Below are 144,179 nucleotides of genomic sequence, written 5' to 3' on the forward strand. Positions count from 1 at the left end.
TATTTCTTTAAAATGTACAACAACAACAGAATTAAATAGCCACTCAATGTTTTTTATATACGTTTATAAATTCTCAGAATTACAGACACAATTTATAATGTACACGTATTTACTTTGAGAACACAACACACTTTAAGGCACTTAGATGATGCTTATTCGAAAATCGTCCTCTGCCACTATTTATAACACTGCATTACCATCTAGAAAGCTCTTTAACTGTATATTCGAATAAAATTTTTGAATAAAATTGTCAAATTTTGGGACAATTTGTCATATAATCCACATGAGATCCAAGATCCCGATAAAGTCACTGTTTGGTTGGGTTTTGGGCTGACGGGGTCAATATTTCTTGGAAATTCATTTTTTTCATGTTCGCCGATTTGGATAATTTTTTGGTATTTTTTTGTCTTATCATTTGACTTTGTTGTATATTTTCGTAAATGACAATTGCCATAGATGAGATTCGCATTAAAAAAAGTTGGAAAAAGTGCCATATAAAAAATTTCGTAGAACAAAATATAAACAACATAAAAATTTCAATGTTCATCAATTTCAGTGGACTGCATCTTTTTATCGCTGTGGAGAGCTGTTTAACGAAAGATGTCAAATTACAGCTTGAGGTCTCAGTTAAAAGTTAAAAAAAATTCAGCTGCTCCTACCTGCTCCTTTCCAAAAAAAAACAGTAAAAACTATAAAGTGATATAGTGATAAAGTAACAAAACATACATTTTCGTTCATGCATGTTGTTGTTGCCATAACTCTTTAGTTGTAGGAAGAAGAAATTTATCTCCTTTCCTGGGTGTTTTGTTATTTTATTATTTTTTATACTTAAATTATTAAGTAAACCCAAGCCAGTCGATCAACGTCAAAGCTGGGTAATACTTTTTATTTATTTATTTGTTTAAAGGGACAAATCGGACTATAAAAGTCTTAATCTGTCATCTTTAGTATTATTTTTTATTATTTAAAAAAACGCCTCTTTTTAATTCGGTCAACTTTACCAGTGGACAGTCCATAAGCGAATGAATTTTATTTCAAAAAATATTTATAGATAAGCTTCAAAATAAATCAATAAAATAATACAGGATTAACGGTATTTTAAGAAGTAAATGAGAGTTGAGTGATAACATGAGTTGAAACAAAAGATCATTGAGCATCAATTTTATTACAATTCAGGAGCCCATTCCACAATTAAAAAAAAGGGAGTTATGAAACTTTTTTAATACAAGTTGTATGGGAAGTGGGCGTAAAAGTGGGCGGATATTTTTCAAATTTCACACAAATTATTCTGAGTGTTCAAAATTTAATTTTCACTTTGTATGGAAGGTGGGCGTAAAAGTGGGCGGATCATTTTGATTTTTAAATTTTTTCTTGATTCAAACAAAAAATGCCTATGTGCCAAGTTTCATTGTCCTTGGACAACTTCTTCTATTTTTAGCCGCTCGTTGTATGAACTTTAACCAATATGCGACGTTGGCAAGGCCATCACAGTTAACTGCGAGCGCTATAGGTCGATGATTACAAACTTCTTTTGGCCTGAATTGGATGATATGGTATTTTTACCATTTTGCTCATAGACTCCACATTTCCTTCGTAACTGGGAAAATGCTTTAGGAATAAATGGGGAACACATCAAGGTTTTCACAGCTGCATTACGTTTTCTTATCCCAGCTTTGGAATTTGAGAACATGTTGCCCAAATTTGAAATTTTGATAAAAAAAATAGATGAAATTCCGAAGGACGTAGTGACGACTTATTCGAAAAGTAGGACAAGATATCTTACAGAAAAACTTAAAATTGTTATATATTCTTAAAGAAAAATGTGTTTAAATAATAAAAAAAATAAGGCAAAGCAAAAATTAACTATTTTTTAAAATTTTTAAATTGAAAAGCATTTGTTTTTGGATCCATAGTAGATATTGATTTGAAATCGTTAACACATAATTGTTAATTTAGTTGCCTAACTAAAAAGAAAATCTGAGTCCATTCGGTCCAAAATTACGGCCTATATTTTTAATAAAGCGGACCAAGGTATGGCAAAATTTAAAAATTTCAATTTTGAAATGCCTATAACTCGGAAATTATAAGAGATAAATAGCACATGCAAGCACACGCCTAGCCGGAAATATACGTAGAGAAAACAGATTCGTATACAATTTTTCGGTTTTAGCAACTGAAAATCAATTGATAAAGAAGAATTTCAGTTGAAGAAACCAAATTTTTGTTACAAGTTCTAAATTTTTGTATCCACAACTGTAAAATTCGCTCACCACGGCAGAATCATTCTATTGGCAACAAATTCGGTTGCCATTACGAATCTGTTTTCTCTACGTACATACAAATTTTTGAAATCAAATGGGAAACAGAAAAATGGAACGTGTTTAAAAATTTTACATTTCGAAGGTACACCCATAGCGCCGCCCCTGGAGTATTTGTAGAGTCGATTTTAATAACTTAAACCCGAATACTCCTTTTCTAAGCAAACCTTAAATTTTATCCTGATAGGACCAGCCGCCTAGAAATGCCAGATTTATTTCCAAAAAATGTTGATTCTTCCCCACTGTGAAGTGGTGATTTTGACACGGAAGACAAATATTGCCCAGGCCATCCAAGTAGACCAAGAATTTGAGGCATGAAGATTGTTGTAAAATTCAACAAGAGCTTGCAAAATCATTGGGAGCTACTCAAGCAGTAATTTCAAAACGTTAGCGAGGAGCAGTATTCATCTGCTAGATACCTTGAAAAACGATTTTGCATGTCCGAAATGATGCTTTAACGCTATAAAATAATTTTTTAACCGTATTTCGTGGGACCTAAAGGGTCAGGTGTTGGACGATGATTCGAAGTCTATTTTGGAGTAACTCGACTGCGTACAGGAGAGGGCAAAGGTGCTTATCGGTGACTGTAGGGTATCCAGCTCTATTGATTCACGTCGCAAAAAAATGGTTCTATCTATTATGAGCTGCTGAAATTAGGCCCGACTATCACAGGGATCCTGTAACGAACATAACTGATTCGTTTGAATCGAACGTTAATGTTGCAATACCTGTTAAAAACTATTTAGAATGAAGTGGCTATGAAGTTTTGCCCCACCCACTTTATAGTCCAGAGCTTGCCTCGTCCGACTACTATTTGCTTCGATTGAAGCAGAAATATCTCTCTGTGATACGCTTTACTTTGAAACAGAGTATCCAATATTGGCTTGATCCGTCCTTGTCTCGGAATCCATATGTAGCCAGAAAGATGGGAAAGGTCATAGCTAACAATGGCCAATACTTTGAATAAATTTATATTGTACAAATGTTTCAAAAAAATTTAAAAACTGCCGCATATTTAAGTCATGCAGTCAATAATAAAGCTTTATATTACTACTTAAACAGTAGGTCCGGTCAATTTGTTAGACGTCTGTCAAATGGTATTCTTAATTGAACAAAATATATTTCTTTGCCAGCAAGGATAATGTGTTACGAATTTTTTCATGAAATTCCAAAGAAAAAGTTTTAATGCGAATTTAAGATGATAAAAAATAAGTTTGTACCGTCTTATCATCATTTTAAAAATTCACTATGAACAGAGCCAACAATTAATATATTTAAAAGATAAGTCGATAAGACATTTATCGGGTATTTCACGTCAAGTGAACCAACTTTTGAGGCCGATGTGTTCCGATCGTTATGAAATTTGCACCAAGATTCTATTTTATAATAATTTAGATACAATTTCTCAACAAGATCGGGCCAGAGCACTTGCAAAAAGAGGCAACAAAGAGTTTGATCATGCAAAAATATCATGTATTTTGATAGATATCCCTTTACTTTAAGACCTTTTTGATCGCTTAGAGGGATACGATTGGGATATCTATCAAAATACATGTTTTCTAACTCAAGACTTTCTTGCAAAATCAAACTCTTTTTTTTACTGTTTTTTCAAGTGTTCTGGACCAATCATGTTTCACCATCTTTAAGCAAAATGTTTTTCCCAAATTTTTCTTTCACTAAATCTTTTTTCATCAAAATTTTTTGGTCACCAAAATATGTTTCTCATCACACAAGATTTTTAATATAAGTTTCGGCACAGTCGAATATTAAATTATTAAAAATTAATTAATAAATTCTTTAAAATATAAAAATAATCTGCTACATAATGAACGAGTTTTGGTTCTAAAATAAAACACGAAGATTATAATTATACCTTCTCCAGCTTACAAAAGTATTTTATTTAACCCAAACAACTTTTATTAAACCTTAAGAAGATTGTAGAAAATAAAACAAATTTTTAATGGAAAATCTCAATTATTTAATCACTTTTTGATGGCAAACAAAATCATTCAATAGGTCTTAAAATTTCTTTGATTTTTCTTTATATCTAGAATAAAAAAACAACCCATGAATTTTTAATAAAGCTCTTTAAATTAAACATGCTCAAATTAATTACTTTTTATTAAGAAAACAACAACAAAAAAGGTCAGCAATATAATCCTTTTTTAAAAAGAAATAACAAAAAACGAAACTTGAATTATGACCGAAAATAAGGATAAAATTGTCGACAAGGACAAGGATAAGAAAGCCGAGTGTGAGATGGTAAGAGAAAAGGATAAGGACATCGAAGCACAAGATAAGGATGTTCATCATTTGGAGAAAACAGCAAAAGAACAGCTAGCAAAAAACGAACAGCAGTCACATCCCCAGCATGACAGGTGAGTTTAAGAAGAAATGCAAAATAATATGTTTTTATATATAAAAGTGTGTAAATACATATAAATCAAATGTTATGTATATTTGATGTCTATTTATATCAACAAATATGTGTGCAAATTAAATGTAAATCTTCTTGAATAAAATGTATTAATGTAATTTATTTGGCTTAAAGATTTTTCTGGGTTGTATGATTGTTGTGCCAAAAAAGAGAAGAAATAACATGTATATATTTTGTGTAAATACGTAGAAAATAATCAAATTGTAATAAAAATAAAATAAATTAAATTTATTGTGTATGTATGTGGAAAATCTATACAGAAAACGATTGATGTAGGTAAATGAAATTAAAGCTTTAAGGGATTTGCATTTACAATAAATCTTTCATACTTTGCACATTAAGGTGTCCTTAAAAAGTGAAAAATTGGGACGGCAAAGAATAACTATGATTCCATGTCATTCAGAAGGAAGTCAGGTAGATAGTAAAGAGAACAAGATACGTTTTTATGTCTTTCCTCTACTGTGATGGCCAGCCCAGTAAGTGACCTTTATAATAGAGAGAAACATTCGAAGAATAAATCCATACAGAAAAACTGAACTACAGATTTGTTGAATGATCTTTGTTGTTAGGCCCAACTCTCCCGAACATGCATTGGATAAGGCAACAATCTTCAGGTTTTCGGGAAAAAATTAATTAAAAACTTCTTTAAGATTTTCACATTAATATTTCTTAATAAACTTATAACGCTATCATGTAAGTTATATTACTCTATTTATAGCCCAAACTCTTATCTTCTAATTACCACCATAGACTTAAAAATATCTTTATATATTCCAAAGATATTTAAGATTTTATAATATTACCTCTAATTAATATTAATCATACGTACAGTATAGCAAACATTTTTTAGAAACAAGATTAAATATAGTTCCATTGAAGTTTTATTTGAAATTATAAACGACTATGATGAATTTAAATAAAATTAATTAAATCTAATGTTGAAAAGAATTACAAAAATAAAAACCTCTGGTAAGTCCGGTTTTGAAGCTGGGGTAATGCTCAGCCTCTCCAGGTTGATTTACATTAAATTTAAATAGACTTTTCCTTGTTCTTTTTTTCACATTCACAGTTTTTATCGAATGATACCTGCCGATGCCATACCACTGTTGTCCACTAGTTGCCACTCTTATAATATTCTAGGATATAATCTTAGAAACTATTCATATCCCCAATTTTGCTCGAGTGTTTCTTCAAAGAAAAATATCTTCCACTCTTGCCCTGAGCCAGTGCCTTATTTGCTCCCTTAAAAGATGTAAATCTATGTTGGATAAGATAGGATGTTAACTGATTATAAACCAGCGCTCTGTTCTCTCTACACTAGAATCAGTTTTACCAAATCCAATTTAATTCTTTTTTTTAATCTTACTTGCTCAACACAAAAGAAAACGATTGCTGTGTTACATTAGCTTATATCCTATTGTTTTGCAGCTACTATATTACAAAATGTTCGAGCCTATAGCGGTTAAAATCTCAATTGTTTGGTCAACTGTAAACTCTATTTTTGTTGTTGATCTGTTTGTGTTGTACTGCTGACTGATATTGCGTTTATTTTATGTTCTTCGCTATTTACTTCTTTGTATTGTGTCCTCTTCACTACGGCTGAATATCTTTTCTCGTGATTCTCTGTGTTGACTACTCAATACTGATTCACTCTGCTGAGGCCCCTCTGCTGACACTCTATTGACTCTTATCTGCTGATCTCTATTCCAATTCTGATACTCTCTGTCTTGACTTTTCTTTGCTGACAACCTCTGCTGTTGACACTCTGTTATAGACACAATCTGGTGCTTACTTTCACAGCCAGTATTGAACACACAACCTGCTTCTGACTGTACGGCTCATTCGTACTCCTGTACAACATCGTCCTCAGGATATCTGAAATGAAATAATCCTCCTATCAGAAAATGCTATAAATTTTGCGATTGGCCCCTAATGTCAGTTCTTTTTTTTTTGACATTTGTGTAGTAAACACATGCGAAATACACGTTTGTAAACAATGTTATGCTACACTGCTCCAGAACACGGAATATTGCTGACTATTTATTTGACCAATAATCGGTCGGTGACTTTGACACAACGAGAATTTCGTCGCAGATGAGTGATGAGGCCCATTTCCATCTTAGCGGGTACGTAAATAAGCAAAATTTACGCTTGTGGGGCACTGAAAATCCGCGTGTAACCCACGAAGAGCCATTACACCCGCTCAAAGTCACTGTATGGTGTGCTGTTTTCGCTGAAGGAGTCATCGGACCTTTTTTCTTCGAAGACGTCGCGGGCCAAACTGTTACTGTGAATGGTGAGCGCTACAGAGCAAAGATTAACGAGTTCTTTTTGCCGCAACTTGATGAATTGGGATTGGAAAATATGTGGTTCCAACAGGACGGTGCAACGGCACACACTGCACGTGCCACAACCGATATGCTGAAGGATACATTTCCTGGGCGCCTAATCTCCCGTTTTGGCGATTTGCACTGGCCAGCAAGATCGCCTGATTTGACCGATCCAGACTTCTTTTTGTGGGGCTTTTTTAAGTCGCAGCTCTTAAAGACAATATCCGTCATGAATGTGAGGACCTATCGCCGGAAGTTTTGGCCAAAGTGATGGAAAATGCCATAAAAAGGGCTCAAATGACAATCAACTATGGCGGCGGCCATTTACATGACATCATATTCTCGACTTGATGTAAAAAAAATTAAAAGACCAAATAAAAATAATCCACAAGAAGAATCAAAGTTTTTAATTTTTTTTTTTTATTCGCAGCCAAAAAACATCGCAAGTTTACTTTTGCACCACCTTGTAACTTGTAGTTCCTTGTAAAGCTAACGATATCCATTTTATCGTATTCCCTTGCTCTGCTAGATAGATGTACTAAACAGACATGTAGAATGAAAGAAAATGTTCATATAACCGAGACAGGCAACTTGCACTACATATGCACTGAATGATCCTTTTAGCCAGCTCCAACTCTTTCTATGACAAATTTTACTGATAAATGTTTGAATGTAGCGTCTTATTCACCTATTCTCTGACATTCACTTTGATGCTCTACATACTATCCATACCGGGAATCAAGTGTCTTGAACCCCATTGCCAAGAGAACGACTTCCGTTTTGCCGCTTGGTTTGCTCTTATGGACAGGAGAGTCTAGTAAGGCCAGATTTTGATATAACCGAAACAGAAAATTTGCACCAAATATTCAGAGAATGGTCCATACCGGAAGTAAAGTAGCTCTTACCTCATTTCCAAGAGAATGACCTCAGTTTTGCTGCATGCCCTGCTTCTTTGGACAGGGGGTCTAGTTATGCTAGATGTTTTTATAACGAAACAGGCAACTTGATACGATAAATTTTGCTGGTACAGTGACTGACTGTAGCTTCTTATTCACATATTCTCTGACATTCAATTTGAAACTCAACTTACTATCCATACCGGAAGTCAAGTAGCTTGCAGTTCAAGAGATCGACTTCAGGTTTTCTGTATGTCCTGCTTCATTGGGATACCCAGTTAGGTTAAACAGGATTATAGTGTTCTTTAAGTGGAAATAGATGTTCCTTTGACCGCATTAATAATCCAACCATTATAAGCTACAATAATAAATATACATATATAAATTATGTGAACAATAGTGTACGTTTTTCGAATTAATATCAAAAACGATCCCTTTTGAATTTTCAGCTAAAAGCTGTCAAACAAAAATTTTCATCAAAAACATATTTTGTTTTTGTTAACTATTCTATCTTGTATCTATTCTATCTGTATCTGCATGACATCTTGTCATGCAGATACAGCTATAATCAAGGTTTTAGCATGTGAATATAGCACAGTATATTGTCTTCTAAATGTGGATATTACATTAAAAATATCTTAAAAAATACAAAAGATATGAATAATATTCCAATTTTACTTCTAATTAATACTAATCATACGTAGAGTAGGCCAAACATTTTTAAAATCTAACATAAACGTATTTTTATAGCAATTCTTTGCAATATTATAAACTTATACAATGGAAGAGAATAAAATTTTTTAAAATTAATACTGAAAATATAAAGTAAATATCTACAAAAGCAAACAAATTCAAAACAAAGTTTAAAAGTTGTGTGAAATTTAACTAAGAACATGGTTTTTAGAATCAATATCAAAAACAATCGGCTTTAGATTTTCAACTAAAAATATTCCTGAAATAAAATAATAATTCGTTTCAAAATTATTTCTTATACGCAGACAAAGCTAGAAAGAATCTCAGTTTTAAATTTTTTGCTAAAAATTTTTTTGGCATGCAGATACAGCTATAATTAAAGTTTTAGTATATGAATAAAGCACAATATCTTGTCTTCGAAATGTGGATATTACATTAAAAATATCTTAATAGATACCAAAATAAATAATTTTCCAATTTTACTTCTAATTAATATTAATCATACGTACAGTAGGACAACATTTTTTCAAATCTAAATTAAACGTATTTGTATTGAATTTCTTTGCAAAATTATGAACTTATATAATGGAGGTGAATAAAAATTATCTAATTTATTATTTAAAAGATAACAATTATCTACAAAATCTCTCTACTTCCAATAATTAGATAATTGAAATTATGGCCTAGTTCAATATAAATTAAAACTGCAGCTGATCTCACTATTGTCACTTGCGGTTTTTAGAATGAATGTGAAAATCAATCGCACTTAGATTTTCAGCTAAAAGCAGTCAACCAAAAATATTTTTGAAATAAAATAATATTTTTTTAAGAATTTCTTGCATGTGGACACATCTTTGCACAACTAGAATCAAAGTTTTATTATGCGAATATAGCACAATTTCGTGGCTTCTAAATGTGGATATAATATTAAAAATATCTTAATAGATGCCAAAGATATGAATAATTTTCCAATTTTACTTCTAATTAATATTAATCATACGTACAGTATGACAATATTTTTTTAAATCTAAATTAAACGTATTTGTATTGAATTTCTTTGCCAAATTATGAACTTATACAATGGAGGTGAATAGAAATTATTTAATTTAATATTTAAAAGATAAAAATTATCTACAAAATCTCTCTACTTCCAATAAATAGATAATTGTAATTATGGCCTAGTTCAATATAAATTGAAACTGCAAGTGATCTCACTATTCTCACTTGCGGTTTTTAGAATCAATGTGAAAATCAATCGCCCTTAGCTTTTTAGCTAAAAGCAGTCAACAAAAAATATTCCTGAAATAAAATAATAATTCGTTTCAACATTATTTCTTATACGTAGATACAGCTGTGGACAGCTAGAGTCTCAGTTTTAGCATGAGAACATACCGCAATGTCTTGTCTTCAAAATTTGAATGGTGCATTTAAAATATCTTAATAGATACCAAAGATATGAGCAATTTTCCAATTTTACTTCTAATTAATATTAATCATACGTACAGTAGGACAACATTTTTTAAAAATCTAAATTGAACTTATTTGTATAGAATTGTTTGGCAAAATTGTGAACTTATGCAATGGAAGAGAAGAAAAGTTTTTAAATTTAATACTGAAAAGAAAAAGCAAATATCTACAATAGCAAACAAATTCAAAACAAAGTTTAAAAGTTGTGTGAAATTTAACTAAGAACATGGTTTTTAGAATCAATATCAAAAACAATCGGCTTTAGATTTTCAACTAAAAATATTCCTGAAATAAAATAATAATTCGTTTCAAAATTATTTATTATATTTAGACAAAACTAGAATCTCAGTTTTAAATTTTTTGCTAAAAATTTGTTTGGCATGCAGAGAAAACTATAATCAAAGTTTTAGTATTTGAATATAGCACAATGTCTTGGCTTCTAAATGTGGATATAATATTAAAACTATCTTAAAAGATACCAAAGATATTAATAATTTTCCAATTTTACCTCCAATTAATATTAATCATACGTACAGTAGGACAAAATTTTTTCAAATCTAGATTAAAAGTATTTGTATTACATTTCTTTGCAAAATTATGAACTTATACAATGGAGGTGAATAAAAATTATTTAATTTATTATTTAAAAGATAAAAATTATCTACAAAATCTCTCTACTTCCAATAAAGAGATAATTGTAATTATGGACTAGTTCAATATAAATTGAAACTGCAAGTGATCTCACTATTGTCACTTGAGGTTTTTAGAATCAATGTAAAAATCAATCGCCCTTAGATTTTCAGCTAAAAGCAGTCAACAAAAAATATTCCTGAAATAAAACAATATTTTTTTAACAATTTCTTGCATGTGGACACATCTTTGCACAACTAGAATCAAAGTTTTATTATGCGAATATAGCACAATGTCGTGGCTTCTAAATGTGGATATAATATTAAAAATATCTTAATAAATGCCAAAGATATGAATAATTTTCCAATTTTACTTCTAATTAATATTAATCATACGTACAGTAGGACACAAGTTTTTCAAATCTAAATTAAACGTATTTTTATAGCAATTCTTTGCAAAATTATGAACTTATACAATGGAAGAGTATACAAATTATTAAATTTAATATTCAAAAGATAAAGCAAATATCTACAATAGCAAAAAATTCAAAACAAAGGTTAAAAGTCAAATTAAAGTAAAGAAAATCTTAAAATGTTTATAAAAGACGTTTTCTGTTTTATAAATCCTTAATAAAATCAAAATTTCTTTACGAATAAGACCTTTGGTCTTTTAAAAAAGAGACCTCATAACCTTTCCGTTTAGAAATAATAAATTTAGCTCAATTTTTCTGAAATTTCTTCAGGGATAAAACTTTTTTTGTGCTCAATAGAAACGGTGTTACCATAATGTACAGGTGTTACTGAAATATCTTGTCAAAGATTAAATGTATTTGCAATAAGATTATAAAGAGTAAAACATAGCAAAAGGGATTTAATTTAGTACATCACACTGGGCGTGCTTTTAGAAACAAGTATTTAATAAAAAATTAATTTAAAAAGTTCAAGCCAGCAAACATTCTACAAAATATTTATGATCTTTCTGAGAATGATCAATTATTACTAAATATTAAGTATAAAATGAACATTCTACTGAAAACCTGGCTGACCTAGTTATTTCCCTCAACAACTCTCTTACTTTAAATGAAAGCCACTTTGCAATATGATTGAATTTACCCCAACTTTTATATGTAAGATTCCTTATAATTCCTTATATTATTAAAAAGGTCTCATCATAAGGCCACTATACTTGCAATGGCAACAATGTTAGTAGTTTTTCGCATTTATTGAGGGGTTACTTTGATGTCTTCATAAAGCTAAGTTCACTAACGTGAAAAGCCCTTTAACAAAGTTGACAATTTAGTTTGCAGCAACGACTAGAAAATAAATATAAAATAGTTTTTTTTTTCTAAGGAATGGAAAAGGCACGTTCACACTGTGGTTATTTGCAGTAAATTTTATAAAATAGTAGAATAAATCTAGCTAGGATTTGTATACAATTATTCTCATAAATAAGCCCCTTAAAGTATGCAAGAGATTTGTTAAAAAGCCTTTAATACTAAAACGAAAAGGAAGCAAAATAAATAAAAGCTCGTTACTTTTTTATATCCGTAGTTTTATAAAGTATTTTTAGGCGCATAGTTTTGTGAACAAATTTAGGAAGATTTTAACTCTAAAAATAATAATTTTTAACTGAAAAATTTTGTATATAAAAAACCTATTTAAGTAAATAGTGTTCACATTTATTTCTAGCAAGTAATACAACAGTGTGAACGTACGTTAAGTTCTCGTATTTGTATAGTATATTTATTTGCCCTGGTAAATATGCTACAAGTACATGAACTAGTGTATTTACTTAACAATCAACTACCTCAAAAAAGACATACTACGCAGAGAGCAGGGAAATTTAGTTTAATGCCGTCAATTTCTCTAACTAGCTTGTAAATTTTGTCTTGGTTTCTACAAGACTTTATTTATTAGCTGAATGTTTAGGTGTATATATTATAAAAAATATATAAATAAGTAGGTAAATATTTAAGTATATATTATATGTATACTAATGCATACATTAATATTTACCCCAGTTGTTTATACATAAATATTTAATATCAAAGTATTTAGCATTAAAGTTTTTTTTTTCATTCACCCTTATACACATACAAAATGTGTCATTTATGAATAAGTTTGTGTTGTTTTATTTATTGAGTGTATGAAAGGGGAAGTGTGTTGACATCTTATAAGCAAATTTATCAATTTCTCGGAAAATCAATATTGGAAAATAGTCATTTGTTATGAAGGTTTTTGATAAATAATGCATGTAGAAATTGGTTAGAAGAGAAATTTTGTTTATGACTTGTTACAAGCTACTAAGGATATTTAAGTTTGTTTTAGATATTAAAGTGACTTTCCAATTTGATATAAATTAAACATACTTGTGAATGATAGTGTCAATTCAATGCTAAAAATAAGCCCCAAACAAACGCCATCAATCGAAAACATTTCTCATTCCAACGTATTTTCTTAGCATGCAGGTTTAGTTGGAATCGAAGTTTTACTATGGGAATATAGCACAAAGACTTGTTGTTAAAATGTGGTTAGTAAGTTTAAAATATCTTAACAGATACCAAAGATATGAACAAATTTCCAATTTTACCTCCAATTAATATTAATCATACGTACAGTAGGTTAACTTTTTTTCAAATTTAAATTAAACGTATTTGTATAGAATTTATTTGTAAAATTATGAACATATACAATGTAAGAGAATACAATTTATTGAATTTAATACTAAAAAGATAAAGAAAATATCGGCATAGCATAAATTTTAAAAATTCTAAAACAAAAATAAATTGAAAATCTACAATATATAATGTGATTCGAAAACTTTTGAAAATGGAAGGCAGTTAATTCATAATGTAATGATACTTTTATCAAAGGGTTATATTGGTTGCAAGACTTAAAAATGCGGGATTCGTTTTTCAAATTTTTAGCATTTATTTGGAAACATTTGTACAATACAAATTTATTCAAGGTATTAGCCATTGTTAGCTTTGACCTTTTCCCATATTTCTGGCAACATATGGATTCCGGGCCAAAAGAAGTTCTCAGCTTTTGAGGCCAAGAATAAAACAAGCCAATATCGGAAAGTCTGTTTGAAGGTGAAGCGTATCCCAGAGATAGCGTTCTGCTTCGATCGAAACAAATAGTAGTCGAATGGGGCAAAGTCTGGACTATAAAACGGGTGAGGCAAACCTTTCCAACCACTTCATTCTAAATAGTTTTTAATAGGCATTCCATAATATGTGCGAGCGTTACCATAATGGAATATTACGGTTTCATTTCTGGCCGCATATTCTTGTTATTTTTCGGCAAATGCTCGCTTCAAAGGAATGAGTTGTATTCGGTACAGGTTCCCGGTTATCGTCTGTCCAGATTTCAGCAGCTCATAATAGATTGGACCTTTTGATCCCACCAAATACAGATCATTACATTAGCGCCATGGATATTTGGCTTTGGTGTCGATTTGGATGGTTGGCCGGGCCTCACATACGATTTCTTGTGCTTCTGTTTATCCAGATTTCAACAGCTCATAATAGATTGGACCTTTTGATCCCACCTAATATAGAGCATTACCTTAGCGTCATGGATATTTGGCTTTGATGTCGATTTGGCTGGTTAGCCGGGCCTCACGTACGATTTCTTATTCTTCTGTTTATCGTAATGAATCCATTTTTCATTGCAAGAAATGATTCGGTGCAAAAATTATTTTTTTAGCGTTCAAGCAGCATTTCAAGATCTCTCGGCGTTAATGCGTATGGTACCCAATTTCCCTGTTTTTGGGTGATTCCTGCGGCTCGCAAACGTTTTGAAATTGCTGCTTAAATAGCTCGCAATTATTTTGAAAGCTCTTGTTGAGTTCTACAACAATCTTCATTTAGTAATGTCAACAATTGTTGGTCTTCAAACTTTGTTGGCTGGCCTGGGAGATCAAAATCTCCACTTCTGAACCACACAAACCATCTCTCGTACATTGCAGATGATGAAACACATTCACCATAAGCATTCGTGAGCAATCGATGTGCTTCAGCGGCACTTTTTTTTAAATTAAAGAAGTAAAACAAAACTTCCCGCATATGGCGCTTTGTTGGAACAAAATTCTACATTTTGGAAGCAAAAGAAAACTTTGTTGTTTACACTATAATGTTCAGTAACTAAGTGAGAATAATTGACAGATATATACCCTTCAAAATAATATATAAGTTATTAAAAACAAAAATTGCGTTAAAGAGATACGCTGTCTATTGTAAATCCCACATTTTTAAGTCATACATTCAATAATATTTATGATGTTTTAACAATATTATACCACAGAACCTCCAATAGAAATAAGTAAACATAAGTGTGTTAAATATTGATTGAAACTTGCAACATATTGTATTGATATTATCACGATTTTAAGATAAATAATTTTTAAAACTTCTTATTATCACGAATTAGCTCAATTTTTTATTATTTTAAATTCATGTTATTACAGGATAATATCTTGGCTTTTAACTGCTGCTATAAATTTAAAAATAACTTAAGATATACCAAAGTTATAAACAGTTTTCCAATTTTACCTCTAATTAATATTAATCATACGTACAGTATGACAAAAAAAATTTAATCAAATTTAAACTTATTCTTATTGAATTTATGTGAAAAATTATCAGCATATCTAATAAAAATGAAACGAAATTAATTAATGAAATGTTGAAAAGATGCAGAAAATGTAATTTAAGGCTAAAAATTAAATTATAGATGCATAGCAGAATTTTATTTATTGCTAAAATATGTACATAGAATTTTTGAAAATTCTTTGATAATAATTTGCCCTAATATCTAAATTATTCCATTTGTTTTATTGCCTTGCCTTGAACTCAAAATCAAGTCGTGTCTGCAACTAAAGAGATTTAAAATATAAAATTTTCAAAGAATTAAAAAAAAGCTATTTTGTATTCAAGTTACTTGTTAATAAAGCAATTTTTGCCTTTCATTAGCTTGTAATAACTATGTACATAAACTCTATATTCATATTTCTTTTTAGATTTTATCCCCCTTTTATAATTTATGTCCCTTTTTACGAATTCAGAACATCAAAACTACAAATTGCTGTTATTATATTTGCTTTTCTAAACTCCCTTTCTTTTGTAGAAAGCGAAACAAATCCCTTTCATGTTTTTTATTTAAAACGCAGTAAAACTTAAAATTCCAATTATTTGTAAGCATTACAAGACTTTGTGTTAAGTAGTTGGAAAATTTATATTCCAATATTTGTACAGCAATATGTATAAATAAGATTTTATATTCTTTATGTTTTCTTATGTATTTTGTGTTACCCTACAGGAGATTAATAAATTGGTCTTAATGTTTGTAATTTCTAAAATATTTATTTAAAAACTTAACACTTTTCCTTAGTATTCTGGTTTACTTTAGCTTTTTATTTAATAATGTCTTTCCGTCCGGCAGTTTGCTGGTTTTGATATGTTTTTCAAAGCCCTCTAGTATCTCAAGGATCCAAAGGTGGCTTTAATGTATTAGATGTAATGGTGAACAATTTGCTTTTGAATATCATAAAAATCATTTTGCAAATGGTTGAGTTAATAATTTCCATTTCACCAAGAATATTGTTCTAAGTTGAAGAGTGTTTCAAATTCGCCTTAACCGACTTTAGCACTCCAACTTTTTTTATATCCAACGCAATTGACCAAAAATCACATTTCGTTGTGTTTAACAAGTCAATAAGGGTGAGAATATGAGAATTATTTTGAAAACGTGTGTGGATTACTAACGAAAAGTAAAGGGCAAATATTTGTATGAAAGTTTACTAGATTTCACTAGAAAATTTGTTGAACATTGGCTTGATTAGAAGGAATTCAAGGGGATATTTAAGGAAAATCTTAAAAGAAATCAAAGCAACTACACTACATGGTTAGTGAAATTATAGGAAAGAGAAAAAGAAATTTAATTTCGTTAAGTACATTTATTTTTTGAACTAAATAATACCAAACAATAAATATCTGGGATATTAAATTTATTATTAATACATTATAACAAAATGCCCTAAAATATGCACCACATTTTTTAATAAATATTAATTTAAACTCCTGCTTGTTAAAAAATGTAAATCAATTTTGTTTTTAGTTGTGAAATTCTAATTTTTTCACTTTAAAAGCTATTTTTACTTTTTACATTTTTTTCTTATTCACTTTCCTTGTATTTGCTGTTGGCTATTTGAACATCTAACTAACAATGCCACGATTTTAACTAGATTATAAACAAGAAAATCTACAATTTTATGCATAGTGCTTGTTTTTCTTTGGGCAAACATTTAAAGTATACTTTGGGGAGTGTTAGTTAAACATAGTTGCATTGCATGCTTGCGAACATGAATTTCAAAGCATGCAATGTGGAGTTAAAAAGTAATCAAATGTTGAAAGGAATAAAATAGAAAAACTTATAATAGAGCAGATGGAAATGAAAAACAAAAAACAATAAAATATTAAGACAAGTCTAGTTCAATGTGTGATCATAATGAAAAACTCCTCAAAACCAAAGGAAAGTTATCATGTCAGTGACTTAAATTCCCTCACTTGGCCTTCGAGAGTACAGTATTCTAACATTTTCAAACATTTACTATTCATACCAGGCGCGGATCCAGGTCAACCATTAGGGGGGAAATTAAAATTTGTTCTATATTTTTCTTTTTTTCTCCTTTTCTATATGAAAATTGTTCGGTTTTGGGGGGAAGAATAAATATCTCAACCCCTCTGGATCCGCGCCTGCTTCATACAGACCCTCAGTGTATTATAAAAACAATAAATTTGTAAAAACCTTTAAAAACGGAAAGGTCACAACCACAAAATATGCTATACACAAAAAAGAAAAACAAATATATGAACCTAAAACCATACTAATACACTCGTAAATATGGAAACATAAAATATAACACACATACACTCATAAATATAAAAAAAGGATATAAAAAAAACTAACACCAGGTGTTAACAGTTGGAAAAAATTTACGATCAAACGTAATACCTAAAATTTTGAGTTAGTATTCATATTTCATGCATACACAAAAATGTATAAAAATACATAAAAACATATAAATACATATGTAACTAGATATATCTGTATGTATAAAATTGTAAAATTTTTACATTTATAAATCCATTTATCCACTGTTTCTCTTTGACCCCCTTAAGCAAGCAGCTGTAAATTCAAATATGTTTGCAAATGCATAGCATCCTGCTGCAGCAATAAATAAATATAAACAAAACTAGTAAAATTACGAGTACAAAAATTTCCTTATAAATACCAAATACATAACTAACATTAAAGGTTAGAAACAAGAGAAATGTAAAGTGAATAAAACAAGTTGCTTAGTTTGTAATTTATGACCGTAATGACACCGGCAATGACGTCACTAAGCATAATAAGATAAAAAGGTAACAATATATGTGTGCATATCATAAGTAGATTAGATGAAGAATGTTTATAATTTATGGCTTTATAAGGACTTGCTTTATAAGTGTTATTAATATGTTTGCTTTTATTTCTAGAAATAACAAAGTTACAGTTCTTAAAAATGTTTCTCAATTGATTTGGGATTTACAGAAAATCATAAAATTTTCTATGTATATTAGGGAGGCTATTTAATTTCAAAGAGTGCAGGTTAGTACTTACTAGAATACTGGCTGTAAAATTGCTGTGCTGAAAATTTTAGCCTATTGGGACAATGTTAATGGAGAGGCGCACTGAATTGGAATTTACATGAATATTTCTTACTTATCAACACGTTTATATTTATCCTACAGTTTAAATATTAGAACAAAGATTTTTTTGGTATAGGGGGAAGATGATGTGGTATAACAAACATATGCTTTTTTGGGAACTTCATGAAACTCGGTGATGAACTAATTATGTCCGTCAGTATGTCTGTCTGCAGCGTCCCCTTGACCTTATCTAAATTGAAAAACATTTTACTTACATCGACACCGGTTACAGAAATAGATTTTCATTCAATTGGTTGGCATTTTAATGGCTGAAATTAAAAAAAAAACAATACGAAAATAAGAAGGAAAATTTGTATGAATTTTTTACTTGTCAAAATGTTTTTGTTTTTAATTCAGACCACCTGAATTACTATAATAAAGATTTCTTTTGCGTATGGTAGAGATAATAGTGTAAAAGATATATTTCATGAAACTGTGTAATGATCCATCTATGTCATTTCTCATATCCGTATGCAAAATATACTTCTGACTCATTGACATTGTTCGAATTGACTAAAATTCTGAGTTCAAAAGCTTGAGATCTCCAGATTACAAAAACTTTTTTTATTTTCATAAAATAAACTGGCACTTTTATTTATAAAAATTGCATTTTTGCGCTGATAGACTGAGATATTCGCCGTCTAGTATAGCTATAAATCTGTAGGCATGCATTCTTTTTTAAGAGTTAGTTTCTTGATAAACTCATCCAATAGGAAGTGAAGTATTACCTTAATGTCTTTATAATATATTATTATTAACATATTATGTTCTTAGCTAATAAACAAGGCATAAGTAAAGATTAAGCCCCATAGTCTTACCTTCTGAATACAGTTATAAACTCAAAAAATATCTTAAGATATACCATACATATGGACAGTTTTACCCTAATACCTAGAATTAATATTAATCATACGCTCAGTATGGCAAAACTACTTCAAAATAATGTTAAACTTATTTTCATTGAATTTTATATAATAGTACAAATCATTGGGTGATTGACTTAACAATTCTGGATTTACAATATATGTATGGCGTATCTTTTGAATGCGGTCTTTGTTTTTAATAACCTATATGTCATTCCGAAGGGCACATATCTGTCATTAATTCTCACTTAGTTATTGAACATTATAGAGTAAACCACAGTCTTTTTTTGCTTCGAAAATGTCGAATTTTGTGCCAACGAATATGGCGGAAGTTTTGTTTTACTTCTTTAATTTGAAAAAAGCTCCGCTAAAGCACACCAATTGCTCACCAAAGCTTATGGCGAATGTGTTCCAATTTTCAATGCGACATATGGTTTGTGAGGTCCAGAAGTGGTCATTTTGTCATGGAAGACAAAGATAGCCCAGACCAGCCAAAAAAAGCTTGAAGACCAGGAATTGGAGGCATTACTCTATGAAGATTTTAATCAAACTCAACAAGAGCTGGTAAACACAAAAAACGCCCAGGACAGCCAAAAATGTTTGAAGACCAAGAATTAAAATCATTCAAAATCATGACTCAGCTATTTCAAACTGTTTGGCGTGCAGCAGGATTCATCTAAATGCAATGGATTTAGGTCCATACGAATTGAAGACGAGAGACCATGTAAAACGATTTTGCATATCCGAAATAATGCTCGAATGCTATAAAAAAAAACATTTTTGCACCGAATCATTACTTACTATGAAAAATGATTCCATTACGCTATCCCGAATCCTATGATTGTATATGAAACCCGGCCAACCAGCCGAATCGACACCAAAGCTAAATATCTATGGCGCTGAGCTAATGCTCTGTATTTTTTGGGAGAAAAGGGACCAGACATCAAACCATAATAATCCTCACATGACAACGCTCGGCCTCATGTTGCAGTACCTGTTAAACAGTATTTAGGATAAAATGGTTGCAAAACTTTGCCTCACCCGCTTTATAATCAAGATCATGTCCATCCGACTATCAGTTCTTTCGATCAATGCATAACGCTCTCTCTGGGATACGCTTCACTGTGGCTTGATTCATTCTTAGTCTCGAAATATGAGCAGTTTATTTGGCTCGGAATCCATATGTTGCCAGAAATATGGGAAAAGACAACAATGGACAATACTTTGAATAAATAGTAATAAAAATTTGCAAAAAATTCGAGTTTTGAAGTCATACTCCCAATATTAAAATGAAACCAAATGTAATTCCTTAAATTTAATTTGGAAACAATTAACGTAATCATTTCCAACGTGTTTTATGTTGTATTGTATTAAGAAATTGCCATAATGGCAAGAATATTATGAGTTTGTGCTGATATTTGTAACACTTAAAAGAAATCATTTTTTCCGCCGATTTAATAATGACATTTCGTATAGCTGGCTTTCCATGTAAACATTGTGTTTTTGAGACCAAGGATGAAGCCTATTGAAATGGGTGTATGATAATGATAAATACAAATTCTTATCTTCAAGTTTTTTTACAAAATCATAAATATTTTTACACATAACAAAGATATAGCTGATTTTGTAATAAAAATTCTAATTAATATTAATCATACGTACAGTATGTTAGAAAAACATTAAATTGAAGCTAAACATATTTGCATAAATTTTTTGTATAAAATTATTAACTTAAAAAATTAAATTTATTCAAATAAAATACAAGAACAAGCAAGAGCGCTACATTCGGCTTGGCTGGAACCTATATACATTTTATCAGTATCACAATAGGGTGGCCCTTAATAAACACAAGTTGGATTTTGGCCAGTCTCACCCCCCAGTTTGGTGAACATTGGTAAACAAAATCAACCTGAATAAATTTAAGGTAAATCGGTAGGGTGCCGCAAGCCCTCTAAAGTTTTGAGATGCATTTATATAAGGGAACAAATGCAATTTTGTAAAAAATTAGCCACTAAAAACTTACCTTTGCTATTTAATTTCAAAGAATAGAAATGTGTACGTAATTTTCGTTCTAATGAGATATAAAAAACAGAAATTGGTTAAAAAATTTCCCAGGCCATTACCGTGTTTGAGGCCACTAGAACAAGAAATGTAGGAACTTAACATATTTTGAGAAATATTAAAATAAAAGCTAATTTTTACTTAAAATGCATCCATATTTATATGCATATGAGTTTTTGGCTTCATAGAATGCCGCTAACCTATTCGCAGGTATGACCAAACAAATTTATTTTTTTAACGGCAGTTTCAAAACTCCATGTTCAAATTTTTAAAAATTTTGTTAAACAAATTTCCGAATTTTTTGATCATATCATTTGAGCTTTATTGAGAATATAATAGGAAATAAAAATATGAAGAATTATGAAAATATCTCCAATAGTTTTCCTGTACCTGCTTTTTAAATTTTGCCGTTTACGAGAAAAACTAATTATTTGACCATATTTTGGCAAATGAGCTCAATTTCCTTGCTATTATGAATTTAAAGTTGAACTTATTCAAAATGTTATATTCCAGATAATTCTAAATATACTCTGAAAGTTTTTACTAAAATTGGAAAACGTTAAGCATTAAATCCTGAAGGTGAAAAGTCAAAAATAAAATTTTTCAATATTTGGAGTTTATAATGGAAAGATAGCAAAATGTTATATATTTGTGGGCCGATTTTGATGAATTTTAAGAAAAGTATAATATGATAGCACAAATGTGGAAATCAACACTTAATGTCAAAGGGTTAAAATGACCCAAAACTTTTGAAATTATAAAAAACCTTGTCAATTTTAAATTAAATTGCAAACCTAGTACTAAATGTACTATGTAAAAAGGCAGTGAAATTTAAATTCAATTAACAATAAACGATCTTTCTGTTTTTTTTTTTAATAAATAAATGTAACAAAATATAATTATGCACGCATTTTCATGGATGATTAAGTCTAAGATTCTTTTTTTCTTTTGCGTATAAAAATTAGCAAAAATATGAATTTTCCTATTGGCACATACAAACAAACTAATCTAAACCCCCTTAACTGTTATCCATTTACAAATCCCTAAACTTTTATTTATTTAAAAATTTAATGACCAAAAAAACTAATTAGAATAATATGCATATGTGTTATTTTCTAAAAATACTGCATTTAAATATGGTTTTCTAATATCAAAAACAAACCAAAACTACAACTCTCTACATGTAATTAAAATATTCTGTTTTAAACATCAATGCAGTTTTTTTTTAATTACAGAATATTTCTAAATACTCGTATTGACCAGCATTTATTTGTGGTTTCAAATTGTAAAAACCAAAAACAAAATGTTTTAATAAAACCATAAAATTTTACAAAAGCGAGGAGTAGATATGTAAAGCGTGTGACAAAATTGAAATGTTTAGTTGTGATTGTGAAATATGACAATTAAATAAATGCGAAATCTAAGTTAAGCAAGTGAATAAAAGTAGTGGGATTCCGAAGAGCATTACTAGGCATATTCAATGGCAAGAAATATTCAAATGTATTCTGAAAATTACTGTTTTTTTATTGGGTGTATGACTTAAAAATGTACATTGATCGAAACAAATAGTAGTCGGACGGGGCACAGTCTGGACTATAAAGCGCGTGAGGCAAAACATTCTTACCATTTCATATTAAATAGTTTTTAACAGTTATTGCAACATGTGACCGAGTGTTGTCATGATGGAATATTACAGTTTCATGGCCGCATATTCTGGGCGTTTTTCGGCCAATGCTCACTTCAAACAAATCAGTTCAACTCGGTAAAGATTCCATGTGATGGTCTGGCCATATTCCAGCAGCTCATAATAGATAGGACCCTTTGCTCACACAAAATACAGAGAATTAACTTAGCGCCATTAATATTTGACTTTGGTATCGATTAGGCTGGTTTATGGGCTTCATATAGGATCTCTTACACTTCGGGTTATAGTAATGGATCCATTTTTCATCACAAGTAATAATTCGTAGCAAAACTGAATATCTTTTATAGCGTTCAAGCCTAATTTCCAACATGAAAACTCGTGTTTTAATGTATCACAACTTTCCAGCTTTTAGATGAATCCTGCTCTTCTAGACGTTTTAAAATTGCTGCTTGAGTAGCTCCGAACGATTTTGAAAGTTCTTGTTGAGTTTTACAACAATCTTCATGGCCTAAAATTCTTGGACTTCAAAACGTGTTGGCTGACCTGGGCGATATTTGTCTTCCGTGTCAAAATCACCACTTCTGAACGGTAAAAACCATTTCTCGTATGTTGAATCCGATGAACCACTTTCACCATGAGCTTTGGTGAGACCTGAGTATGGTTCAGCGGTACTTTATTTCAAATTAAAGAAGCATTAAAGCAAAACCTCCTGCATATGACGCTTTGTTGGTTTGAAATTAGACATTTTCGAAGCAAAAAAACGTTGGTTTATACATAATGTTCAATAACTACGTGAGAATAAATAACAGATATGACCTTTAAAAATTACATATATATTATATATACAAAAACCGTGTTCAAAAGATACGCAATCCCACATTTCCAAGCCTTATACCCAATATTTAATTTGGAATATTGCAGTAATTCAGAATATTGCAGTAAATCTTAAAATGTTTAAATAACACTGTCCAAAAAATTGAGACTTTTATTGGAACAGAATAGCGATCTTCTAATTCTGAAAGGGCATCTTGAGTAGATCACTTTTATAGAATAAACGTATAGTCCAGCTGGCCTGAAGTTCTAATTTTTTGATCAAAGGGAGCTGACAATTTGACCATTTTCCAATTGAGGATTAAAATATTCTACGAAAATTTTTGACGAAAAATTCGCCAAAAATCCAAGTATTATACGAATGATTTGAAATTTCTCTTTTGGGAGAGGAGCTAGAGGATTAAGATCATCCACAAAAATAATCCATATAACATTCCACAATATAACTCTCTCAGACATTAACTTACATACATTTTTTTAGTTAGTATAATGCTACCTTCGATCAAAAAATTAAAGCTTTGACCCACTGTAGATATAAAATTCAGGCCAGCTGGACCATATTGTTACGTTTTAACATTTTCAAAATGCTGGTTTATTTCCTTTAAATAAACCGGATACTTTTGATTGCAAATAAAAGCCGTTTAGTAGTTTGAAAATTGTAACATCTCTTTATTCATTTAAAATGTTCAACAATAGAATTAAATAGTCACTCAGTGTTTTTTTATACACGTTTATAAATTCGCAGAAATAAAGACATACTTTATAATGTACACGAATTCAATTGAAAAACACAGCACACTTTAAAGCACTCAGTTGATTCGATATTCGAATTCGAATATACAGCGTTGCCAACTTACGATCAATGGTCAACTGAAAGCTTTTATTTAATAATGCCCACAGATATGTTACAGTTTGCTATTACAGCACTGTTATTTGAAAGCGTTATGCTACATTTAAATCAGCCCTTAAAATCGTTATATTTGAATTCAAGTACAATTTCGTAACAATATGTTTATTCTTCTAAAAATTACGTACTCAACATGCCCTTTCAGAATTATAGGGTCGCTATTCTGTTCCAAAAATACTGTTGGACAGTTTAATTAGTTTAAGTCTTAGTCTTAGTCTTAGTCTTAGTCTTAGTCTTAGTCTTAGTCTTAGTCTTAGTCTTAGTCTTAGTCTTAGTCTTAGTCTTAGTCTTAGTCTTAGTCTTAGTCTTAGTCTTAGTCTTAGTCTTAGTCTTAGTCTTAGTCTTAGTCTTAGTCTTAGTCTTAGTCTTAGTCTTAGTCTTAGTCTTAGTCTTAGTCTTAGTCTTAGTCTTAGTCTTAGTCTTAGTCTTAGTCTTAGTCTTAGTCTTAGTCTTAGTCTTAGTCTTAGTCTTAGTCTTAGTCTTAGTCTTAGTCTTAGTCTTAGTCTTAGTCTTAGTCTTAGTCTTAGTCTTAGTCTTAGTCTTAGTCTTAGTCTTAGTCTTAGTCTTAGTCTTAGTCTTAGTCTTAGTCTTAGTCTTAGTCTTAGTCTTAGTCTTAGTCTTAGTCTTAGTCTTAGTCTTAGTCTTAGTCTTAGTCTTAGTCTTAGTCTTAGTCTTAGTCTTAGTCTTAGTCTTAGTCTTAGTCTTAGTCTTAGTCTTAGTCTTAGTCTTAGTCTTAGTCTTAGTCTTAGTCTTAGTCTTAGTCTTAGTCTTAGTCTTAGTCTTAGTCTTAGTCTTAGTCTTAGTCTTAGTCTTAGTCTTAGTCTTAGTCTTAGTCTTAGTCTTAGTCTTAGTCTTAGTCTTAGTCTTAGTCTTAGTCTTAGTCTTAGTCTTAGTCTTAGTCTTAGTCTTAGTCTTAGTCTTAGTCTTAGTCTTAGTCTTAGTCTTAGTTAGTTAGTTACTTAGTTAGTTAGTTAGTTAATTAGTTAGTACTTAGTAGTTAGTTAGTGGATGAACCTCCCTAACAAATAGTGTCCAACCACATTTAAATACAATGCAGTTTCATGTTAAACATTTTCCAAACTCATTTTTTCAGGTCATTAATTATGTTTGTAATAAACCTGTATTTGTGGCTTATACTGAGAATTAAGCATTCATATTTATTTGGTATTTTGTGGAACTTTTAAGGTATAATTATTCCAAATATTTTTGGATAATTATTACGAAAATGCTATATTTTGCGAATATAATATAAAATTAATATAAAATTTCAACATTATATGGCTTTAACATTTAAGACAGTTAAAGCCATAATCATAAGCATGCTTTTAAAATATAAAAAAAAACTTAAAATATAAATGGGTTAAATTTGAATAAAAACTTCAAAACCCCCTTTGTAGAATATTAAAAACAATATTTAACATAAATAATTACCAAACCATCACTACACTCCAACTAAAACCGAGAAGTGAGTAAGCATGGTCAACTAAAAATAAAGATACAGCAGCAAAAAGGAAATGTAATTAATATCAAATATCTCTAATTTCCAATTTCCATTCGATTATCAAAAAATGCTCACACAATCACCAAACAACAACAAGATGCAAACGTTTGTCACAATTTCTGGTAATGCTGAATATACCACGACATCATCATCACCATCCTCATTCTCAACAGCAGCCACATTCTGCAGGTCATAGTGGTGCCAGCAGTAGCAACCATTCCCAACAACATTCACCTCTGACACCTCATCCCACCACCAGCATTGCAAATACATCATGTCAATTGACAGTGCCAGGCAGTAGTCATAATAATAGCTGTAGCAGCAGCATTAATACCAGCCACAGTCATTCAAATCTCAGCCACCTGGCTGTCGCTGCCAGAAATTCGAGTGAGGAAGAGTATCAGCAGTTTATGTCGGGTGCTAACTTGCCACGTTCTTCATGTGTCAGTTTTCAAAGTGAAATGTTATTGCTGGATTTGATAAATGGAGAAATCAATGAGTTTGTGGAAAGGTATTCGATTTTGTAGTTGACATTAAGGGGTCATAGAGATGTGTATGTATGTAGATGTTATAAAGTTGGGCACTTGTAAGTGTTTGAGTGGATATACAGTGAAATGTTTAGAGAAAATAAAGGATGATAAAATAACTGAAAACTAAGGCTCCAAATTGTCAAATGATAAGAGAAAAAAATTCAAATTGCATTTCGAACACAACAAAAAATAGTAAAGTATCGATTCATAAACTAAAAGAAGCTTAAGGTTAACACTATGATAGTGATTTTTAAAAACCAATCATATATTCTTCAATCCCAGCTCCAGCAAAATATTTTGGAATGTTTGTTAGACATTCAAGTTATGAAACATAATGAGGAACGCTATATCAATTCGAAAACAAAAGTAACCTAAAAATGTATTTGAAAGTTCGGAAATCGAAAAAATCAATGAATGACTGTGATTTGAGAAAATTTTTTCATATGTTCTTTATTTGCAATAAATCCTTAACATTTTGAATTCAATAAAAGCCAAACATTTTCGGCAGTTTTTTTTAGAAATTCGAAATGAAGTTCGAATTTTCGAACATAACGAAAAATTCTAAAATATCGATTCAGACAGAAAAAAAAATTTAAAATAACAAATTTATCGATATAAAATTATCGAATAATATTTTTTTTAATTTTTAACAAAATTTTGAATGTTCGAAAATCGAAAAATCAAAGAAATATATGAAATTTCTAAAATTTGTTTATATATTCAACATTTGTAATTAATTTCGAACATTTTGATGAGTTTTTTAGAAATCCGAAATTAAGTTCGAATTTTCGAACATAAAACAAAATGCTTATATTTCGTTTTGGTAACATACATAAGCTATAAATAAACAAATTTGTTAATTTTAAGCATAAATTTGTATATTCGAAAATCATAAAATCAAGAAAGAGAGCGAATTTATGAAAATCTTTTATGTATTATTTATCCCAAGTACTTGAAAAAGAATTTTGCATGATTTTTTAGAAATTCAGAAATGTTTTTGAATTTTCAAACTTAAAAAAAATGGTTAATGGAATGAATCAGGAATTTTTAACAAGAACTTTAATGTTCGAAATACGAAAAATCAAAAAAGAGCATCTAATTTACACAATTTACTTGTATCAAATTTAAAAATTTTCGCGAGATATTAGAAATTCGACATCAAGTTAGAATTATCGAATATATCAAAAAAATGGATTCAGGAGCTAAATTAAGAAAAACCGTAATAAATATTGTGAAATTTTAACAATAATTCGAATGTTCGAATCTCGATAATTCAATGAAATAAAGCGACTTTATAAAATTTGTACATATATTCTTTATTTGCAATAAAATTTAAACATTTTTGCGTGTTTTTTAGAAATTTCGAAATTAATTTCGAATTTTCGAACATAACGAAAAATGCTAAAACATTGCTTGAGAAACAAAAATAAGCTAATAATGAACAAAATTGATAGTATTTAAGAAGAATTTGTATGTTCGAAAATGGAAAAATCACAGATAGAGACGGAATTAAAAAATTTTTTCATATATTTTTTTTTATTTACAATAAAACTTTAACATTTGGTATGTTTTTTTAGAAATTTTACCAATTGCTGAAAAAAAGTACTGATTCAGGAACAAAAATAAACTAACAACTTTAAATTTTGTGTTTGATTTTCGAAAATCAAAGAAAGAGAACCAATTTTTCTTTGATTCTTATAAGTAAAACCTTTTGGTTAGTTTTGTTAGAAATTTGAAATTTAGTTCGAATTTTCGAACATAAAGAAAAATGCTAAAGTATAGTTCAGGAACAAATTAAAACTAAAAATAGACAGAAATTCAATATGAATTTGAATGTTCGAAACTCTAAAATCTAGGAATGAGAGGGAATATAACGAAAAATGTTAAATCATTGCTCAGGAACAAAATAATGCTAAAAATTAACATATTTGTCCATTTTCAAAAATAATTTTAATGTTCGAAACTTGAAAATCTACGAATGAGAGGGAACTTATAAAATTTGTTATTATTATTAAAATTTATACATTTTGGCGAGTTTTTTAGAAATTCGAAATTAAGTTCGAATTTTCGAACTTAATGAAAAATATTAAAATATTTCAGGAACAAAATAAGATAAAAATTATCTTATTCCAAAATTTTGAACAAAAATTTGAATGTTCGAAAATCGAAAAATCACAGATCAAGACCGATTTTATAAATTTTTTTCATATATTCCTTATTCACAATAAAATTTTAACATTTTAGTGTATTTTTTTAGAAATTCAAACAAAATGCTTTTAAATTTTTAAACAGAGTTTGATGTTTGAAAATCGAAAAATTAAAGAAAGTGAGCGAAATATTTCTTTGACTCATATAATTAAAACCTTTTGGTTTGATATTTTAAAATTTTGAAATTTAGTTCGAATTTTCGAACATAACGAAAAATGCTAAATCATTGCTCAGGAGCAAAATAATGCTAAAAATTAACATATTTGTCCATTTTCAAAAATAATTTGAATGTTCGAAACTTGAAAATCTACGAATGAGAGGGAACTTATAAAATTGGTTATTATATTCTTAATTATTAATAAAATTTAAACATTTTGGCATGTTTTTTAGAAATTCGAAATTAAGTTCGAATTTTCGAACTTAATGAAAAATATTAAAATATCGTTTCAGGAACAAAAATAAGCTAAAAATTAACAAATTTGTAAATTTTTAACAAGTTTTTCAATGTTCGAAAATTAAAAAAATAAAGAAATAAAGCGAATTTAAAAAAAAAATAAAAAAATTTCAACTAAAATCGATTTCTCTAATGAAAATTTATAAAATATTGTTTAGGGAACAAAAATAAGCTAAAAGTTAATACATTTTCAAATTTTAAGAAGAATTTGAATGTTCGAAAGTGGAAAATTCAAATATTTTGACATGTTTTTTCTTAAATTTTTCGAATATTTTTGTAAAATAACGAATTTTAGGGCAATACCTAAAAAGAGGATATATAAATAAATCGGTTATTCTAATAAAGAATATTATGTACGAAACAATTGTTACTAATTGAAAGTGTTTAATAGATCTGAAAACATTAAAAAATGTTCACTTCTATTAAAAATTTTATTTGGATTACAATGATAGATATATTTTAATGATATTTAATAATTCAAATTAATAATAATCATACGCTTAGGTGTATCTAAAAAAACTTCGAACTAAAATGTCATTAATTAAAATAATTTCTTGAAAAATACCTTGAATTATTTTGTCCAAAAACTATTAAAAACATGTGGAAATCATTTAGGTGAAACTATATTTCAAGCCTTCAATAAAATGTGTCTTTTTCAATTTTCTTCCTTGCAGAGCCCTCCACAAAGATGACTATGGCACCCAGCGTGTCTACAAGAAAACCTCACCCAATTGTGTTTTAACTCTCTACTTGCCTTCACGTGAAATTACATTGTCTGGCAGCAGTCCCTCAATATTGCGTGGCATTGTATTTGTTGATCCAAAGGCCATACAGGGATATCGTGTCTATGCGCAATTGACACTAACATTTCGGTGAGTAATTATTGACAGTACCGGGAGAAAAACTTTTATTATTTTATGATTGAAATAATACTTAAATTATTTCAAGGTCACACACGAAATACAAATAAATATTTTATGGAAGACAATGAAAATGTCTATACAGTAATAAAAAGGAAAAATGGATAGTTAATACTTAAAAAAAGGAATAGTTTATTTAGAAGAATTGGTGTATTAAAAATACATGGAAAATTTCAAGGAATCTTAAGAAACTTTTCAATATAAGTTTGAATTTTCTAACAAAATTTAAAAACAAATATGGATATGTGATCAAACCAAACTTTATGGCTTGTAATACTTGATCAATTATGATCGACTGACGGTTCTGCTTTATATCTTAGCATTTGTGTTAGCATTGTATGTCCAAAATCATTGCTTTCATTTTCTTAAATCGTTTAACCCCCTTTTTTAACAAAAACATTTATTTACATTCCTTTGTACAACTTTTTCTTTAACCACAGTTAATTGTCTTCATTGATAACTCAACACAATTAATTAGTAAATTGATGTTTGGTGAAAGCCAAACGCAAATACCAATAAATAAATATTCTAGGTATTTTGCTTAGCATTCAAGCAATTTCAAATGCTTGCTAGCACAAACTCATAAATATGTATCTACATTCTCCCTTCTCTTAAACAATCAGCAACTAAGTAATCAAATTCCTAGTTGTTTTAGTTGTACTTACTTACCTTCACAAATATTTCCATAGTTAGAAAGATATACTAACACAGCACATACCTCAGTACTTGAACACTCAATTAAATAAAGTATATTATTGATTTTTTCCCATTCGTTCGTTTGGTGTCTTTCGCTGTGGCAAGTTTTCCTTAAACCTTGTGCTACACAACTGAAACAAAAGTACAAGCATGATTAAAAATGTTTGTGGTAGAAAGTTTCACTTTTAACCTTTATTGATGTTTCACTTTTATTCTTTTCTTTTCAATTTCCTTTTTTTCTGTTTATTTCAAACCATTTAGTTACGGCCGTGAGGATGAGGAAGTGATGGGCTTAAGGTTTTGTAATGAGGCCATAATGTCGTTGCATCAAATATGGCCGAGAAATGAAGAGCCCAGCAAGGAGTCATTAAGTCCCTTACAGGTAAGCTTTAACAAAGAAAAAGTGAAAAGTTATTATAGATAAAATACATTAATATTAAATTCTGTAGATATTTTTAGTTTGTACTTCCTTCTGTTTTTTTTTGAGGCCCACTGTATTTAAAAAAATACTATACAATTTCCTGCTAGCTTGACTTCTTCTTTATGTCTAGACAAATTTTTGTTGCAATTGAGTATTTAGTTTAGAAATTGTGTAGTATTTTCATCATCTGTTCAGTTGGTCTCACTGCACGTATGATTAATATTAATTTAGAGGTGTTTTTGTAAAATTACCTATAACTTTTGCTATTTTCAAGGGATTTCAATACTTGATATAGGGAATTAAAGCTAAAGTACCAACCTATAATCTAGTTCAACACTCATATACAGTGAACAAACAAAAATTTAAAAAAAAAATAATTTATATTGAACTTAAATAAAACAACAATATTTTTGTATTTAAAATAAAATATTATTACTGTTTTTTCTAGGTCCACTGTATATGAAAAATCAAACATGCACAACAAATTCATTAATATTAAATTTATTAAATATTTTTAGTTTGAAAAAAAATTTGAAGGCCCACTGTATTATATTAAAGCAATTGTACACAATTTTCTAAAAGCTTTTGTTCTCTGTTATATCTAAGCCAATTTTCGTAGCAATTGCTTTTTTAGTTTAGAAATTGTGTATTATTTTCCTTTACGTATTCAATTTGTCTCACGGCACGTATGATTAATATTAATTTACAGGTATTCACATTAAATTACCTGTAACTTTTGCTATTTCCAAGGGATTTTAATACCTGATATTGGGAATTAAAGCTAAAATATTAGTCTATAATCTGGCTGAACAATCATGTACAATGAGAATATAAAAAAAATCATTTATATTAAACTTAAAGAAAAAAATAATATTTTAAATTCAATATTATTATAATTTTTTTTTGGCCCACTGTGTTTAAAAAACTTGTACTCAATTTTCTAAAAGCTTTTGTTCTCAGTTATGCCTAAGCCAATTTTAGTAGCAATTGCTTATTTAGTTTAGAAATTGTGTATTATTTCACTTTAGATTTTCAAATTGTCTCACTTCACGTATGATTAATATTAATTTAGAGGTGTTCATATTAAATTACCTATAACTTTTGCTATTTTCAATGGATTTCAATACTTAATATGGGGAATTAAAGCTAAAGTACTAATCTATATCTGGTTGAACAGTCAGGTATAATGAAAACATAAAAAACTTAAAAAAATCATTACTTAAAAAAATATATATTTTTTGTACTATACAAATTCACTAATATTTAATTCATAAATTATTTTTATTTTGAAATTATTTCAGTTTTTTTTGGCCCACTGTATTTAAAAATCTTGTACACAATTTTCTGAAAGCTTTTGTTCTCAGTTATGTCTAAGCCAATTTTCGTAGCAATTGCTTATTTAGTTTAGAAATTGTGTATTACATTTTCAATTTGTCTCACTGCACGTATGATTAATATTAATTTACAGGTATTCATACTAAATTACTTGTAACTTTTGTTATTTTCAATGGATTTTAATACTTAATATAGAGAATTAAAGCTAAAAAATCATTAATAATCAATTAAAAGAAAACAGTAATATGTTTTTACTTTAAATCAAAACCATTACTTGTTTCTTTGTGGTCCTTTGTATTTCACTTGTTATTTAATGTAAAATTGTTTAAATATTTTTAGTATCAAATTGCTTCTGTTTGTATTTGAGGCCCACTGTATTTTAAGAAACAAAATATTTTTGTGAAAGCTGTACGTTTTCTTTATGTATGAGCCAACTTTTGTAGAAATCGAATGTTTAGTTTAATATTTATGTACTATTTTTCAATATCTTCTGAATTGGTACCACTATTCGTATGAGTAATATTTATTTGGAGGTATTCATGTAAAACTACCTATATATTTTGTAATTTCTAACGGATTTTTATAGTTGATATATGAAACGAAAGCTAAAATACTAAACTGTAATTTGTTATGTACAGCTATGAAAAAACAATGAAATGGGAAAATCATTAATACAAAATTTTTTAAATATTTTTAGTATGAATTTATTTCTAATTTTACTTTGTATTTTAATAAGAAAGAACATAATTTTCTGAAAGCTGTACTTTTTCTTTACGTATGAGCCAATTTTTGTAGCAATCGAGAGTTTGGTTTAGTATTTATGTACTATTTTTCTTATGAATTGGTATCACTGTGCGTATGATTAATATTTATTTAGAGGAAATCATGTAAAACTACCTATACCTTTGGTAATTGTTAACCAATTTTTATAGTTGATATAGGAAATTAAAGTCAAAATACTAACCTGTAATTTAGTGAAAGACAGATTATGTACAGACAATGAAAAAAAGAGGTGCAAAAAATAATTAAATATTTTTTTTGTATGAAATTAGTTCTAATTTTTCTTCGAGGCCCACTGTATTTTAAGAAAACCAAAATAGTTTTCTAATTTGGTAATTTTTCTTTATGTCTGAGCCAATTTTTGTAAAAATCGAGAGTTTGGTTTAGTATTTGTGTACCATTTTTCAATGTCTAATGAAATGGTATCACTGTGCGTATGATTAATATTTATTGAGAGGTATTTATGTAAAACTACCTATAACTTTGGTATTTTTTTACAGATTTGTATAGTTGATATAGCAAATTAAAGCTTAAATACTAACCTTTAATTTAGTTAATTATAGATTATGTACAGCTAGTGAAAAAAAGGAGTTGAAAAAATAATTAAATCTTTTTTAGTATGAAATTATTTCTAATTTTTCTTCGAGGCCCACTGTATTTTATTAAGAAATAAAATAATTTTCTGAAAGCTGTAATTTTTCCTTATGTCTGAGCCAATTTCTGTAGCAATCGAGAGTTTGGTTTAGTATTTATGTACTATTTTTCAATGTCTTATGATTTGGTATCACTGTGCGTATGATTAATATTTATTTAGAGGTATTCATGTAAAAATACCTATAACTTTGGTAATTTTTAACAAATTTTTATAGTTGATATAGGAAATTAAAGCCAAAATACCAAGCTGTAATTACGTTAAACCACAGATCATGTACAGCCAATGAAAAAACCATTCAGTGGCGAAATCAAAAATAAAAAAAATTTTAAATATTTTTAATATGAAATTATTTACAATTTTTCTTTGAGGTCCACAGTATTTTGACAATAAAATGAAATGTTCTAATAGCTTTACTGCTGTTTTATGTACGAAATAATTTTCGAAGCATTAGTTAAGCAGTTGTGTGTTAATTTTCATTATCTTGTGAATAAGTCTAACTGTACGTATGATTAATATAAATTTCGCTGGGTTCGTGCTAAACTACCTATAACTTTTGTAATTTTTAATGGATTTTTATACTTAATATAAGGAATTAAAGCTAAGATACCAGCTTTTAATTCTAAATACAGATCTTTTATAGCTAACACACAATGTAAGAAATATAATTAAAATAAAAAATTTATATTTAAATTTGTGTATGAATTTCAAACTTAAAAAAATAACATTTATTTGTATCTTTGAAATATACTAGGGATACCTTATTATTAGCTGGATTGTATTTTGTATTAATTAAAATTGCTAAAAATATTCAAACAATTAATTTTGCTTACTTTTCTCTTTAAACCAAAATTTAATTAATTTGTTTCTTTTTATTTTGTTTGTAAAATATTTAAAAGATTTAATTTCATTTACATTTCCTTTTATAATTCATATATAATTTCTAATCACTGCGTTGTTTCTTTACTCCAATTCACAGGAAGCTCTGTTAAAACGTTTAGGCGATGGTGCTCATCCCTTCACTCTGACATTGACAGCTCAGGCACCACCCAGCGTACAATTGGTGCCAGCCAAACGTTACTATGGTGCCCCCATTGGCACCAGCTACGATGTCAGATGTTTCATTGGTATGTATTTGTACAAGAGCGTGAATGTTGCCAGTTTTATGTTTCCGTTTTTTTGAAGTATTTTTCTTCATTTAAAGTTTTTTTTCTTACTTTTGTTAGATGTGTAGTTTAAAACTTATATATTTAATTAAAAAGCTAAAAAAAAACTAAGACTAATAAAGAGGGGAATATTTTTTTTATATAATAAGGATGGAGGGATTTAGTAAAAACTAAAAGCTCTTAAACTAATAAATAAACGAATGAACTTTAAGAATTGAATTTAAATACAAATTCAAGCAAGGAACTGCAGGCTTTCACAAACAGTCTCTTAAACCTCACCAAATTCATTATTTTTTTCTTCTGCCTCGATTTCCACTTGTGTAGTCATTTCAAAAAACTTGAAATGAAAAATACAACTAACATAAATAAAGGTTAGTTTCTAAACGCTATTCAATATCCGCAGGAAATTAAATTTTTAAATTTCTACTAAAGTATGTGAGTCTTACTAAATTGCTTCTTTGTGTACTGACTTGTGGTTCTCTGGTACGTGAACAACTGCCTATTGTCTATCTAACATGTATTTAAGGATTTGCCAGGAAACTGTTTAAAAGCTTAGCAAAGAATTTCTTGTTGAAATAAAACACAAGCCACAATATGTACGAAAATATTTAACAAAAAATTTTAATCGAAATGGGAAAATAAAATAATAGAATAGATTTGTATAGTTGATATAGCAAATTAAAGCTTAAATACTAACCTTTAATTTAGTTAATTACAGATTATGTACAGCTAGTGAAAAAAAGGATTAAATCTTTTTTAGTATGAAATTATTTCTAGTTTTTCTTCGAGGCCCACTGTATTTTATTAAGAAACAAAATAATTTTCAGAAAGCTGTAATTTTTTCTTATGTCTGAGCCAATTTTTTTTAGCAATCGAGAGTTTGGTTTAGTATTTGTGTACCATTTTTCAATGTCTAATGAATTGGTATCACTCTACGTATGATTAATATTTATTTAGAGGTATTCATGTAAAAATGCCCATAACTTTGGTAATTTTTAACAGATCATGTACAGCCAATGAAAAAACCATTCAGTGGCTAAATCAAAAATAAAAAAATTTTAAAATATTTTCTGTATTTAAGGATTTGCCAGGAAACTGTTTAAAAGCTTAAAAAAGAATTTCTTGTTGAAATAAAACACAAGCCACAACATGTACGAAAATATTTAACAAAAAATGTTAATTGAAAAGGGAAAATAAAATAATGGAATCCTGATTCAACAAATAACCACAAATTAAAGATTATTAAAAGGAAATCCATTTTGTTTAATTAAAAAAGTTTTGCTAACCAAATTGATGTATTAAAAATTGATTTATATTCCCATTTTAGCTGACAAATCCGATGAGAAATTCCACCGGCGAGCTTCTGTCAAAATGGGCGTTAGAGTTATTTATCGTACGGATGTTTTCAATCATGGCATTGGTGGTCCGGAAAATTTCGCCGCCTTAGTCAATAATCCGGTATCCTCACCACCTCCCCAAGCTACAACTATGACCTCAACAAATACTCATTCTACTATAGCTTCCTCTCTCAGTACTCATACCACCATCAGTGAAACTCAATCCGACCCAGCGGCTCACCATCAGCAGCAGCAACAACAACACCACCATCTACATGAAGCCGCCAGTGCTGAGACTTCTTTGCAGGCCACAAATGCACATGAAACACGTTCTTTCGCTAAAGTTCGCAAGTCGGATAGAGGTGATTCCTTTCCCAAATTACGTTTGTCTCCGAAGACATTTCGTTTCAGTAATCGTTTTGGACGCAGCAAAAGTGAGGTGGAGAAGTGTCCCAATGATCCGTTTCATAATTATAGTAAATCGTTTCAAGAGGTAAGTTGAAAGAAATGTTAAAAAAAAATTTAAATTTTTGCTTCCTTAAGGCCCACTGTAAATTAAATATATACATTTGAAGACATAATTCTGAAAGCCCCACTTGTGCTCTATATCCAAACCAAATTTGATAGCAAATGAGTGTTTAATTTAGCAGTTTTTTTAATTTCTTTCATTCCTTACCAATTAGTCTCACTGTGCGTATGATTAATATTAATTTACATATGTTCGTAGAAAATTAACCATAACTAGAGTAATTTTCAACGGATTTTTATATATTTTATGTGAATTTAAAGCTTAAATATCAGACTAAAGATTCCTTAAAAAATGTAATAAATAATAAATTACTAAACAATGAAAACTCATAAAACTTAATTTATAAAAAAATTTCAAAAACCAAAATTCAGTCTCATTTCTAAAAAAAATAGATTCATACCCTTAATCTATACCTTGTGTAACCATTATTATTTTTTATTACTTTTCTATTGCTCTTTTTTATCTTTAACCTTGTTTTTCAAAAGTTATTAATAATTAATTAAACTTGCTAAAAAGTTGTTATAAAATTTATTTTGTTTTACTTTTGCTCTTCCTTTTTCCAATGCCACAACATTTTCTCAACTACTACCAGTATGACAGTGTTTGCACCACTAATTTAAGTGGTGGGCCTCAGGGTGCTGTAGACAAACCTTTCCTGCTGCAAGACGGTCGTGTGGGTTTACGTGCAAGTTTGGATAAATCCTGGTATACGCATGGTGAAGATGTGTGTGTCACCATCAATATACGCAATGACAGCAGAAAGACTGTGCGGAAAGTTCGAGTAAGTATAAGTTTCTAACCTTGTAGTTTTTGCTTTTGAGTTCTAAGAAGATAAATAGTTAAATTATGGGAAAATTAATGGTGCAGTTTTTTTTTGGTAAGAGGAATGAGGTAAGAGCACAAATTTTTAGTTGAAAAAGTCACGTTTCGAATGTATTTCAGTTTAAGTTGCCTATAAGTGATTTTCATATAATGATTTAGGAAAGAGCATTCAAAAGAATTTTTACGATATGTAAATGAAAATATTAATTTAGAGGTATTCATGACAAACTTTCTATGAGTATTAAAGCTAAATGCAAAATATTGTTCGAATAATTTTAGTCTGTTTTACATATAATCGATTATTTAATTAGATTTTGTTTAGATTTTAATTTTATTAAAAACAAAAAAACTGATGTTTTAAGATTTATCAGGAATTCGGATATTTTTAATCGGTTAATCAAATATTATTCGGATAATTCAATTTAATAAATTTTTTTAATATGAAACTTCTTATAATATTGATTTGTATATCAAAAAGATACAAATATTTTTCAGATTAATCGAATATTATTCGCATTCACAATTTACATAATTTTTTGGAATTTACGTCTTCTAATAATACTGCTTTATCAAGTCAATTACAATCAATCAATTATTCGAATAATTTTAATTGGTGCTACGAATAATCGATTATTTAACGAGATATTTTTTAGATTTTTTTTTTTCAAATATGCATTTGGATATTTTTAATCGGTTAATTGAAAATTATTCGAATACTTAATTTGAAAACATTTCTGAAATGCGAAACATCTAATAATATTGATTTTTATATTATTAAAAAAAAATATTTTTCAGATTAATCGATTATTCGAATATGATTCAAAATTTCCATATTTTGAATCTGTATAATATGAAAAGATTTCTGAAATGCGAAACATCTAATAATATTGATTTTTATATAATTAAAAAAAAATATTTTTCAGATTAATCGATTATTCGAATATGTTTAATCGGTTAATCGAATATGTTTAATCGGTTAATCGAATATTATACAGATTCAAAATTTCCACATTTTTTTTGTTAATTTACCAATTCTTCTATTATTTATTGCTATATTAATTGAGACCAATAGATTGTTCAAATATTTTTAATCGTTTTAACGAATATTCGATAATACGACTATCTATACCCTACACCATAGTGGGGAGGGTATAATGCGTTTGTGCAGATGTTTGTAACGCCGAAAAATATTAGTCTAACACCCACCTTAAAGTATGCCGATCGACTTAGAATCACTTTCTGAGTCGATTAAACGATGTCCGTCCGTCTGGCTGGATTGTCGGCTGGCTGTCCATGTAAACCTTGTGCGCAGAGTACAGGTCGCAGTTTGGAAGATATTTCGATGAAATTTGGTACATATTATTTTTTCGGTTCAAGGACCAAGCCTGTTGAAACTGGCTGAAATCGGTCCATTATTTCACCTAGCCCCCATACAAATGTCCTCCCGAAATTGGGCTTTATCGGTCATAAATGTTTAATTTATAAATGTATCTCCACAGATTGCGCTCCAAATAAGTTTTATATATACAAAAGTCATGTCACCAAATTTTGTTACGATCGGTCCATAATTAGTCATAGCTCCTATATAGATCCGCTTCCGAAAATCACTTTAACGTGCATAAATCGCTTAGAAATGTTGGTATACACACAAAATTCAACATGGTTAACTTTAATATAGACATAAATCACACGACCTAATTTCATGGTGATCGGTCCATAATTGGTCATAGCTCCCATATAAGGCCCACTTCCGAAAATCACTCAAAAATATATATTATTGAAATTTTAAAAGAAAGATGTTTTTGCTATTTTACTTAGTGTAGTGTATTATATGTCGGGCTTGACCGACCATACTTTCGTTCTTGTTTTGTTTGATTTGTATATACTCAAAGAGATCTAAATAGATGTTCAATAACTAAGTGAGAATAAATGTATTGTAAATGTCACATTTTTAAGTGACACACCCAAGTAAATTCATTATCATTAAATTTTAAAATAATTTTAGGGCACAATCATTTTAATTTTTCTATAAAGCCCACTGTATATTAAAAATTATATAAAATTTTCTGAAAGCTTTATTTCTTATGCATATTCGAGCTAATTTGTGTAGCAACTGAATGGTTTATACCAAAGACTTATACAATTTTTCATTTCATTGACAAATTGGTTACACGGTGCGTATAATTAATCTTAATTTATAGATGTTCATATAAAATTATCTATAAATTGGGTAATTTTTAACAAATTTTTAAACCTGATATGATAAATTAAATCTAGAACATCAATCTATTAATAAGTTAAATACTAATCATATATAGTCAATTAAAACTACCGAAATTTGTTAATATTAAATTTATTAGATATTTTTATAATGAAATAATTTATATTATTCATTGAGGGCCACTGTATTTAAAAAATGTTATACAATTTTCTGGAAGCTTTACTTCTCCTGTATGTCTGCAACAATTTTTGTAGCATTTCAATATTTTATTCAGAACATTTTTCATTATTTTATGAAATGGTATCACTGTGCGTATGATTAATATTAATTTAGAGATGTTCATGAAAAATTACCTATAACTTTGTTAATTTTTAATATATTTTTATACTTGATGTAGGAAATGAAAGCTTAAAAACTAACCTATTATTTAATTATACACAAATCATGAAAATTCGATTTTTTAAATATTTTTAAAATGAAAAAATTTCTATATTTCGTTCACCGTATCTTAGTAATGGTAACATCTTCTGAAAACTTAACTTATCTTGTATATAAAAACCTATTTTTACAGCATTTCAATGTTTTGTTCTAATGTTTTTTGCTACTTTTTCCTGATTTTGATTTTTGGTCTCATTGTGCGTATGACTAATATTAATTTAGAGGTGTTAATGTAAAATCACCTATAACTAGTATAATTTTTAATAGATTTTTATACTTGATATAAGGAATTAAAGCTAAAAGAGTGGCCTATTATTAAATTATAATAAAAGTTTGAAAAATAAAATATAGAAGTGAAGCTACTTTAAATAAAAATGGGATTCTAAAATACATGATACAAATGCCTTCATGCTACATTTACCTTTGAGTTTGTAAAACAATATAATTTTATTGTTATTTTAAATATATCTCGTACAAAAGAAAGTTGATACCTTACTTTTCATTTCCGCAATTACAAATGTTTTCACATTCTAGTATCTGTATTTCAAAGAAAAATACTTCTGTTTTTATGTAGTGATATTACTTTTGCCTTTCAAATAGAAAGTCATTTGTTTTAATAGTAATGTTATATTTATTTGAAATTATTAAGAAAAACGTGTTCCTTTTTTATACAAACAACAGATTTTCAGTAATTTTCTATGCAGACGAAATCAAAAATTTGTTTCCTGTTTATATTTAAATAATTTTCATAGACATTTTAAGTTTTAAACAGAGTAATTTAAAAAATGTTTACAGGCGCGGATCCAAGGGGGGCGAAAAAAGGAAATTTCTTCCCCAAAACCAAAACGTTTTAATATAAAAAAAGAAAAACGAAAAATGTACGAAAAAAAAAATAATTTTACAAAGTTAAATTAAAAGATAAGGCTTTTAAGTAAATATTATTTGGTATTAATCATATTGAACTATAAGTTCATAGAAGTTTATTTTAAAGTGAGTGAGAGCCTAGTATTTAAAGGCGTTACAAATATCTGCATAACAAATAATACCCTCCCCAGTATAGTGTTAAAGGGTAAAATCATTCAACAAACTTTGTTTAAACTGAATAACCACACAAAATTATAAACATTTTATACAAACTACAATAACATACAGTCTCTCACATACACGCAGAGAAAAAATATAGTTGGGCATGGTTACTGTAACCATTTCAATATTGTTACAAGTTTTTTAACTATATTATAGTCACAGCAACCATTTATATGATTGTGGTAACCATAATATGGTTAATTTAAGATTCACATGATTGTATCAACCATATATATGGTTACAGTAAACATATATATGTTTGTGACAACCATTTATATGATGAAGGACTTATCATATTATGGTGCTCTCGGCTTAAGGCTTATCATAATCTGAGAACAACATATTATGATAAAATTATTCATCATAAATATGGTTGCCACAAACATATATATGTTTACTGTAACCATATATATGGTTGAGACAATCATGTGAATCGTAAGTTAACCATATTATGGTTACCACAATCATGTAAATGGTTACTGTGACTATAATATAGTTAAAAAACTTGTAACACTATATAAATGGTTACAGTAACCATGCCCAATTATATTTTTTCTCTGCGTGTATGTACTACTATATACCTCACTTCTTTTGACCTTTTTCATATCCATATATTTCATAGAAAAGCCATCGAAATCCCTGTTTGTCAATACAATTAGTTTGGATGATGGGATATTTGGAAAATTTATTTGTGTGGTAATATTAATATGGATTAAAGTACTTAAGGGCATTTGAAGTTTTTAATAACAGCATTTAAATACTTGAAGCTAAAAATAAACTTTTCAAATAAATATTTTGTATTTAATGATGGTTTCCATGCAGATTTATTTTATGTAAAACCCCTTGTAATATGTCATGTTTCGAACAGTTTTATTTATAAATCCCCTTGAAATACTTAACAAAAGTAAAAATACTTTATTAAAAGCACTAAATATAGAGGTTTTTGTATATTTGCTAAAAATATTAGTGTTTGATTTTTCTTATTTACCCCAGCAAAAATTTTAGTTCTATAAATAACCACGATTAAAGATAGAATTTTTTATTCTATAAAGAGCCACGATTAAACTTTAAATTTGTTCTATTAAGAGCCACAATTAAACTTCAAATTTGTTCTGTAAAGAGCCACGATTAAACTTAATATAAAGAGCCACGCTTAAACCTAAAATTTTCTCTATAAAGAGCCACGATTAAAGTTAGAATTTTTCTGTTAAGAGCCACGATTAAACTTCAAATTTGTTCTATAAAAAACAACGACTAAAGCTAAAATTAATTTTTTTCTATACAGAGCCTCGATTAAACTTAAAATTTTTTATATAAAGAGTCACGATTAAAAATAAACTTGTTTTATAAAGAAATACGATTAATGCTAGAATTTTGCTTAGTAAAGAGCTACGACTGAAACTAAAATTGTATTATATAAAGGGCCATGATTTTATTCCATAAAGTTTCACGATTAAAGCTAAAATTCTAATCTATAAAGAGTCGTGATTAAAGCTAGAATTTGTTCCATAAAGAGCCACGATTAAAGTAAAAAATTTTGAAGCTGAAATTTTATTCTATAAAGAGCCATGATTTTGTTCTTTAAAGAGCCACGACTGCAGGTAAAATTTTGATCTATAAAGAGCCATGCTTAAAGTAGAAATTTGTTCTATAAAGAGCATCGACAAAAGCTTGAATTTTGTTCTATAAAGAACCATGATTGAAGCTAGAATTTTGTTGTAAAAGGATCCACGATTGCAGCTAAAGTTTTGATCTATAAAGAGCAACGATTTAGATAGAATTTCGTTCTATAACGAGCCACGATTGCAGCTGGAATTTTGTTGTAAAAAGAGCCATGATTGCAGTTAAAATTTTGATCTATAAAGAGCCATGATTAAAGACATAATTTCGTTCTACAAAGAGCCAGGATTAAAGCTAGAATTTTGTACCATAAATTCCCATGATTAAAGCTAGAATTTTGTTCTATAAAGAGACGTGATTGAAGCTAAGTTTTTTTTCTATAAGGAGCCACGTTTAAAGGCAAAATTTTGTTCTATAAGAGCCACGGTTAAAATTAGAATTTTATTCTATAAAGAGCCGGGATTAAAGGCAGAATTTTGTTTTATAAAGAGCTACGATTAAAGCTAGAATATTGTTCTATAACAGCCACGATTAAAGCTAGAATTTTGTTCTTTAAAGAGCCACGATTGCAGCTAAAATTTTGATCTATAAAGAGCCACGATTAAAGACATAATTTCGTTCTACAAAGAGCCACGATTAAAGCTATAATTTCGTTCCTTAAAGAGCCACGATTGCAGCTAAAATTTTGATCTATAAAGAGTCGCGATTAAAGGCAGAATTTTGTTCTACAAAGAGTCACGATTAAAGCTAGAATTTTGTTCTATAAGAGCCACGGTTAAAGCCATGATTAAAGCTAGAATTTTGTTCTTTAAAGAGCCACGATTGCAGCTAAAATTTTGAAATATAAAGAGCCATGATTAAAGACACACTTTCGATCTACAAAGAGCCATGATTAAAGCTAGAATTTCGTTCTTTAAAGAGCCACGATTGCAGCTAAAATTTTGATCTATAAAGAGCCACGATTTCAGCTAAAATTTTGATCTATAAAGAGCCACGATTAAAGACAGAATTTCGTTCTACAAAGAGCCACGATTAAAGCTAGAATTTCGTTCCTTAAAGAGCCACGATTGCAGCTAAAATTTTGATCTATAAAGAGTCGCGATTAAAGACAGAATTGTGTTCTACAAAGAGTCACGATTAAAGCTAGAATATTGTTCTATAAGAGCCACGATTGAAGCTAAGATTTTGTTCTATAAGGAGCCACACTTAAAGGTAGAATTTTGTTCTATAAGAGCCACGGTTAAAATTAGAATTTTGTTCTATAAAGAGCCGGGATTAAAGGTAGAATTTCGTTTTATAAAGAGCTACGATTAAAGCTAGAAATTTGTTGTATAATAGCCATGATTAAAGCTAGAATTTCGTTCTTTAAAGAGCCAGATTGCAGCTAAAATTTTGATCTATAAAGAGCCACGATTAAAGCTAGAATTTTGTACCATAAAATCCCACGATTGAAGCTAGAATTTTCTTCTATAAAGATCTTCGATTGAAGCTAATATTAAGGAGCCACGATTAAAGGTAGAATTTTGTTCTATAAGAGCCACTGTTAAAACTAGAATTTTGGTTTATAAAGAGCCACGAGTAAAGCTAGAATTTTTTTCTATAAAGAGCCAAGATTACAGCCAGAATTTTGTCCTATAAAGAGCCACGATTAAACTTAAAATTTTTTCTCGATTAAAGCTAGAATTTTTCTCTATAGTGAGCCACAATTAAAGCTAGGATTTTCTTCTGTAAAGCGCCACGATTAAATCAAGAATATTGTTCTATAAGAGCCACGATTGAAGCTAAAATTTTGCTTTATAAAAAGCCATGATTAAAGCTAGAATTTTGTTCTATAAAGAGCCACAATTAAAACAAGAACATTTTTCTATAAAGAGCCACGACTAAGGCTATATACAGCCACGATTAACTTAGAATTTTTTCTATAAAGAACCACGATTAAAGCTAGAATTTTGTTTTAAAAAGAGCCACGTTTAATGCTAGAATGTTTTTCTATAAAGAGCCAAGATTAAAGCTAGAATTTTAGTCTATAAATAGCCACGATTAAAGCTAAAATTTTGTTCCACAAAGAGCCACGATTAAACTTAAAATTTGTTCTAAAAGGAGCCATGATTAAATCTAGAATTTGGTTTTATAAAGAGCCGAAATTAAAGGTAGAATTTTGTTCTATAAAAAGCCACGATTAAACTTAAATTTTTTTCTGTAAATATCATACTATTAAAGCTAGATTTTTGTTCTATAAAGAGCCACGATAAAAACTAAAATTTGATTCTATGAAGAGCCACAAATAAAACTAAAATTTTGTTCTATGAAGAGCCACAAATAAAGCTAGAATTTGGTTTTATAAAGAGCCACAATTAAAGCTAGAATTTGGTTTTATAAAAAGACACAATTAAAGGTAGAATTTTGTTCTATAAAGAGCCACGATAAAAGCTAGAATTTTGGTCTATAAGGAGCCACGATATAAGCCACAATTATGTTCTATAAAGAGCCAAGATTAAAGCCAGAATTTCATTCTATAAAGAGTCGCGACTAAAGCTAGAATTTTGTTCTTTAAAAAAACATGACTAAATCCAGAATTTTGTTCTATAAATAGCCACGATTAAAGCTAGAATTTTGTTCTATAAAGAGTCGTGATTAATTCTAAAATTTAGAGATGATTTAATTTAATATTTTGTTCTGTAAATACTAGGGTAATCGAATTATTCGATTTGTCTCTTGTTCGAATAAAACGAATAATTCGAATAAGAGATTTTAACTTGTTCGAATAATTCGATCACACGTTTAAAATTAATCGAATTAATCGAATAATTTAAATTTTTTTTAAAAAAGTAAAGAATGAAGTTTTGATGTCGGTTTTTTAATATTTTATTGTTAAAGAAAAACAAAAAATAACATTAAAGTTAATAATTCAAGTATTGATAATGTTAAAAAACATTCGAAAACAAATTTTCATCAAAAATATTCTGATCAGATTATCTCCCGAACAATCTACAAAACAATTGACTAGCAAACCCTTTAGTTTCCGTTTTGGAGCTATGTTTTAAAAATTTTTAGCTAATTGGACATGATCCTGAATTCAAATACAATATAAACTTATTAAGAACTTTTTTATGTCGTTCAAGTTTATTACCATTTTAGACAAAGATGTTCAATGATGTTCAAAATCATATATAAGAGGAACTCCATGGTTTTCTTGCAACAAAACGTTAGTTTGCAATAATTGTGTTTATCATTAATAATAGCACTTACATATATACATATATTTTAAGATCATGGCCTTCATCTATTTCAATGTAATCATTATAAATGTCATCCTCAATATCACTTTCGATGACCGTTTCAAAATCACATTCTGCATCATATTCAACTCTACTTTAATATAAGTTAATATTTTGATTATTATTTGTGATTCTTTTAATATTTCGATAGCAAAATAACAAATATTTTATTCCGTACCTTTTATTTTCATTGCTTCAAGTCCTAAGTTACAAATTTTGATAGATTTGCTTTTAGAATTGTAACTTCTTGCATTAATATTTATACATTTATAAAAGGAGCTATCGGAAGACTCATCTACAGTGATCGAAAGTCCCTTTGTCTTTAGTTATTAGTCGAATTTCAGAAACAATACTATTTTTGTGAGTCATTATTGCATATTTAAATTTGGAATTATGAAAAATTTTAAGCAATTTACATTTATTCGTTTTATACGATTATTCTACATAAAATTGTTCGAATTATTCGTTATTCGAAAATGTCCATTTTTAAATTGTTCGAATAATTATTCGCAAGAAATTATTCGATTAATCGAACGATAATTAGTCGAATGAATACCCTAGTAAATACCCACGATTGAAACTGAAATTTTGTTATGTGAAGACCATTGAAAAAAACTAAAATTTGAATACATAAAGACATACAATTAAAGCTAAAATTCAGTTCTAAGAAGACCTACAATTAATGCTACAATTATGCTGGCATATCTTTCATTTAAATCAATAAACATTTTCCTATCTATACTCTAAATTTTTCTTTCAACTGCCCTAAACCACATAATATTTATGTACTCTCATGATGATGTTGTTTAAATACTTTGGTTTTGGTTTTTCTTTTTATAAACATCACAAATAATTACCAATATCCCTTTTTATAATTTAATTTAAAAACTTTTAGACCTCAATTCTTATACAAATAAACCAAAAAAAACATGTTCTCGTGTATGCATTAATTTCTTCCATTGTCATGGAAGTGGTTGAGAAGCCTAAAAATATGCTTTATTTGCAATTCTATATAATTTTTGCCAACGTTAACAGTTTTTCTAAAATATGTTTCCATTTTTCTTGGGTTATTGTATTTCATTTGTTTGTTTTGCTAAATATTCTATTTAAAATGGGTTTATTTTAAGGCAAATAAAAAAATTTATGCAAATACAATTTTAAATAGCAAAAACAAAAAATCACGCAACTGTTTTAAACCTTTTTTTTTCATAAAAATGTTTTTTAGTTGAAAGTGGAAACAAATATAAAATGTTTTTGCATGAAATTATAGAATAATAAGAAAGCAAATATTGAAAGTAACAAGTTTTATGAAGAATGTTTTCAGCAGGAGCGTTAACTTTCAAATAAAAATTTGAAAGTGTTTTCATTAATTTAATTCTCCATAGAAAATTGTGACTTTCTTCCCTTTGCCGTCTACGTTTCTGTTTTTTTACTTTTTGGATTTTGTCTTGTCAAAAATCCACATGTAACTTGCGTGTTTTCTTTTCAAATTTCCTGTTCCTTTTTCATGTCTGCAATTACGTCAGCAAAAGTGTTTTCTTTTTTTTCTGTATAAAAAATGTATTTGAAACTTTAAACCAATATTTAAGTGAAAGAATTATATGAAGAAATAGCATTGTGTTACGTGCAAAGTTGTCCTATTTTCAACTTTAACTTTTCTTTGTTGAGAATTTTCAAATGACAACGTCAAACTTGGAGAATTGCAGCAGTTTCTGCAGCCAAGAGAAGTTGAATTGGCAGATTTAAGTTGTATTAATGCAAGATAGTGAATGTAAGCCATGAAATACCAAAAGAAAAGTTTGTTAATAATTGAGAATATTTCCAAAAAGTCCATAAAAAAAGGCAACTATAATTCAATTTTAGTACTGTAAGCTAGTTTTTAGTAAAATTCTGTGTAAAAATTTACCTGTTTTTTAAATTTCATATGAAGTATTTAAGATTCGACAAAATTTCTACTCTATTATTTTCAATACCAATCCTACACTTTAAAGAGAATTTATAGGAATAATAAAACAAAAATAGATAACTAATCTGTCTTTGTGCCAACATTGTTTAAAAATAGAATTCTTCTTTCTTTTTCTTTTAAAACATTTTTTGTTGCATTTTAATTGCTTTTAATAGAGCTCAAATCATCTGCATTACATCTACAAATATATCTGAGAATGAAAATAAGCTGGTTATATTTGCCACAATGAAATATTTTTCATATTGCCTGTATGCTTTGATATCTAAAACACTTTTAAGGTTAATTTGTGGACTTAACATTTGTTGGAAAAGTAGTTTATATTTCACTCTTTGCTAACTTACAATGTATCTCATGGCAAATCATCATGAAACTAAAAACAAAATGTTACTTGTTATTTTGCTTATGTTCCCAGCAAATGTTCATTTCCTTGTAAAAAGCCACAAGTTTTCATTTATTTTTTCTCTCAAGTTTTCTTTGCTTCATTTTTCAGTGTTTTAAAAATAATTGCAATATTGTTAAACAACAACTGTAATATTTTTTCTTGCTTGAAACCACAATTTTTCATTTGCTCCCTAAAAGTAGACTAGAGATTTTGTATATATTGCTTATATAGGGACACTGGCTTCTAGTTAAAAGCGTGTCAGTTGCAGTAGTTTTATATTATTTAAAACATGAATAAATTATTATTCCCTTCTCCATGAGGGAATATATAAATAAATATATTCTGGAAAGTTTTAGTTAACGGAGTCGATATAGTCATGCCTGTCTGTAAATTTAGAAATAATTGTTTTTACGGCTGCCTAAAAGTATGCTTTAGTTTGTAATAACTTAAGAGTTTATGGTCCAAAACACTTGATTCCCTTATTTTATATGTTCACAATTTTTGTTCTTTATGACAAGGGCTACAACTTTGCCTCAGAGAGTAAATCAAAATTCCAATTTTATAAAGCAAGATATGAGTCTGAGAAAATGATCTAAAATTATATACTTAATTAAGGTTAAAAAAATCACGTGTAAACATTTATAATTAAAAATGCTGAGGAAATTACATAATTTTGTTATAATTATGCTTCCAAAAATACGGCGAATTGAGAAAGTAAGAACAGGAATAGCCCTGAATATGTATTATGTGTATTTAGTAAGCGAAACCTTTTAAACATCTCAATTTTATATAATAGTTGTAGTTACATGTTATTTACCTCCTTTATGTATTTTCTTATACTTAACTGTCATTAAGTCCTTACCTCCCTTTTCCACCTAAAGCATTTTGCACAACTAAATACCAAAGGCTGAGTTAAGTTTAGTGTTGCATAATTATAGGGGTGGTTATTAAATACTTTAAAGGTCTTCTTACATGGGAGTTAATATAGTTACATATTAATATATAAGCATGCATTAAACTATTAATATTTGTGGAAGGCTTTATAACATTCAAAAGGATTGATTAAAGTAAAATCCAGTTAAATGAACAAAGTTTAATTCAAGCTAGTAAAATAAGGTAAAAAGGTGAATAAAATGGTTTAACAAAACTTCGACAGAAATTTATGGTATATAAGAATCATAATCATGTTTATTGTCCACCTTTACCAAAAGAAATACAATTCCATTTATCACATCTTTTCGAGCTATGTAGCGAAATATATCTAAATAAAAAGCGTTTTTTGTACTTTTTACCATATAACGTTTCATAAAATTCCGGACCATCGCTCCAAATATTTTCCGCTGAAGGTAAATCTTCATTTTTGTAACCTTCGCCATAAATGGCGAACATTTTTCATTTGCGACCCCACAAAGTATATATATTCTGGACAGGGACCGTAACAATTATGACATCTATATAATCTATATAAATATATAAATTTCTTTGTAAGTTTGTTTGTTTGTTTGAGTATCACTCCTAAACGGCTAAACCGATTTTATTGAAATTTGGGACATAGATAGATCCTTACTGGGAAGCGTCAATAGGCTATATTCTTTTTTAATACTTGGACTAGAAAGAGATTTAAAGGGGGAAAACCGGTAAAATTGGTACCTTTAGTTCTTAAACAATCAAGAGTAAACGGCTGCACCGATTTGATTGAAATTTGGAACATAGATATTTGTTTATCTGGAAGAAATAATAGACTATATAGTTTTTCTTAACTTGGACCACAAAGGGACGAAAGAGGGCAAAATTTGTACCACCCATACAAAGTAAATAGTTATTTTCGAATATCTGCAGAACTAAAATTGTGACTATATTCAAACTTTACACGAATCAATTTCGTATCACTGTTTGAAGTTTAACTAAAAATGGGATGGATCGGAACAGGGGGTGTGACACCACCCATATAAAGTAAATAGTTATTTTCAAATATATGGTTCAAATTAGTGGGCGTGGCACTTACCAAACAAAGTAAATAGTTATTTTCGAATATCTGGAGAACTGTAAATATGAAAGGCTTCAAACTTCATATGAGTTAATTTCTTGTCAGTGCAAGAAGTTAATAAAAAAATGGGATGGATCGGATCTCGGGGTGAGGCACCTCCCATACAAAGTAATTAGTTATTTCTAAATATCTTGAGATCTATAATTACTAGATTCTTCCAACTTTGTCCGAATAGCTCTCTTATAATTTTACATAGAATGAAAATGGGCGGCAGTGGATAAGTGAATATCTGCAGAACTATTATTGCGACAGACTTCAAACTTTATACGAATCAATTTCTTATCTGTATATGAAGTTTATCCAAAAATGGGACGGATGGGAACAAGGGGTGTGGCACCCCTTCTTAATTTCTGGCATAACAGGACACTGGCATCAACGTAATTTACACAAAGTTTAAAGACTCTTACAATTAGATTCACTTGATATTCGAATATTTATATATTTTATCTACAATGGCAACAAAATAATTCATTTGAAGCATTACTTTAACTATTATAATAAATAGCTTTCATATCATTATAAGGAGTTTGACTAAAAATAGGCGAATGTCTTAAAAAAAGCTTCAAGATTTTTTAAAATCACTGGATATTTTTTATACCTTCAACGGCATAGTATGCAATTAATCACAAACAAGAAATTCCGGTATTAATTATATTCATTTATTTGCTTATAAAATCTTTTCACATTTTTTTATTTTACTTCAACAGCGGTAGCGAAGCGCACCGGGTCAAGCTAGTTTATAATAAAAATCACAACATAATTGTTATTTTCTGAGTTTTATTTTTTTTGTCAGAAATAATTGTTATTTTCTGAATTTTTTTGTCAGGAATATTTGTCAGACTTTGAGTTTTATTTTTTTTTGTCAGACTTTGATTTTTATTTTTTTGTCAGAAATAATTGTTATTGTTATTTTCGATTTTTATTTTTTTTTTGTCAGGAATATTTGTCAGACTTTGATTTTTATTTTTTTTGTCAGAAATAATTGTTATTTTTTGATTCTTATTTTTTTTTTGTCAGATATATTTGTCAGACTTTGATTTTTATAGCATTCACCCATGAGTGGCAAGGGTATATATAAGTTTGTCATTCCGTTTGTAATTTCTACATTTTTCATTTGCGACCCCACAAAGTATATATATTCTGAATCGCTATAGATAACGAAGTCGATATAGCCATGTCCGTCTGTCCGTCTGCATGTTGAAATCAACTTTCCGTAGCCCCTAAATAACTTACATACATGATTCATACATCAATATGTCGGGAATTCTTCCGTCTCGGTTGCTATTTAAAATCGACAAAATCGGCCCACAAATGGCTGAGATATAATAACCTAGATTTTTGGCCTATTTTTTATCTATATCTGGATTACTAAGTCATTAATATAGACAATATGGATATCTAATGAATGAAATTGCAAGAGCTGTAGTAAGTTGGACCTACAATCGGGAAAAATCGAATTGGACCTACAATCGGGACCTACAATCAGGAAAAATATTTTTTAAACCGAATTTTTGTTTCATCAAAAATTTTTTAGTCATAAATTCTTTTTCCAATAAAATATTTTAAAAAAATTTGGACAAAAACTTTTTTAAAAAAAAAAATTAAAAAACAATTTCGAAAAGAAAAAATTTTAAAAAATCTTTTTTATAAAAAAATTTCGAAAAAAAAATGTTGTTTACCTAAAAATATTAAAAAAAAAATTATTTTTAAGTATAATTTGGTGAAGGGTATCCATGATTTGTCACAGCCGAATATAGCTCACTTACTTGTTTTTATATATCCCGTGCTACATATTAAATAATGCTTGTGATACGTTTTCTTTATGCCATTTCCAAAATAACGATAAAATAGTTTGCGCTTTCACATCTTTAGATAATGTTAGTTTCGATTTGCATCGAGATTCGGTGCTTATACACAAAGTTCACCAATATTTTCATCTTAAACTAGTTTTCTTATCCATCTTCTTAAGTCTTATCATTCTGTCATTTCGTTTGTACTTTCTACATTTTTCATTTATGGACAAAACTTTTTAAACAAAATTAAAAAGCAATTTCGAAAAAATAATAATTTTGTTTACCTAAAAATATTTATTTTAAAGTATAAGTTGGTGAAGGGTATATAAGATTCGGCACAGCCGAATATAGCTTTCTTACTTGTTCGCTTTCGAATCCTTTTGGATTCATTACTGTTGAAGTTAGATTTCCCCGTCTCAAGGAGGATAATGAGTCTCCAAGTAGTCTTCGGTCTTCCTCGCAAGCGTGCACCCTGTGGGTAAATGTTGTTGGTTGATTACTTTTTACTGCGATGCACTTAGTTTTTGCTGCGTTTATACGTAAACGAAATTGTTCTGCTCTTAGGGATAAGTCATCAATCTTCCTTTGCATGTTGTCCTTCGTCGTGGCAAGTAGTACAATATCGTCGGCGTATTCTAGGTCTTCCAGTTGCTGGTTTATTCTCCATTGGATACCCATGTTTTGATGATTAGTATATGCCAGAATAACATGAAGGGTTGTAATAAAAAGGAGCGAAGAGAGAAGACATCCTTGCTTTACATCGCTTAATATTTTGAAAGGTTCGTTGCTTTTTCCGATGTGCAGTACGCTCATTTTCGCATCGGTGTATTGGGCCTTGATTAGGTTAATTAGTTTATGCGGGACGCCCTTACTTTCCAAAGCTCCCCATATTTTTCCTCTGTTTATCGCATCGAAGGCCTTTTCAAAATCAATAAACGTTAAGTATAGCGTTGTATTATACTCGTTACATTGTTCTATTATGAGGCGTAGACTGTTTATTTTGTCTACACAAGAGCGGTTGGAGCGAAAGCCAGCTTGTTCTTTTCGGAGGTGTTCATCCAAAGGTTCGAACATACGGTTAAGTATCACCTTGTTAAATATCTTAGATACAGAGGGTGTCAGTGCGATACCTCTCCAGTTACTGCATGCTTTTAGATTTCCTTTTTTAGGTATTTTAATTATAATACTTTCTTTCCATTCCTGGGGGATAGTATCAGTCATCCATATTTTCTTGAATAGAGGAAGTAGTATTTCAGCGATGGTAATAGGCGCAGATTTGTAGAATTCGGCGGGTAGGTTATCGATGCCGGCGGCTCTTCCGTTCTTTAGCTTTGTAATGGCTTTTGAAATTTCTTGAAGAGTGGGGATCTATGCAGATTGCTGTTAATGGGAGTGGCCTTCTGGTATCGGTTATGTCATCACTTTGAGAGGAGCTGTCTGCATTACAGGTATGGTTTAGGGTTTCCTCAAAATACTCCTTCCATCTCATCAGTTGCTCATCAGTGGAAAGTTAGCATATTTCCATTTTTATCCTTTATTCGTGTTGGGTTTCTTACCGGAAAGTTTTCTCATCATATTGAAAACGATTTCTAGGTTACCTTGATGTGCAGCATTTTCAGCTTCTGTGGCGAGGGTATTGAAATAGTTTCTTAACTTTCTTGATAAGGTTTGATAGTTTGGCTTGTAGCTCGTTTTTAAGAGAGGGGTCTTTTTCTGATAGCATCGATTCTCTGGTCTTATGCCGTTCCTCCAATACGTTCCAAAAGTCTCCGGACAGCCATTCCTTATTTTTTTTCTGGAAAAACCAACAATTTCCTTAGCGGAGTCACTGATAATGGCCTTAATCTTCATCCATTCGTGATCTAAGTCAGAGCTTAGCTGAGATATTGGTGAGATATTTTCATGTTTTTCAACAATGCAAGAAACTAATCTTCTGTTTACGTCAGCCTGTTGATGTTGTAGGTTCGTCGATTTGGTTGATTCGATAGCATCAAAATATAGTGGTCGGAAGATATATCAGCACTGCGTAGCACTCTGACATCTTGTAGTATTTTGAGCCATCTTCTCGTTATACAGAAATGATCAATTTGGCTCTGAATGGTATATCGTGTGTCTCTCGATTGCCACGTCATTTGGTGGTGTAGTTTGTGGGGGAAGTAGGAGCCACCTATAGCAAGTTCATGCGCCGCATATGTTTCCAGAAACAGAACGACGTTCCCATTTCTATCACCCGGGCTGTTTATTCCCATGATTCGCTCAAAGCCTTCATTTCGGTGCCCGATGCGCGCATTAAAGTCGCCCATTAATATAAGGAGGGAAATCTTTTAACGAACTTAGATACATCGCAACAGACAGAAACGAATGGAGATTCTATGTAAACAGCTTATGTTCCTGATAGAATAGGCTAATAAATATATACTGTTGAAGTCAGGATTTTCTGCTTATGCTTTTCAAGAAATTTCCGCATACGGCTAGCACTAGTTGAATGTTGTTGATAAAACTACAATTGTCAAAATCAGATGTCGCGTTCGAAATTTACACGATCGTAGGCCTGGAATTTCCAACCAACAGTAGAATGTATCCAAGCTATGGAATAAAACATAAATATTTATAACTACATACAATGATTTACCTCAATATGGATGTATTCAAGAAAAAAATTACTGTAGCAAAGCCAAAAATAAATGTAAGAAATGTGGGTTAGAAACTTGTTAGCAAGTCATATGGCAAATAAGAATAACATTATAAGTTATTTGTTATTTGTTATTTTTTCCATTTAATAAACAAGAAAATCAAAAAAAAAAACTTAAATGAACAATAATGATGTGACAAAATATAAACAAATCATAGAAAAAGTTAAATGAAAAGCGTCAACATTTGAACACTATTAACAATAGAATAATAGTATTTCATTATTTTCTCCCCCCGTTGTCCTAACCAATAGTAAGTTTTCAAAAAGCACACAAAATGTTTGCCGTTTGGCTTAATAAGGAAAATTCTATTAAATACATGTGGTGCAATATTTAGCCATTGACACCCAATTGATAAAGTGATAATTTAAATAGTAAAATTGTTTAAGGCTTAAAGTCTTTTAACCAAAGGTTGATTAAATTGATTCGCCAAGGCTGACCTAAAAGTATACTTTACTTCTATTTATCATTCCAGATGAAATTCTTAAAATAGCAATGTAGATCCCAAAACGACTTAATATTTTTGATTCCAATGCTTAAAAAAACATTATTTAAGCAATGTCTGTCATAGTGTCAGTTTCTCTTTTAGTTAAGATGGGCTATCCTAACCCTGTGGACCATTACAATAATAAATCTTAGTTTTGTCAACCAGCGGAATCTTTTGTATTTCTATATTACACCAAATATTTTTCTCAAAAATTTTAATTTCATATGTACAAATTGTAATTTTCTAGAATATAGGCACCATTTTAAGTTCCATCTGTTTGCCAAACAAATAAAAATCCATATTTTATAAACCAAGACACTTGTGCACATTAAGACACATAGTACACATATTTTTTGACCTTCCCAACATTCAGCTCTCTGTGGGTCATATTTAATGAGGACTGTGTTTGTTCTTTGGCCATATGGCATTACAACATTTACAGATACTTGCTGCAAAGACAGAAAGAAAGAAATGAAATGGAGTTGGAAAAATGTTTATGCTGGCCATATGGCCAACTAGAAAAGAGAAATATATATTAAGTTAAAGTAACAAACAGCTTAAAAAGTTGTTTATTTAAAAAGTTTTCGATTGAAAAATAAGAAAAATTAAAACTCTAATGAGGGTTATAAAAGAGATAAATAAGAAAAAGTTACAACAGGAAAAAGGATGATAAAATAAAAATTGTGAACATTAAAACACAATTAACAATTTTAACACAAATTTCCAATTTAAAAAATAAAAGATCGCAAATATGATATCTGACTAAAAACAAATCTAAATTGTAAATATTAAAAGTAAAAAAGTCTGTCCATTCAAAGATAAAACAATACTTCCTTTCCATTAACCCTAAAAGCATGCTTTTAAAAACATTTCATTTATAAGCTACTGATCAAAACAGCTGCTTCATGCTATGATTTCAACATATTCTTGTTTTCTATAACTTTGCTACAGTTTTATGCCACAATTAAAATGTTTACGTTTTTCATTTGTACAACATACATATTAAGTAAGGGATCGTTAAATATTCTATGGTACTTAAAAGTATGCTACAAATTGCTAAATGTAAACAAAATGCATTGTTTAAAGACAGGCTATATGTTTACGATAAGTAGGAAACAAAACAAATAAATAAAATTACATTACGTTTAAGTGTAGCAGAGTACAGATGTGTAGCATTAAGATATTGATTACATGTCATTTTGAAATTCTAAAGAAGTTTTAAATAAATAAACAAGCAAATTAAGTTCTTGAATCTTAAAGAAAGGCATCATTAAACAGATATCATGATAGCCCTGACCCTGAATTATGAACGTACGACCTGTAGTACCTAAACCTACTCTGCGATAGAGAAAGAAAATCTATCTGTACAATAATTTAAAGGTATATTCACTCCACTTCTTCGTAGAGTATTGACAATCCATCGTCATTTCATCATCAAAAGTAATATTTGTAATTTTTTATTGATGAGTGAGTATGCAAAGTTTTCTGTTCCATATTTAGTTAGACCAGAAAATTCTTAATAAGTATTCTCCATAGGCATTTGTTGGTGAATACTAACTGAATAACTGAAAGGTTATATACATTTTTTAAAACATATTTCATGTATAGCACTGATAGAAAATTAAAGATTTAACACACGAATTAAACATTTTCATTTTTCTACGAGTCAAGATTGATGCTGACTTACACACTATCAGCATGAATCTGACATAATCAGAGAATTCTCTAGTCGATGCACAGAGTAGCCAAACATACTAATTTTGCGGATTAATTGAAAAACAAATTTCAAGTTTCGTGAAAACTGAAAGTACCAGCTTAAAGAGCACAGAATTCTACATCAGCAGGCAAAAAATTAATGTGAAATATTAAACTGTATTTTTATAGTCACGTGTTGAAATTACATATTGTGAGAAAAAAAACCTAAAAAATTGATAAAAAAACAAATAAGAGAGCTATATTCGGCTGTGCCTGAATCTTATATACCCTTCACCAAATTATACTTTAAAATAAATTTGTTTAAATATTTTTAGGTAAACAAAATATTATTTTTTTAATTTTTTCAAATTTTTTTTAAAAAAAAGTTTTTTCGAAATTTTTTAAAATTTTTTTTTTTTTTTTTAAAAATTATGAAAAAAAATTCGGGTTAAAAAATATTTTTACCGATTTTGACCCATTGTATGTCCAACTTACTATAGCCTTATCTACATCGTTGCAATGGACTTTGAAATATTTATCATTAGATATCCATATTGTCTATATTAATGACTTAGTAATCCAGATATAGATCAAATATAAATCAAAAATCGAGGTTGTCCCGGTTTTTTGCTCATATCTCCGTTATATATGGACCGATTTTGCTGATTTTAAATAGCAAACTTCTCGAAAGCATGTCTGACAGAATTATTGAAGATTTGGATCCCGAAGATATCTGGGGTCTTTAGAAAATTGATTTCAACAGACAGACAGACAGACGGACAGATAGACGGACATGGCTTAATCGACTCCGCTATCAATAAGGATCCAGAATATATATACTTTATAGGGTCGGAAATGAAAAATGTAGAAATTACAAACGGAATGACAAACTTATATACATATACCCTTCTCACGAAGGTGATGGGTATAAAAATAAAAAATTCCGCAAATAAATACAAAAAATTAACAAATCTAATTATGCAACCATCAAGTTCAGGTATTTATTGATATGTTTTGGTTAAATTTAAATTTGAATTATTTGCGGAAGTGGCTTTGAAATTAGTTTTTATATTGGAAGTGCAACAAAAAAATGCATGTTGTCAGTTCAAATGGACATAAAGTTATTAGCTGGGCTCAGCTGGGTAGAGAATTTAATATATTTTAAAAGCCTGGACAGTTAAGCGTTGTTCCAGAAAAAATTAGGTTGTGCATCGCTGCGCCTCATAAGTTATATGTAAAATAGTAACAGCTTCACCCGTTAAGTCTACCAACAAAAAGCACTTTGCGATTCTGATAAACGTTTTATCGCTGTCGCACAGTGGTATGAGAAAAAACAAGTAAGAGAGCTATATTCGGCTGTGCCGAATCTTATATACCCTTCACCAAATTATACTTTAAAATAAAAATTTTAAATATTTTTAGGTAAACAAAATTTAAATTTTTTTTCCAGTTGTTTTTTCGAAATTGTTTTTTAAATTTTTTTTTAGTTTTTAAATTTTTTTTTTTTAATAATTAGTGAATAAAAATTTTTGTGAAAAAAAAAAATCGGGTTAAAAATTTTTTTTCCGATTTTGATTGTAGGTCCAACTTACTATGGTCTTATATACGTCGTTGCACAGGTCTTTGAAATATCTATCATTATATATCCATATTGTCTATATTAATGATTTAGTAATCCAGATATGGGTCAAAAATAGGTAAAAAATCGAGGTTGTCCTGGATTTTTCCTTATATCTCAGCCATTTATGGACCGATTTTAAATAGCAACCGAGCCGGAAGAATTTCGGAGATATTGATGTATCATTCGTGTATGTAAGTTATTTGGGGGATTCAGAAAGTTGATTTCAACACACAGACGGACAGACGGACATAGCTATATCGACTCCGCTATCTATAACGATTCAGAATATACATATATACTTTGTGGGGTCGCAAATGAAAAATGTAGAAATTACAAACGGAATGACAAACTTATATATACCCTTGCCACTCATGGTGAAGGGTATAAAAAGAGGGAAATAAAGCTGTAACTTCTAAACCCTTAGTCTGATTTTAATGAAATTTCACATGCGCAAAGGGGAAGAAATTCAAAAAGAAAAATGGCAAAAATCGGGAAATATTTGGACCAGCGGTCATCAAAAAACTGGAGTAGGGTGGGTAAAAATGTTGAAAACATAATTTTAAAATGCGAATATCTCCTAAGCTATAAGAGATAATTGGAATCGGAACAAAAATATTTCGAATTTCGAAATTCGACAACACTTCCCCTATGCGCACGTGAAATTTTATTAAAATCGGGCTAAGGGTTTAAAAGTTACAGATTTATTTTCCTTGTTTAAACGTTTTTTTTGTGATTAATTCGAAGTTTTTTCTTGTGGCTAATACGAAGTCATCCAATATCAGGCAATTTATCTTAATAACAAATCATGTTAGTGAGCGCGATCGCAGTTTTTATATTATCTCATTTTAAATATTGTGTTATATATATTTAAATGCAGAGCGTTTAAACTTTGCAGGAAATGAAGTCTTTTAGTGGCAGGTGTTGGCAAAGATCTCTATTATTCAACCTCCCATTACTAGTTAATATAATGATATCATCTTAAAACAATATGGTATTTTTTTATCAATAACATGCATAAATTTAGTGTGTCTCACTGATGTAGTTCTTTAGATATAGGAAAATTAATAATTAATTTGTATGGGGGGAACCCGATTCCACCCTCCTATACCCTTCCGATTTTGGTGGAAAGTGTAGTTTGTCTTTAGAGTTAGTCGCAGCAAATTTAGTGTTCATAACTATTACAGTTCTATAGAAATAGCACAATTAATAATTATTTTATATGGTGGGTAATTGACTTCCCCCTCCTATATCCCTAAAATTTTGTTAGAATATGCGGATTGTTCTAAGAGATATCCACGTAAAATTTTGCGAGCGTCGCTATTATTGTTGTTGAGATATTAATAAATCCGTAAAAAAGGCTATTTGACCCCACTATGCGATGTTATGATACCATCTGGATATAAAACGTTTACCTTCTGGAGTTGGAAGTTTTGGATAGAAAAATGGTCAACATGTGGACTTTATTATTAGTATTTTCTTGGGTATATTTATTGTTAGCTCTGCTTTGCTTTTCTCATAACAATGTCCAGCATTTTGTATAATTCCTGCATAATCTCCATTGAATGCTTTCCAATGGCTGAATGGGCACGTATATCGAATGCTTTGGTTAATAACACTTTGTGTAATTTGTTAAGTCATGGAAATATAACCATATACGGACACCAGTACGTGATAAAAGAACAAAAAAATACCCGTTTTGCCGAAGTAATGCACTCTCGGCCTCAGTGTCATTTTTGCTAAAAAGTTATCATTTGCTCAGGCTCATATCTTTGAAACAGTTCGGAATTTTGATTTAATCTCTGCGGCAAAGTTGTAGCCCTTGTCATAAAGAACAAAAATTGTGAATATAAAAACAAAAAGAAAAATTCGAAATAAATTTAGAAATAATTTTTTTTAAGCTGTCTAAAAGTATGCTTTAGTTTATAATAATTTAATAGTTTATGGCCCAAAACACCGCATTTCTTTAGTTTTTTCTTACTAACTTGACCTACCTAAATGGTGTTAAGAATCATTCCTAGGAAGTTCATATGTTTAGATCAGCGAGCTGCAGTGAGCTCTCAAATGAGCTCTCTTCTTTTTATTTTCACATGTACGCAAGCACACACATTGTATAAAAACAGTCAGTCTCGCATGAGCATTGATAGAAGCAGGTTGTGTTACGCTTTTGTGCTTGTTTATTTCATTATTTCAGCTATTTGTTTTTGTTTTTGCCAAAGAATAATACTCAACGCATACAACTACAATATCTAAAAACTGTAGAGGTGTGAGTTTGCATTTCGCTGGTTTAGATCTTAGGTACATTTTTGTAGTTGATTTTGAACGGTTTTTTAAAGTTTTTTCCGATTTTGTCTTGAAGATGTAGTTTTTTTGATTCGTTTTGTTCTATATGACAAGGGCTACAACTCTGCCTTAGAGAGTAAATCAACATTCCGAACTGTTTGCCAGACATGAGCCTGAGAAAATAATCACTTTTTTGCAAAAATGACACCGAGGCCCCAAGTCTTTGGAGGTCCATAAAAAAAGTGCATGACTTTGGGCTAAATTGGGTATTTTTTTTTGTTTTTTATTGGTTCCTTTCTTAATATTTTAATAGCTTTTTGACCTTGCATTTGCAATTTTCTACAAAATGTTGAATAATTTTCCCTGTTTTCTTTATTAATTATTACCTTTATTCAGCTTAAATAATTTGTTCATTGATTTCATCGCTTGTGATATGCAATAAATAAAATTTAATTGCCTCCTACAAGTATGCTTTAATTTTTTTATTGTTTGCAAGTATATTTTAATTGAAAAACAGTGTTTCCATTTAAGATTTTATTACAACTCATTGCTGAAATAACAAAATTATTGCTTGGTGAAGCATGATTACAAAAAAATAACTTAAATAATTTTAGCATTACCGCCCTACATGACTAGTCAATGAATATATTAAAAGGAATATCGTTGGCATAGATACGTTTCTTCCAAAAAATATTTATTTAGCTATAATTTATTTATTTTCAATAACAACGAATTCAAATTTCTTTTTTTTAAGGTTTTAATTATTGTAAATTTTTTCGACAATTGAAACTTTTCTTTTATATAATGTTATTAGTTCATTTATCATCCAAACTGTTTTACTAATGTTTTACTAAAAGCAAAGTTATGTTAATTTTTGTTTAAAAAAGTAAAGTTTATTCAATAAGATTTATATTTTTAACAAATGAAATTATGAAACACACCAATTAAAACATAGTATTACTAAATAAAATAAGAAAAGTTTCATGAACAAGTTTTATTATCTTAAACTAAAATAAAGACCCCCTAATGTAGGCAACACAAAACATTTGCTCTTGGAACACTACATTGTAATATAATTTTACAATATTGTAACATAATTTCATTTAAAACATTTTAATTCTATTAGTAGCTATTTTAAGCTGTAGTTTTCTAATATAAAAATTAATTTGTTTAATTGGTATTAAAAGAAAATACAATTTTATGGTTTTTAGCCTGAAATTATGCAACAAGTAGAGCTACATTTAGTTTCTTGTCCTTTTAAGTAAAACTAAAGTTTTACTTTATATTGCTAATGATTTTAATTGGCTACAAATTGCTAAATATATTTTGTATGGGAATTTAAACATATTTTTAATTCAAACTAAAAGTATAACATACATACAAAACTTTTGAAAGGCCAGAATGATAGTAATTTATCATGTCTTTCTTAAAATAGCTCGCTTAATGTAAATTTATATTGACTTAATTGAGTTTTAGAAAATTCCATTATTTGTTATTTTTTTATCAAAATATATTTAACAAAAATAAGATATAAGTACCAAATTAAATTCCTATATTAAAAATAAGTTTAAACTAAAAATATTTATTTTAAAATGAAATTACAAAGAAACTCTTTGCAGAGTGCTTAAATTTAACATAGAATAATATACAGAAAAATTATTTCTAATTTATAATTTTTATAATTGATTAATCAAATTATCCAACAAATTTCACTATTAAATCTTAGACAGTCTTAAAATATAATATCCATAAATAATTTAACCAACACCTAACAATATGCTTAGCTTCTTTCTTTTCTGTAGCAATAAAAAGTATACTTTTAAACAAAATTTAAGCAATAAAAACTTATTTCTTGTAGAAAGTTTGTTAAACAAACATAATATTATTAACCCTGTCTTATACCAGTCTTATATGTTTAAATAAAATCTGCAGAATTTTACTGCTTCCTTTTATATTTTACTGTTTTAATACATATATTCTAACAAGCCCCTTATGTTATGCTAATATTAAAGATTTTATGGTTTATTTTGCAACATAAAATTCTGCAAATAAATATAAAATTTTAGCCTTTAAAATAAGGTATCTATAAAAAATATAAAATTTTAAAAATAAAGTCTTTAGTCTTAAGTCTTAAAGTCTTTAAATCTTAAAAAATACAAAAATATTTAACTCAAAATCTTTCGAAAGCATTGTAGCGCAAAATTGTTAAACATTTACTTTAAATTAGTTTATTTATTGAGCCGTATAAAAAATTCTACACTTTAAAATAATTGAGTGAAATAAACACAATTTATTTAATTTATGTTTTCATGAATGCACAAAATATGGACAAAAAAAATAAAATGAATTTATTAAAATAAAAAAATTTAATTTTGAATCAAAACACTTTGAATTACGTGAGTAAAACAGTCTTAGTCTAGTCATAGTCTAGTCATAGTCTAGTCATAGTCTAGTCATAGTCTAGTCATAGTCTAGTCAGAGTCTAGTCATAGTCTGGTCATAGTCTAGTCATAGTCTAGTCATAGTCTAGTCATAGTCTAGTCATAGTCTGGTCATAGTCTAGTCATAGTCTAGTCATAGTCTAGTCATAGTCTAGTCATAGTCTAGTCATAGTCTAGTCAGAGTCTAGTCATAGTCTAGTCATAGTCTAGTCATAGTCTAGTCATAGTCTAGTCAGAGTCTAGTCATAGTCTAGTCATAGTCTAGTCATAGTCTAGTCATAGTCTAGCCATAGTCTAGTCATAGTCTAGTCATAGTCTAGTCATAGTCTAGTCATAGTCTAGTCATAGTCTAGTCATAGTCTAGTCATAGTCTAGTCATAGTCTAGTCATAGTCTAGTCACAGTCTAGTCATAGTCTAGTCACAGTCTAGTCATAGTCTAGTCATAGTCTAGTCATAGTCTAGTCATAGTCTAGTCATAGTCTAGTCATAGTCTAGTCATAGTCTAGTCATAGTCTAGTCATAGTCTAGTCATAGTCTAGTCATAGTCTAGTCATAGTCTAGTCACAGTCTAGTCATAGTCTAGTCATAGTCTAGTCATAGTCTAGTCATAGTCTAGTCATAGTCTAGTCACAGTCTAGTCATAGTCTAGTCATAGTCTAGTCATAGTCTAGTCATAGTCTAGTCATAGTCTAGTCATAGTCTAGTCATAGTCTAGTCATAGTCTAGTCATAGTCTAGTCATAGTCTAGTCATAGTCTAGTCATAGTCTAGTCATAGTCTAGTCATAGTCTAGTCATAGTCTAGTCATAGTCTAGTCATAGTCTAGTCATAGTCTAGTCATAGTCTAGTCATAGTCTAGTCATAGTCTAGTCATAGTCTAGTCATAGTCTAGTCATAGTCTAGTCATAGTCTAGTCATAGTCTAGTCATAGTCTAGTCATAGTCTAGTCATAGTCTAGTCATAGTCTAGTCATAGTCTAGTCATAGTCTAGTCATAGTCTAGTCATAGTCTAGTCATAGTCTAGTCATAGTCTAGTCATAGTCTAGTCATAGTCTAGTCATAGTCTAGTCATAGTCTAGTCATAGTCTAGTCATAGTCTAGTCATAGTCTAGTCATAGTCTAGTCATAGTCTAGTCATAGTCTAGTCATAGTCTAGTCATAGTCTAGTCATAGTCTAGTCATAGTCTAGTCATAGTCTAGTCATAGTCTAGTCATAGTCTAGTCATAGTCTAGTCATAGTCTAGTCATAGTCTAGTCATAGTCTAGTCATAGTCTAGTCATAGTCTAGTCATAGTCTAGTCATAGTCTAGTCATAGTCTAGTCATAGTCTAGTCATAGTCTAGTCATAGTCTAGTCATAGTCTAGTCATAGTCTAGTCATAGTCTAGTCATAGTCTAGTCATAGTCTAGTCATAGTCTAGTCATAGTCTAGTCATAGTCTAGTCATAGTCTAGTCATAGTCTAGTCATAGTCTAGTCATAGTCTAGTCATAGTCTAGTCATAGTCTAGTCATAGTCTAGTCATAGTCTAGTCATAGTCTAGTCATAGTCTAGTCATAGTCTAGTCATAGTCTAGTCATAGTCTAGTCATAGTCTAGTCATAGTCTAGTCATAGTCTAGTCATAGTCTAGTCATAGTCTAGTCATAGTCTAGTCATAGTCTAGTCATAGTCTAGTCATAGTCTAGTCATAGTCTAGTCATAGTCTAGTCATAGTCTAGTCATAGTCTAGTCATAGTCTAGTCATAGTCTAGTCATAGTCTAGTCATAGTCTAGTCATAGTCTAGTCATAGTCTAGTCATAGTCTAGTCATAGTCTAGTCATAGTCTAGTCATAGTCTAGTCATAGTCTAGTCATAGTCTAGTCATAGTCTAGTCATAGTCTAGTCATAGTCTAGTCATAGTCTAGTCATAGTCTAGTCATAGTCTAGTCATAGTCTAGTCATAGTCTAGTCATAGTCTAGTCATAGTCTAGTCATAGTCTAGTCATAGTCTAGTCATAGTCTAGTCATAGTCTAGTCATAGTCTAGTCATAGTCTAGTCATAGTCTAGTCATAGTCTAGTCATAGTCTAGTCATAGTCTAGTCATAGTCTAGTCATAGTCTAGTCATAGTCTAGTCATAGTCTAGTCATAGTCTAGTCATAGTCTAGTCATAGTCTAGTCATAGTCTAGTCATAGTCTAGTCATAGTCTAGTCATAGTCTAGTCATAGTCTAGTCATAGTCTAGTCATAGTCTAGTCATAGTCTAGTCATAGTCTAGTCATAGTCTAGTCATAGTCTAGTCATAGTCTAGTCATAGTCTAGTCATAGTCTAGTCATAGTCTAGTCATAGTCTAGTCATAGTCTAGTCATAGTCTAGTCATAGTCTAGTCATAGTCTAGTCATAGTCTAGTCATAGTCTAGTCATAGTCTAGTCATAGTCTAGTCATAGTCTAGTCATAGTCTAGTCATAGTCTAGTCATAGTCTAGTCATAGTCTAGTCATAGTCTAGTCATAGTCTAGTCATAGTCTAGTCATAGTCTAGTCATAGTCTAGTCATAGTCTAGTCATAGTCTAGTCATAGTCTAGTCATAGTCTAGTCATAGTCTAGTCATAGTCTAGTCATAGTCTAGTCATAGTCTAGTCATAGTCTAGTCATAGTCTAGTCATAGTCTAGTCATAGTCTAGTCATAGTCTAGTCATAGTCTAGTCATAGTCTAGTCATAGTCTAGTCATAGTCTAGTCATAGTCTAGTCATAGTCTAGTCATAGTCTAGTCATAGTCTAGTCATAGTCTAGTCATAGTCTAGTCATAGTCTAGTCATAGTCTAGTCATAGTCTAGTCATAGTCTAGTCATAGTCTAGTCATAGTCTAGTCATAGTCTAGTCATAGTCTAGTCATAGTCTAGTCATAGTCTAGTCATAGTCTAGTCATAGTCTAGTCATAGTCTAGTCATAGTCTAGTCATAGTCTAGTCATAGTCTAGTCATAGTCTAGTCATAGTCTAGTCATAGTCTAGTCATAGTCTAGTCATAGTCTAGTCATAGTCTAGTCATAGTCTAGTCATAGTCTAGTCATAGTCTAGTCATAGTCTAGTCATAGTCTAGTCATAGTCTAGTCATAGTCTAGTCATAGTCTAGTCATAGTCTAGTCATAGTCTAGTCATAGTCTAGTCATAGTCTAGTCATAGTCTAGTCATAGTCTAGTCATAGTCTAGTCATAGTCTAGTCATAGTCTAGTCATAGTCTAGTCATAGTCTAGTCATAGTCTAGTCATAGTCTAGTCATAGTCTAGTCATAGTCTAGTCATAGTCTAGTCATAGTCTAGTCATAGTCTAGTCATAGTCTAGTCATAGTCTAGTCATAGTCTAGTCATAGTCTAGTCATAGTCTAGTCATAGTCTAGTCATAGTCTAGTCATAGTCTAGTCATAGTCTAGTCATAGTCTAGTCATAGTCTAGTCATAGTCTAGTCATAGTCTAGTCATAGTCTAGTCATAGTCTAGTCATAGTCTAGTCATAGTCTAGTCATAGTCTAGTCATAGTCTAGTCATAGTCTAGTCATAGTCTAGTCATAGTCTAGTCATAGTCTAGTCATAGTCTAGTCATAGTCTAGTCATAGTCTAGTCATAGTCTAGTCATAGTCTAGTCATAGTCTAGTCATAGTCTAGTCATAGTCTAGTCATAGTCTAGTCATAGTCTAGTCATAGTCTAGTCATAGTCTAGTCATAGTCTAGTCATAGTCTAGTCATAGTCTAGTCATAGTCTAGTCATAGTCTAGTCATAGTCTAGTCATAGTCTAGTCATAGTCTAGTCATAGTCTAGTCATAGTCTAGTCATAGTCTAGTCATAGTCTAGTCATAGTCTAGTCATAGTCTAGTCATAGTCTAGTCATAGTCTAGTCATAGTCTAGTCATAGTCTAGTCATAGTCTAGTCATAGTCCTTGTTATTTTAGTTTCTCTAAATTAGTTCTAATTGTGTATTTTTATCAATTGAATATGTAGCATGCTCTAAGGCTGAGGTATAGTTTATATTACTATTGTATAATATTTGTGGAAGGAGAAACAATGTAATTTGAGCTGGTTAAAATAACTATATAAAAATTGTTGAATTAGTATTATTCTTTTTAGACCACATTTTTATTTATTTAGTAAACTGAAATACAATTTGTTAGCTAGCACTTCAAAATAAGTAGATATGTTATATAAATGTGTCTATGAATAATGCCACAAGCCTTAAAGTATGCTCCAATCTCTTTATCATTTATCTTTATGTGTTGTATAATTTTCATTAGTAAGTAGGCTTGGAAATGTAGATTAGTTTTGCCAATAATCACACGTATACATACTTACAGAGTTAATACAATTACATCTCAAAGGAATTTAAGAGAGACATGTACAGTGAAACAGGTTAGATAATATATTGCGGAATATACAAGACTAAATAAAATATTGTTCTAAATAATATTATTGAAACATTATTTAATTGGAACTACATTAGAATCTGATACTTTCAATGATATATAGGATAGGGTAGTAGAATATATCTCATTATCGAAGGGGCTAAGAAAGCGACCAGTGAATTGCAGATAATCTAAAGAAGCTAACATTTTCTACTTAAGTTTTAAAGTTTGTTAAAAGGTCTGATATTTCAAATTCCTTGCAAATCGGGTTGTTAGTTATGAATTTTCTCATATGTTTATATTCTGGCCTACTGTGAGATATTACATTATCAGATTCAGGGAAGGCAATGTAATCTTATTTGTTTAGTTTAAGACGTAGACTTTGATGGTGGCCGTGTAGAAGATGTGGTATGTTTTGTTTGCCAGGAAATTGACATGTACATAATGATAAAATAATATTAATACAACTACATGGAGAATGCTGTTAAAACATGAATACTCTGAATGGATTTTTACTGTATAATTCTATGTAAGCAATGCCTGTTTAAGAATTTCAACAAACAAATATATGTATATAACAATTTTGATTAAATTACATTTGTACAATAAGTAGATGTAACAGGAAAGTAAAAGAAAAACCAGTAAATTTAGAAATCAAGATTTATTTATAGGAAATTAATATTATTTGGAAAATCTACTTAATATCAAGAATTTATAAGTAAAATTATGGTATTTAAAAGAAAACAGCAAACAGACCGACTATTTGGTAACGTTTTATTTCTTTTGGTAACTGTTTTCTTTAAATATATTGCCTATCTTTAGGCACATTTTAAAGGCTTCTTAAGACTAAAGTATTTTCTCTGTTTCTTTCAGGTCTGTGCCATCCAACATGTGGATGTCTGCATGTTTAACAATGGTAAATTTAAGAATGTGGTAGCTGACTCTGACAATGTCTCACCGCCACCCGTAGACCAGCATGTGGCCCCCGGCACTACTCTTAATACCACCGTGATTTTAAAGCCTCAACGTGGAGCCACCAAAAATTGGATCGCCTTAGAAGATACACTACAGCGAAGCACCGAACCAGATGAAATAACAGCCGATATAGCAGCCTCTGCTTTACGCACTCCCCATTTTCTTATGCAAGCCAATCACTCGCCCAATAAATGCTCAAGTCCTGGTGTTCTTATACCTCCCACCGCTTTAACAGCTGCTGTCACTCATGCCCCCACCAACAGCGATGAACGTAATGTTTTCGCCATTTATGTTTCTTACTATGTAAAAGTCAAACTAACTTTGTCTGGAATGGGTGGGGAATTGTCCCTCAAGCTGCCCTTTTTACTAGTGCATATCGATGAAGAGCAAAGATTGAAACATGAAAAGCAAAAGATAAAACTAGAAGAAGTGCCTGCCCACAGGAGGAATAGTAAGGCCGCAAAATCTCCAGAACATCAGAAACAACCTTCCCAGGAGTACTCATTGCCCTCAAGTCTGGATCGCATTGAGTCTCTAGAAGCTGACAATGTGCATATTAAGGTTACTCATGTCAGCAGCTGTGAAGGTGATGGTGTGGTAGAGGCCTCCATACAGGCAGAAGCTGAAGATGAAATAGCTGAGGAACCTCAGCCTTCTACTAGTTTGGCCCTTCGTCGTCGCCGACAATCCTTTATGCGCTGTGAAAGTATAGATCATGGCTTGGAGGATGATGTGGTAGTAGCGAAACCTGTGGATTTAGAGCAAGTGTTGCATGTGGCTCAAGTACACAGTGAATCGCAAGCTGAAGAGCAATCAGAGCAAACAGATATTGGTGGCAGTAAGTCATGAGATAGTGGCGGTATTTATGGCAAAACATGAAGTTATTTAAGATCGAAATTCTCCTGACATCCCAATGGATGACATAGTTAGTCAGAAAAGAAAACTTGACAAGAATTTAATGTTGAGACTAGGCTTTATTATGAGATTTTGTTTCCGGCTAAATAAATACTCAATTTTCGAAAGCTAATAATTTGTATTACTTTTATTTTCAAGTACCTTTAATTTATTTTATTTAAAAGAAAGAAATAGTGTCCCTTACGTTCTTTTTTAATATGAATGCTAAATCACATTTTAAGATATTTATACACTGCTTTGTTGAATTGGTTTAAGTTTGAAAAAATATTAAATGAAATGCTATTGGATGCTCTAAAATGTCTAAACAATTTAAATTTTTATAGTGAATTACTTCACTTTGTAAAATTAACTAAATTTATTAAGTTATTGTTATTATTAAAACTGCATAAATGTTTTATTATTTAGTGAAGAAAGATATTTGTAAAAATACGAAAAACAAAATAATAAATGTGATAATTGTTGGAAAAATAAAATAATAAGTTGTTTTCTTTATTAAAGTAAAAGTTAGATTTTAATGAACTGGTAAGTTTGAAATTCAAGTTGCAAGTTAAGCGAAATCTTCAGTATAGTACATATATTTTAATTCCTGTTGTACTTATAATGAACATAGGGCCGTAACTAGTTCCTTCCATTCGGATCTGTCGTATATACTGGCTTTAGTTTCCATCCAGCTATCACGAACTTTCGTCAACTCCACCTCAATCTGCCGCTTCCATGTATGACCAGGTCGTCTTGCTTGGCAATATCATTATCATCTTCACGTAGTGTGTGACCTATCCACTTCCATTTTCGTTTACATACAAGGTGGCGCAAAAGTAAACTTCCGATGTTTTTTGGCTTTAATAAAAGAAAAAAATGAAAAACTTTGATTCTTCTTGTGGATTATTTTTATTTGGTCTTTTATTTTTTTTTACATCAGGTCGAGAATATGATGTCATGTAAATGACCGCCGCCGCAGTTGATTGTCATTTGAGCCCTTTTCATGAAATTTTCCATCACTTTGGCCAAAACTTCCGGCGATAGGTCCTCACATTCTTGACGGATATTGTCTTTAAGAGCTGCAAGATTCTGTGGCTTGTTGACATAAACCCGCGACTTCAAAAAGCCCCACAAAAAGAAGTCTGGAGCGGTCAAATCAGGCGATCTTGCTGGCCAGTGCAAATCGCCAAAACGGGAGATTAGGCGCCCGGGAAATGCATCCTTCAGCATATCGGTTGTGGCACGTGCAGTGTGTGCCGTTGCACCGTCATGTTGGAACCACATGTTTTCAAATCTCATTTCATCAAGTTGCGGCAAAAAGAACTCGTTGATCATTGCTCTGTAGCGCTTACCATTCACAGTAACCGCGACGTCTTCCAAGAAAAAAGGTCCAATGACTCCTCCAGCGAACAGCACACCATACAGTGACTTTGACCGGGTGTAATGGCTCTTCGTGGGTTACACGCGGATTTTCAGTGCCTCAGAAGCATAAATTTTGCTTATTTAAGTACCCGCTAAGATGGAAATGAGCCTCATCACTCATGATTTGATGAAAAATCATCGACCGAATATTGTTCAAATAAATAGTCAGCAATATTCCGCGTTCTGGAGCAGTGTAGCGTAACATTGTTCATTAACGTGTATTTCGCATGTGTTTACTACACAAATGTCAAAACAGAACTGACATTAGGGGCCAATCGCAAAATTTATAGCATTTTCTTATAGGAGAATTACTTTTGTATAGCCTTATATACATCGTTGCAATGGACTTTTAAATATCTATCATTAGATATCCATATTGTCTATATTAATGACTTAGTCATCCAGATATAGATCAAAAATAAGTCAAAAATCATGGTTGTCCCGTTTTTTTTTTTCTTTATATCTCAGCCATTTCTCCAAATTATCGTAAGCGACAAAACACAAATTTTACAAGAGAACGTTTTTTTGTATTATTTTGAAATTTATATATAGAATTAAAAATGTTATGATGCGATATAATATAATTTCGTTCAAGCTATTTGTCTATTTTTCAAAAATATTTATAACTTTTAACAATTAAAAATTAATGAATACTTTATTGAAAAATATGCCAAAAAACAAATTTTTTATTGAATTTTTGCATAGATAAAAATTTTTCGAATTGAAATTAAATTTTTATTTATGAATAGTTTTTAATGAAATTTCACAGCTATGTAGATTTTTCTATTTAAAATGGAAAAATAAAAACGAATTTTAAAATTTATTATCAGCAATCCCACAATTCCTAAAAAAGTGTTGAAAAATTCCAAAAATGGAATTTTTATTTTTTTTGGCTATAATATCCATACCAGAATCGGGGTTATCGGAACCCTTTACAAAATAATTAGAAACATATTAGGCCACCTAAAATCGGTTACTGTAGTTTGATATCGAATATGCGATTTGAGAAATTTTGCCCTAAAGTTTAATTTTACATAAAAAATGAGTTTTTTTTGGTAACAACAACTTTTAAATTTTATTTCATTTAAAATATTTTATCGAAACTTAGTTTCCAGAAAGTATAAATTCCTTATACATACCTTTTGGAAATTTTTTGCGATAATTTAAAAAGAAGAAAAGTTCTTTTTTGCCAAAAAATTAGCAAAAATCGCCATTTTAAAATTTTCTAAATTCAAATGCATATAACTTTGGACTTAGTCATTATTTTTAAACATTTCCTTTTTTATTTGAGAAATACATGTGTTGTTAGTCCAACAGAGGAAAACTTGAGAAAATCGGGAAATATTTGGATACTCTGCTATCAAAAAACTGGAGTAGGGTGGGTACAAATGTTTCTTTTTACCAATCCTATTGATAGCTACGACCTGGTTTTTGTAGTGCTCGTTGTGAAGATTCTATATGTGTACTTTTTTGAAATCGGAACTCAAACGAAGAAATAGGATCATTTTAAAAATGTAACGAGGTGTCCTATTGTGAGGACCCTTAGTCGCGCTCCTGGTGGACCTATGAGGTCAACGTTCAAAACTTAAACTCGACAACACTTCTTCTTTGCGCTATTGAAATTTCATTCAAACCAATCTAACCATTTAGAAGTTTCAGATTTATTTCCCTCTTTTTTTTCTATACCTCTGTGTGTCGCTTACGATAAAATTTGTTTACTGTAAAATATAAACATTGACTTACGATAAAATCTTACCCCCTATAATTTTGAAGTTATTAACAATTTTGATATTCTGAGAACGCTAAAACATCAGTCGGTCCATAAAATTTTAATTTTTGCAATAAAAAAACATTTTTGAAAATGTCGCTTACGATAATTTGGCGCTAAGGGCTCGATTTGTGGGACGATTTTGTCGATTTTAAATAGCAACCGAGCCGGAATAATTCCCGATATATTTGCTATCTATAACGATCCAAACGGAATGACAAACTTATATAAACCCTTGCCACTCATGGTGAAGGGTATAAAAAGCATAAGTAGAATGCGTCTCGAAAGCCTTCGTTTTGTATTATTTGCTCGGAAAAAATATTTTTTAAGCCGAATTTTTTTTTAACCCAAAAAAATTTTAAAACAAAACATTTTTTTTTTTAAATTTAAATAAAAAAATTAAAAAGAAAAATTTTTTACTCAATGAAGATAGTTGTCAAACTCAAAAAGAGCTTGCGAAATCATTGGGAGCTACTGAGTCAGCAAGCAGGATTCATCCAAAAGCAGGGAAATATGAATTGAAGCTGAAACACGCTGAAAGACGATTTTTTATTAAAATAAAGTGGTTGGGAAATTTTGCTTCATCCGCTTTATAGTGCAAACGTTGCCTCGTCCGAATGCTATTTCTTTCGATTGAACGTTCTCTCTGCAATACGCTTCACTTTGGAACAGAGTATCCAATATTGGCTTGATTCGTTCTTGGCCTCAAAAGATGTGCAGTTATTTTGGCTCCCAATATTTTCCAATAGCTGATTCCTTCTAAGTTAGATAAATCTCGCTCTAGCTCTTTGGCTCTGGTGTCGTTTCGTCTGGTTGCCCGGGCTTCGCAAGTAATGACTCTGTGCAGAAATTAGTTTCTTTTAAAGTGTTCATGTTATACTTACAAAATCGTATTTCAAGGTCTATCTGCTTCAATTTGTAAGATACCCAATTTCCCTACTTTTGGATGAATCCTGCTGCTTGAAAACGTTTTGAAATTGCTGATTGAGTATATCCTAATCTCGCACCATATATTATATATTGATTCCTATAGTTCCAAGGTGGAACAAAGGGCCACAACAAAGTTTTTCCATTGTGATCTATCCCGTGCTATCAGCTTCACTTCGGCCCAAGACTTTCCATTTAAGTTTGCTTCAGTCTCTATTTTTCTCCTCCAGGTGTTGGCGGGTGTGCCTCTTCTTCTACTGCCTTGGGGGTTCCAATCAATTGCCATCTTAGATACGTTGTCGTTGGTGCGTCTGAGAACATGGCCAATCCAACTCCATTTACGAATGATTATCTAGTTACGTATTGGTGTTTCTCCTGCTCTTTCCCACAGGTCTCTGTTTGAGATAACATTCGGCCAGAATATCTTGAGCAGTTTTCGTAACGAGCGATTAATGAACACCTGCAAGGATTGCAAGTCGCTAGCTGTGGAGTTCCAGGATTCACAGCCATACAACAGGATGGAACGCACGTTAGATGAGAAGAGGTGGAGCTTGGTCTTCAGATGAATTTGGGGTGATTTCCATACTTTTTGCAGTGCCCCAAATGCTTGATTTGCCTTTTTTGATGCGATTTGTAATATCCTCTCGCGAGCCGCCTGTTGCCGATATGACACTACCCAGATATATAAACGATTGGACATCTTCAAGATCTGCGTTGTCTATTTGAAACTTTTGGTAGTTGGTGGTATTTAAACGCATTACCTTGGTCTTTCCAATGTTAATATGCAAGCCTGCATCACTTTCCGTGGTCTGTATTTCCCCTAGTTTGGCTGCCATATCGTTGAATGTGTGAGCTAGGAGACATATGTCGTCGGCATAATCTAGATCCTCGAGTCGTCCAGTTAGGCCCCAAGTGATGACTGTTCTATTAGTCGTTGCCTTCAGCATTATAACGTCAAGCACTATATTGAACAGCAACGGCGATAAAACACAGCCTTGTCGTACATCTGCGTTAACCTTAAAGGGTCTTCCTATATTGCGTTCATGTATCACCATACATGTTGAATCCCGGTATAAGGCACGGATTAAATCAATCAATTCATGTGGAACTCCTTTGCATTGTAGCGCTTGCCAAATAGCCTGCTGGTGAAGGGTATCGAAGGCTTTAGCAAAGTCTATAAATATGCAATACAGAGGGGATCGCCATTCCACCGATTGTTCGACAATAATACGGAGGCTATTCACGTGATCCGTGCATGAGTGATGTGCCCTAAAACCAGCCTGCTCAGGTCGAAGTTGAGAAGACAGTGATGAGGATAATCTGTCATGAAGGATATGCGCTATTACCTTGTTAATCATTGGCAATAAGGTTATGCCCCTCCAGTTTCGACATTCCGTCAGGTCACCCTTTTTTGGTACCCCAATATTGAGCTCAGCGGGAAGTGCATGTGATGTCCAGAAGTTTTCGATAATGGGCCGTATCATCCACCAAGATAGGGATCGGCCATAAGCAGTTCTGGGTTGATGTTATCTACGTCTGGGGCTTTACCATTCTTTACTCTCGCACCATAACTTATTAAAATTAAATCATTAATCCAATATTTTTAGTATGTGCAAAACAAGTTAAACCCATATCAAAATATTTTATTTCCTTACTCGATTTTTTGTTTGCAAAATAATTACATTTCCCCCAACCAATAACTGACACTCTCAACATTGCCATTCAATACAACACCTCAATATTTGTGACAACGAATTTCCCAATACTCGTATTTACACGTATACATGCTCTTGATTACCTTCATCAAATAACTGAATTGCCGTCAATATAAATTTGCTGTCGAAAACAGTTCAAGTGCGATTATAAGGCAACAAATGAATGTTTTGCTGCTTTGACATTTAAAAAACTTCTCCTAGCTCATACAATAATAGCAAAAACTTGCTTGAGTAAATAATTATTTTGACACTTAATTTAGAAAACTAATAAAAAGGGGAAGAAAAATAGTGAACAGTGAATGAAAGTAGAAATGAAGAAAACTGGTTGACACCAAAAGTGAGCAATTTTATTGAACTGTTTAGTGAAATACAATTAAAGCCGCAGGCGATAAGAATACTGAGTAAAAACATGTGAAAAATATACAATACAGAAAGCGGATTGTACGAAATGGAAATTTATCTATTACAACAAAGAAACAAAGGTATTAGCAAATTTGGTTGTTAATTTATTATCACTTTAACTAAACTACCGAGTGAATAAAGCTAACATACATATATATTTTTTATCCTGTTATATAAAAATATGAAAATTAATTTACTTCCAATGCTGACAACCCCTTTACCTTAACCTTCCCCCCATAAAAACCTTCTCATTATTGTTAATTTCTCTAACATAAATTACAAATTAATGAACCATTCCTTTAATTCAACCATGAAACCTGTAACTATGCATCAATACACTATATTATTTTAATTAATTGCTCTCTTTCTCTCTTCTGTAACTCATTTGTGAATAAATGTTGCATAGATTAAGGCAAAACCCTTATAAATACAGAAGCATAATTGCATGGGTGTCATTGACCTTGAATAGTTTAATACTTTTAAATAATTTGTAATTTTATTTTCCAATTAAATTTAATTAAATATGCAATCTTATTTTATAATTTAACCCCCATTAACCCCTATATCAGAAAAATATTTTATTATCAATAAATAAAAATAATTTAACTTACTAGTTTCATTTTCTCTTTAGAAATACATATTAACAGTCCACCGCTACGTATACTTAATATTTTTCACTTTGCTTCAAAACCATATTCATCATACCACATGATGACTTGTGTACAATAAAATTTATTTGATATTTGTTTTCTTACACCCTGAACTTATGCTAGACTTTTTGCAGAATACAAACACTATAAAACACAATGCAAACAAACAACTGTCAACAAAACACTAAGAACTTTATTTAGAAGACTTTTTCAAGAATTATAAACGAGTGCAGTTTATCAACAATAATGGTACTTTTCTTATAGCTAAAGTTTTAAGTATCATTGAAATGGTTACAATTAATTGTTAAAAAAAAAAAACAGCAGCAATAATGGCAAAATATTTAAAAATTAATGGGAAATACATGCAGTTGTAGTTGGAATAATAAGAAATATATTATGAATAAGGCAAATGTATAAATTAATTTGTTTGGAATTTTTAACAACTTTTCAAAAGGGCCAACAACATATTAAAGTTTACATAATGCTGAACGCAATAAATTTTGAAATTTTATTAGGTTTACCTCAAGTACGTTACACTTTTAAGAGTTGTTTATAAATTTAAAGCCTTTGGGAATAGCTGATATCATCTATATATATAAAAATGAAGTGGTCCATGTATGTAATGTCATCACGTGAGAACGGCTGGAGCGATTTGGCAGATTATTTTTTTATTCGATTCGAAATTTTCAGGAGATGGTTTGTAAAGTTTCAAAAATTCCGGGTAAAACTCGGAAATTCTTTTTGTTTGTGAGTCCAGTCAACTGTAATAAAAAAGCTCCCTAAAGTATGCAGTACAAATTTAGATATTTTATTTGCAAATAAATAAGAACAGGCTGGTGTGAGTGGGTTGGAGAAACTTGAAGAACTAACATTAGTAAATGCTACCGGGCGAAGCCAGGGCGATCAACTAGTCTTTACTAAAAATAACTTGTACTCAAAATGAGATTGTACACAAAGTTGTATGGTGTGTGGGCAAACTGATGTTAAATCGATGTAAAATTATGATTGAATTTCTTTAAATTTTTTGAACTGAAGTTCATGATGCCTTTCGTAGGCTATGCCAGGAATATTCAAATCAATTTTTTGCAGAAACCTTTTAATAAAGAATGGTAGAAATTCAACTAAAACATTTTTCTTTAAAAATATCAACAATTTAAATTCGTGAGTGATTTTCAGAAGTAGACCTTATATGGGAGCTATAACCAATTATGGACCGATCACCATAAAATTAGGTCGTGTGATTTATGTCTATATGAAAGTTATTTATGTTGAATTTTGTGTGTATACCAACTTTTTTAAGAGATTTATGCACGTTAAAGTGATTTTCGGAAGCGGGTCTATATGGGAGCTATGACTAATTATGGACCGATCGTAACAAAATTTGGTGACATGAATTTTGTATATATAAAACTTCTTTGGAGCGAAATTTGTGAAGATACATATATAAATAAAACATTAATGTCCGATAAAGTCCAATTTCGGAAGGACATTTGTATGGGGGCTAGGTGAAATAATGGACCGATTTCAGCCAGTAGGCTTGGTCCTTGGGCTGAAATAATTATATGTACCAAATTTGAAAAAAAATCTTTTTTTTAACAAAATTTCTAAATTTTTTGTATTTTAAAATGTCATGAAATATTGAAAAATGCAACTTTTGATTTTACTCACAAAAGATTAAGCAAATATCCCCTAATGTTTTAACAAAATACATAACTCGCAGTAATTAACTACATCCTGCAGTGTTCTCCGATGTTTAATACTGCAATAGTCGGCAATGCAGTGCACCAAAATGTATTACAAAACGGCAAGATTCTATAAATTTTTAATCCATAAATTTGACTAGTGAAAAATATAATTTACACATATTATATATCAACGTGTAGGAAATTCTGTCTTCTTTTAAAAAATATATATAATTTTTAAGAATTAAAAAATTTATAAAAGAGTTTTTGCAAAAATATGGGAAAAAATTTTGAAATGGTATTATGGGATATTTGTTTTTTATTTAGTGTATAAAATCAAAAATAATTGACGGATATGAATCATTTGGCACTTGTTTAGTTTGGAACTTTGTTTTCAATGAGCATAAGAAAAATTAATAGCGAAGCTGCATTTTCCAATATTTTATGCCGTTTAAAAAAAAATGAAATTTTTATAAAAAACAAAATTATATTTCTATAACGACTGCGCAGAGTAAAAAAAATAAGTCCTACTTAAAGGCAATTTCATTTCGAAATTTAATTTTTTTTTAATAATTTAATAAGCTACGCGAATATATGTTGTGCATACTCTACCATTTTCGAATGGTATATCTTGAAAACAATAGCTAACCTAAATAATCGGTTAGCGCCACCCGAATTAGTTTAACCGGATGCCCCGCTTGACAGAAAAAAAGTGTGAAATTCGTGTACAGTAGTTTATTAAAAAAAAAACATTTTTCAACCTTTTTTTTGGAGAAAAAAAGGTAAAGGCTTTTAAAGTTGAATTTAGCAGATGTACAAATAAACAAATTTGAAATGTCTATTTTGAGAAACTAGAAACAAATTTTAGCAAGTTTGCTCCATAAGTTTTGGTGATTCTTTTACAAAAGTTCACCAATAACTAGTGGACACCGCATTTGTATTGAACAAATTGAGGAATATGCACAGAAACTGCCAAATTGATGTTCAACTCTACAATTGGCACCCCAAAAGTCCAACGATACACAGAATTGTTGTTGATGGCAGTACTGCAATAAATAAGGCAATCCTACCAGTTGGATAATTGTTGGATACTTCAGATTATATAGAACAAATTATGCGGCGAAATTCAGCATGAAGCCATAAAAATCGAGAGGGCATAAATTATGCCTTTATTCTGTATTTTACACTTCTTAGTGTTCTCTTCTAAGAAAAAAGGAAGTTTTGTGAGCGCATTTTGTGTTCTTTTCAAATAATATAGCCCCAAACCCCTGAAAATATGCTACATGTTTCACGCTTAATTTTATGAAAGGGTTAGAAAGGCAGCACTTTTTAAACAGCTTTTCTTGTTATTGTTTTTGAAGTTCGTTTGTGTAAATAGTTTTTGTATTTTTTGATTAAAAGTGTTAAAATGGAAGCAAAAAGTATAGTTTAAGAATATTAAGAAGTTACATAAAAGAAAATTGAATAAATGATAATAGTTTTTGTTTTATTGTGATCGTAAAAATTGTAACACATTATGGGTAACATTTAATAAATATTACAAAATATGTTGGCAACATTTTGAGTATCAAAACTGCCATTGCATTGTGGTTCCAAATCAAAATCTAGGTGGACAAAATTATGAAAATCGGTATCTTCAGAATTTGGAAAAACTAAGTTTTTTCGGAAGCTGACAATCTGCTCTCCTTTAATACAAATGGGTGTTTCAATTGGACATTTCGTTTTCTCGACAGAAGCGCCAGAAGTTCAACAAATTTTGAATCATATTTCTGTTAATTTTTTTTAATATTTTACTGCTTTACTAAATTAGATATATCTCAATGGTTTTACCATATAGAAATTCATACTTCAAAACATAGATAAACATTGATATAGGCTTTTATTAAATGTATATCTTATATTTATGGGCCTTTTTTTTCTAAGAATGTTATATTGCTTGTCAAAAAAAAGACCGTCGAAGCCCGTCCAATGACTATATACCTCATTTAAAGAAACTTCTGGGGAATGTCTTTATTTATTGATTTTTATATAGACCCTACTGTAACATGAAATATAGTAAATACAGATCTTTTTAATATCTAGACCCTACTGTAACTTGAAAAAAAAGTTTATATTGATCTTTTAAAGATTTTTTTTGGAATCGGAGATACCATAAGTGTCATATTTAAGTTTGTCATTCCGTTTGTAATTTCTACAGTTTTCATTTGCGACCCCCCAAAGTATATATATTCTGGATAGTTATAGAAAGCGGAGTCGATATAGCCATGTCCGTCTGCCCGTCTGTGTGTTGAAATCAACTATCCGAAGTCCCAAAATAACTTACATTCACGATTTAAACATCAATTCTTCCAGATCGGTTGCTATTCAAAATCGAGAAAATCGGTCCACAAATGGCTGAGATATAAGGAAAAAAGCAGGACAACCTCGATTCTTGACCTATTTTTGATTTATATCTGGATTACTAAGTCATTAATATAGACAATATGGATATCCATGGATAGATATTTCAAAGAACAGAAAAAATTTTTTTTAAATTTAATAATAAAAAAAAAATTAAAAAACCACTTTGGAAAAAAAATAAATTTTGTTTATCTAAAAATATTTCAAATTTTTATTTTAAAGTATAATTTGGTAAAGGGTATATAAGATTCGGCACAGCCAAATATAGCTCTCTTACTTGTTTTAGTTCATAATAAATTTTACTGAATAACATTATAAAAAAACTTACAAAACAACAACATTTAACAACATATATGCAGAAATTCGTTACATTTGAACTTACGAAGGAATATAAAAAGTATGTATATTAAATGTCTAAAAAATCCTTAAATTACATTTTAAGTAAATATGCAAAAGACCCACTAAAAATAAACTGGAGTAAAATAGTGTTATATTAAAGAAAATATATATTAAAATAATTTTAAATTACGAACTAAACTGTTATATTTCCTATTATGGCGAGTATTATAGTAATATGCAGTTATACTGCTGTATGGTAAATAAGAATTCATATCATTAAATTCTGCTACAAGTTATATTAGCTATAACAAAGGTAAATTGTGCCTAAGTATATAATTTATCCCTGACCATGAATTTAATAACATTACTATTCTTTTGTTCAACCTAAAAAGAGTATTTAACTGTTATAAATTATAAGAAATTACGCTCTATGTTGTTGTAAAGTTTATCCGTTAAACAGCTGTTTTTTGTAATTTACTGTTATGCTCAAAAAATACAGACTCAAACAAAATAATAATTTTTTTTACTATATAGTACCCTGCACTTAAGCAAATAGTCAATGTATCCCTTATAGACAGTAATTGCAACTAATGTCTGACCACTTCGCTGACTGCAATTTATATATTTTGGGTCATTTTACACGTATGTGCTCTTTGTAGTGTAGAGATAAGTCAATTGGTTACTTTATATATCCCAGGTAATCTAGCGTGAAGTTAATTGTCACCTAAGTGTCTCTAAGTAATCTAGAGTGTAGTCACTTTAAACGTTAATTTCAAACTGCACTTTTTTTAGTAAATCGGACAATTTGATTTTCTGAAAATTGTGTTGATATAATTCCCATACAGTTTATTTCCTTTTTGCTTAAATATACTGACATCCCATGTAACCTAGAGTGATGTAGTCACTTTAAACGTTTATTTTGTACTGCACTTTAGAAAGTACATAGTTAGTTTACTCACCAGAAGTAATCTATTGGAGAGTTGTCGGAGGGAGGTTTGTTAACAAGCAATCGTTTATTCAACTCTCCATGAGATGTCTTTTTAACTGGCTATTTGACATGTTAAAATAATTTGTTATGTAGCTGATAAAGTGACCAGTTAGGAAGCTGGTAAGGTAACTGAATCTATGTAACTGATATGTGAATCCAATGCATTGACTACTTTCAACCAGCTATCAGATATATTTATTGTATTCCAAAAGTGTCAATTGACCTTCTGCATAATATACGCACGTGTTAAAATAACTAGTCATGTAGCTAGATATGTAACTAGTTGTCAGATAAAATCACCAGTTCGGGACAGTCTCCTAGAACTGCTGGGTGTAATTACCTCTCTCTGTTTATATTTTTTTAACACATTATCTCTTGTTCTCCGTTCATGTTTACCGGCATACTAAGTACATATATAAACATGTTTATGTAGCCAGGAAACTTTAGTAGCTGTTTAACTTCCGGCGGTTTCTCATGCACATAAAACTTAAAATACGAGAAATAAAAACATAATAAAAAATAATAAAAAATCAAAACAATAAAATAAAATAGCAAAACGTAATTTTTTGCATTAAAATTAAATATGGCAATAAAATTCTTAGGAAATACTAAGAAAAACAAGTTAGAACGGTATATTCGGCTTTGCCGAATGTTAAATACCCTACACCTGCATACATATTTTTTAGGTTGATATATATGGGAGCTATAACCAATTATATGCCGCTCATCATAGAATTATATATAGCGATTTTGGTATTTATGGGGATTATTAATGACGAATTTCAACTTAATAGCGATATTTATAAGATATTTGTGCTAATTTAAGTGATTTTCGGAAGTGAACTATATATGGGGGCTATGGTCAAATTTGGGCCGATCCACAAAAAATTTAGCACGAAACTTATTTTTGCTGAATTTTGTATGGATACTGCAATTCTGAAGACATTTATAGACCATAGAACCATATTTCGGGAAGAAATTTGTATGGGGTCTATGAGAAATCATGAACCGATTCTTATAATTTTCACTAGAGTTAGACCTTTTAATATAAAAATAACGTGTATAAAGTTTTATGGTATTATCTGCAATATATTTACACAAATAACCAAAAATGTGTGAAAATTGTCAATTTTTTTTAGGTTGTCTCACATTTTGGTTCATAGCTCTTGTTCTACTGAACCTATTTTGCTAATTTTTAATACCAAACTGCTTAGGACAACAATAAACATATTTTTTGCAAGTCTACCAATTTTATTTGCGTATTTTGGACGTGAGCGTGTTTTACAGAGACACACAGACGGACAGACAGACGGACATGGCTCAACCGACTTTGAATTTCATAAGGATCAAGAAAATATATACTTTGTTGGGTCTCAGATGAATATTTCTCAATGTTACAAACGGAATGACAAACTTATATATACCCTCATTAAACACTTTTGGTGATGGAGGGTATAATAATGATAATAATTGTTAAACTAATATTATTAATTGAAACTAAAATAGTAACAAATGGAAATAATAAATAATAGTTATAAATAAAATAAAAATAATTTTAAATGTTCTTAACTCAAATACAAGTTTAAATCATTCTATGATATCTTTTCTAAAATTTTTTGTCCTGGATTCTGTATTTGAGGATCTGAATCCAAAAATAAAATGCTCGTTTTTAAGATTTTTATGACTTTTTTAAAGTTGTCTCAAACGAAACATATCAAAATATGCTATCATGTGAAAAGGCTTACAAAGGTCCTTTCCATTTCATATGTAAAATTCTCTTTATACTTTGGTTTACATTTTTATAAGCTTTCACATCAAAATAAGAAGTGAAAAGCTACTAAAGTCATAAAAGTTGATAAATTTTATCAAAAAATTAATCAAAAACGGCGCGTCATTTTAAAGCCAAATCAGTTTTCTTTACAAAACTCTTAAAAGATTTGGAGTCTGACAAAAACTGACTAAATTGCACATCGATAAGTTGACAAACATCACTGAAAACGGTTTTTTTAGAATAATTTCTGAATTTGAGGGTGTTTCTGAAATCAGCAAGTGCTATAACACACGCTAGATTGTTTTCCAAGTTTATTTTCACTGTAGCACCGTGTTATTAGTTCCAATTTATATATTTACGGCAAAAATTTGTTTTCGTTTTTCGAAATTCCATTTTTATATCCTTCACCTTCGTAAGAAGGGTATATATAATTTCGTCATTCCGTTTGTAATTTCTACATTTTTCATTTCCGACCCTATAAAGTATATATATTCTGGATCCTTATAGATAGCGGATTCGATTAAGCCATGTCCGTCTGTCTGTCTGTTTAAATCAATTTTATGAAGACCCCAGATATCTTTGGGATCCAAATCTTCAATAATTCTGTCAGACATGCTTTCAAGAAGTTTGCTATTTATCAGCAAAATCGGTCCACAAATAGCTGAGATATGAGGAAAAACCAGTGACTATATAAAACCATAGTAAATTGAGCCTACAATGGGTCAAAATAGGAAATAATATTTTTTAACCCAATTTTTTTTCTTCAAAAGTTTTTTTTCGATAAATATTAAAAAAAAAATTGAAAAAAAAATTAAATTTTAAAAACAATTCGAAAATTTTTTTTTCAAAATATTAAAATCCTGCAAAAAAAATTAATTTTGTTTATCTAAAAATATTTAAAATTTTTATTTTGCAGTATTATTTGGCTAAGGGTATACATATAAGATTCGGCACAGCTGAATATAGCTCTCTTAAAAAATTATACTAAAAATTGTTGTTTGGTATTAAATAACATATGATCACAATATCGCGAAATTGTTTGTGTACCATTTCCTTCTTCTCTTTTTTCATCATCTTGTTTTATTCAGTTGTGGCAGACCATATTTTAAAAGGAATGTTGTAAGATACATCAAATCTAAGCATGATATATTTTTTCTAAATTATTCATTTGTTTTGGGCTAGCATTGCATATTGTGCATTTGGAACAAGAACTCGTGTCGATTAAAATCTGAGCTACTTTCTCATCAATCATGGTAAGAAAAAGCTCATATTTAACAACAATTTGGCCATTATTTACAATGTATGGACCCTAATCTTTTATTTCTGCTTCGACTTTACGCAAAACTTCTTTGGTTTTTGCTGACGTTTCCTTGCAACATTCTATTGAAATCTGGAGGCAAAAGCGTACGGAAGAGGGCACTGGATTCTGCCAAACTACAAAACCCGTTGCATCATCTGTGAGCAGATTTTATGTAACATACATCCGCCGCTCATACTAACGAGTAAAATAATATAACATCAGGATATGTAAACGGTTTAAATTACAAAAACTTGATTTTAATGGCTCAGATAAATTATATAGTGCTCGTTTTCCCTGTTTCCATCTATTAAATAGGACTAAAATACCACAAAGTTAATTGTTAATTTCGAATATCTGAAGAACTATAATTGTAAAAGTACTTAAACTTTGTAAATACTAATTTCTTATAACTATACGGAGTTTGGATGTAAAATAGCGGGATTGGATTAGTAGGCGTGGCACCTATCATACAAAGTTTTTAGATTTTTTTTTTATTTTACTACGATAGGTTTAGCGAAACTTAAACCCCATCTTTATCTACCAAAAAAATGAGCAGATAGTTGTTGGGTACTTTCGAAATTCAAAAATTCTTTTAGGGTATAAAACGGGTAAAAACTGTATTTTGGTACTTTTTGCTACCCCCATTTGGTATTTTTTATACCAATAAACATACAAATAAACTTCAAATCGTATTCTTTACTGATACAAATAACAAATATAGGTTTGGTACTTTTTGGAAATTCGAAGGGTAAATATTTTATTTATTTTTGGTACTTTTTTCATAAAATAATAATTTTCTAAAAATTGCCATAGACATACTGAAATTTATTGAAATAAAATTTGTATCTTTTCAGCGGGTACAAAAAGGTACCAAAATGGGGTAAAAACAGGAAATTATCGAAATTTGTAAGGCAATTTTGATAAAATTTTAAACATTAGTTTCTGCAGTTATATCAAAATTAACTAAAATGATGCTGTTTGGACCTCGAGAGTAAAGGTGTAGATAACTCCAATCCAAATCATTTATTGACTATTAATTTTTTTTATATCAAAAATCAATATCTTAAATAGTAATAAGATGATGAAAAAAGAGAAAAAGGAAATGGTACACAAACAATTTCGCGAAGAGTTAGGTTTAATAATAGGGAAGCGGTAACAGTAATGATGGGAACACAGCTAGAAAATTTTTCCAAAATTATACATGCTCCGCAAAAATTACTGGTGTGAACGAAGAGTTGATTTTTAGGTTATATAACCTCCTTCATTCAATGTCATCAGGTAAATATGCAATAGAAACTGCAAAAATATACATATGTCAACCGTTATAGTTGGTATTATACGCCATCCTCCATTCATAAAATTCTTATTCATGAAGAGAGCACAATCACACATTTTGCGGTTTTACCAATTGGTCAGTTGTCGGAAGATGCCCAGGAATACAGAAATAAGTATTATAAAAGGTTTAGACTACATCATGCAAGACAATTTCCAAGAAAAGCTACGAACGAAGAGTTTTTTAACAGGCTTATGTATACATCGGATCCATATATTTCAACTCTCAGGAAAACTTGTTTGAAATCAAAAAAAGACATACATACATCACGATATACTGAAGCTTTTTAAAGAACATGAACATATAAATTATCTCAATGAGAAATAAATTTAAAAAAGTATACTTAATTGAAGGTATTTATTTATTCACTATTATATATGTATAAATAGTATTTAGATAAAACATACTTCTATATTAGGGTAAAATAATATCAATTATTCATTAATTCATTACTTTCGAAAAGAAATATTACAACAAAACTTTTGTTTAAACTGTTTCAATAATAATATTCAATTTCAAACATATATTACAAAGCAACCATTGAATTTTTCAAGCTCATATTAATAAATATAATCAGAAATATTTTCAAAATTATTGGTGTAAAATAGTAGGCATTTATCTGTAACAGATAAAAAATTACAGATTTATGATCAGAAAACGACCAAAATTTCTCACTGTGCGCTGCCCATTTTCAGCCAAACAATGGTCAGCCAAAATTGTCTATCCCCGATCGACCAGTCGATAGTGTGCTGAACTATTAATCTGAGGGTTGCGGGTTCGATTCCCGCCAGAGACTCTGGGTGTATCTGCAGACAAGCAAAACGCTTCGCAGTTTGTGTTAGGTAGAACACCCGCTGATTTGGGTTGTCGCACAGTGTAATTGTTCTACGTAAAAAGTTTGCTTGATTCAAAGATTGTTAAAAATTATTTTATTTTTTAAATAAATGACTAAAGCTATTAAAAATGTTCTTAAACAATTTCACAAGAATATTTTCTTAAGAGTGTGTAGCAGATTTTAAATAATAAAAAAAATTGTTAAGAATTTCTGCAGAAGTTCTAAAAACATTTTAAATAACTGAAATAAAGAAAATTTTCTTAAGAAAAAACTGTTATTTAGCATTTAAAGAAAAGTACAATTCATAAGTTTCCAAAAACAAAACAAATTATTACTGTTGAAAAGTAAAGTTTAAAGACCTCATGTGTTTGTGAATATACTATTGAAACCCCACTGCCAGACGAAAAATATCATTAAAATGAAAACAAGAAAAAAAGCCAAAATGCTGTAAAAGATATTATAGTAAAACGAAATTAAATTGAAATATAACAAAATAAGTAGTAGAGTAAACAAATAATATAAAAAACTCATAAATTTTTATTTTATTCTATGAAACTTGAGAATTTCTAAAGAATATTTTTTTTTATAGATATAAACAAATATTTTATATGGACACTGGTGAAAAAATATGATTGAATGAAACTGTTTTTTACAGGAAAGCTGATTATAAAAGTTTCAACTTTCAATTGTAGATTATTATAAGGAGAAAAACAAGTTTATAAGAATTGCATACAAAATAGTTTTGTGCCAAAGTAAAGACAAATTGAATATTCCTAAAGTACAGTAATTTTGTTTACCTATTCACTTATTTATTACAATGGAACGCACAATTACCAAACCAAAAACCACTCAAACAATTCACCCATCATAATATTGTTACAAATCATTTATTCATTGACCACAATTCAACAAAACTTTATCAATTGTGTGAACTAACTTGAACTACCCCAGGTTTTTGCTCAGGGGTATAAAAACCTCAACGCAACTAAAGTAACAGCATTTGTAAATACAAAAAGGAAGAAAGAAGGAAAACAAAAGAACAACAAACAGAATATTTATTCTATAATTTAGAAGGTCTTAACGAATTGAGTATACACCCTACCTACATATTGATATTTTCATTAACTATTTCAACAATAAATCTTAGCAGCAGTTAATTAACTTTCGACAAAGAAAAAAATGATTCCTAAACTTTTACTCTTCTGATTTCAATAATATTTTGTATTTCGAAAGTTTACTTCGCTAATTGAACTCATTGATACGCTGAGGATATCATGTGCATGAAGATTTCAATAATATTTTGAATTTCGTAAGTTTACTTCAGTAATTGAACTCATTGATACGCTGAGGATATCATGTGCATGAAGATCTACTGCTGCTGAAGCAATTACAAGTCACAAATATAATAATAAAACAAGTAAGAAAGTATGGTCGGTCAAGCCCGACCATATAATACCCTGCAAAAAAAATTTTTCTTTTAAAATTTTAATAATGTATATTTTTGAGTGATTTTCGGAAGTGGGGTTATATGGAGGCTATGACCAATTATGGACCGATCACAATGAAATCAGGTCGTGTGATTTATGTCTATATTCAAGTTAACTATGTTGAATTTTGTGTGTTTACCAACATATTTAAGCGATTTATGCACGTTAAAGTGATTTTCGGAAGCGGGTCTATATGGGAACTATGACTAATTATGGACCGATCGTAACAAAATTTGGTGACATGAATTTTGTGTATATAAAACTTATTTGGAGCGAAATTTGTGGAGATACATATATAAATTAAACATTTATGACCGATAAAGTCCAATTTTGGGAGGACATTTGTATGGGGGCTAGGTGAAATAGTGGACCGATTTCAGCCAGTTTCAATAAGCTTGGTCCTTGAGCCTAAAAAATAATATGTACCAAATTTCACCGAAATCTCTTCAAAATTGCGGCCTGTACTCTACGCACATGGACAGCCAGCCGACCAGACGGACGGACGGACATCACTTTCGACTCAGAAAGTGATTCTAAGTCGATCGGTATACTTTAAGGTGGGTGTTAGACTAATATTTTTGGGCGTTACAAACATCTGCACAAACGCATAATACCCTCCCCACTATGGTGGTGTAGGGTATAACAAGTAAGAGAGATATATTCGGCTGTGTCGAATCTTATATTCCCTTCACCAAATTATACTTAAAAATATTTTTATTTAAACAAAATTAATTTTTTTTTTTAAATTGTTTTTAAAATTTTTTTTCCAAATTTTTTTTTAATTTTTTTAAAAAAAGTTTTTTCAATTTTTTTTTTAAATAAATTTTTTCAAAAATAGAATTTATGACAACAAAAAAAAAATTTTTTATGAAAAAAAAATTCGGGTTAAAAAATATTTTTCCCGATTTTGACCCATTGTAGCTCCAACTTACTATTGCCTATTTCATCGTTACAATTTAATGACTTAGTTATCCAGATATAGATCAAAAATAGGCTAAAATCGAGGTTTTCCCGGTTTTTTCCTAATATATCAGCCATTTATGGGCCGATTTTAAATAGCAACCAAGCCGGAAGAATTCTCGATATATTGATGTATGAATCATGTATGTTAGTTATTTGGGGGCTTCAGAATGTTGATTTCAACATACAGACGGACAGGGATATATCGACTTCGTTATCTTTATCGATCCAGAATATATGTATATACTTTGTGGGGTCGCAAATGAAAAATGCAGAAATTACAAACGGAATGACAAACTTATATATAGCGTTGTCACTCATGGCGAAGTGCATAGAACGGAAGGAGAGAGTAAAATATTACTCTCCTTTCACACATACGTTGTCATGAATTAGGTTTCTGACAACAGACTTAGGTTTTGGCTCTTTGGTTACCTCTTTGTCTATGCACAGAAAAAACAAAAATTCAAATCCAATCACAAAATTCATAAAGTCAATTGAATATTTTATTGAAATGGGACCTATCACAAAAATCACAAAATCAAACAACAAAATTTGTAAATATTTTATTGAAAAAAAAAATTTTTTTTTCTTATTAAAATATTTTAACTATCAATGAAACATTTATATGAAATTCCACATAAAATCAAACAATATTTTTAATAAAACCATAGAAACAAATAATTGGTTTTGACTAGATATTCAAACAATATTTTTTATTAAATCAATTAAAATATTAATAACATTTAAATTCAAAATCAATAAATATTTTAATTATATATTATAATATAATATTATAAACAATATTTTCTATATAAACTACTGATATACACAATATTTTCTAAAGAAAATACTGTTTTACACAATAGTTTCTAAAGAAAATACTGTTATACACAATATTTTCTATATAAAATACTGTTATACACAATATTTTCTATAGAAAAACACTGTTATACACAATAGTTTATAAAGAAAATACTTTATACACAATAGTTTATAAAGAAAATACTTTATACACAATATTTTCTAAAGAAAATACTATTATACACAATATTTTCTAAAGAAAATACTGTTATATACAATATTTTCTAAAGAAAATACTGTTATATATAATAGTTTCTAAAGAAAATACTGTTATACACAATATTTTCTATAGAAAATACTGTCATATAAAATATGAACTAGTTTCTCCCACTTACGGACTATCCAGCAAACGGGAATCCAAGTTATATGGATATTGTTCACCTGTGGGAAGATAAACCAGTTTTCACATTCATCTTAATGAAAATCAATCGTCTTACCAATTATGTCGTATTCTCCCAAATTTCTGTCATAGGAAGCTAACAACGTCTGCAATTATACCGGAATGTTTAACAATGATATAATAAAGAATTTTAAGTTCATACATACTTACCAATCTTGAAACGTGAGGAGTTATTGAGCCCTTGAACTCCTAGTCTGTTTCATGACGACCAAAACTTAAAAATTGTGTACATATGTAAATATTTTTTTTCAAAATATATGTATAATTTATTTTTATTCTACAGCTGTTTGTCAAAATTCACTATAAATTTGTTTTTGTTTCAAAGTAAACAAACATTTTTTCAATAATTTAAAAAATTGTTTGAGTTTATAAAAAAACTCAAACAAAATTTTAATAAAGAAAATATTTTGTTATGTACAAGTGTTGTCTATTATTTTGAATATTATAAAAATGTATCACAAAATGAAAACGTGCTTGATTTTAAGTACATTATGTTAAAATATTTACAAAACAAATAGACGTTTCTCATTATTAAAAAAAGTTGTTAGCATTGTTAACCATCAAATTTAAAACCAACTAAAATATTTATGAAACCAAATAAAATAAATAATAAAATACAAATCTGATTTCAAACATGCATTTGTTTGAAAATATTTTAGTCATAATTTTTTCTGTGTGGCGACGGGTATAATTAATTATGTCTAATTACTAACTCCTTTCTCAATTGTTATTATAAAAAGGTAAAAAAAATACATATGTATAAAAGTTGAATGTTACCAATACAATAGGCAGCTTATTTACTCTTATTATGATCGCCCGGTGGCCGAAATTCGACCACTTTTAAACGCTTTTTACCACTTTTATGGAAAGAATTTAAAAAAAAAAATATGTTCTGGAAATCTAGAGAAAATAACCTTTTAAACCATATAAGTTTCATCAATATTGGTGGACAATAACATACTTAAAAGTGTACCACAAAAAAACGTGTGGCCTATTTATATATAAGATTCTCCCTGTAGTAGATTAAAGCTAACAAGATAAGGAGTTTACATTTAGGCGCATGTCGTTCGGTTTTATTCGTTCTCTACTTCTCTCAGTAACATTCTTTGTATTCGTAGCTGTCTTTGTTTTAATAAAAGAGTATTATTTTTTAATGAAATACATATTTAATATTTGTGTGTACGATAAAGTGGTTAAGTTAACAAATTGCTAGTTTAGTGAGCAAATAAGTTAAGTCCACTTTTTGTGAAAATTTTAGATTTTACTTACAAAAATAATCTGTCTTAAGTTACTGTAAGTAGCCTTGCCAGCAGGTTTGGATGATGATGATGTAATTTTGACCAATATGCTTCACGAGATTTTCTAAATTCGTACTTGACCAAAGGCACATCTAAGTCTCTGTGGATGTTCTCATTTCTTATATACCATAGAGGTCACGTCACATTTTATCACAAATAAAAGAAGTTGTCGAAGGACAATGACACTTGGCACATAGGTATTTTTTGTTTGAATCAAGAAAAAAATGGAAAAATCAAAATGATCCGCCCACTTTTACGCCCACCTCCCATACAAAGTGAAAATTAAATTTTGACCTACGGCATTGTTTTTTGGCACAAAACATTTTTGAACACTCAGAATCATTAATGTGAAATTTTAAAAATATCCGTCCAACTTTACGCCCACTTCGGCTATAACTTGTTTTGAAAAAGTGGCATAACTCCCTTAATTTTTAATGCATCAACTCAATTTTCACATAAAATAAATATTATACTTGATCCGCCCACTTTTCGCCCTATTTGTTTTTTCTCCCATAGAAAAAACAAATAGAAAAACATGAATAAGTAATTTAAGCATAATCTTTTAATAATTTTTTAACTCGTTATCGTAGTCCTATTTTTTTATTTGCAGCTTTGAGCGAAATCTATTTATAAATGTGTCTGAAGACAATAAAATATTATGCATTACGGCTTCATTAGTGGCTACACGTCCAATTCTTTGCGAATGATGTAATCTATATGCTCTATAGTCCTTATGTAATTTGACATCTGTAATTGGACATCTTTAGTTAAACTTCGCTCCACAACGCTAAAAACATGGAAACAGTTTTTAAAAAATGTGTTAAATCCATTAGAAAATATAAAATGAATAATAGAAAGGTCCCAAAATATATATAAAATAACAGAATTTTAGAATATTTTGTGTCTCCTGTCAAAAATTAAGAAAAGGGACTTATGACTTTAGACAGCCAACAAATATTCTCACATTATTTATTATGTGTGAGAGTTAGGGTTTTTAATTTCCCGACCTTTTTTGATTCCCGGGAATATATATAAGAATTCCCGAAATATATAATGTTACTGTAAATTAGAAATATTATAGCCAAATTTCAAATAGAAACTTAGTGTTATAATTATTAAATATCAGAGCTTCGAATTAATTAATAAAATTTGAGCTTAATTCACTAAAATCTTAATCCGTAATTAAATAATGTCAGCCTTTCATTCCATAAATCCATTCCTTATATTATTTTTTTTAGATTCATTCCAAAGCCTTTGTTTAAACTGAATTAATTTTAAAGTTAATAACAGAATTTATTCAAACTTTGAATGATTCAATTTTTGTTAAAACCATTTACAAAATTAATTGAAAAAATTGTCTTAAGCCTTTTTGTTCTAGATTTGAATTGAAGAAAAATTTAATCATTTAATAAATTTTTGAAGCTATTTTGTTATGGATTTGAAGAAGATATTTAAAGATATTAGAATGATTCAATAAGAAATAAATTATATAAATAATGAATTCACTTTTAAATTTTCATACGAAAAACCCCAAATAAATAATAATAATAATAATAAGCGGTCTATTATTATCAAGATATAAGCGAAAAACTATAAAAAAACTTTTCACTGTTTTTTGGTGAAAAAATGGAGTTCTAACTTGTTTTCTATGTATTTTCGTCAGTTTTTAATTCCCGGGATTCCCAACTAAAAATCCCGGGAATCGGGTAGTGAAAAATTGGCAAAATTCCCGGGAAATTTGTACCGCGAATTCCCGGGATAAAAACCCTAGTGAGAGTAATTTGTTGTCTAAAAAATACAATAATCATTATTGTAAATCGGGTGTCTCTTTTATCTTCTTCTCCTGATTATCTTTTTGTTTACATTAAATACTTTTGTTCAAACCAAAAATTTGTTGTGTCAGTCCTTGTTATTGATTTTGTTTTATCATGTTTTAGGAAACAACTGTAAAAAATATATGAATAAATTAATATTAAAGTAGACAAACAAAAAGGACAAACCAGGCGCTTAGGAATATTCATTGTTTTAGTAGCTTTAGGGGCATTGTGTTGTTAAATTTTTAATTCCCTTCAACTGTTACATATTAAAAATTAATTTCCCTGCTAGTTAATTAAGGAAAAGTGTTTTTAAATCACTTAGTCTTTTACAGTTTTCCATTAAATTTCAATTTTACAAAAATTTATACTGCATTTGAACATCTAACTATAATATAATTGTAAAATTCCATTTCCTTGAATATTATTTTCCATTTCCAATTAAAATATATCTACACAGAGAAAACAGATTCGTGATAGCAACCGAATTTGTTGCCAATCGAATGATTCTGTCTTAGTGACCGAATTTTACAGTTGTGGCTACAAAATTTTGGAAGGGGCAACTAAAGTTTGTTTGCCTCAACTGAAATTATTCTTTATCAACTGACTTTCTGTTGTTAGAACTGAAAAATTCTATGTGTGCAACCGAATCATTCGATTGGCAACAAATTCGGTTGCTATCACGAATCAGTTTTCTCTGTGTATATTAGAGTGCTCCAAGATTGTATGGACGAAAAAAACTTTCTAGGTACAGGCCCCTCTAGAATTGTTCTATGTATTGTAGAAACACGTTGTGTAAAATATTAGGATGATAGGATAACGTTAACTGGTGGCGCAACGACGCTGAAGTTTTGAGGTGCATTTACAAGGGGAAAATATGCAATTTTTTCAGTTTTTTGTAAAAATTTTGCCATTAAATAATGACTTTTACAATTTAATTTAAAAGAATCGAAATGTGTACGTAATTGTCGTTATAATAAGATATAAAAGACTAAAATTGGTGAAAAAATGTTAAAGTTATTAAAAAATCGCCAGGCCATTAACGTGTCTCAGGCCACTAGAACAAGAAATTTATGAACAAAATTAACATATTTTGAGAAATATTAAAATAAAAGCTTATTTTTACTTAAAATATATCCATATTTACTTTTATATGAATTTTTGTCCTTGTAGGATACCGTTAACCTATTCGCAGGTAAGACCAAAAAAATTAAATTTTTTTAACGGCAGTTTCAAAACTCCAATTTCAAATTTTTAAACATTTTGTTAAACAAATTTCAGAATTTTTTGATCATCAAATGGGGATTTATTGACAACATAATAGGGAATATAAATGTGAAAAAAGTATGTCAATACCTCCCATAGTTTTTCCGTACCTGCGATATAAATTTTTCGATTTTCGAGAAAAACTAATTTTTTGGCCATATTTTGGGGAATGACCAGAATTTCCTTACTGTAATGATTTTTAAGTAAAAGCTATTCAGAATAATATAGTCCAGGTAATTTTAAATATAGTCTGAAAGTTTTACTAAAATCGGAAAACTTTAACCCTTAAATCGTGAAGGTCAAAGGTAAATTTTTTCAATATTTGGAATTTCTCATGGAAAGATAGCGAAATATTATATATTTTTGGGCCGATTTTGATGAAACTTAAGAAAAATATAAAATGAAGTCTAGTATTCACAATAACAGTACAAAAATGGAAATTAACCCTTAAGAGTACTTGGGGTCAAAATTAATGTGTTTTTCGTGATTTTAAAAGTTGAGGGTCATTTGGACCCCAAGTGCTATTAAGGGTTAATTTCCATTTTTGTACTGTTATTGTAAATACTAGACTTCATTTTATATTTTTCTTAAGTTTCATCAAAATCGGCCCAAAAATATATAATATTTCGCTATCTTTCCATGAGAAATTCCAAATATTGAAAAAATTGACTTTTGACCTTCACGATTTAAGGGTTAAAGTTTTCCGATTTTAGTAAAACTTTCAGACTATATTTAAAATTACCTGGACTATATTATTCTGAATAGCTTTTACTTAAAAATCATTACAGTAAGGAAATTCTGGTCATTCCCCAAAATATGGCCAAAAAATTAGTTTTTCTCGAAAATCGAAAAATTTATATCGCAGGTACGGAAAAACTATGGGAGGTATTGGCATACTTTTTTCACATTTTTATTCCCTACTATGTTGTCAATAAATCCCCATGTGATGATCAAAAAATTCTGAAATTTGTTTAACAAAATTTTTAAAAATTTGAAATTGGAGTTTTGAAACTGCCGTTAAAAAAATTTAATTTTTTTGGTCATACCTGCGAATAGGTTAACGGTATCCTACGAGGACAAAAACTCATATACAAGTAAATATGGATATATTGTAAGTAAAAATTAGATTTTATTTTAATATTTCTCAAAATATGTTAATTTTGTTCATAAATTTCTTGTTCTAGTGGCCTGATACACGTTAATGGCCTGGCGATTTTTTAATAACTTTAAAATTTTTTCACCAATTTTTGTCTTTTATATCTTATTATAACGACAATTACGTACATATTTCGATTCTTTTAAATTAAATTGTAAAAGTCATTATTTAATGGGAAATTTTTTACAAAAACTGAAAAAATTGCATATTTTCCCCTTGTAAATGCACCTCAAAACTTCAGCGTCGTTGCGCCACCAGTTAACGTTATCCTATCATCCTAATATTTTACACAATGTGTTTCTACAATACATAGAACCATTCTAGAGGGGGGGACGGTCAAAATTCGCAATTTTATTTTTTTGGAGCACTCTAGTGTATATGTTTACAATCGAATGATTCGACTTTAAAAACAGTCTCGCAACAGAAAGTCAGTTGGTAAACTTGAATTACGATTGAAGCAACCAACTATTTTTACACCATCCAATACTTTGTAGCCATAAAGAGAAAATTCAATAATAAAGATTAAATCATTCAATTAAAAAAAATTCGGTGGTCACAACAAAACTATTTTCCATGTTTATACTAAACTAGTCTGTTTATTTAAAAGTTAAGAACTATTCAAGTTTAATGACACACATGAACAGTGTTGCCAGTTTAGCCTTTTTGAGGCTAAATTTAGCCTTTTTATTTACTCTTTAGCCTCGAAATTTTGGTTTTAACTTCGTGGCTTTTTTCTAGCCTTTTCTTAATTTCAAAATAGCATTTTTTGAAATTAAAAAAGGCTAAAAATTTCGAGACTAAAGAGTAAATAAAAAGGCTAAATTTATATTTGTGAACCATTTTCATTTTAATTCATTACTGATTTTCATTTAGCTTTTCAACATACTCAAGAATTGTGCAGTATTAAAAGAACAAATAACAATTGCCAATATCAAGTGGTTCAAAATGAAATAGAGTATTTTATATCTGAAAGCTTAAATGTCTAGCAAATTCTCTTTCAAGACAAAATTGTTATTACACATTATATTCATCATTATATAATGGACAAGAGCCCCACAAACTCTTGAAGGCTTGTGATACTCGATGGCGATCAATAGCCGTTAAACGTCTTGTGGATCTATGCTTCGAGTTAAAACCCATTTTGTTTTAATTTCGTCAAACCAGCAATTCTAAAAAGCCAAACTTTTAAGTAATTAATACACTGATTATAATTTGGCGTACCATCTTTTTTTAAAACCAGTATTGCACAAAGTACAAAAAGTAAATAAATCATTTGCTGTTTTCTGATTTAAAATTCAAGGAATTTGATCCATTATCGTCGCCAATTGAAAATTTTTTAATGTTTTTGACACATTTTTCATACTAGTTTGATGAATGAGAGATAAAATAAAGAACGTTTTAAATAGTGAAGATTATGACAAAAATAATACGACAAATTAAACTAATTGAGCAATTGCGACAAAGATTACCATATGAAAACTCTACGCAAAATCAATTTTTTTCCCGTTGATAATAAAGTAGTAAAACCAAAAAAAATATATTATGTCATATTGATAGTGAAAAATTGAAGTGCTAATAAAATTACGAAGCTTAAGGCTCAGGGGCAGAATATATTAAACTACAAATGGACAAATATAGAACCAACAATGTCCATTTTCTGACATGGTTAATCTAGTATTTAACTTTTTAGTACTTCCTTTAAGTAAAGCAGATGAATTTTATGAACATATTTTCTAATTTTTTATTTAAAAATAAATATAAACCAAAATTCTTAATTTATAATATTTTAGCTTTTTTTCTAAAGCGGTTTAGCTTTTTCTGGCCTTTTTTTGAAGCCAATATAGCTTCTTTTTTCGCCAGCTCCTGGCAACACTGCACATGAAACACAAACTACTTTATACTCTTACAAACAAAAACTAATGAAAAGAAAAGTTCTGCTTTGGTATTAACATGAATTTTGCCTCAATATATGCAACACAAATGAGAGGTAATACAAGCTCAAAGAAGAGACAGAAGAGAGAAAGAGAGAAATTCATTATAATACTTATTATAGTGTATTGATGCACAGTTACAGGATTCATGGTTGGATTAAAGGATTCGGCCATTAATTTGTAATTTGTTGCAGAGAAATTAACAGAAATGGGAAGTATTCATAGAGGGAGTGAAGGTAAAAGGGTTGCATAACTTTAAAAGTGGATTAATTTTGGTGTTTTTATATTTGATAATTAAATATTAATATTTAACAGGATAACAAAATAGATGTTAGCTTTATTACAAAAGTGTCTAGTGATTATTAGATCTTCGGGTTTAAAGATGCCTTAATGTATTGTAATGTATTGTACACTCCTAATAACACATTTATTAGTATTGTTAAATAACATTTTATAAAATGAAAAGGAAATAATCACAAATCATGAAAGTGGTGTTTTATTATATTTATACCCTACATCACCATAGTGGGGAAGGTATAATGCGTTTGTGCAGATGTTTGTAACGTCCAAAAATATTGGTCTAACACCCACCTTAAAGTATACCGATCGATTTAGAATCACTTTCTGAGTCGATCAAACGATGTCCGTCCGTCCATCTGGCTGGCTGGTTGGCTGGCTGGTTGGCTGGCTGGTTGGCTGGCCATGTAAACTTTGTGCGCAGAGTACAGGTCGCAATTTTGAAAATATTTCGATCAAATTTGGTACATATAATTTTTTCGGCCCAAGGACGAAGCCTATTGAAACTCGATGAAATTGGCTCATTATTTCACCTAGCCCCCATACAAATGTCCTTCCGAAATTGAACTTTATCCGTCATAAATGTTTAATTTATACATATATCTCCACAATTTCCGTTTCAAATAAGTTTTATATATACAAAATTCATGTCACCAAATTTTGTTACGATCGGTCCATAATTAGTCATAGCTCCCATATAGACCCAATTCCGAAAATCACATAAACGTGCATAAATCTCCTAAAAATTTTGGTATATACACAAAATTCAACATAGTAAACTTCCATACAGACATAAATCACACGACCTAATTTCAAGGTGATCGGTCCGTAATTGGTCATAGCTCCCGTATAAGGCCCAATTCCGAAAATCATTCACGAATATAAATTATTGAAATTTTAAAAGTATAGTCGGTCAAGCCCGACCATACTTTCTTACTTGTTTAATCTGTTTATTAACAAAATAAACTCTTATTAAAAACTATCGTACATAAATGTATTTCTGATAAAAACGGATTACTTCTAGCAGCCATATATGAATGTGTTTTAATTATAAATTTTACAAAATAATACAAATTATACAATTCATTAATCATATGTATACTTTTATGTTTTATCATTAAGTAATTTAATTTCCATGTTGAATTAATGATATTGTTGCAAACACAAATTAATCTGTAATTAGATCCATATCATTTTCACTCTCTTGTTTGTTTGCCCCCAAAAATAGGCTAATAATTTTAGAAATATTTTCAAAAAGACAAGTGAAGGTTGGAAAATAATAAAATAATATTTTACACATAATTTACAGCAAGAAAAATATGTATGTATGCATATAATTATGATGACTAATTTAAAAATATTTCAAAGCAAGTAAAAGAATTTGATACATTTGCTTTTAATGAACTTATTATGTTGCTGTCATTTGTTTCTCAACAAATTCTAAAATTCTTTTCTTTAGATATTTCTACAATTTAGCTTTTAAAACATCTAAGGGCAGGAACTTATAATTTGAATGTATTAAATGTTTTTCTTGAAACAAAATAAATCATAAACTACACAATTCAAAGCGTGAGGAGAAATATAAGGATTTAGGGAGAGAAAGATTGTGTGACTGTTGGAATGTGTCAGAGTTTTATTAATGAGTTGTTGTGTCTTTATGACAATTAAACAAGAAATTTAATTAAATACTTTCGAAAGGCCTTTAAAATGTTTATCATTAGATATCCATATTGTCTATATTAATGACTTAGTAATCCAGATATACGTAGTTCAAAAATATTGCAAAAATCTAGATAGTCGAGGGTTTTTGCTTATATCTCAGCAATCTATGGGCCTATTTTCCCAAATTTAAATAGCAACTATACTAAGACCACCACGGATATATTGAAGTATCAATCATATACGTAAGTTATTTGGGGGCTTCGGAAAGTTGATTTCAACAGACATACGGACTGTATCAACTCTGTTAAGTATTCGCAAATTATGTTTTACAAATAGAATGACAAACTTATATACATCCTTACTAATCATAGTGAAGAGCTCAAAATACAATACATTTATGAAAGAAAGACAAAGAAAATGTATACAAAATAGCAAATTAATTTATTAAAACATTTGCTTGAATTATTGTTGCCAATATGTTGGCAATAAAGAATTAGAAAAGTTGGAGAAAACAAAGTATAAGTAGAAATCTATCATTAGCAGTCCTTACTGAATCATTGATACTGTTGTCACTTCCATTAATCAAAAACAATTTAATATTTATTGTGTGATTAATGTGTGATTAAGTGTCTTTGTTACAGGTATCTTTTTCAACTTTTGTGTTAATTTCTTGTTAATTTTCTGCTTCATATAACAAATATTATGTTATTTACTTAATGGAGATTATATTTCTGAGAAATAATTAAACCTTAGTATATATATTTGTAATTTGTCTGCCTATATTTTAGTTAAATTTGTTTAAATTAAAAGTTTTTGTTTAATTCCATAGTGTATTTGATAATGTAATGCTTCTTAGTTTAAAAACAAACACTTTCATTTATAATTTTTTTTATTTAATTTTTCTATTACATCAAAGAATGTTAACAATTCTGCTAACACTTCAAAAAACTTTTCTCTTTACAAATCCCCTATTAAAAGGTCATTACACTTTAATAGGATTTACAAGCATTGCACATTTACTAGCTAAGGATTTCCTTTTACCACCCTACTAACACATACTACTAAGTAGTGTGTGGTTAAATCCTTTTAATTGTTGCAAAAAAGGAGGAAACGTGTTTGTTGCCACAAAATTAAAGCATACTTTTGGGAGAAGTTTTAAATACAGCAAAACAGTATCAAGCGATAACAGAAAAATAGCTTATGTAATAATATAGTCGATGATGAGATTCATTATTTTAGGGCTTCTAACATCGGGAAATATATTTAAATATATTAAACCATCAACGGCACCACTAGGTGACAAAATCGCAAAAAACTTAAAAAAAAATCAATTTTTAACTTTTTTCCCTGTTCAGTTCCATAGGTAGCAAAGCGTTCAAAATTTAAAGAAACAATCAACTACAAAAATGTACTTAAGATCTCAATAAACAACTTTCTAGAACGTATTGTTACGAAATTGTACTTGAATTCAAATTTAACGATTTTAACGGCAGATTTAAAAGTAGCATAATGCTTTCAAATAACAGTGCTGTAATAGCAAACTGTAACATATCTGTGGGCATTATTAACATTGAATAAAAGCTTTCAGTTGACCATTGATAGTAAGTTGGCAACGCTGTTTGCTGCGACCGTATATTCGAATTCGCATATTCAGTTAAAGAACATTGTAGAAAGTACACAGCAGATAGCGTATGTATTAGAAACCTCTAGACAGTTAAAGAGAAATCTAGAGTGCAGATGGCAGTGTTATAAAAGTTGTTGCAATTTTCAAACTACTAAACGGCTTTTATTTGCAATCAAAAATGTCCGGTTTATTTAAAGGAAATAAACCAGCGTTTTGAGAAGGTTAAAACGTAACAATATGAACTTTCTAGGAATGATTATTAACATCGTTTAGGTTGGTCAATATAAGTTAGTAAGAAAAAACTAAAGGAATTAAGTGTTTTGGGTCATTGTTATAAAGTAAAGCATACTTTTAGGCTCGAAAACAAATTTATTTCGAGTTTTTTACGATTTTAATCTTGAGATGAAGTTTTTTGATTTTATATGTTCACAATTTTTGTTCTTTATAACAAGGGCTAGAACTTTGCCTCAGAGAGTAAATCGAAATTCCGAACAGTTTGCAAGATATGAGCCTGAGAAAATTATCACTTTTTTGCAAAAATGACACCGAGGCCCCAAATCTTTAGGGGCCCATAAAAAAAGTGCATGACTTTGGGCAAAACTGGGAGACACGGATCTTTTTTTTGGTCTTTTATCACGTACTGGTGTCCGTATATGGTTATATTTCCATGACTTAAAAAATGTTAAACCCCATAGAACTTATGAAATGGTCAATTGTCAAACGAACTGTCATACATCGCTCACTTTTTGACATTTATGATCAAAATACTCTTGCAAATTATCATCAATAGATTGACGCTTGAACAACGCTAACAATTTATCAAAAATTTCTTTGAAAATCATATATCGATTCGAGCAAAATATAGACGACTGATTTATCGGAATATTGTATTCAGAGATGAGGCCAATTTTTGGTGACACCAATCAACAACAGATCCTTTGGACTCCATTACATCCAGAAAAATGCACTGTTTGGTGCGATTTATAAGCTGGCGGCATCATCAGACCTTATTTATTCAAAAACAAGTAAGAAAGTATGGTCGGTCAAGACCGACCATATAATACCCTACACTAAGTAAAAGAGCAAAAATATTTTTCTTTTAAAATTTCAATAATTTATATTTTTGAGTGATTTTCGGAAGTGGGCCTTATATGAGGGCTATGACCAATTATGGACCGATCACCATGAAATTAGGTCGTGTGATTTATGTCTATATGAAAGTTTATTATGTTGAATTTTGTGAGTATACCAACATTTTTAAGCGATTTATGCACGTTTAAGTAATTTTCGGAAGAGGTCTATATGGGAGCTATGACTAATTATGGACCGATCATAACAAAATTTGGTAACATGAATTTTGTGTATATAAAACTTATTTGGAGCGAATTTTGTGTAGATACATGTATAAGTTAAACATTTATGACCGATAAAGTCCAATTTCGGGAGGACATTTGTATGGGGGCTAGGTGAAATAATGAACCGATTTCAGCCAGTTTCAATAGGCTTCGTCCTTGTGTCGAAAAAATGATATGTACCAAATTTTATAGAAATATCTTCAAACGACCTGTACTTTGCGCACAACGTTTACATGGACAGATAACCAGCCAGCCAGACGGACGGACGGACATCGTTTAATCGACTCAGAAAGTGATTCTAAGTCGATCGGTATACTTTAAGGTGGGTGTTAGACTAATATTTTTGGGCGTTACAAACATCTGCACAAACGCATAATACCCTCCCCACTATGGTGGTGTAGGGTATAAGAATCACAGTCAGTGGAGATCATTACCTCACCATGATCAATTATTTTTACTTGAAAATATAGATGACATTGATCAGGGCGATATGTGATATCAACAGGATGGCGCTACGTGCTATATGGCGACCATCGATTTATTGAAATCAAAATTTGGCGATAACTTGATTTAGATAAGTGGACCTGTTAATTGGCCACCAAGGTACATAGTGCGATTTATCACCTCTCTACTATTTCCTGTGGGTCCAAGTGAAGTCACTGGTTTATGCTTATAAACCAGCAACAATTAACGCCTTGGAGGCGAATAATGTTCGTGTTATTCGTGACATACGGCCAGCAGTGCTCGAAAAAGTGGCCCAAAATTTAACGTCCAGAATCATTTTCAAATGTTAATGCCATGAATTGATCTTTGATTGAAATTTACTTTATCGGGCGTGAAAATACAATAATTCTTCTCCCAAAAAGTTGTGCATTTTGCACTTAAGATATTTTCACGGTTAGGGTTTGATATGTCTGTTTAATTGTGTGCATGGATATTTATTTTAACATACAAACTGGAAACATTAGCAATATTCTAATGTTGTCAAAGTGTACGTCTAATAGGGTGACACTTATTTTTCACTTTTGCGATTTTCTCTAAAATAGAAAAATGATCTTCATTATCTAAATACCAAATGATCAGATCACATATATGATTTAAAGTTTCCAGTTTAGCAATATTTTCCAACAAAATTTTATCGACATTAATTAAAAAGAATTAAAATTGTTGAAGAAATTGTAAAATATTAAAAAAAAAAAATTAAAATCAAGAAAATCAGCCCATTTCCAAAAATGGCTGAGATATAAGTCAAAACCAGGACTAACTCGATTAGTTCTTGGTTTTACTATGTATTTATGCTTTGTACAAAAATATGTCGAAATCGTAAAAAAAATAAGGGCTAGCCTAATGTATAATATTCAAATCTGCAAACTGAAACATAAAAATATTAAATAAAAGGAAGTAATTATAACACATTTAGCTGTACACAATGTTTTAATAGTGATCATAAAAAGAATATACTTTTAAAATTGCAAAAGTCTACCTCACTTCTTATTCCTGTGTGATATGAAACACATTACGAATACTCTAGATTTAAATAAATGCTCATAATTTAAAGCTAAGACACACAAATCTTTTGGAAAATTTTAATTTACTTTAATGATTTTGAATATTTTCATGCAATTTAAATAAATAAATTTCTTTGCATGTTTTATGTCCCTGTACTTGGAGGCGTATGAATGATATTGATTAATTAATAACACTCATACGTACAAATGTGGCATTTTGAATTATTTTATTTAATTTAGTAATTTTAAACACAATAAAAATTCCACTTAAATCCTCACTTATCATTTAGTAAAAAAAAAGAATTTAACTAAAAAAAGAAGTAAGAAGTGCTTTATTCGGCCGTGTCGAATCTTATATACCCTTCATCAAAGTGTAGTTAAAGATAAAGATTGAAAATATTTTTTGGTAAAAAATCTTATTTCTCGATTTTAACTCACTGCAGGTCCGAATTATATACGTCGTTGGAAACGTTTTTGAAATATCAATCATTAGATAGATATTCACACTGTCTATATTAATGACTTAGTAATCCAGATGTTGCTCAAAAATTGAGTTAGTCGTGGTGTTTAGCTTATATCTCAGCCATTTGTGGGCCGATTATTTCGATTTTTAATAGCGACCGAATCGGGTCCACAGCGGATAAATTTATGTATAAATCATATATGTAAGTTATTTGGAGGAAGAGGAAATTTAATTTCAACATACAGATGGACAGCGGATTCTAGCTATATATAATAATCCAGAATATATATCCTTTATGAGGTCGCAAATGTAGAAATTACAAATGGAATTAATGCAAGCTTGTCACTCATATTGAAGGGTGTATTAAATTTGCATAGTTCCATGTAAACGGGTCAATCATGTCAATGTTTGAATTAAACAATTTGTTTAAATATTAATAATAACTTTTCTAAATTCTTTTACCATTTATATATTTTACATATTCTGTATAATTTTTTTCTTGAATTTTTACATTTGCTTCAGCAATTTTAATTGGTTTTAATTATTTTATTGTTGTTTATGATACATTTATTGCGGATTATACTTTAACATATATTCCAGCTAATTTTTTGTTTGTTTTGCTCTACAATTGATATAAAAACTTATATCAAGCACCACTGCAGAAGTGGAAGCTAAGCACATAAAAACACCATATGAGTGGCACTTAGCCAGTATTTTTTTTAATCAGGCTATAATACTTAGTAACAACTTCATGCCGTTTTCATTTCTTTAGTATATTGTTCTTGCATTACTATAAATAGTTGCAGTTTTATCTCACCATTGCGTTGTAATATTTTCAATATGAAATAATAATCCGTGTAATGATAAGTCAAATGTAGATTGTAAAACTGAAATTAATGCTATGTTAAAGAACTACACAGTACCACAGTGCAAAACCTTTTTTAAGGGCCCCAAAGATTTGGGGCCTCAGTGTCATTTTTGCAAAAAAGTGATAATTTTCTCAGGCTCATATTTTGCAAACAGTTTGGAATTTTGATTTACACTATGAGGCAAAGTCTTTAAAAAATTTTTTTATCTTTTTTTTCCCTGTTCAGGTCCATAGGTAGCAAACCGTTCAAAATTCAAGGCAGCAATCCAAAACAAAAATGTACCTAAGATCTCAATAAACAACTTTCTAGAACATATGAACTTCCTAGGAATGATTCTTAACACAGTTTAGGTGGGTCAATATAAGTTAGTAAGAGGCCATAAACTATTAAATTATTATAAACTAAAGCATACTTTTAGGCAGCTTTAAAAAAAAAGTCTTTCGAATTTTTTTAAAGCTTTTTGGGATTTTGATCTTGAAGATGAAGGTTTTTTGATTTTATATGTTTACAATTTTTGTTCATTATGACAAGGGCTACAACCTTGCCTCAGGGACTAAATCAAAATTATGAACTGTTTGCAAGATATGAGCCTGAGAAAATGATCACCTTTTTGCAAAAATGACACCGAGGCCCCTAACTTCCATGACTTAAAAAATGCATTGCAAATTAAAAAGGTCTATGCCAGTTTTTTATTTCATTCTGCATTAAAACTCTTCTTTGAGTGGACTAGCAGTAAACTAAAATATCTAAAATGTATTAATTTTCTCTTTGGAAAATCGTGAAAATTGTTATAGAAAAAGTACCATAATTTAGAATTTTTTTTCTGGAAACAATTCTCTATCTCTGGAACTAATGGATATATCATAACGATATTTCACAAGGTTGAAGCTGAGGTGTTTCTAAGTTAATTTACAGTTTTTCAGCTTCTTAGGCGAAATAGGGGTCATTGAGTGGCTCCTTAAAATTGGTCACCTCGTATCTCCCATTTAAAAAAAAACGGCAAAAATCCATTTATGATCCGAATGAGCTGAAATTTCAAATATAAAAAGTCCTTGATAAGACCAAGAAAAATATTTACATGACGAGATATTTTCGTTGATGAGATATTTAGGTTTATTTTTTGTTTTTTAAAATTTTGCTCGATCTTTTTTTGGTTTTTAAATATAGCGGGCCTAAGGAGGGTCGAAATTTGTTTTAAAAAATCAGCTGTAATAGCAATAAAATTCTAAATATAATAACAGTTATTCTAACAGTTATATCGTCCCTATAAAAAAATTAATCGCCTCCAAAGTTGCAACATGTAAAAACGGTAATTTTATGTTTTTTTCTCCAAAAATTCCCTATACTTTTTCTTTTGTAGAAACAAATTTTCTTCGGGACTATATACAAATTGTATATGATAAGGAAAGAGAACTTAATGCAAAAGTATGTAAAGTAAAATAAGGCTCACTTAAGCAGACACCGTATCCAACAGACCTAGCCATACTTACCCAAGTTAAAAAAAAATTTAAGTTTGAGTAAAAAATTCTAAACACTCAAAGCACCTATTCGCAAAAGTGCTACATATTTGTATAACCCTATATGTTATTTAAATATGTACAGATTGTTATTACTATTACATGGTAAATTACGTCACAAAAGGCTTATTCCTAAAAACACTCAGTTTTTGAAACACATTGTTCCCGTTTTAGGAATTTTGGTATTTGAAAAGAATGAATGTCGAAAATTATAACGACGCATAGTTGCGCCATTTGAGTTTTTTCGTTGCAAAATTCGTTACTTTTGAACCAAATGAGATAATCAAAAAATTTAGAAAGCATATGATAGATAATTGATCAGCCTATAAAATGAGTCTTTGAATTAGGATCTGCGCCTTTCAGGAGCCTACTTATGGGTTAGCAAAGTTGAAATTTGTGGAAAAATTAATGTTAAGTGAAGTAAAACAAAATATTTTTTAAAATTTTTTAATTATTTATATTTCATTTGAAAGGTTTTTATGATACAGGATTTGATTGTAACCTATGATTTCTTGAGGAAACTTTATTAGAATCTTCCGTAGATTGGATTTCTGCTATACGATTTTTTACTTTTTGATCGTCCATACAAATCGACCCGACTTAATACACATACTCTTCAGAATCCTCACAAACCTTGCCCCCTTTGAAATTTTTTTAAGTTTTTTCATATATTGCATGCACCACAACTCCAACCATGTTAAATTTCGTAATAATATCTCCAATAGTTGCCGAGATACCGAATTATGCGAGGTGGTCCACTTGTTCAAGGATTACTTTTGTGTGGAATAGTGAGTGTATGGTTTTCCTGGCTCACTCTTTAAAAGCAAATAAGCAATTTATTGAACATTTCAAAGCAGTCATTTTTTTCTGTGAATTAATTAAACACAAGTCTGTGAGCAACACCAGCACACCACCAGCATCTTTATTAGAAATAAACAAAAGTATTAAACATTGATTCATATCATAAACACTAAACAAACTTTTTATACTCAACTCTAAATATGGCAATTGCAGGAAATATGTACAATAAAACTCATTCAAAATTTAAAATATTTTAAATTGCAACCACTAAAACATTTTCTGAGAATTTCACAAATTTCAATAGAGATATTTATAAATGGAAAAAAGATCAAAAGGTTTTTACATCACACAGCAAATAAATATGTAGATTAATATGTATTTCAAAACTATTAATGCTAAAAAAAATTACGCTGAAATGTCAATAAAATATGAGTTTATTACAAAGGCTGTCATAGTATTAACCTTTTGTCAATAAATATCATGAAATTACCTTTTTATTGTATAAAAAAATCATATTAAAGGCGAAAAATATTTGGATTTTGCATGATTTATTTAACAATATTATGATATTATTCATTGACATGTAGATTTTTCATCATTTTAAAGCGAAATAAAGGATATTCTAGTTATAAAGAATATAATGTTAAAGGATTTTGATTTACTGCATTATTATTAAAAAGTTAAAAATAAATAGAGCAACACTTAAGTGGAATTTAATACAGAATGAAATAAAACATCAAATAATATTTTACTTTGAAATTTTTTTTTTTATTAAAATTATTTTTGGTTTGCCTATCTACCTAATACAAAACAAGTTAATAAAGGCTTAAGCCCAGTTTATTAGCTTTCATTTTCAATATTGATATTTACAATAGTTAAGAAACCAAAAATGCTGTAGCCATTTTTCCTCAACAACCTCTAAATTAATATTAATCATACGCCTTCAATTCAAATTTTAAAGTTTTGCTTTTCATAAGAATCTGTGAAGAAATTTCTAGATAATTCTACTTATTTAATAAAATCAATAATGAAAAAGAAAATTTGGTGGATAAAAAAATAGAACTAGTAAAAAATAAACAAAAATAAAAATAAAAATAAAAAAGTGAAAAAAAAATATTGCGAATAAAAATTGGTGAAAAATAAAATTCTCTAAACAAAGAACAGAGTAATTTTTAACTGTTTATGGCCGAAAGTTGGCGCGGTTATTTTATTTAAAAAAATTTTCTGTTCTATTTTGTTCACAACAAGACAATTATAAGAAGCTAAATTGCTACATAATTGGTTTTGCTATACATGAATATAAGAACAAGGAAACATGAGACAAAGAGAGGCAAATTCGGAATGTATACTGAATACAAAGTTGATAGAAAATTAAGGATGAAATAATTATCAACAATAACCGAAACACTTGAAACAATAGCATCTTATGTTACGAGATGTTTAAATACTTTTTTCTAAATGTTTCTCCAAGAAAACAGCTTTAAAACGAATAAACACGCCTTTGAATATAAAGTATGGTATGAAAATTACAAAAAAAAAATCTTATTTTTTCCTCAATGTTATTTTAATAGGAAACAGATATTTGCTTTTGAAAAAAACGTATATTTCATTAAGTAAAAAAACATTTTAATTTCTCTATTTCCTTCAATTTTGATGAAACATTTTTGCAATACTAGGCGTATGATTAATATTAATTTAGAGGTACAACTACAAATTACTCAACAACTCCGAAGCTATTTAAGTTATTGTTGAATTTTAAAAAGCAATAGAAAGATGAGAAAATTAGCAAAGTTTGTGCAGAATAACCGATAATTTCTCGTTGCAATATCTTTTTGCCTATAATTTTGTATTTCAATACCTCTTATTTAAAAACAAAAATACAAACTGTCCCTTAAACTTCAAATTATACAAGCATTTTGAAAGATTTAAATAAGATGAGAAAGCTAAGATTCTAAAGAGCGCCCCAGTAAATAAGAAATGTTAATGTAGAGGCATATACATATATACCACTATTGCTGATTTCAATAAACTTTGTTCTCTTTACATAAAACAACATTATATTGTCTAACTACTTACCAGCTTTTAACAATTAATCCCTTCAACATTTATTAATTATTAATAACACAATGCAATCTGATCACATTTTCATTCAAAATTTAAAACAAAATTGCTGCTTAAATATAATCAAGAATAAATGAATACAATGCAAATCTTTCAAAGTTTTCATTAAATTTCCTCCAGTTTTCTCTTTCCTTTATACTTCAATCGTTTCCTTTATACGGTCGTTGCAATGTTTGGAATTTGCTTAATATAAACATTTCATCATAGCGGTCGACAGCGGCAAAAATTACCAGAAACTTTGTTGACAAATGCCACATGCTGCCTTAGTTTGGTTCAATAATGCCGCTGGCAATGATGATGGTGGCACTGTTGACAACGACATGACTGAAGAGAAAAGCAGCAACATTATTTGAAATATAATTTTAGCAAACGTTCAACATGTGTCTGGTTAATGAGATACTGTTATAGTCGATAGAACGAGGCTATCAATCTATACGGATGGGTCCAACAATGGGGGAAAGGGTGGGCGGTGTTATGTACATTCCTGAATTCGAAATCAGAATATCCTTTAGACTCCCAAATGGATGCCGCATCTTCAGGCCGCGATATCAGCCATAAGAAGAGCGGCAAACTGGCTCAGATATTATAGTGTATCTGGTAGAGATATCCGTATATATACTGACAGTAAATCCGCAATTAAATCCCTGGTAGGTGTTTATACAACATCGAACATGGTCCAGGAATGCGGGACATCCTTAAATGAGATGGCGAGACATTCAAAAGTTGTACTCACATGGGTACGCGGACACAGGGATAATGAGGGCAATTGTATTGCTGATTACCCGGAGGGAAGAGGAGCATTGATGTCGGACGACTATATAGACTTCCTTTGAGGAATACCGCTGTCAAACTGCAAGGAACTGATACATGACGTATATTACGAACTTGCCCAAGCAAGGTGGGAAAATGAATCCACCTGTGTAAACGCACGTCGTATCTACTTCGGTTACAACGAATATGACTGAGCAACATGGTGGCAATGATCACCGGGCATTGCACCTTCTGTACCCATGCTTCAAGACTTGGGTTACCTTATCACGACTACTGTAGAAGTTGTCACAATGAGGAAGAGGAGAGAGACCATCCCACATTTCTTCTGTAACTGCCCGGCACTAGGTGATCTATGTGCCAGGTACCCCTGAACGATGCCTGAGAACCCTCTCCGGATTACCTGTGAAGGATCTAAGGTGTATATACGCCTTTATTAGGGAAAGCGGATGGTTGATAAGAGCTGACTTGCAAATTATGCTTCTTAGGGACCCAGCAACCATCCCATGATGGTTTGCGTTATTCTAATTCTTTGAATCCTCCTTTTCTTCTTCACTTCTATTCTCGAAATTTCACTATAACTTAATCTATAGATTTCCCTTTTCATTAATTTCTATTTCCATTTTCCTTCTTTCAGTCTTAATTTTTTTTCCTCAGGTATCACAAAGGGAACGATTATTGGACCCAAGTGAGCTGTACGAGACGAAGTTTTTGGACGCCTGCCTGAATATCATACCATTTATCGGATTTAATTGTGGCTCTTAATATAGTCCCTGTTTAGCTTTAATCGTGGCTCTTAATATATTCCCAGTTTAGCTTTAATCGTGGCTCTTAAAGCAGTCCCTGTTTAGCTTTAATCGTGGCTCTTAATATAGTCCACGTTTAGCTTTAATCGTAGCTCTTAATATAGTCCCAGTTTAACTTTAGTCGTGGCTCTTAATATAGTCCGAGTTTAGCTTTAATCGTGGCTCTTAATATAGTCCCAATTAAGCCTAAATCGTGGTTCATTATATAGTCCCAGTTTAGCTTTATTCGTGGCTCTTAATATAGTCCCAGTTTAGCTTTAATCGTGGTTCATTATATAGTCCCAGTTTAGCTTTAATCGTGGCTCTTAAAGCAGTCCCTGTTTAGCTTTAATCGTGGCTCTTAATATAGTCCACGTTTAGCTTTAATCGTAGCTCTTAATATAGTCCCAGTTTAACTTTAGTCGTGGCTCTTAATATAGTCCGAGTTTAGCTTTAATCGTGGCTCTTAATATAGTCCCAGTTTAGCTTAAATCGCGGCTCTTAATATAGTCCCAGTTTAGCTTTAATCGTGGCTCTTAATACAGTCCCTGTTTAGCTTTAATCGTGGCTCTTAATATAGTCCCTGTTTAGCTTTAATCGTGGCTCTTAATATAGTCCCTGTTTAGCTTTAATCGTGGCTCCTAATATAGTCCCTGTTTAGCTTTAATCGTGGCTCTTAATATAGTCCCAGTTTAGCTTTAATTGTGGCTCTTAATATAGTCCCTGTTTAGCTTTAATCGTGGCTCCTAATATAGTCCCAGTTTAGCTTTAATCGTGGTTCATTATATAGTCCCAGTTTAGCTTTAATCGTGGCTCTTAAAGCAGTCCCTGTTTAGCTTTAATCGTGGCTCTTAATATAGTCCACGTTTAGCTTTAATCGTAGCTCTTAATATAGTCCCAGTTTAACTTTAATCGTAGCTCTTAATATAGTCCCAGTTTAGCCTTAATCGTGGTTCGTTATATAGTCCCAGTTTAGCTTAAATCGCGGCTCTTAATATAGTCCCAGTTTAGCTTACATCGCGGCTCTTAATATAGTCCCAGTTTAGCTTTAATCGTGGCTCTTAATACAGTCCCTGTTTAGCTTTAATCGTGGCTCTTAATATAGTCCCTGTTTAGCTTTAATCGTGGCTCTTAATATAGTCCCAGTTTAGCTTTAATTGTGGCTCTTAATATAGTCCCTGTTTAGCTTTAATCGTGGCTCCTAATATAGTCCCAGTTTAGCTTTAATCGTAGCTCTTAATATAGTTCCTGTTTGGCTTTAATCGTTGCTCTATATATAGTTCCAGAGTAGTTTTAATCGTGGCTCTTAATACAGTCCCTGTTTAGCTTTAATCGAGGCTCTATATATAGTCCCAGTTTAGCTTTAATAGTGGCTCTTAATACAGTCCCAGTTTATCCTTAATCTTGGCTCTTACTATAGTCCTTGTTTAGCTTCAGGCGTGGCTCTTAATATAGTCCCAGTTTATTTTTAATCTTGGCTCTATATATAGTTCCAGTTTAGCTTTAATTGTGACTTTTAATATAGTCCCTGTTTAGCTTCAGGCGTGGCTCTAAATATAGTTCCAGTGTAGTTTTAATAGCGGCTCTTAATACAGTCCCTGTTTAGCTTTAATCGAGGCTCTTAATATATTCCTTGTTTAGCTTTAATCGTAGCTCTATATATAGTCCCAGTTTAGCTTTAATCGTGGCTCGATATATAGCTCCAGTTTAGTTTTAATCGTGGCTCTTAATACAGTCCCCGTTTAGCTTTAATCGTGGCTCTTAATATAGTTCCAGTTTAGCTTTAATCATGGCTATTTTATAGTCCCAGTTTAGCTTTAATCGTGGCTCTTAATATAGTCCCAGTTTAGCTTTAATCATGGCTCTTAATATAGTCCCAATTAAGCTTAATCATGGCTCTTAATATAGTCCCAGTTTATCTTTAATCGTGGCTCTTAATATAGTCCCAGTTTAGCTTTAATCGTGGTTCTATATTTAGTCCCAGTTTAGCTTTAATCGTGGCTCTTAATATAGTCCCAGTTTAGCTTTAATCGTGGCTCTTAATATAGTCCCAGATTAGCTTTAATCGTGGCTCTTAATATAGTCCCAGTTTAGCTTTAATCGTGGTTCTATATTTAGTCCCAGTTTAGCTTTAATCGTGGCTCTTAATATAGTCCCAGTTTAGCCTTAATCGTGGCTCTTAATATAGTCCCAGTTTAGCTTAAATCGCGGCTCTTAATATAGTCCCAGTTTAGCTTTAATCGTGGCTCTCAGTATAGTTCCAGTTTAGCTTTAATCGTGGCTCTTAATATAGTCCCAGTTTAGCCTTAATCGTGGTTCATTATATAGTCCCAGTTTAGCTTAAATCGCGGCTCTTAATATAGTCCCAGTTTAGCTTAAATCGTGGCTCTTAATATAGTCCCAGTTTAGCTTTAATCGTGGCTCTATATAGTCCCAGTTTAGCTTTAATCGTGACTCTTAATATAGTCCCTGTTTAGCTTTAATCGTGGTTCTTAATATAGACCCAGTTTAGCTTTGAACGTAGCTCTATATATAGTCCCAGTTTAGCTTTAATTGTGGCTCTTAATATAGTCCCAGTTTAGCCTTAATCGTGGCTCTTAATATAGTCCCAGTTTAGCTTAAATCGCGGCTCTTAATATAGTCCCAGTTTAGCTTTAATCGTGGCTCTCAGTATAGTTCCAGTTTAGCTTTAATCGTGGTTCATTATATAGTCCCAGTTTAGCTTAAATCGCGGCTCTTAATATAGTCCCAGTTTAGCTTAAATCGTGGCTCTTAATATAGTCCCAGTTTAGCTTTAATCGTGGCTCTAAATAGTCCCAGTTTAGCTTTAATCGTGACTCTTAATATAGTCCCTGTTTAGCTTTAATCGTGGTTCTTAATATAGACCCAGTTTAGCTTTAATCGTGGCTTTTAATATAGTCCCAGTTTAGCTTTAATTGTGGCTCTTAATATAATCCCAGTTTAGCCTTAGTCGTGGCTCTTAATATAGTCCCAGTTTAGCTTAAATCGCGGCTCTTAATATAGTCCCAGTTTAGCTTTAATCGTGGCTCTCAGTATAGTTCCAGTTTAGCTTTAATATGGCTCTTAATATAGTCCCAGTTTAGCTTTAATCCTGGCTCTATATAGTCCCAGTTTAGCTTAAATCGTGGCTCTTAATATAGTCCCAGTTTAGCTTTAATCGTGGCTCTATATAGTCCCAGTTTAGCTTTAATCGTGACTCTTAATATAGTCCCAGTTTAGCTTTAATCATGGCTCTTAATATAGTCCCAATTAAGCTTAATCATGGCTCTTAATATAGTCCCAGATTAGCTTTAATCGTGGCTCTTAATATAGTCCATGTTTAAGCTTTAATTGTGGCTCTTAATATAGTCCCAGTTTAGCTTTAGTCGCAACCCTTAATATAGTCCAAGTTTAGCTTTAATCGTGGCTCTTAATATAGTCCCGGTTTAGCTTTAATCATGGCTCTTAATATAGTCCCTGTTTAGCTTTAATCGTCGCTCTTAATATAGTCCCTGTTTAGCTTTAATCGTGGCTCTTAATATAGTCCCTGTTTAGCTTTCATCGTGGCTCTTAATATAGCCCTAGTTTAGCTTTAATCTTGGCTCTTAATACAGTCTAGTTTAGCTTCAATCTTGGCTCTTAATAGAGTCGCAGTTTAGCTTTAATCGTGGTACTATATACAGTCCCAGTTTAGCTTTAAGGATGGCTCTATATATAGCCCCTTTTCAGCTTTAATCGTGGCTCTTAATATAGTCACAGTTTAGCTTAAATCGCGGCTCTTAATATAGTCCCAGTTTAGCTTTAATCGTGGCTCTATAATATAGTTCCAGTTTAGCTTTAATCGCTGCTCTATAAAAGTCCCAGTTTAGTTTTATTCGAAGCTCTTAATATAGTCCCAGTTTAGCTTTAATCGTAGCTCTATATATAGTCCCAGTTTGGCTTTAATCGTTGCTCTATAAAAGTCCCAGTTTAGTTTTAATCGAGTCTCTTAATATAGTCCCAGTTTAGCTTTAATCGTGGTTCTTAATGTAGTCCCAGTTTATCGTTAATCGTTTCCTTTTTGGCAGCATTTTTTTATACATATGTTGAATAAATTTCAATTGTTTAAAATTCTAAAACAATTAAAATTTTGCTGCATTTAATTTTACCAAAATCTTACCATTCTATTTACAAAAGTTTAAAATTTTTGGAATTTATAGTTTTAGTACTTTTTAACTACTTTAACTTTCAAATTTGTTCCTGAACTTTATGTTGCTTGCTGTTGAGTTTGGGTTTAACATTTTGTGCATTTTTAATCCTAGAAAAAATTTTCGTGATTGATAGTAAGTAGAAAAATTTATAAAGCACCAAATACTAAAGTAAATATTTGATACTTTAGATTAGTTAATAAATAAAAGCCACACTATTGTTAAGAAAGTTTTTGATTATGTTGTTATAGTTTATGCCGTGCAACCTTTAAAACAACATAATTTGGTAGCTCCAAAAAAAAATATTAAAACTAATTATGACCTATTCTTATTTTCATGCAAACTTCATTTACTTCAACAATTTTTTTTTTTTTCTTTTTTCAGAAATTTAATTAACAGAAAATGTTCATAGAAATTTCTGTTGGATGTTTTTTGCTTTATTGCAAAATTTCCCATCATAAAGCTTAATGTCATCGAGCATATAGTATTTTGGTTTTGTTTTTGCAAGAATTTAAGACAAAGCAGATTATGATGATGAAATGATAAAATGCATTGTTATTCATGATGGATGCATTATATAGTTGGTGTTTAAAATGAGGAGAAAAATATGTCAAAAGTGATGAAATGGAAAATAAAAAGGCAGTGATAAAATGAAAATATTTGTTAAATGAAACTTTTATTTATTGAAATTTCCAAACAAAAAGTACTTTTTTATTAAATACTTCTTAAAAATAATTTAAAAAAATACTTCATAATGCCTCATCACCCTCTGTACTTATATCCAATATGAGATTAACATGTCTTTATATGTTATCCTTGTGATCAAAAACCAGGTCGTTTTAGCTACATCACCAACATAAAGATAAGACATCAAAAAACAAGCCAGAGCAAATATTTTGAATCAATTAATTATTCTCCCTATTAAAACCCTTTCCTTAGAAAAAATAAAAATAATAAAATAAATATTTGCTGTCATGTTAAACAAACTATGTATTAAATCTGGTAGGAATTTCGCAACCCAAAGGATTTACCCTTTATTTCCTTTATTTCTGTACTTTTAGTACCATGTAGTGGTTGCTCACATGCTGGCATAAAAACAAAAGGGTCATAGGAATTTAAGCATATTTTTAGGAGCTTAACAGTGATAAAAATGTCCATAAACATTTGTTTATGTACATTTACTTTGCTAAAGATTAAATTGCAACTTCAAAAGGAAATCGTTTAGTCCTTTTTGTTTAGTTAAAGAATTTGTTAAAGACCCACACATTTTGGCAATGTTTATGAATAAGATTAAAAATATTTAATATATTTTTAATTTTCTGCACGTTTAAAAGTTTTTTTATTTAAATGCTGGATTTTCAAGTATGCAAAAAAAACTTAAAATAGGTAAAATCTTCAACAACATTTGGGGGATTCAAACTGTCTCCTATTAGGTCGTATTGTCATAATGTCGTAAAATATATTTGGTGACATGAATTTTGTATATATAAAAGTTATTTTGAGCGGAATTTGTGGAGATACATATATAAATTAAATATTTATGACCGATAAAGTCCAATTTAGGAAGGACATTTGTAAGGGGGCTAGGTGAAATAATATACCGATTTCAGCCAGTTTCAATAGGCTTGGTCATTGAAACTAATATGTACAAAATTTGATCGAAATATCTTCAAAATTGCGACCTGCACAAGGTTTACATGGACAGCCAGCCAGCCAGACGGACGGACGGACATCGTTTAATCGACTCAGAAAGTGATTCTAAGTCGATCGGTATACTTTAAGGTGGGTGTTAGACTAATATTTTTGGGCGTTACAAACATCTGCACAAACGCATTATACCCTCCCCACTATGGTGGTGTAGGGTATCATACTGGGGCGTATGATTAATATTGATTAAGGCTTCATGTTGGCAAATATGCTATTACTTAGCTAATTCTAAAGATATTTTTAAAATTTTGCCAGAATATGAAAACCAGGATATTACAAAATGTATTTTTAAAGTTTTCTATCAGCACAAAGAGCGGTGTAACTTATTAAAATTAAAAAAAGTACTCGTTAATAAAAACTGAAAATTTAATAAATGTATAGAATTGTTTACCAAAACTGTAGAATAAAGAAAATACTGTAATATTCCTTTAGTAATTAGTGGCGTACAAATACTGCCAGAGATATTTAAAATGTAGCCACTGTGTTAGCAAATATTATCCATATAATTTCAAATTATTCATAAGAATTAGCTAAATATACCTTTTTATGGAATTTTATATTGTGGAATATTTCTGTCCTCACTTAATTTGTATGCTGTTGATAATGGCAAACCATTTTCCCTCAGGCAGTTTAGTCTTGTTTACAGCAATAAATATACGGTGACTTTTAATACTGTTCATCATATATATAATATCAAATTCTTCATAAGAATTAGCTAAATTACCTTTTACCTTTTCCTACACTGTGTGTAGTTTTTTAAGTCATGGAAATATAACCATATACGGACACCAGTACGTGATAAAATAAGTTTTGCCCAAAGTTATGCACTTTTTTTATGGGCTAATTTTTGCAAAAAAGTAATCATTTTCTCAGGCTAATATCTTGCAAACAGTTCGGAATTTTGATTTAATCTCTGTTGTCATAAAGAACAAAAATTATGAACATATACTGCCTGTTTCTCTAAATGCGAACGAAAGTTTTCTTTCGTATTTTAAATTGAAAACAACAAACAAATTTTAATTTTGTTTTTGTTTTCAATATAAAATACGAAAGAAAATGTTCGTTTGCATTTAGAGAAACAGGCAGATAAAATCAAAACAAGTAAGAGAGCTATATTAGGCAAATTATACTTAAAAATAATTTTTTTTTAAATATGTAAAAAAATTTTAAATTTTTTTTAAGTAAGTTCTTTAAAATTTTTTTTTTCGAAATTGGTTAATTTTTTTTTAAAAAAGTTTTTTAAAATTTTTTTTTTTAAATTTTTCAAGTTTTTTTAAAATTTTTTTTTTTGGAAAAATAATTTATGAAAAAAAAAATTTTTATGAAAAAAAAAAATTTGGGTTAAAAAATATTTTTCCTGATTTTGATCCATTGTAGGTAGGTCCATCTTCGAAATTGGTTTTTATTTTTTTTTAAATTTTAAAAAGTTTTTTTTTTGGAAAAATAATTTATAAAAAAAAAAATTTTTGATGAAAAAAAATTTCAGTTAGAAAATATTTTTCCCGATTTTGACCCATTGTAGATCCATCTTACTATTATAGCCTTATATACATCGTTGGAATGGACTTTGAAATATCTATCATTAGATATCCATATTGTCTATATTAATGACTTAGTAATCCAGATATAGATCAGAAATAGGCCAAAAATCGAGGTTATCCCGGTTTATATAGATGTATGAATCATGTATTTAAGTTATTTAGGGGCTACGGAAAGTTGATTTCAACATACAGACGGACAGACGGACATGGCTATATCGACTTCGCCATCTATAACGATCCAGAATATTGTTACGAAATTGTACTTGAATTCAAATATAACGATTTTAAGGGCTGATTTAAAAGTAGCATAATGCTTTCAAATAACAGTGTTGTAATAGCAAACTGTAACATATCTGTGGGCATTATTAAATAAAAGCTTACAGTTGATTTGATCGTAAGTTGGCAACGCTGTTTGCTGCGACCGTATATTCGAATTCGAATATTCAGTTAAAGAACATTGTAGAAAGTACACCACAGATGGCGTATGTGTTAGTAAGATCTAGAATATTCGAATTTTGACAGTTAAATAACAATCTAGAGTGCAGATGGCAGTGTTATAAATAGTGGCAGAGGTTGCAGTCGTTAGTTAGTTTATCAGAGACGCTTTTCGAATAAACATCAATTAAGTGCCTTAAAATGTGTTGTATTTTTCAAGTGAATTCGTGTAAATTATAAATTGTGTCTGTATTTCTGCGAATTTATAAACGTGTATAAAAAACATTGAGTGACTATTTAATTCTATTGTTGTTGTACATTTTAATAAATAAAAAGTTGTTACAATTTTTAAACTACTAAACGGCTTTTATTTGCAATCAAAAGTATCCGGTTTATTTCAAGGAAATAAACCAGCGTTTTAAAAAGGTTAAAACGTAACAATATATATATATATAAGTATATATACTTTGTTTGGTCGCAAATGAAAAAATGTAGAAATTACAATCGGAATGACAAACTTATATATACCCTTGCCACTCATGGTGAAGGGCATAAAAACTTCATCTTCAATATCAAAATCGCAAAAAACTTTAAAATATTCGAAATAAATTTAGAAATAAATTTGCCTAAAAGTATGCTTTAATAATTTAATAGTTTATAGCCCAAAACACCTATTTCATATGTTCCAGAAAGTTATTTATTGAGATCTTAGGTACATTTTTGTAGTTGATTGTTTCCTTAAATTGTGAACGGTTTGAAGATCTTGAAGATGAAGATTGAGACTGGTATGACCCAAAAATAGGCATCACGTCATGTAAGATTCAAAGTAAATTGAAATTTGGCGAGGATCTGTAATGATATGGGCTTGCTGTCAAAAGTCAGTAAGTCATCGAGGGCCAAAATCAAGGGCATAATGTAAGCAGAACATTACATATATATTTTAAGGGACTCTTACCTGTCTAGTCTGAAACGTTTTGGGTGTGAAAGACAATAACCCAAAGCACTAATGGCATGATGATCACAATATTAACTATTTGGATTAGCACCCATAAACACCAGACGGTAATCCAATAGAAAATTTGTTGATTAAAAATTAAAATTATAATGAGAACTCCAGTACCACAAAATCTGGAATGGATGAAGTGGGGGTGAATGGTGAGTTTGCTAGAATTGACGAATAGTGTGCAAAAAAGACTTCAGTTTTTTCAAAAAATTCAAAATTTCATTAAATTCATAATGTGTTCTGGAAAGTTAACAAAAAGTAAATTTTTTAACTTTTTCTGAAATTTGACCGCCTCGAAAATGATTTTTTAGATATGCTAATTTTTTTCCTCATGCCAAAAGCTATAGAAAAATCTTTGGCACAATATCGACAAATTTGTGTCCCTACAAGTCGGCTCACTGTACTGTACATACTTTTGTTGTTGTCCTTCTGTTTTACATTTATTGTGTAACAATAATAAAATTGTATTGCCTATCCCAAAGGCGTTATTTAATTAAAAGTTCATATGTTATGTTATCTACTTCAACGGGATCTAATATATTTCGTTAATTAAATTTATTTACGGTCTGCTAATTAAAAATATGCAAGGTGTATTTTCTCCAAACATTAATGAGTGTAGGCTCAGTGAGTGTTTTTGCCATAAAGCTGTAAATATTAAAATTTTATTTAACATGATTATTGTATGCTGATGTACATAATGCATTAATGATATATGGCTAAAGAATCATGCAGGTCAACAAATAGAGAGAAAAAGAGTGACATGAGCTGCTAGCATCTAGATTTAAAGGAAGAAATCTTTTAAATCAAGGTTCGAAAGTCTCATTTTATCGCGAAAAAAAACTTTTTCCATTTTTTAGCTCTGAAAAATGTGTAGTATTGATATTGGTGGTCTTTTAACGAATATAAAACTTTCAAGCTGCAAAGCTGATAAATGAATATTTTTAAGGGATAGCTCAAAGCAAAGTTTCAAATATATTTTACTACATATTGGTAATAAGTATGCAGCTGTGTCTATTGCTCATTCTATGAAATTAAATGTTTAAAAACTTTAGTACTCTGATCATAAATGGGTTATATGCGTCGATTTATAATGGTTAATTTCTTGTTAGGTCAACAAAGTGGCTACACCGAATGTCTATGTTTCATCTGTTTATGGGACATCAGAGCAAAACATAACCATCGGATGAGGAAAGACTGGCCTCTGAGAGAAAACATGACGGTTGGAATACAAAATGTTATTAATCTGTCTTTGGTTTTCAGAGATAACATCAGTTTGTCTCCATTACACAATAAATTGTGACTTATGAAGCAGTATGTGAAGGCATTTGATAAATCTGGTCATTGTTTTGCCGTTTCTCAAGAAAGTTTCTAGATTTGGGTACAGAAAAACTAAAAGCTGGTATTTTGAATGCCTCACAAATTAGAATTTTAATGAATGATTTAGAAGCATCTGCTTGGAAATCATTTGTAAGTGTTTTGAAAAATTTCTTAGCAAATTAAAAGGCTGACACTTACAAGGAAGTAGTTGTAATCCCTTTGAATAAGCTTTAAAACTCTTGTAATATAAACATAAACGTACACTATTTGCGCAGTCATTTAGTTAAGTTTCCTGAAAATCTTGAATCATATAGCGAAGAATCAGGATATTGTTTCCATCAAGATTCAAAAGTGATAGAAGATAGATACCAAGGTCGCTGGAATGAACATATTGTTACGAAGTTGCACTAATGATTTGAATCGGTCTGTAATGGCTGCTTGCAACATTCTACATGTTTATAAACATTTCCAGTACTCGAAACTTCTACTTGTCAACAACATTGTTAACACGCTGTTATTAACATTGTTTGTGGGTATGGAAGCATTAACCGTTAAAGCTGCTAACATTAACATTAAAGCTATTAAAACGTATAGAAATGGAACATTCTAGTTTTGTCCGTTATATAAATAAACTGCTGGAAGATGGCACTGTGCATATAAATAGTATCAGAAATTAGCAGTCAGTCAGTATATTCATTATCTTATGAATTGATCTCACTGTGTGAAACGAACTATAACTTTTCTAATTTTTAATGGATTTTTTAACCAAAATAAGTCAACTACCAATCATGTACAGCCAGTGACAAAAGAAGGAAAACTATTTTTTTTTTTAAATTTCTGAAATAATTTCTATAACTTTTCTCCCTTTAACAGATTTTTATATTTGAAAAAGGAAATGAATCATAAGAAGCTAAACTATAACTACAATAAGTTTACTATCAGTCATGTACAGCGAGTGACAAAAGAAGAAAAACTAAAGAAAACACTAATTGATATTAATTTCTGAAATATTTTTACTACAAAATTATTTTTATTTATCTGGGAGTCCCACTGCATTTTAAATTATCTGAAAGCCTTACTTCTTCTTTATAACTGTGTTATTTTTTTGTATTTATTGAGTATTTAGTTTAGAAGTTGTGTACTATTTAGCATTATCTTTTAAATTGGTCTCCCTGTACGTATGATTAATATTAATTCAGAGATGTTTATGGGAAATTCCTTATAACTCAAGTAATTATTAATGGATTTTGGTATTTAATATGGTATTTTAAAGCTAATATAATAGACTATATTTTACTGATTACATTTATTTCATAGAAGATAAAGTACATAACAAATCTATGGCAACTAAAAGCAAATATTTATTTTAAAAATTTTTAAATTTTTTCAGAAGTTAAAATGTTGAAGTTTTTTAATTAAATAAAAACAAATGTATTATTAATGTATATACAAAATATTCCTGTAATGCATATGAGATTTTACTACCTAAAAGAAAATAGAATACTCGGGTATCCTAGGAATATTACTACAATTTGTAGTTTACTTAATATTTTAGTTTTTGTTTTGTTTATTATCATAAAGAAATTAAATGTATGTTTAAATCTATTGCTTAATAATACTTTATTACATAAATATGTTTAGTTGCAAATAATCCTAAATATTTATTTAATATCATCATGTATTCCATATTAAATAAACATAATTAGTTTATGGGTAAATGCATATTTAATATGCTTACGCTACATGTTCATTTTTAACAAGTGGATGTAGACATTAACATATGTCTGTTTGTTATAATTACATTTACTTGCCATGTAAACTAATGTTAACATTTTTCTCTACAAAAAGAAGCCTTGCAGGTCATTAATTATATGAACAAAAATTAATGCGGTTGAATCAAAAGTAATGGCAAAAACATTCAACATAAATGTTATATTTAAAGCATTTCTAGATCATATTTTCATACAATTAAAGAAATATGATGGCTGAAAACAGCAAGCAATAGTTTCAGAGTTTAGTTTAAACAAAAAACTTTAAATATCAGATATAATATTCATACTTTGTTAACACAATTTACTACACTTTTAGTAAATATATGTGAAATAACTCAGACGGATTTACTGAAATCACTGCTAGTGCAATGAAAATGGCATTTATACCAAACATTTCTATCTATAATTCATAATTTCATGCCATAACAAAATTACTCAGAAGCTCCAAGTAAACTAATGCATAAGAATATCACAACTCTTGGTTGATATTGAATATCCAGCTGCATCATCAGCACCATCATTGTCACCAGCAGCCACATTCCACACATCTCAGTGGTAACAGTCAGACACAAAACCCAGCACCTCAGACCCCATACAATGCTATACTTATTGGAAATACAGCTTGGCAATTGACTATTTCAGTTAATAGCAGCAAAAGTCTTTAAAACCTCAGCCACATGATGAAATATTAGTAAAGACGTTTAGTATTTGCCGAGTGCTAATTTTAAATACTCATGAGTAAAGTATTATTGCTGCATTTGATATACAGAGAAATCAATGAGTTCGAATAAAGCAATTGTTGCTGGCATTAAGTATGTAGGTAATATATAGGGACAATTGTATGAGTTTCAATGAAAATATACTGAAATGTGTTCAAACAAATATATGCAGAATTATGTAATTATTTCCAAATGACTGACGTTACGTTATGATTAAGTATTTATATACATATGTTTATGGAGGAAAAGATTAAAGCATAGACATTGTTTAAAATGTTAAAATATTAAACAAATCTATGTTTTACAACGCAGTGCAATACGAAAAAAAATAACCATATACGGTCACCACTACGTGATAAAAGAACAAAAAAAGTCTCTCTGTTTTCACCCAGTTTTCACCCAGTTTTGACCAAAGTCATGCACTTTTTTTATGGCCCCCCAAAGATTTGGGGCCTTGATGATAATTTTTGCAAAAAAAAATATCATTTTCTCAGGCTCATATCTTGCAAACAGTTCGGAATTTAAATTTACTCTCTGAGGAAAAGTTGTAGCCCTTGTCTGCATCTTTAAGATCAAAAACTTAAAAAAAAATTGATTTTTTACCTTTTTCCCCTGTTCAAGTCCATAGGTAGCAAACTGTTCAAAAATTCAACGATACAATCAACTGCGAAAATGTACCTAAGATCTAAATAAACAACTTTCTAGAACATATGAACTTCCTAGGAATGATTCTTAACACCGCTTAGGTAGGTCAATATTAGTTAGTAAGAAAAAACTAACCCCCATTTTCTCAATATCTGGTTATTGTTTTTCGTAACGATAAACCTCCAATTAACATTTTTTTGTATGAGAACTGTCAGTTTATCGCCACGATAAAAAATAACCAGAAATTGAGAAAATGGCGGTAAAGGAACTAAGTGTTTTAGGCCATAAACTACTAAATTACTATAAACTAAAGCATACATTTAGGCAGCTTTAAAAAAATTATTTCGAATTTTTTAAAGTTTTTTGCGAATTTGATCTTGAAGATGAAGTTTTTTTGATTTTATATCTTCACAATTTTGGTTCTTTATGATAAGGGCTACAACTTTGCCTCAGAGACTAAATCAAACTTCCAAACCGTTTGCAAGATATGAACCTGAGAAAATCATCACTTTTTTGCAAAAATGACACCGAGGCCCCTAATCTTTGGGGGCCCATAAAAAAAGTGCATGACTCTGGGCAAAACTGGGAGACACGGGTCTTTTTTTTGGTATTTTATTACGTAGTGGTGTCCGTATATGGTTATATTTCCATGACTCAAAAAATTACACACAGTGTAACCGAACATAATGACTGGTAAAAAAGCGTATGATTTTTATCAATTAATTGAAATTAATAACAATCATACGACAAGATGAATCAAAAAACTTCAAAAGACATTTTCCATAAAAATGATTTTTTGAATTGTGTTGGAACCAACAAGTATATATATTCTGGGTCCTCATAAGATTCTAAAATTCTAGCTATGTCCGTCCGTCAGTCCATCTGTTTGGCTGTTGATTGTCCTGTCCCCATACAAATATCGCCCTGAAATATTGTCTGGGCAGTCGCAAATATGTTGATTATACGGCAATACTGAACAAATTTTGCACAAATTAGTTCTAAGTACTCAGAAATATAATACTTTTACTTGTTCGCTTTAGTAGCTAATTTGTATAAATGCATGAAAATCCGCCCCTAATCATGACAACATTTGTAACTATTGTAACGACGTGATTTTTCACCTTTAGCTGGGGTAAAGCTCTCGGCTTCCAGGGTTCGTTACAAAATTTATGTAAAAAAAAACACCGTTTGTTTTTTCGGTAAACGTTATAATACGTATTTTATTCTTATATTAAAACCTTAAACTAACTGTTTCCACACGCGACACTGACGATAACACACTACACTCTCACAACAATTTGTCTCTACGCCAGGGCAATAGTGGTGAGTAAATGGGGGCTTGGGTAAAACCACAGAATATCCCTTATAATCACAGGCCAATTTATACTAGAGCTGGCGGAAATAAAATGCCCTCCCAACCTAATATAAATATGCGACGACTGGGAATGCTCGAGGAATAGGTATAAGGTATAAGGTATTACCTAGTCGCTGGCCACTTGATTCGACGACAGGAGGTGCTTAAAGATTGGGTAAAACCTCTTATCTTCTTGCTCACTTTATTTATCTGACGGAAGTAAAACTCCACACCCAAATAAATAAGGTCTTACCTTGTCGCCGGCCACTGGCTAACTGACTGATACTTCGAAAGTTCCCTCCTTTTATAGTGCAGTTTACTAACATACTCAATACACATACACACACACGTTACGTATACTATACATGGTTGTTTTAACAATGATCATATGATAGAGTTGTATCTTATCGTAGTATTTTTGTTATTATTACCCTACTGAACCATAGATGGCGCTTAACTAAAATACAATACAACTATTACAGTGGTGGATAATAATTAGTGTTGAAAACAAAAAAAAATATAAATTAATTCTCATGTGAGCCAAAAACAAACACATGACTTTTGGTCGTCACACTACAAACCAATAAAAAACTAATTCAATTCATTGTTACTTAATTTATACATAATAATACTTGTATACTAAGAAACACACATACATATTCCAGATTAGTTATTATTTAAAGTACTGTAATTTAAAAATAGTACACAATTTTCTAAAAGCTTTACCGCTTCTCCTTCATCTTGTTATTAAATTGTTAAAGTATTTGAGTATATAATTCATTAGATTTTTACTATTTTTTATTATCTTTACAATGTGCGTATGATTAATATTAATTTATAGGTGTTCCTGGGAAATTTCCTATAACTTTTGCAATTACTAATGGATTTTCAAATTTAATATAGGAATTTAAAGATAAAATATTAACATATAACTTATTCAATCAGATGTCATGTAAAATAAGCAGTAAAACAATGAAAACTTTAATGCCTATGTATTGTAATATTTATTCAAATTGGTATACTTATGCAATACTTAAGAGAAGTCTGAAACTTTCTTTAACTATTCAAATTATTATAGGTCTATAATAAAATTAATTCAAATGCACAATAGGAAACTTTGAGCTGTTTATACTATAGGTTTTGGTTCACCAACATATTCTTAAATGTCTTTTTTAAACCACTTCTGCAACATGTACTAAAACACATTTATTTTATCTTTTGCCTTAATTTCTTCTTGCGTAGCCAACGAAATGCACTTAAACTGCAAAACAGTTAATATAGGATATTTAATATCTTTTAAAATGCGTTTTAAATTTCCACAGAAAAATAACGCAGGAAGTCAAATTATTTACTACGTGTTTACAAATACTAGACTGTTTTTGCATAGAATGAGAAGACTTAAAATAGTTGTTTATTTAAATACACATTTAAATACAGAATAAGACTATTATGAACAATGAAAATCGGAACACAAATCAGTAACGGATGCATAATAAACAGAAAAAGAAAATGACATTTTGAAATTTTACTGTGAAAATTTACTGCAAGTTTACAAGCGAAAATAAATTATCTGAAACTGGTATTAAATGTAGGTAGCTTTGACACTGACCGTTGAAATATTCTTGCTTTTTCATATTTTCTGTACTAAAATCAAACTTCTGATGTTTTTAGTATCCAAATTAAATTTTGTCTTTATAGTAAATATTATAAAAATTAATGTATAAAGAACCAAAAAATTGTTAAGAATTTGGTTATACCTGAATAGAAAACCATACATATTCGATTATACCCTACACGTGTACAAATATTTGACGAAAAAGATGTAACCACTAAATAAAATATATTTGAATTATTTTATTTATTTCAAAAACGTATTTTAATTAGGATGATTCAAAACAAAACATTTAGTTTTATTTTATTTTTTTTGACGTTTATTTATTTATGGAATCTGCCTTACCCCCTGTCTATACTTGATACATTTTTATCATGATAAACGTCAAAATGGTTGTCAAGATAAAAAGTTATCAGGTATAATCTCCATTTATTAGTATTATTGCTTCGTTATGACAAAATTGTTAGTGCTTTTGCTAAGACAACTTTGTTTTGACAACAAATGTCATTTATTGTTATGATAAATATTTGTCAACTATAGACAGGGGGTTATAAGTAATAAAATCGTATAACTACAATTAAAACTAAATGCTCTCTGACGGGAGCGTTGATGTACATATATGCCACATCTTATTGGGGCGGTAGATCGGCTCTACGAAATCTTGATCTTCTTTGGATCTGTGTGAGATGTCTTGCAAGTGGGTTCGGGTGGTTAACTAATTTCATGATGTATTTCTCACGGACATTCTTGAATTCATCTTTAACTAACGGTACTTGTAGGTCTATATGGATGTTCTCATTTCTTATGTACCAAGATGCACCTGTCATTGTCCTAAGAATTCTCGATTGGGCCCTCTGTATAAGTTCAATACTGGAATTACTGGCCGTTCCCCACAATTGGATTCCATATGTTCATATTGGTTTTAAAACACATTTATACAGGATGACTTTATAGTCAAGGCTTAATTTTGATTGGTCATTGAGTAACCAGTGAAGGCTAGAGGCTCTTAGCTTCATGTGAAGTCTCTTGGCTTCTATATGACGACGCCAAGTAAGTCATGTAATAGTAAGGTATGTAACAGTATCTGTCAGTTGAATGTTTATGTTATTTAGTGTGATAGGTGGACAGTCACCCCTTCTGAGAGTAAATGTGATGTGTTTACTTTTGAGTTCACTTACTCGTATTCTCCAGTTATTCAACCATATCTCCACGAGTCTCAGATAATTGGCCAATTTCTGCGGATCTGCATGTGAGCTACGTATTGCCGTATCATCAGCGAATGTTGATATGGTAAGCCCATCACACACAGGCAAATCAGAAGTATATATCAAATAAAGTATTGGTCCAAGAACACTTCCCTAATTTCCTGTTACATAACCACAATATTTCACTCTAAAAACTCGGTCTGATATGTGGTCTGGTATGACTCCAGCAATCGATGTGTACTTTTACTTAGACACTTAATTTTGTGAATTAACCCCTTAGCCACACCTTGTCGAAGGCCTGGGCGATGTCCAAAAAGATAGCACAGCAGTATTTTTTATTTTCCAAAGATTTCCTGATCTCTCCAGTCAATCGGTTAACTTGTTGAGTGGTTCCATGTTGTTCACGAAAACCAAATTGATGAACTGGGATAATATTTTGGTTATTTAAGTATGACATAATTTTACATTGCAATATTTTCTCAAATAACTTTGATATGCATAGCAGTAGACTTATAGGTCTGTATGACGACGGCATTGTTAAATCTTTTCCTGGTTTAGGTATCATTATGATCTGAGCAATTTTCGGGAAAACGCCTAGTCTAATGATCGCAGAAAACAATACAGATAGCACAATTATATCTATATGCGGTAGGTTTTTAATCATGTATGGCGTCATATCCTGGAGATTTTTTTGTATTTATGTTATTTTTGATAACTTTTCGGACGTCAATTTATTGCCCAATTTGTGCTAAAAAATGTGGTTACGCTTTTTTATATTAATATTTGTCATGTGTGATCCTATCTTTAGCAATATTTATCTCCAAGATATTACAAAGTTTGAATTCTTCCAAAAGAAGGTTTAGAAAACATATAATAAATAATACAGAATACATGTTTGGTTTATATTTTTTATAACCATTTATCAATAAATTGCCAAGTTTTTGCTACAAATTAACGATTTTTGAAATAAAATACTCTAGACGTATGATTAATATTAATTACGACTGGCTGCATAAAAATCCATATAACTTCTGATAAGAATACGATTATTAATATCAGTAAAAAGGATTAGCATGCCAACAATGTACATTTTATATATTTGTGTTTTAAATCAGTTCTCTCTTAACGATAAGATTGTTATAGAGCATGAAATTAGTCAAATAAAAAAAATTATTTCAAATGAAATTATATTTTTTTTAAAAACTAGAGTGAAACCTTTGTACACACAATATTAAAATGTGGAGTTTGTTTATTTTTAATGTAAAAATTGTTTAGAATATTTTTTAAAACCTAGAAATTTTGACTTTTTTTAAACAAATTTAGCTTATAACTTTTTTTCAATTTAGATTTGTTGTTTGTTTAATTATTAGTTATTATGAATTAATTTAATTTAAATTATAAGTCAATTCTGATGGAATTTTGTACAAATTAGTTCTAGGTACTCTGAAATCGTATCATAAAAGTTGGCGAAAATCGCACAACATTTGTCCCTAGTCTCCAAACAAGGTCTCACTCAGAAAATGTGTTAAACATTCATAATTCTCTTATAATAATTAATATCAGGATGAAATGTTTCTACAGAAAACCATAAATAAGTTTTATATGAACCTTAATTTTTCTTTTGTAAGGATGGCTCCATAGTTAACCCTAGCCCCCATATAACCCCTATATCATAAAAATATTTTATTGTCACATATTAATGGAGGGTATATAAGATTCGCCACAGCCGAATATAACATTTTTAATTGTTGTTCCTAGTTTTTTTGCTTTAAATTAACGATTTTTAAAAATAAATTACTCTAGGCGTATGATTAATATTAATTAAGAGCTTGTGGTATAAAAATCCTTATAACTTTTGATAGAAACTAGATAATAACTATCTGTAAAAAGATTTTACTAGCCAATAAGTTATTTTTTAAAGATTTAAAATGAAAACATTAATGTTATAACACTAAGTTTGTCTTTCAGCCTTCAATAAAAATTAAAATATAGAATATTAGTCTCGTTTGTATGTATCGGTCTCATTGAAGATGAGGTAAGTATAAACTGCGTAGCTCTAGTTGGTGGTTATCATACATTTAGCACAGCCGGATACAACATTCCTACCTAATGTTAATCACAATAGCTATATACCACATTAAACTGACCATACTCTAGTAATCTTCTTCACTATCAGTTTTATTCATTCTACTTCTATCCTTTCCTACATGTTAATTATTGGCTTTTTGTATTATTTCTGCAGTAATGTGCAATTTTTCCTGTCCAGCTTCCTATCTGCCAACAAAAACTGTTCATTACAGCATACCTTCATTACTGGGAACAGCCATAAGTGATTTTCGTGCTTCCCTTTTGCCCAGTCATCATGATGGCACTGTGTGTGTAACATTAGCTCTGGTACCAAGGAATACATAAGAGATGTATGAATGTGATTCACACACATCTCATTACTGGAATTAAGATTTTCAATTGTATACTGCACTTGATGTGGCGTGATGGACACCGTTTTAACAGGCAGTAAAACAATTTTATATTTTTGGAAATTAGAAATGTAACTTGGAGTAATTTGGTTTAAGTTAAACGAAAATATAGCTGTTTAGGACAAAAACCATTAGCTGAAAACATTGAAATGCAGTTAACAAATTAATTTAAATGGACATTATTTAAAACAATAACTTTAAAAGTGAAATGAATATTCCATAAACAGATTATCAGATCAACTCGGATTTTTGCAATCAGTATTAGATTAGTTTTGTATAATTTCAGTTCCCATTCACATCCTTGTCTGAACAATAAAATTTTCATTAAATCTGTTTTTTATTTGATTTAAAAACTGCACGTTTGTTTAAATAGTTTAAATAGTTTTTCATATTGTAATGACTTGTGGTCCTTTAGCACATTATGAAATCCTATTTCTACTATGCTTGTAAAGAGCATTTAAAGTTTTACCAGAAAACTGCATAGAAAACAAAACAATGAGGTTTTCTGTAGAAACATAAAAATAAGCCACAAAATGTAAAAATAACAAAAGAATTCTACTGAAAACGATATGAAAAAAATAATAAAACAGTAATTCGTGTTAAAATTGTTGTTTTCATTTGAGTTAAACACAAAATATAACCACTAAACAAAATTTATTCAAATGGAAATTTAAAAGCCAAACGAGGGTTTAAAAATACAAAAGCTTTTGAATGGTTTTACTATGAGGCATATGATTAATATTTATTTAGGTGGAACATAGGAAAATTGTGAACAACTTTTAAAGATTTTATACGGACACCAGTATGTGATAAAAGACCCGTGTCTCCCAGCTTTACCCAAAGCCATGCACTTTTTTATGGGCCCCCAAAGATTTGGGGGCTTGCAAAAAACTGATCATTTTCTCAGGCTCATATCTTGCAAACAGTTCGGAATTTTGATTTACTCTCTGAGGCAAAGTCGTAGCCCTTGTCATAAAGAATAAAAATTGTGAACATATAAAATCAAAAAAACTTCATTTTCAAGATCAAAATCGCAAAAAGCTTTAAAAAAATCGAAATAAATTTTTTAAGCTGCCTAAAAGTATGCTTCAGTTTATAATAACTTAATAGTTTATGGCCCAAAACACTTCATTTCCAACCTTCCTAAATGGTGTTAAGAATCATTCCTAGGAAGTTCATATGTTCTAGAAAGTTGATTATTGAGTTCTTAGGTATATTTTCGTAGTTGATTGTTTCCTTGAATTTTGAACGGTGGACCTGAACAGGGGAAAAAGTTAAAAAAAATAGAATTTTTTAAAGTTTTTTGCGATTTTGATTTTGAATATAAATTTTTATAAGTTTATATGTTCACAATTTTTGTTCTTTATAACAAGGGCTACAACTTTGCCTCAGAGAGTAAATCAAAATTCCGAAATGTTTGCAAGATATGAAACTGAGAAAATGATAACTTTTTTGCAAAAATTACAACGAGGCCGCAAATCTTTGGAGGCCCATACAAAAAAGTGCATGACTTTGGGCAAAACTGGGAGATACGGGTCTTCTTTTTTTTGGTCTTTTATCACGTATTGGTGTCCGTATATGGTTATATTTTTTCGTGTTGCACTGTGTTATATTTCATTTTTGTTTATAAAATACAATCGTTAATATTAAGCTAAAATTGAGGAAAATAAAAGTATTATATTTTGTGCTGAATTCCACCACCAAAATAAAACTATTTATCTGGTTATTATATCCTTCAAGATGAGTGACAAATGTATACACAAGTTTGTCATTTCGTTTGTATTTTCTACATTTTTCATACAAAACGTTTGTATATTAAAATTAACTTTCCGAAGACCACAAATAACTTTCATACATAATTGATACATCAAACTTATGAATAACATTTTCCTCATTAACTTGTTAAAACAAAATGTTTGTTGGTTTCCTCTTTCCCTTAAAATATTTAAACAAAACCCAAACTATTTGCAAACCACAGTTAAAATCACATTTAATAAAATAGTATTCTAACGTCCATGTTATTCTCAACTTTAGAAAACAAATGTATCCAGGTTACATTTACCATTGACAATGAGTGCACATGAAATGTTTCCTTTGGGAATAATAGAATTTTATTATCTCAAATAACACTTCTTGAACAGAAGCATTTTGCTACAATACACTTCATTTCCGCAGTTTAAAATGTATTATTTATTTAAAATAAAAACTTTTGTATTATATTGTATGAGAAAAATGTAAAATGTAAATTGTTCATACAAAAAAATCGTTTTTTAAGTGGGGCTATTTTGTTCATGTACCAGCACTCAGGGGATGGTCCATATTTATTAAATGTATTGTGTTAGAACTAGCAAAGTAGGTTGTGGGTATGTGAAAAGAGGCAGTAGTGTTTGTGGATATTCGATTTAAACTTACCAATATTGAGAGAGACAGAAACAATTTCAGCAAGACATTTATTCCACACGCGGACGGAATGGCTAAAACTGAATGTTCCCTGTTAAATGTTGTGCCGCGCATTGGCCAATCGATTACAAAAGTATGAGTTAATTTTGAAAATGGTGTATTACGTAAAAATCTTCGGGTATCAGGACCAAATTGAGTAATTTCAACAGGACACATTTCATTGTAGTATTAATAAAATAGAGAATTGGATGCTCAACTGTCACTAATAAGCAATTTTACATATTCCCTACGCTGTCAAGAGGCCACAAAACAGATTTTGAACAGAGGATGATACAATCGTAGGTCTTTGTAGACTTAATTTCAGCTTCTACCTAAAAAGTGCAATATTTTTGAAGGACGGAGTTTTAAAGTGGCATATTTTTTAATCTAATTGAGAATTTATTTTTTTGTAAGACCAGAAATTAAGTCAATTAAACAAAAAAATTAGTTCGAAATAAATATGGATCAAATTGTACCTAATATTTGCAATCCTATTAAAATGTTGATAAAATTTTATTTGTAGAAACTCAATTATAAAAAACATGTAATAAAATCTTTATTTATTAACAAAACTCAATGAAACTTTCTATGTTTTTAAAATTTGTCATTCTAAATAAAAAAGTTAAAAAAAATTATCCTAAAAATTGATGCAAAAATTCTAAATATGGTATTTTTTTACAATTTAGTTCATAGCGTCCACATTTCCTTTGGTGCTGGTAAACTACTTTGGGGATAAATAGGAAACACATCAGGGTTTCTAAAACTGTTTTTCGTTTTCTGATCCCACCTTTGGAATTTTAGAACATGTCACCCAAATTTGAAATTTTGATTAAAAAATAGGTAAAATTCCGAAGGACGTAGGGGAGACATATTCGAAAAAGGTGACATATTTTGATACCAAAATCTTTTTCGTAACAATACCTATATTTTAAAAAAAGCGTAAATGCCTTTAACTTGGATATTATAAGAGTTACCTAGCCGAGGGCTTTTCCAAAATATAAAAATCTTTAAATCAGATGGGAAACAAAAAAATTGCAGGTGTTTAAAAATTTCACATGTCAAATTTTATCCCGATCGGGCCAGCCGTTTAGAAATGTCAGATTTATTTCCAAAAAAATTTTGATTCTGCCCCACTGTGCAATAGAATTTACTTCTACTTCAGTAGTGGGTTTTTATAGAAAAATATTTTAGCTTCAATCGTGCGTCATTATAAAACAAAAGTTAAGATTCAATCGTGGCTCTTTATAAAACAAAATGTTCTCTTCAATCGAAGGTCCTTATACAGGTAAATTTAAGCTTCAATCGTAGCTCTATATAAAACAAGATATCGGCTTCATTAGTAGTAATTTTTAGCTTCAAGATTAAGTATGTTTAGCTTCAATCTTGGGTCTTTATAGAAAAATATTTTAGCTTCAATCGTGGCTCTTTCTAATATTAAATATCTGCTTCAAGCATAGGAATTTATACAATATAAAATATTAACTTCAATTATATGTACTTTCACCATCAATCGTGGACCTTTATAAAACAAAATATTTTCTTCAGTAATAAATATTTTTAGCTTCAATTGTGGCTCCTTATTAAACCAAGTTTATGGTTCAGTAGTTGGTCTCTTTAGCTTTAATCATGGGTCTTTATTTACATAAATAAAAATCAAATGTCGTTCGTTGGTAATTGCTTCAGTAGAGAACGGCCGGACCGACTTAGACAATTTTTTTTTTTTTGCTCATAGTCCAACTTAGGTTTTTACGGAATGAAAAATTGACCACGCCCACTCTTATGCCCACTTTTTTCGATTTATCTAAAATCGGAAAACGGCTGTACCTATTGGCTATTTTTTTATTTAATCCAATTTAAGTTTTTACTGAAGGAAAAATTGACCATGCACACTTTTTTCGATTTACCTTAAATGTTCGTAGTAAAATTCATAAGAAAAATTTATCACGGCCACTGTTTTTCGATATATGTATCTAAAATCGCAGAACGCCTGGACCGATTTGGCTATTTTTTTTAAATGTTCGCGTATAACCAAGAAAAGCAGCTCGATCTGTGTGATCACTCATATTTCTGAACAAAAATCGATTTTTTTATAAAAACTTGGCCAATAAGCGTTTAATCAAGAAAAGGTGCTCGATCTGTGATCACTCATATTTCTGAAAAAGCTCAAAATATCTAATTAATCATGAAAAGGAGCTCGATCTGTGATCGCTCATATTTCTGAACAAAAATCGATTTTTTATATAAAAACTCAAAATATCTAAATTCGCTAATAACTTGGCCAATAACCGTTTAATCAAGAAAAGGAGCTCGATCAGTGATCACTCATATTTCTGAACAAAAATCGATTTTTTATATAAAAACTCAAAATATCTAAATTTGTTAATAACTTGGCCAATAAGCGTTTAATCAAGAAAAGGAGCTCGATCTGTGATCACTCTTATTTCTGAACAAAAATCGATTTTTTATATAGAAACTCAAAATATCTAAAATCGTTAATAAAGCTAAAAAAGAGCTCGATATGTGATCACTTATATTTCAGACTTAGGTTTTTGACAACTGACTTTGGTTATTTGTCTCTCAGTAACGCATCTATGTTTATTTTATTTTATGACCATAAGATTCATTGCACATCAAACATAACCCAAACCTACATATATGAATAAAAATTATCATTCAACAATACTTTTTTTTTTCTTTTTAACTATTTTTACCCATTTCAAACCGCTTCACAAATCGAACACAAGCATTTTTTTAATTTGGACAGGTCAACGTCTGTCGGGTCAGCTAGTAGAAAAATATGTTTTCATCAATCGTAGAAGAAAATTTTAGATACAGCCGTGGGCCTTTACAAAACAAAATTTATGCTTCAATTGTAGCTTTTAGCTTTAATTGCATACCTTTATAGTGTCAAATCTTAGCTTCAATTGAATTAGCTTCTAAAGGTCTTTCAGCTTTTATCATAAATCTATGCTTAGTCGAATTATACCTAGAGGCAATGTTACTCTTGAATTACTTTTAAAACCGTTGGACGTGATATCAAACAAAAAATAAAAATAACTTCATTCAAAAATTACAAACTATTGATAGAAATTGTTGATAGTTTGTCTACATTTGAAGATTTGTAGAGTTATTTAATTGTTATTTTTCAATTTTCTTACTAAACGTATGATCCGCTTCACAAATTCAGTGGTACTGTTGAGTATTTGTTTATAACTTCTACATTTCAAAATAAATTTTTAATTTTATAAAATGATGTTAAAGGTAAGGTAGTAACAGTTCATAATAAAACATTACTTTATAAACATTTTATTTAAAACCTTACACACATTTCCTTATACAGTCAGTTTGAACTTTTTCATGGTATACACACACTTTTCGTCATAAGTAGGGGTCAGATTTCCTGTATTTATAAATTAAATTATGCGCCTAAAATGCTGTTTTAAAAATATCATTATTAAAGGATGAAAACCACCAAACAGAGCCAGTATTGATCTACTTTGTTTAAGTTGTTTTTTGTTTTAGTAACTCTTTTGTTTAATAAATATCTAGCCTAGTTTTAGGCGCATTAGTGTGTTTATAAAAGCATGAAAATCCGACCCCTAGTCACTTGTTCTCTTATACCATATGGTTTACTTTTGTGCTGTTGTCTTTTTATTTTTCAGTAGTATCCCAGAAAATTTGTAAAATAGCTTTTTATTTTGCATTGAAAAGCTTTTAGTCCTCAATTGTTGTACAAATAAACCAAACCATGCAAGTGCAAGTGGTCGTGATCATGGTTTGTTCAACAGCCTAAAAGTATGCTTTATTTGCAATTCAATGTAATTTTTTGCCAACCTAAACAGTTTTCCCAAAATATGTTTTCGTTTTCTATCAGTAATTGTATTTTATTCGTTGGTTTTGGGAAATAAAACATTTTTAAATGGATTTAAGCAAATAAAATTTAAAATAGAAAAAAAAATATCTTTAAACCTTGTTTTCTGTTGAAAGTGAAAGCAAATATACAAATTGTTTGCCTAAAATTATAAAATAATAAGAAAACAAATATTGAAAGTAACAGTTCGGGTTCTTTTACTCCCTGAATATTTTATTGTCAGTTTTTTTTTATTTTTTACATTACACAGTGCAACACGAAAAAATATTACCATATACGGACACCACTACGTGATAAAAGACCATAAACAAGATTCGTGTTTTCCACTTTTGACCAAAGTCATGCACTTTTTTATGGGCCCCTAAAGTTTTGGGCCCCCAAAGTTTTGGGGCCTCCAAAGTTTTGCTAAAAAGTGATCATATTCTCATTCTCATATCTTGCAAACAGTTCGGAATTTGGATTTACTCTCTGAGGCAAAGTTGTACCCCTTTTCATAAAGAACAAAAATTGTAAAAATATAAAATCAAAAAAACTTAATCTTCAAGATAAAAATCGCAAAAAAACTTTAAAAAATTTGATTTTTTACATTCTTTCTCCTGTTTAGGTCCACAGGTAGCAAACCGATCAACTACAAAAATGTACCTAAGATCTCAATAAACAACTTTCTAGAACATATGAACTTCCTAGGAATGATTCTTAATACCGTTAAGGTAGGTCAATATAAGATAGTAGGAAAAAACTAAAGGAATAAAGTGTTTTGGGCTATAAATTATTAAATTACTAGCTGACCCGAAAGACTTTGTCCTGTCCAAATTAAAAAAATGCTTGTGTTCGATTTGTGGAGCGGTTTGAAATAGGTAAATATAGTTAAAAAGGAAAAAAAACGCATTGTTTAATGATAATTTTTATTCATATAGGTTTGGGTTAGAAAGCCTGGACGCAATCGGATAACTTATTATGGCGAGCAACAAAAAGTCTTAAAAGACCATATAAAGTCCCCCCTGCGAAATTCAAGTGGTGGTTGGGCAAGAAATGATACTGAAAAGGGGAATCTGTTTGTTAATCATTTAAAAAAAGTATTTACACCGAACACATCAAACGAAGCAATTGAGTTGCCACCTGTTGCACCCCATTTTAGAGCAGCCGTATCCCTACGTTTTGAGATTCGAGAGATCGAATATGCTTTTGTTGATTTAAATCCCAAGAAAGTGCCTGGTGTGGACAAAATCAGCAACAAGATGCTTATGGAGCTACCCCGGATAGCAATAAAAATAATTCTTTTTATTTTTAATGCTATATTACGACTTTAATATTATCCTCCAGAATGGAAGGTTTCACTGGTCACCATGGTACCCAAGCCGGGAAAAGATAACACAAAATTAGAATCATACAAACCCATCAGCCTATTGTCTAATATATCAAAGCTATTTGAGAAGATACTTATGAACAGGTTGTACCCGATGTTAACTGAAAGCAATTGTATTCCGAATCATCAATTTGGATTTAGAAGAAAACACGGTACTATCGAACAAACCCATAGACTTGTAAATATGGTAAGAAAAGCGTTTGAAGAAAAGAAATACTGTTCCGCACTCTTCATCGACATCTCTCAAGCGTTTAAAAATTGAGTCAAAATTTACCCGCAAACACACATAAGCTGTTGGAAAGCTATTTAACTGGTCGAACATTTAAGGTTAAAGAGGGAAACTTTTTAAGTACTGCACAACCCATTGAAGCTGGAGTCCCCCAAGGCAGTATCCTGGAACCTTTTTTATATTTGATATATTCGTCTGATATGCCAACTAACAAGCGCACTCATACATCAACATTTGCTGATGATACTGCTATTCTAAGCATTCATGAAAACCCTCAACAAGCGTCTCGTTACTTACAAAACCACATATTTGAATTAGAAAAATGGTTAGAACATTGGAAAATTAAAGACAACGAGCAAAAATGCACACACATAACATTTACATTGCGTAGAGAATCATGCCCCCCTATTCATATCAATAACCAAACAATAATTCAACAATCGGAAGTGAAATACCTCGGAATACATCTCGATCGTCGCCTTACATGGAAAAGTCATATAGATGCAAAGTTGACTCAAATGAAATTGAAATCAATTCAAATTAATTGGCATATTGACAGAAACTCTGGGCTTAGATTAGATTGTAAACTTCTACTTTATAACATGATCATAAAACAGATATGGTGTTATGGCATACAGTTATGGGGCACGGCCTCAGCTTCAAATGTAGAAAAGATCCAAATACGCCAAAACAAGTTTCTAAGAATGATCACAGTTGCCCCCTGGTTATCAAAAACGAGAATATACACGAAGATCTAAACGTGCACATTGTAAAAACTGAAATCTCGAAAAATGTACAAAAATATTTTAATAAAACTTGAAGTTCACCCAAACCCGCTGGCCCGCAACATATTAGATAACCGTGGCCACACTCGATTAAGAAGGAGGGACACAGCAGACCTAATCTAGAAGGAAGAATGCCAATTTAACCAAAACAACCATGAATACAAAATTTTTTCGTCCGGCACTGGCTGGACTAAATAAATAATTATTAGATATAAGATTTGAACCACTTATTGTTAGTTCATTAAATAATGAAGATACAATAAATAAATGATGAAAAAAAAAATAAGGTTCGGGTTATGTTTGAAGTACAATGAATCTTATTGTCATAAAATAAAATAAACATAGAAGCGTTACTGAGAGACAAAGAACCTAAGTCAGTTGTCAAAAACCTAAGTCTGAAATATGAGTGATCACAGATCGAGCTCCTTTTCTTGATTAAATGCTTATTGGCCAAGTTATTAGCGATTTTTGATATTTTGAGTTGTTATATAAAAAAATCGATTTTTCTTCAGAAATATGAGTGATCACAGATCGAGCTCCTTTTTTTGATTAAACGCTTATTACCAAGTTATATAAAAAATCGATTTTTGTTCAGAAATATGAGTGATCACACAGATCGAGCTGCTTTTCTTGATTAAACGCGAACATTTAAAAAAAATATAGAAATCGGTCCAGGCGTTATGCGATTCTAGATACATATATCAAAAAAAAGTGGGCGTGGTAAATGTTTCTTATGAATTATACTACGAACATTTAAATACAAAGTAGCCAAATAGGTGTATCCATTTTCCGATTTGACCACGAAAAAAGTGGATAACTACGAACATTTTAATAAAAAATTAGCCAAAGAGATGCAGCCGTTTTCCGATTTTAGATAAATCGAAAAAAGTGATCATAAAAGTGGGCATGGGCGATGTCAATTTTTCATTCCGAAAAACCTAAGTTGGACTATGACCAACATTTAAAAAAAAAGTTGTCTATTGATGCAATTATCAACGAACGACATTTGATTTTTATTTATATAGATTATAAACTAAAGCATACTTTTAGGCAGCTTTAACCCACCGGCGGGTTAGAAGGTCCCCAGGGACCATTCATCATTTTCAAACTGAAATTACTCCTTGATGGTCCATGTGAAGTATACCCGCCCCCACATATATTCCAAGGAAATTTTATCTAGAATCGTTTAAAATAAATCAAAGCGATCCGACCACTAGTTTAGTTTCTGTTAAAATTTAAATGTGTTTAGTACGGGAACGTGTACTGAAATTTCAACAATAGTTTTTTAGGCTTTTTTCATATAAAACTCATAAAAAATTAATAATGTTACACAGAAAAAACTATTTCTTAAACAGTTTCAATTCAAATATTTGTCACATATTGAACTGGTTTCAATTATTTCATAATTAAATCAAGTATTCATTTCCGTATATATTTCCATGACTTAAAAAATTACACACAGTGTCATGTGTGGTCTTTCACACTTTTCAGCTCTTTTGCATTAAAGGAACCACTTCATGAACCAATTATTCTAAAGAAAAAATAGATGAATGAAATATCTGTATGAGAAAAAAAACATCTTGGCACGTGCACTTTTGTTCTATTTTCAACTAAACTTTTATTTTTTGAGAATTTTTGAAACAACAAAATCAAACTTGATAAATTTAACCAACCACATAAATATTTTTTCAGTTGCTATGGAAAATATACAGCTCTTACTTTTATTAAAAGTTTTTGAAATGGCTAATTTAACCTTAATGAATGGCAGAGTGCTAAGATTTGTCTTAAAAAGTAGAAAGAATCCATCAACTGTTTTAAGGGAAGTTAATAAAATGAACAAATGTAACGAACTAAGAAGTTTTGATAACTCAAGAGCAAACTTCAATTTTTATAAATTTTATAGTTTTGAAAGGCATTAGGAAAAAGAAACAATAACATACAGTGAATAAGTTAACGGCTGGGAGTGTGAATGTTCTATCAATATTGAGCGTATTTGATTGATCCCACTTTTATTGAAAAATCTTTTCCAGCAAACAAAGTAGAAAATTAATTTCCTAATCATCAAGAATAAGTTGTTGATGATTCCATTGAACTTATCATATTAAACAAAATTTTTGTTGCTTGAAAATTTACTAAAATTGTAAGCATTACATCTCTATATTTCCTGGAAACATAAATTTACTTTTTAAAGCAAAAATAAACTTATGGTTTAGTTCAATGAAGTCTTCTTTACGTTGCCTGAAAACTAAAACTTTTTTAAGTTCAATTTAAGGACTCAAAGTTTGTTAAAAACTAGTTTTTTTCCCCAAAAGATTTGTACCAATCTCCTTCCATTTCTCACACGTGTGAGTCCTTTTACTCTCTAGATTATGCCTTGTCAGAAATCCATATTTATCTTATGAGCTTACTTTTCAAATTTCCTGCTCATTTTCACAAATACAATGAAGTCAATGACTTTCTTCGTGTGAAAATTACAACTTTATGAACCAACAATTATTATAAACTTTAAGGAAACAAATAAATATAAGAATTCTATGAGCAAAAAAAAACATGATGGCACGTGTAAAGTT

At 30.0% G+C, this 144,179-nt stretch overlaps 1 protein-coding gene across 1 annotated transcript; it reads left to right on the forward strand.

Moving 5' to 3' along the window:
* Positions 1-4,506: 4,506 nt before the first annotated feature.
* LOC135958669 (uncharacterized) lies at positions 4,507-70,425 on the forward strand. Its single transcript, XM_065509561.1, has 7 exons — positions 4,507-4,696; positions 30,199-30,396; positions 31,402-31,522; positions 35,308-35,455; positions 36,822-37,324; positions 37,953-38,141; positions 69,475-70,425. Exons 1-7 carry the CDS (start codon positions 4,518-4,520, stop codon positions 70,423-70,425), a joined length of 2,289 nt encoding a protein of 762 aa, XP_065365633.1. The 5' UTR covers positions 4,507-4,517.
* Positions 70,426-144,179: the final 73,754 nt, after the last annotated feature.

Source organism: Calliphora vicina, chromosome 4 (genome assembly GCF_958450345.1).
Source record: "Calliphora vicina chromosome 4, idCalVici1.1, whole genome shotgun sequence".
Classification (NCBI taxonomy): domain Eukaryota; kingdom Metazoa; phylum Arthropoda; class Insecta; order Diptera; family Calliphoridae; genus Calliphora; species Calliphora vicina.

Coding starts and splice junctions, on each gene's coding strand:
- LOC135958669 (XM_065509561.1), top strand. CDS start 4,518: ATGACCGAAAATAAGGATAAAATTGTCGACAAGGACAAGGATAAGAAA. Junction 31,523..35,307: donor AGTCATTAAGTCCCTTACAG/GTAAGCTTTAAC, acceptor TCCAATTCACAG/GAAGCTCTGTTAAAACGTTT. Junction 37,325..37,952: donor ATAGTAAATCGTTTCAAGAG/GTAAGTTGAAAG, acceptor AACTACTACCAG/TATGACAGTGTTTGCACCAC.